Here is a 144,179-nt window from a genome sequence, read left to right on the forward strand (position 1 = left end):
CAGTGTCTCTTATTCCGCTGCCGGACTCATATATAACAATTAAGAGCTCCGAAAATACTTTTATTTACATAATTATTCTCATAAGTTTACTACCTAAAAATAAATTTCACAATTATGTCCAGTTCTAAAACGTTTAGAATTTTTTACTTTCTCCATTGCCTAAAAACATATTTTATGTACATGAATATCCGCCTTAGTTTTAATGATCAGTATTTAGTAATAAATAAATTTGTTGTATAGTTATATTTGATATATTTCCTTAACATTAAATACATATTACATAACACTTAACTAATGACCAGAGGGAACATAGGCGTATTTCCAAACATCAACGAAGCAAACAGATGCGTGAAAACGATAAAACATCATTAATGGTAAACACATGTGTCCCAATATCGTCCACAATTCTTTTCCATAAAAATCGTATCTGTTGTCCTGAAGACCATGCGCCTTAACTTCAAATGTTTGGAATAACCACAAAGATATATTGGCAAGAATAAGAAAAGATACTAGCTCCCTTCCAGGTTTGGTTTTTCGTAATTTCTTTGTGTTACTCGAACGTCGTACGCCGTCTTGCAGAAATGCGGTCTGTAGTAACACTTGGCAAATCTAAAAATATCAATAACAAGCGTATATCAGTTAAATTGTAACTGCAGTCCTAGATTTTTTTTAGTTCTTTTATCTAAGATATGCTTATTATCACGAGAAGGATGTACTAGAAAGTCCTCGTAATGCCTAGTGAACACAAATTTCTTTATAGTGCCATATCAAAACCTTCTAGAACACTACCTTCGCTTAAACTAACATTTTTATCTATACTTAGTTATATTTAAGGTTATGTATTTAAATAAACATTTGGGTGCGTACAAATATTAAGGACATTTGGGTGCAGCTTACTGAAGATTTACTTTCAGTTTGACGTAAAATTTAAATGGTATTAAACAATATAAATAAATCAATAAATAAGCTGTCAACAATAAGGAACCCGCTGCTGGCAATCTGTGGAATCACTTTTTAAGAAGGGCAGAGGAAACTTCAGTGGATGTTAACATCCACTTATCAGGCCTTAGAAGTTAGAAAAAGAGCTCAAAAAGCTTCAATGGGACTCTTATTACCCTTTCCATCGAGCTAGCATTATTTTTTTAAAAGAGGGTAAAACAGAAGAAGAAAGAATCATTCGGAAACTAAAGCCTCCAAAAATTACTTCCAACCCGCAGGAGGCTGAAAACTAATCTATATGCATTTGCATCAAGAACCATTTTGTAGGTTTGACCTTAACCTGGTACCGGTTGTGAAGCTCTGTAGGGAATACATGACAGCTGCCAGAATTAAACTGAGCTGGTATGGATTGGTTCCAGAAATGATTATTGCGTCTTTTTCACTTCCTATTGATTTTAAAGAATAACTTACAACTTACTTAGAGAACCTTTTAACATATTCCAACCTTAACGCGCACCATACCATTTGGGATAGAAAAGACATAAACAATAGAGGTAAGAAACTTTTTGGTTACCTTTGCAGTACCGAACTGAATTTGCTGAACAATGGTAACAAGCACATCCTCAGGACATCAAGATCAGAATTCCTGATAGAGATAAGCCTATATTTTGTGTGGATTCTGGACATAATATCTTACTTGTATGTGTCCAATGTTTATACTTATTGGATCATGTATACATATGCTTAAAGATAAATTCAGTCCAAACTGAACCAAGATTTTATAGAGACCCTGATGTATGTGACCGACTGGAAATACTTTAAGCAGAATCTTAAAACAAGAGTACAAAACTATCCTAGAGGATCAAAACAACATTACGGTTAATTTGGTAGCAAACTGGTTGCAACATGTGTCTCAGATGAGTAAAACTGCCCGGTAAAAGAAAGTCACCCGTCCAGACAAGCAGTTTGATGGGATAAAGAGCTGTCTGATCAGAGAAGAGAAACAAGACGGCTATTAATAGAGCGAAGAAATCAGGTAATTTGCAAGCACATAAGGCTGAATGTATAACCTATAAAACGACAATCCTATTCGTAAAGGAAAGTTTTTGGAGAGATTTATGTAAAAACATGTGAAGTGTACCTGAAAATGTCAGGGTTTACAGAATCCTCATAAGAGATAACATTTATAAACAAATTCAGTTAACTTGCCCAATGAAAAGTATACGAATACGGATGAAGGCTATAGAGCATCTTATAGGTGTTCACTTCTAAAGGTCAACGCAATTAACTAGTGGTAATAATCATCAAACAAACTTTAGCCCAACCAGAAGCAACTGGCTGATCCCTGAAATGATATTTGGTTTTCGCAGGGCCAGATGTGCTATTGAAATTCTAAATAATAAATTCTGATAATAAAGGATCCCATGATCACAATATTTAGAGCTAGCCTTGCTCTGGGATATATTACCAAAAGTAGGAGAAGAACGAGGGTGGCGTTTAGTCTCAAATCAGGAAAAACAGATAACACAATAGCAAAATCATACAGGTCTATAAGTCTGACTACATTTATATTGACAACCATTAAAAAATCTTGAATGAATATATCAAGAAGACAATCCTAATGAAAACCTATTGCACCAGCGGCAATGGGCCTATCAAATAAGGAAATCAGGTGAAGCCGCCTTACACAATCTGGTATTGGAACTCGAAAGGAGTTTCTATCAGAAAGAAGTCTAGCTTATTTTATTTTTAGTCATAGAAGCTGCATTTGATAATACCTGCATCGAGCCATTACATAATGCACTGGTGAGGAAGAAAATTATTAAGATACATAAGATAAAATATTTAGATGATTTAGAGCAAAATAATATCCATATATAGAAAAAGGGCCTTTAAAGCAATACAGAAACTGCTGATACTTAATTATCTGATGGAACTAGTGAAGTTAGTAATGGAGAAGGTGATGTCGAGTACATATACACGGAAATCTGTTTTTAGCTTTTGAAGTTAATGGCGGACTTAGACAAAGAAATGCAATATCGTGTGTATTGTTCAACATCCAATTAGAAAAAGTTATTAAAGTCTCCCATATTAATACCATTTGCAATATTTATAACAAATACCCACAGATTCTTGCATATGCCGATTATGTAAATATTATTTACCAAACTTAATTGGTTGTTGTGGAAACATACAAAGCACTAGAAACGCAAGCGAGGGATATGTGGTTTTTCATAAACATTAATAAGATTAAGTATAAGCAGCCGATGCAGCCAATACAGAATAGAGTGCTGCAAATAGAACAGACATAAATAGTGTGTCTCAGGGATTTCGTTTATATGGGCTCACTCGTTAACAGCCAAAATTATGCTATCACGAAAATAAAACGCTGTATACATTTGGCAAATAAATGCTATTATACTCAGCTCCCTTGATACAGATCAATACAACTTTTCAGCCAAACAAAAACTCGTAATTGTTTAAAACTGATATGCCCAATGCTATCGTATGGCTCCCAAATCTGGACACTAGAAAAGTATAGTAAAGAATTGCTAGGATGTCTTCAGGGTAAAGTACTGCGTAAAGTAATAAAAATAAAAAAGGGGAAAATAGGCAAATGAAAATAATATATGACGTAAACAATGTAACTTTAAACATTTTAAACTCTATTAGAACCCACTGATAGTAAAAGTAGTAATAATAAATGGCATAAGATGAATTAACCGCGAGTTAAGAATTAATCATGGAAACGCTACAAGAATATTTATGCTCCTAAACCCAATAGAAAGTAGAGCTACAGAAATAACTATAATGAAAATTTCTATTCTTTTCGTCGCTTACTTAAACTCACAACCATTTTTGTAAAAATATTTTAATACAGATAGTTTACGTCAAATAAATGACAGTTATTTTTTTAATGTATTTTTCTAATGTAAAAATAAATTGGTTATAAGTAGACTTCGGCAAATATGCATATTGCATATTTTGCATATTGTGCATATTTTATGCAAATATTTCATATTTTGGCATATTTGTATAAAAGTTTGCATAAAGTGCATAAAAGTTCAGATTTTTATACTGTATTTGAAAATTTTTAAACATACCAATTTATTTCAATTCTTGTATAAAATTTTGTAGTCATTTTAATCAAGAAATGATCTAAGTACGTAATCTCTACAGGTACAAAACATTTACAATTTCAAAGAAGATCAATTTAAGTAGCCCTCAACATTCTTAGAAAGTCTCGGTCACTGAGGCATTCAGTTATTGGATAATCGCTAAGGGTTCGCTCATTTGCATTTTATGATCTAATCCCCAAATCTATCTACAATGTATTGTATCTTAACAGCAGGTAAACGGCTAATAGTTTTGTTCCTAATTTAGGGATTTTCCAAAATCTCCCAGTTTATTGAATTAGGTACCTAAACATTTCTAATTTGATGCTCAGATTTGTAAATCATTTTTGTTTTGATATTCAAAGCGTAAACACTCGTTGTACGTAACAAAAAGGAAGATTGTGATTTTATAATGCCTAAAACAACCAGTGCTTTAACTTGGATTAAACCTTATAAAGAGCTGTCTATGGATATGGGAAAAATCTACTGTTCAGTCTGTGGCAAAATTGTAAGTATCTAATATTTTCTATTAAATATCTAATATTTCATACATACAGGGTGTTTCCAAATGACACTTACAACATTTGACTGTAGATACTTCTCGAAAAATTGAACAAAACGATATAGTTAATGAGAGGTCAAACTTATTTACTTTTCGAGATACAGGGTGTTAAAATTAAAAAAAATTAAATCCTTTTAGTTAATAACAACAATAACTTTAAAACCAATAAACGTATTTACTTGAAATTTAGTACTCGTAGGTTGTTTTTAAATGAAAAATAGCTTCCTTTAGTGAGAAAAAATTGTCCATGGTACAATACAATGGTGTGTATTTAGAAAAATTTTTCACCTTTACTTTTTTTTATGAAGTCAGCTATTCTAAAACACAATTATTTTTATTGTAATTGAATTAACAAAAAAAAAAACTTCTGTTGAATTTTAAAATAAGTTATATGATGTACTAATGGTTAGTAACAAAAACTAATTTGTGGATTAATACTGCATTTAAAACACTTAGCGAATGTTTTTTTTTCCAAACCAGTTATTTGATTAACCAAAAACACCTTGTATATTTTTATATTTTAAAGGTTGGGTTAAAATAAAGGTTTTTATTTTTATTTATAGATAGCATAAGTGAAGAAATTTCAGATAGACCAACATGTGAGAACTGCTTCACACATTGCAAAAAAAGGAAAAATAGGAGGAAAACATCAAACTTCAATGGCTAAATGTTTCCAATCTACTTAAAAAAAATTAGATGAGCAAGAAACTTTTAATGAAGACTTGTGTCGCGCATTAGTGTCTGCAAACATACCGCTTTCAAAATTAGAAAATGTAAATTTTAGTTCGTTTCTAAAAAAATATTGCAAACTTAATGTTCCAAGTGATCGGTCTCTAAGAAGAAATAATGTGAACGGGCTATACTCGTCGGTGTTAATTAATATTAAGGAAGAAATTGCAGATAATTATTTTTACATATCTGTAGACGAAACCACTGATTCCTCATGAAAGTATATTGCTCATTTATTGATTGGTGTTCTTAAAGAAGATACCTTACCAAAATCTCATCTTATTTCATGTTTAACAATTTCGCGTTTTATACAAGAAACATTAGCAACTTTTTTTCTTCCGACAACTATTCCTTTTAATAAATTACTGCTTATTTATCGGATGCTGCTCCTTATATGGTGAAAGCAGGACAAAATTTAAAAATATTTTTCCCAGATTTAATACATGTTACTTGTGTAGCGCATGGATTAAACAGAGTTGCAGAGGAAATACGAAAAAAGTTTCCTCTTGTAAATACCATGATATCCAGTGTCAAAAAAGTATTTCTTAAATCTCCTATAAGAATTCAACTTTATAAAGAAATGCTACCTAACATTCCTCTTCCACCACAACCTATTTTAACGCGATGGGGAACATGGTTAGAAGCAAGTAATTTTTATGCAGATCATTTTGTTAAAATAAAGAACATAATTGATACGTTAACAGATGAAAGTTCCCAATCTCTTTTGGATTCTAAACAAACTTTTCAGAGTAACTTGCTTCAACAAGAACTTTCATTTATAAAATCAAATTTTAGTTTTGTTCAAAAAACAATTACTCAGTTAGAATCACCAAAACTGTCATTGTTCGAAAGTACAGCATTAATAAAAGAATTTGCGTCATGTTGTCGGAACGTTAGAGGTAATATTGGAAAAGATATTTTAAAAAAATTTGAAGCTACTATGGAAAAAAATAAAGGTTACCATATTCTTTCTGAAGTAGTCAGTGTTCTAGCTGGAAATATTTCGGAAACAACTAATTTAGAACCAAATGTTTTGGTTAGTTTGAAAAATGCTCCCGTTACATCAGTTGATGTTGAACGAAGTTTTTCCATATATAAATATATGTACTCAGACAGAAGCCACAAGTTTTTGTTAGAAAATTTTGAACACCACTTGGTCATTTATTGTTACCATAATTCTAAATAAGTTTATTCATACTTAAAAATGATGTAGTTACTTAAAATAAATGTAAATCTTAATGAATAGTAGAAAATATTTAGTTATGTACACTTTTTTTTTTTAATAAAATTGTTACTATTTTACGATTTTTTTATTTATTTGTATGCATATTTTGTAAAATATTTGCATATTTTCGGGTAAACTCGTGCATATTTATGCGCATATTTTCTACATTTTTATTTGCATATTTGCCGAAGTCTAGTTATAAGTAAACGAGACCAACAAAAACTAATATTCTCGGTAGCAAAAAATTTCAACTGTTTGAAAATCATTACATATTTTCTTGAATAATTCGTATAGAAATTATAGAATAATGTCTGCTTTTGTGTTTTTTATCTAACAACTAAACATGCTAATAGATACTCAATCCACATGTTAGCTGTAAAAATTTATTCCTGGGCTTTATTCTAGAAGTCAAGAAAATGTTTTCCAAGAAGTAAGAGAACCTAAATTTTAGCATCTTATTTAAACGGTTTTTTTTAATTTAGATAACCAATACTTTTTTTGATCTTAAAAAATAAATGTAGTTTCTTAAAACTGTAGATTGTATTATTTTATATTTAACACCTTTAATTTTAAATGGAAACATATATAAGTTTTTTATTAGACACTCTAAATTATTAACCACCACCAAAAGTTGACTGCTTTAGGAAAATTTGATCTGATCTAGTAAAATGTGTACTTTGTGGTAATAACCACCCAGCGAATTACAAAGTATGCAGTGTACATAAGCAACTACAGGAAGCAAGATTTCCAACCTTAAATAAGAAAATGTCACTGAATCAACTACAAATACATCTACAGCTACCAGTGGATACAACAAATATAAGTGCAATACAAGACCTACATATTCTTAAATGGTAAATAACAACCATCCAGAGATTCCAATGGTTACTCAGATACATTCCATACAGGAGTTAACAAATATAAATAAAGAGCTCATGGAAAAAATGAACACTACGCTAATACTTACAACTATTGTCTTAAAAATGAAGTAATGACGAATACACTAAAATTTGCACTATGAAATGATAATGGTTAAAAGTGAAACTGGAACAAACCATGAAGTGGAAATATCTGGATAAGTGGATAATGGCTTGATAGGACTCAGACATAAGGTATATACATTTTTAACCCTGCAACTGTGTTGTGGGGTGAAAATCACCCACGTCGTTCATTAGCGCTTGTTAAAATAGTGGCAACATCGCCAGATTCATCTGGCGCCACGAGTACCTTTCCATAATATAACAGAGATCTTGTATTGCATCATAAATTTCAGTATATAAATAAGATTTAAACGAGTGGTGTTGCGTTCTTTGTACTTTTCAGTAATTTTAACCCCACCACACAGTTAAAGTGCAGTAATATTTAGTTTTTGGGTAATTTTAACCCCGCTACACCAATTAATTAATAACAGGTAAGTTCTTATACTAGCACAATTTATTTTTATTTTTTAACAGAAACATAATTTACTTGGTAAAAATACTGAAAATTGATTATTCTTAATTTCAGACATATAGAAATATGTGTAATTGGGAGAAAGAATAAGAAGCTCTCTTGAAGCTTTGGCAGGATGAATTAACTGGATCAGAGTTAGGATCAGAAAGCGAATCTGAAAATGATAGCCAGCAGGTTAGCCTTCGTCCCAGTGAGAATGTTTTACAAAACCAACTTCAATCAATGGAAAATTGTCAGCCTGGAGGTTCTAATCAGGAAAATCAATCATCGTCGGAAGATTCTTCTCAAGACAAAAGTAAGTTTGAACATAATAAAGTAAGACTATCTACGTTTTTTATCGGACGGGATGGGAAAACAAAATTGGCAAAGAACTGTCCTAATAAATCGGTTAGAACACGACAAGAAAATTTATTAACTTAACTTCCCGGTGTTAGAAATAATACAAAACATTGCATGTCACCCATTTCTTGCTGGGAATTATTCATGGATAATATTATTGTAGAAGATATTATCCAATGCACTAATAAAAAAAGCAGTTTAGTCGCTTAGAATTATACTGACCAACATAAATATATCACCAAGACTACGAACGCAGAAGAAATTCGTGCAGTTATCGGATTATTATATCTATCAGGCATTTATAAAGCCAATAGGTTAAATCTGAAGAATCTGTGGGCTACACATGGAACAGGAATTAACATTTTCAGGCTAACAATGTCCCTGCAAAGATTTATATTACTTTTAAAGTGCCTAAGATTCGATAATATCGAAAATAGAGAAGAACGAAAAAGACTAGATAATCTGGCAGCTATACGAGCTGTTTTTGGTCAATTTGTATCCAACTGTCAACAATATTTTATTCCTAGTCGATACTTGACGATCGATGAAAAATTAAAATCTTTTCGGGGACGTTGTTCCTTTCGGCAATACATCCCCAATAAGCCGTCCAAATATGGCATCAAAATATTTGCCTTAGTGGATGCCAAAACATTACATTTTAAATTTAGAGGTATATGTTAGCTCACAGCCTGAAGGACCTTTTGAATTTAGTAATAGACCGTTTGATGTAGTAAACAGGCTTGTAAATCCAATCCGTGGTACTAACCGCAACATTACATTCGACAACTGGTTTACCAGCATACCGCTAATGGAACATTTGCTTAATAAACATCGGTTAACATCTGTTGGAATTATTCGTAAAAATAAGAGGAAAATACCGACAATCTTTTTGAATTACAAAAACAGAGCTGAAAACCACGCCGGATTTAAAAAAGACATTTCTTTGGTGTCCTTTCTCCCGAAGAAAAATAAAATAGTGTTAGTAGCTTCTTCACTTCATCATGATACAGCATTTGACCACAAATCAAATAAACCTGAGATTATAGACTTTTATAATCACACAAAAGGTGGCGTAGATATGGTTGACGAAATGTCTGCGTTATATAATGTGTCCCGTAATAGCAAGCGATGGCCTCCTAACAATTTTTTTTCACTGCTTAATAATGCAGGAATAAATAGTTATGTTATTTATCAACATAACAAGCCAACTGAAAAACTAAAACCCAGATTTTTTTAAAAGAACTTGGTTTGTTACTAATCAAACCATATATTGAAGAAGGAGATAACAATCAAAGAATACCATCCGACATAAGAGCGAAACTAAAAAGAAATGATAGCGGAGAGGACTCTAAAGGACCTCCAAACAAGAAACAATGAACAACATCCAAATGTGGAGTGTGTCCCCGTGGAAAGGACAGAAAGTGCCAAAAAAAATGTGTGAAATGTGACATTCTCCTTTGTCTTGAACACTGTGTATATTTTTGTTCTAAATGTGCAAATAATTATTAATTATGCTATTTAAACAAAAGTTCATAGTTACTTTTTATAAAATTTGTATTTTTTTTTATTCTATATCTCTAATAAAAATTTTAGTAACAAAAATTGTGGTAGTGGTTTAAATATAAACTAAATTTTAGTATATTTTTTAAATCGTTGCTTACTCAGCTTACTTCGATTTCTTTGATGGGTATAAAAATCAATATTAAAAAAAAAGACATATTTTTTTTACTATTGCGGGGTAAAAAAATTTGCTTATAGCTATAATTATAGTTATTCATAACACTGTCGCTATGCTTGAGTGTAATAGTTATTCTAATGTTTGATTGGCACTTGAAATTTTGTCTTTTATTGCTTGTCAATTACCTAAATGATTCTAAATATTAATATGCATATTGCTGTTTCTTAATAATCGGTAATTTAATAATCTTTCTTGGCCAATCAAAACAATGCTATTATCACCTTCAAACTATTTTCCTGAGTTTTCGTACATATACAAGGATTCTTTATTATTTGATCTTTCAAATAAACACAACAAAGAAGAAAAAGGTTGTTTTTGCCAGAAACTATTCAGAAGTATTTAAGTAATCAGTTTTAAATTAAAAAAGGCGTACTATACTTACGTTTTAATATTATATTATATAAATAAAAAAAAACTTACCTCTAAGATTATGGAAACGATACTCATAGCGTTTTTGTTAATAATTGCGGGTATTATACTAAATACGCCATTAAGGAAAAATGCAGGAATGCAGATAAATAACAAAAAAATGTCTAGTATATTGTGACTTGCTGTATTGAAATCCAATTTTGTAATCTGTCTGTAAGCAAAAATGCATGCCAAAAACATCATGCTTAAAACAGCAATTGATGTCACTAGGTTAATTGTCAATCCAATAGGAGCATCCCTACAATAAATAAATGTTTGTATTAAATAAATTTAAAGAAAACCAAAAATTAATATATATATATATATATATATATATATATATATATATATATACAGCCGGAAAAATGAAAGATTACCCATGAAGGATCATATCAATCACTTATTTTGTATTTGCTGTCTTTTCTATAAATAACAAATGTTTGTTCTACATAGGACAACTGAAAAGACAACTATTATGGCTAATTTTAACAAGAATATCACCAATTTAACACTATGGAGTAATTCGTTTGGTGGCCAGAATAGAAATATCAAGACAGTTCTTATGCTAAAAACTGTGTCGGAAGTCCACCATTAACTTTAAAATATTACTTATGAAGTTTTTATTCTCTGAGCACAGATTCCTGCCAAAAGACAGTGAATTCGGTGACATTGAGTCTGCCCTGAAATTCCAGCAAAGACTTTACACACCTGAAGACTATATCAGTGTTATGAAGAATGCTAGAAAACGAAATATTTTAAACGTAGTAAAAATGGGATCTGTTGACTTTAAGTCTACAAGTGATATTGAAAAAAGTATTGTCAGCAGAAAAAAAGACACAACAAATACCAAGATAAACTGGCTGAAATTTATGCAAATCCGCAATATTAAAAATAAACCAATGTCTATTTACGTCAGTAACAACTACAATACCGAATTTGTTGAAATTAATGTGCAAAAATGAGGAGTTGGCAGGCCCTCTTCCAGATCATCTTTGTTAAAAAGTCTGGGGCTAAAAGGAAATAATACAGTCTGAAAAGCTTAAGGATTTTGCATCACTTCTTCATTTAATTCCGAATGATTGTAAAAACTTTTATCGTAATTTATCATCTAATGAAGAAATTGAAGATGATATTGATGGGTACAATGGGATGCTGTATATATTAAAATTGAACAAAAACATACTGATTTTTTCAATTACACTAGTATTGTCATTATTTTAAAATTTTATTATTTTAGTTCAATCTAGTTTTTATTTTTAAGCTATAAAATAATATTAAATTTGCCTTAATTTTTTACTTAGTTTTTCTTATTATTATTGTCAAATAATTACAATAAAAATATAGTCTAAAGATGTTTGTGTTTTTATTTCTCTACTGTGAAATGTAATTAATTAATATGTATAATACGCAATAAGGAACCAATCACCATTTTTTTGGGAATACCAATGCTATTATTATATATTATGTTAGTTTACGTATCAACAATAAAATTAATATCTCTCTTAAACACGGTACAGCTTTCACTAAGGTTGTAAGTTGTACCAATTTACAATAGAGAGTTTGCGAAAATGTCTCTCCTAAAAAATATACTTTTTGGAGTTGAGTCCTTCTTGCATAACTACGTTCAACTAAACTCCCACTTCAACTACAGCAACACACTATAAGTTATTTTTGTTTTCAACATCACAAAGCCTACAATTCATTCAACTTCATGAAACCAACCATACATTCTGCCAGAAGTCTTATTTTCACATTTTGTACAGCTTTAGGCAGGATTTGCTTTTTTATTAATATTAGTTGGATTTTTATTGTTAAAATTTTTTTCTTGCTACATATTTCTGGTTTTATACAACAAAGTTACAAATATATTATTTATCAATTTCGCTACTACATCCATTATTAATTTAGTGATTAATTAGTATTATACTGTTTAATAAAAAGAAGTCTATAGCCATTTTTACTTAATTTTAGTCAATCATAACCTTTAATAAAATTAGTTACTTGTCATTGTCTCAAAGATAATATTTTATAATATAAATACTCATTCAAAATACTTACTTATCTTCGTCGTAGACAGCGATAAAAAACAATATACTACTGACAACTGTCAATACCAAAACGACAAAACCACCAAAGAGACCCTTGTTACTAGAATGACAATCGGCGTGAACGACTACATTTCCTTCCTTATCAGGCAATTCTGAAAGGATGCTGCATGGCAATGTCGACGAGTCTTCATTCTCGGCGTCGTCACACTTCTGTATGTTTTGCCAAATCACGAATAATACACCAACTGAAATTTTGTAAGAATGTTTGGATTTAGTATTTAAAGCTTTTATGTAATGAATATAATAAAAATAATTATGAATTGTATATATATATATATATATATATATATATTTATATATTTATATATATATATATATATATATATATATATATATATATATATTTATATATATATATATATATATTTATATATATATATATATATATATATATATATATATATATATATATTTGGAACTTACTAGAATATATTATGTGTTATAACACTTTAACTGAAAGAAAAACTGGAAAAATCTATCTCAAATAAAATCGGAGAAGATCAGGCGGGGTTCACGGCAGGAAGATCTTGCATAGACCACATATATACACTCCAACAATTAATTAAAAAAAAATGTCAAAAAATAGACCAGTACACATGGCATTCATAGATTTAAAAAAGGCATATGACACGGTCCCCAGAAAATAACTATGGAACACGATGAAGGAAATCGGAATAACTCAGAGGTTAACAGAAGCCGTCAAAAATCTTTACAACAACAACAAGGTAAGAGTTAAAACCGGCAATAAATACTCCGACGAATTTAAGACCACAAAAGGCTTATTGCAGAGATGCTCTACATCTTTGACACTGTTCAAGACATTCCTTAAATAATTATTAAAACCATGGAAAAGAAAATGTAAAGAAATGGGAATACCAATCCGGGACAACTTCTTGTACACATTAAGCTTGGCAGATGACCAAGTGGTAACGGCTCAAGATGAAGAAGATCTGTGCTATATGATCCGAAAATTAGAAAAGGAATACACAAAATATGGACTGGAAATAAATCTAGAAAAGACCGAATATTTAACAACAGAGCAAGAGCCAGTGAGAAACTTACTCTCAAAAAATGGAACCACCGAGCAAGAGATAACCAGCAGATTAGCACAGACAAAAACATGTATTAAACAAATGAACGGGGTAGTGTGAGATAGACAGATTACCAGAAATACAAAGAAGAGAATTTATAACACCTTGGTGCGCAGTATAATGACCTATGGAACAGAGAATTGGGTAATAAATAAACGAAACAGGTCCAAAATCACAGCAGCTGAAATAGAGTTCATGAGAAGAAGCTGCAGAGTGACAAAAATGGATCACATAAGAAATAAGGAGATAAAACGAAGAATTGCAGTAGAACAAGACATACTCAGCTACATCGAAGAAAAACGTTTAATTTGGTATGGACATGTGAGAAGAACAGATCATACAAGGTGGATAGCAAAGATTTCGGATTGGAGCCCAATAGAAAGGAGGAAAAGAGGTAGACCCTGAAGATCATGGAGGGATGAAGTGGACGAGGCCATGAAAAGACGAGACCTTAGAGATGGAGAATGGCAGAACAGAAAGGACTGGAGACGTTGGCTGAAAGAAGGAAGCCGGCGACAGCTGTAAAAATCCTTACATAGATAGATAGATGTGTTACTTTGCTACCAAGTTATACTCAGTTTGAAAATACTTGATAGTTATGACAGACGATTAGACTATCCCTTATACCTAACTATTAAAAGTAAAAAATTTAAAAATACGGATATGTTCTTGCCTCAACTGACTCATTGCTTAATTGATTTTATTATTGCTTCGTAACATTTAATAATTGATCAATGGGTAGTGACTCAATGCGTACCCAAAGGATACATATCGTTAAAGAAATGTTTTGAACTAGCGATAAAAAGGTGTTATTTTTCTGGTGTGTATTTCAATTACTCCATTTTTTAGAACAATCGTCTTTATACGATTCGTGATATAGTAGACTTTTTCTTTTAATCTAGGTCTTTAACAAAATCATTCAGTTTTTGTTGGTTAAAACGTTGGGCGCTTCCCAGATCTGTTTGAAAATCATTGTCGTTGCAAGTACAACGAGAATGATTGGCTTAGGTTTTCGTAAAAACAAAAAGCTAAATTTATGTGACTGAAATTTTAATCGCTTTAAAATAATTTATAATAAGTGTTCGGGGTTCTATGTCACTTGCATATAAAATAACACAGATCCGGAAATCGTGGAGATATAGACATTTCTTCGGTATTCTGTCCTTATAACTGACGAAGTAAAATATTTAAAATATTAAAAAAATATATATTCTTTTTGTTTTAATTGTTATGATGTATAACACTTACCAACTAGAATACTGAATTCTACGCTAAATGGATATAAATATGGAGAAATATTTTTGTATATTACTGCCATGAAAGAATCGTTGTTAACGCATATTTTGGTAAATCGTCTGACTGAGAAGTCTGGAGATTGTTTTAAGAGTTCTAAACCTAAAAATCAAAATAAGTTATTAAATTTAAATAGGTTTATTTAAAAAATAAAAGTGACATTAAAATATTAAACCTTAGATCTCATATTATTAATCTAAAAGACGCAAACTCGAGCTAAAAATCGTAAGCTTATTTAGCCTTTTAAACTAAAGATAATATAGACACTTTATTCAGATATTGTTAACCCGAGACAATTCGCGCCTAAAAAGTTCCATCATTACATGTTGTTGGTCGTTTTGATCGGCTTCTGTTATTTCATGTTTTTATACGTTATAATTTATTTCATTAATATTTTAAATCATTAAAAACAAGATTTTACAAAAAAATAACTTTATCGTGAAGGATACATGCAACAATAAACAATATTTAAAAAAAATCTCTTATTCTAACAGCTGAACAATAATATGTAAACTAATTGTTAGTTTTCTACATTTCCTACGCATCTTAGGCAAATGTCAACTCATATGTTCACTGCAGATATACCTTAAACAAAACATTCTTAATTTTTATATTTGTATATAAGACTAATTCTTCTACAAGGTCATTGAGAAAAAATGGCCAAAAGACAACTAGACTTATCGTAAACTTTGCAGTGTCTACAGGACCGTCATTAAATCGTATACTATTAGCAGGATCTGTTTTTAAAATAATAGTTTTGGGTGCATTTTTGCGCTACATCATTCCGGACTTGCTGAAAAAATTTTCAAGGCACTGAGTCAATGGTACTTCATCGTGAGAATAAGCATCTTCGTCTTCATCAGCCTTATTATCATCTTTATCAACTTCCTCTCTGTCTCATAATAGTTTCTTGTAACGTTTTTTTAAGCGGGCGAATTCTACTTCGTAAGGATCTATTATTATAAAATAGTATTTTCATTTTAATTAAAATAATTACAAAGAATTATTTGTAATTGTTATTTTTTAACAATGGCAATAATTGTGGCCGAAATACGTTAATAATTTTTTACGTACGTAAGAATTTACCAGTCACCACTAGATGCATCTGATATGGATAGATCAATACTTTAACTTGAAATAATGAGAAAAAAGAGTTGTGGAGAAATAAGCCATTTGCGGGGCCATTTCGGAAAGGATGAGACAAACTCGATCTTGATGTCAAAACGACCGGGGTGCGAGCGTTTTCGGTTTGAGAATTATAACTACTTATAATATCAACAGTGGTATGTCTCAAAACAAATTTTACGTGCTACGATTTAAATACACCATATAAAACAAAAATTACACTTCTCCGTAATATTAATCAGACATGTGAAATTCTAAAGTTTTCTCTTTTATGCTAGATTTCGTAGCGTCCGGCTCATGACAGATCCCGGAGGTCACGTCGACAATTGTGTCCTCCACCATAATAATTATTATATCGAACAGATACATTGCCACCACATTCATCAGATAAGCAGGACATTATCTCTAGTCCATTATCTTCATTATTTTATTTCAATGCACAACAGCAGGCCTACAGAGCGGTGTTCATCCAATATACTCACGATTGTGTTAATAGTGCTTTTTCTTTTACAAAGGTAAGACTCCTGATCTTTTAAGTATATCATCGATGCCCTCTCGTATTATTCTTTTATACAGCTTATCAATACACTGAAGAAGACAGATAGGGCGGTACTTTTTCTCGGCTTTGGGGATCGGTATCAACATCAATGTCTTCGAAGATTCAGGAAAATTTTGTGCTTTCAGCAGTTCATTCATGTGCTCCAAATGCCTCGCAGGCTCCATTCGCTATGTTCGATCCGTCTACTCAAGAAGACCTGGACAAGAAAGACCAAGAATAAAAGATGCCGTGGAATATCGGTTTATTAAACTTGTGAAGTGTCAAGATCGAATAGGTACTGCTATATTTTTATTTGGCAGATGTTTATGACACCATAGTTTTACCTAATATCGTACGTGGGACATTACGTGAACAAAATGTATTATCTTACAAACCTGAGAGAGGCCCTTTATTGAACGTAGCGCGTCGACGCTTAAAAATTTCTTATGCAGATTGGGATATGGAAGATTACAGAAATATTTTGTTTACAAATGAGTCTTGTTTTAGAAGATATGCACCTGATGGTCACCATAACATATGGAAAAAATCTGGAGAACACTATGCCCAATGTTGCTTCTCTCTTATATTATAGTTTGTTGGTAGAGTGCAGCATAGTTGCATGTTAGAAGAGGTGGTATTAATGCTGATAGGTACATTAAGGAATGCCTGAAAGAACATTTGGTAACTTGTATGTATTTTTTAGGTGCTAATTTTCTCATAATGCAGTATAACGCTGGGTCACACATAACCAGGATATTTGGTTACTAGCCTGGCTTCCTAGATCTTCAGATCTTATAGGCAAAAGCTTGGCAAGTTTAAAACTGTCGTAGCATTAGAACATGCGCTGGTAAACGAGTGTTAACAAATACCACAAAACATTTGATTCAGTTTATACCAGAAAGAATGATAGCTGTTATTTAAGTTGTAGGAGGGAATAATGGAGTTTAATTTAGTTTCTATAATATTTTTTAATTTTAGTTAAAATAAACTTAGTGTCCGTAATTTTACGAGGTGTTGTATAAGAAATTCAGATGAAGTACAAAAATCAAACAAAAACAAATATCCAGACGTATGTTAGAAGAAATCTGCGACACATTAAACAAAAATACATTAAAATACAAAAGCCAGATGATTTAACAGTTTAAAAACCAGTTATGGATGGTACTACGTATAAACTCATTTTCTTACCTTATATTTACTAATTATTTCATGTATTTGTTAAGCATATTGTAAATTATAACAAATAAAAAAAATAAAAGTATTTTACCATTTAGTGCAAACGATGATAATGGTAATGCAAAGGGTTCGTTTAATGTTGAAGTTGTTTCATCGCTATCCAGTTCTTTCGTCTCAGTACTGGTTTTACTGGCGATGGCTTCTAGTGTTTCTCTCATTATTGTCCAAATCCAAAAACAAATACTGGATGATAGACAGTGCATCATACCAAACTTTGCTAGTACTGTATATTTGTTTATAACGATCTAAAATAATGAATATAACATAACAAATACAGCGTATAAAATACTTTAAATAAATATTCATTCAATTTATAAAAAACCGTGATAACCCATGAGTAGTCAGGTGGGGCTTGTGAATATAGCGACAATTTATTTCTAATGCCTCACTACTTATTTTATGTCCGAAAGTGCTGCGTTCGTCTGACGTCAGTACCTTTCCGTTCACATGTCGAAAAACAGCGAACAACGGGATTTGCACTAATGCATAAAAGATCGCTAGTTACTTGCACTTTTGATCTACCAGACCCGACTATTGGAGTAACTTTTGTGAATTCGACAAGTAAATCTATTTTCTCATTCTTTGTAAAGTATAACCTACATAGACTAAGTATTTTAATTCTTATGGTTATATATAAAATAGTAATGTTCCAGCCTTTAATTTTTTCTCTTGTATTTCATATTTCATTGATATATCCTTATCTGAAAGAAATTCAAAAGATAACAACATCTCTATGATGAAGTAGAAGAAAATATTGATGTGAAAAACGAGTCAGAATCAGACGGATGTAAAGAAAATAACCACAATACAGACACAGAAGAAGAATGAGAGGAAGAATTGGAAGTAGCATTGAAGGAAGAATTAGGGGATAAACCTGCAACTTCAAGATATTTTAAAACAAATATGGAAAACCTGAAAAGATGGCAAAGATGGAAAAGATGATCTTTTATTATGCAAAAAATGGGGTTTCCTTGAGAAAATATGCACCTACAAAAATTTTCGGACAAGAAGTTCTAATTTAATTTCATACTTATCAGGTTCAAAAAGAAATGCTCGTTAGGCCGTTGATCCTTTAGAGTGTTGGAAATGTTTAATTTATAATTATATTCTCAAAACCGTTGTACAGAACACAAACATACTTATTTCTTAATTAAGAAACAATTATGCAGATCTGAATGAAGCCATATCTATAGATACTGTGAAAATAAAGGCGTTAATTGGTTTATTATACCTAGCTAGGAAGCAAGCCGCCGAAATTGCAAAGAATTTTTGGCTACTGATGGAACTGGTGAAGGGATGTTTCGAGCTACTATGGCTCATAGACGATTTATATTCTTGCTTCATTACTTGCCTTTTGATTACGTAAATACTAGAGAAAAGAAGAACCGTAGACAAACTTGCACCAATAAGAAATGTTTTTGAGCAATTTAATCTGAAATGCTAACCTAATTACGTTTCTGGATGTTACTTAACATTAGACGAGATGCTTTTTGCATTCCGTAGACGTTGCAGATTCCCCATGTACATCCCGAATAAGCCAGTCAAATATGGCATAATAAAATTTTCCTTAATGGACGCCAAACATTTTTACGCGGTAAATATGGAAGCATATGTTGGACCTCAGCTTCCAGTGCCATAGAACTCGCGTTAGAACTAAAACCAACGACTTAGTGAAAAGAATAAGTGAACCTCTGAGTTGGCGAGAACCATGTGAGCAGCACAAAATTACAATTGTTGGAACAATTCGAAAAAATAAAAAGGAGATTCCAAAGGAACTTCTTGATTCCAGCAGACCACAGTACTCGTCTATGTTTACATTTTTCAAATCCATCACTTTGGTGTCGTATCTTCCAAAGAAAAAAAGATTCTGATGCCTGTAAGACCAATATTATTACTTTTTATATCATAACAAAATCGGGCGTTGCCCCGTTCGATCAGAAATGAGCGGCTTATAATGCAGGTAGGAACACCTGAAGATAGCCAATGGTCATTTTTTATAAATTACTCAACATTTTCGGCATAACCTCTTACGTCATTACCTCATACATAAATGTAATGCAAATGAGAACGACCTAATTTCGGAACGAAAATTGTTTCGAGAATCAATTGACTTAGCCTTCACAAGAAAGAACATGCTAACCAGAGCAAGAGACCTTTATTCACAAAAAGATATCAGAAGACATACATTACATAAAGAGATATCAGAAGACAGCGCCTTCGCGTCCAAATGAAAGAGGTAATTGCGCCTATTGTAAAATCAACACAATATTTTTGTGTCAATTGCCAAAAACGGCTATCCTTAGAGCACATTAAACCAATTTGGGAAGACTCCAATGAAAATTTAAATTATTATTAGAATTTTGTTTATTAAATGTAAGAGAAGTACATTTTTGTTCAATTTTTTTTGTATTTTCTTAAAGATGTTGTTTATTTTATCATTGGGTTTAAAATAATTAAGATGTATTAGAAATGAAACAAAAAAATATTGTACATATATAGTACAGTGAATGAAGGTAAAAATCAACTACTACCTCCGATTTCGGTGAACCTCTATCGATTTGCATGAAAATTTGGGATTAAATATATTTGGCCCTCAACTTCAAAAGTGAAATATGCTCAACTTGCGCTTTTTGCATTTTAGGAGTGAAATCCACCCCTTTTGTTTAAAATGGTAAAAAATGCAGATTTAAGCATTCTGGCATAAGTTTTCTCGATTAATTAAATAAAATAAATATTTTGTAACATTTATAAGCATTATTTATGATTTTAATTAAATTTTCAACCCTCTTAGCAACTATCCCTTAAATCGAAAGACATGAAAAAATCATTTTTTATATTACTGAAATATCAAATCGCGTATTAATATTACACAAATAGTTTTTTTAATGTTTATAATATAATTTTTGATTGCCTGTGAAATTTTAACCCTTAAAAACCACTCTCTTAAAGCAGAATCATTGAAAAATTAATTTCAAGAAACTTTAATTATTCAATTACAGTCCCCTCTCTCTATAACGATATGCAAGGGACCGGGAATTTTCATCGTTATAAGGAGAGATCGTTATACAGAGAGAGACAAAATTCGACAAAAAACGAATATAAATGAATTAACATTGTATTTCACATAGATTTATTAACGAATAATATAAGCAATACAGTATAAAAAATGACTGTACAATTAAAACATGTGTACTGTACTATAAAAAAAATAATATGCTACTGTAAAATATATTTAGCCTACATTATTAAAAAAATCTGTCACCTTGGTCTGTCTTCTTTTCCCTTTCCACAGAACTGACCTTGTCCTGAAGACGCATCGAATCTTCCACACCACTCATATCGTCTTCCTGGTGGATGAAGAATCGATGCAGTACTTTTGCCGCATCCAATGCCTGCTGAGGGGTCGGAGCTGGTTCTGGCTCTGCTTCCACTTCCGAGTCACTGTTTTCTTCTTCTTCTACACGAACTGCTTGCAGGATGTCCTCGTCAGAAAGTCCAGATGTTGTAGCTACATTTTCATCAACTTCTTCAAAATCTGTTAGCTCTTCCGGTCCGTAGGTGATAGTAAGTTCAAACTGTCTGACCCAAACATCTAATGGCAGGTCAACTTCATCATCAGTCAATCCTTGATCTTTCAGCCATCCTGCGTGTTTGAAGGAATGTTTTATTGTATTGCTCGTCACCTCGTCCCAGGATTCATTAGGATGGCGTCAAGAATGTTTAGTTTAAGATCTCCATTATTCTCAACCAATTCCATCGAAAGTCTTTTCCTGTAATGGCTTTTCAAACTCTTGATGACACTTTGGTCCATGGGCTGAAGGACACTCGTTGTGTTTGCTGGCAGAAAACAGAGTTCGATGTTTTGAAGGTCTCGCAATACAGGATGAGCAGGATAATTGTCTACAAGCAAAAGAATTTTTTTCCCTTTAAGCTCGATATCCCACTTTCTTATCGCTTCTTCAAAAATTTCCGAGGTCATCCACGCACTCTTGTTTGCTTTATAGGTCACCGGTAGATTTTTTATGTTTTTAAAGCAACGCGGGTTTTTCGACTTCCCTATCACTAACAATTTTCGCTTCACCAAACCTGTCATGTTAGCGGCCACTAAAACTGTAATGCGTTCCTTAGAGAGCTTTACACCAACGCACTTTTCCAATTTAAATTTTAAAGTTCTGGTGTCATTTTAAAAAATAATCCAGTCTCATCCGCATTGAAAATGTCGTCTGACGCATATCGTGCTTTCAGTCCAGGCCACACGTTTTCTAGCCAATCATCCGTTACGTTTTTGTTAACATCGCCAGCCTCTCTGCTGATTTGCCCGTAGCTGATCTTGTGCCGCAGCTTCCACTTGCTCAGCCAACCCTCAGATGCCTTGAAATTCTCGATTCCAAGTTCAGTTGCAAAAAACTCAGCTTTTGTCCTGACCACAGGCCCAGAAAGTGGAATATGGTTCATACGCTGCTGCTGGAACCACTGAAGCATAGCGCGATCTAAATCTTCGTGCTGAGGTTTCCGCAACTTCTTCCTGCTACCGCCCTCCATCTCCGCTTTAGGCCACTTTTTTCTGTCATTCCATATCGTAGCCACAGTTGACTGAGACAGCCCCGTCCAGCGAATGACATCCGATTGTTTTTCACCTTTCTCTATTGCTCGAGTTATCGATAACTTTTCTTTCACCGAGAGCACTTTACGCTTTTTCGAAAACATGTTGACTGTTGTCACACTTAGACACAACTCAAACTGGAAATGAAAAGTCGTCAATAGATGACAACATCTGTGTGATAACAGTTAGGTACGCCGCCCGAACAATAAACGTGAGTCACTTAATTCTCTGATAAGAAAGAGTAGAATGGGTGGCCGCATTCCTTAAGCGCAAAACAAAACAACCGCTGGACAATGACCGTGCCACTCGTGACTCAGGTAGTCTGAACTTTAAACACAATAACACATGTGTCATCAACTATTGAACGCTAAAAAGTTATCGCTATAAAGAGAGAACGATATCGGTATAGAGAAAGAATTAATACATTGTTCTTATGACGAACCAACCAACGTTTACTATTTTCATCGTTATAGAGGAATTATCGTTATATAGGGAATCGTTATAGAGAGAGACTACTGTATATCATTTACTGGGTATTAAAGTATTTATTTATTTATTACGTAATTTTGCACCCTTAAAAACTACCCCTTGTCATAAAAATAATGGAAAATGTTTTTGTATTAGCTTTAATAGCTTTAGTCATTTGGAAACTTTTTTATTCGTTATGATAATCTTTATTAATATACTCCAAACTTGATTAATATTATTCTTTCCACATTTTCTGAACAATTTTTTTAGTGCTTATGTGACTACTAAATTAAATTAAAAATAAATATTTAAATATATAAAAAGTTCATCCATTTTTTATTCAAGTAATATTTAATAAATTGATTAAATATTAATAGTACTTTAATTGTTAATTTTTCACTATTTATCAGAGGTCTCTTCACCACTTTCTCCTTTTTCATTAATTAAACTGCTATTTTGGCAATTGTCCCCACTGCATGCAAAATAACCCTACTCTTCGACACCCGCAAGAAGGGCCGCACCCTTTTTTGCAGTTGCAAAAAATCATTTTTAACAATTCTTTTGGAGCGGGTGGATTGGGATTTTTAGTTGGAAATAAAGACTCTTCAATTTTGCACCATCCCCAGCCAACTGGACGAATGTCTTTGTTTCCAAGCCATATCTGGGTTTGTAAATAAACTCTTTTGATGTGTTCATCCAATGCAGATATACAGAATTCCTTTCACTAGCTTCTTCTATCTTCAAAATATACATAAACACATCCACACATGTATATTTCGTGAGCATATACCTATCCACACGTCTACTTCTTATTATCTATCTTTTTTCCCATATATACATACAAAATCTCTACTCCAAAATTTTATCTAAAAAAATGTTATTGATTTTTTTACAATTACTCCGTTAATTTTTATGATATCAGGTTCATTTAAAAACCATTTGAAAGGTAATTTTAAAGGCTAAAAAGTCGTATTAAATTTAATCTTTTAAATTCCTTATTTTTTTTTAAAGATAAAAGGTTAAAAGGCCCCGGTTACATGGTTCTCGCAGTAAAATTAAATTTTTAAACGTTTTTATCTCAGTTATTTTTTATCCTACAAAGATTAAAAAAAAAGAAAAATTTTTGTTAAAAAAAAACCAATTTTGTTCTTTATCCTTTTTTAAGAATATTGAGTATATATGGAGTTATTCTCAAAAGAAAATGAAATTTATGAAAATTTTAAAAATTCTTATTTTTTTAAATCAATTTTTTTGAAGTCATTTCTTATTGCTAAAATAAAGAAAGTCTTATAGGGATTACTATAAATTTTAATTTTTGTGGAAATGTCGTGTGTTTTATCAACTTCTTCTAGAGCTCATTTTATAAGTATTTCTGAGTACTTTGAAAATTGTTTAATAAGTATATTTTATAAAATGCATTGTGTTCCCATTATTTAAGCTTGAATATTTAGATTTAAGTACTTGCCAAAAAAAACATTTAATTGCCTGTAACTCACTTAATTAGTACTAATTTTTATTAATTTTACTTAATTATTTAGTTTAATTATTTTAATTTAATTATAATTAATTTATATTAATTAATACTATCTTTATTTTAATAATTTTATAAGATAAATTTTGTTTACATTTGGTCCCTCTATCGATTCCTGGGGTTATTTTTAATAAAATAATTTTCACCCACGAGAAGGGGTGGCATCCATCCCCAGGGTAAAAGCGCAAGTTGACACCATGCCATTTTTGTTTCTTAATGTATTCTCTAACTACTCATTAATTTTCATGAAAATCGATGGAGGTTCAACGAGATCGGAGTGAAAACTTTCAGTGACTGTACTAATATCAAATAGTTTTATTTTAATAGTTTTTAATGTATTGTGTAAAATAAAAACTGGGCCTCACAGATCCCACCTGACTATTCATGTAATTTTCATGTAAATGATTACTCAAGGGTTAATCAAATACTGGTTCGAAATAGATTCATAATGTTCCCCAAATTTTCTTTTCGTATTTATAAAAACTGTCTTCAAAAAAGAAAGCTTTAATTACATTACCCTATTTATAAAATTTTTACTCAAATGTATCGAAGGTTATTTTGATCGTTTAGGCATTTTTATGTTATATCAATATAAGACTCACAGAAAAAGCTGACAGTTTTCTATTTATGTTGTATTTTAAATCAAATCCCCTTACTAGTTTGTAAAAATAAAAGTAAATCATAAAATGTACTTACGTTTGAGTATTTAAAAATGAAAAACAGTACAAAAAAAGAGTAAATTGGATAAAATATATCTAGTAGAAGTGTGGGAATTGATCCACATTCATAAAAAGCTGCGCTATCTTCTCGTTCTCCTGTTATAAATACCAGTTGATATCCTATCAAAGTTCCACTGTGAATAAGGTGTCCAAAGCAAAAAGCTAAAAACAAGCATCTTAACAAAAATACAACATAATATTATGTACACCTAGAATATATTCTATATTACTTTGAAGTACTTTTAGGTTTTGTATTTGTTTTATAAAATGAGATATCATATTAATTATCATAATAATGAAATAATGTATGATAAACCGTCAACATTTACTCAGAAAACAAAGAAAGCATATATCTTCTAAGCTTTTTGTGGCTTTGTTTGCCAACCTTACTACAATGAACTTGATTATTGACTATATCTGTTCTTACATATTGTGCAATGCCAGACGTTTCACATATAACAGAGAATTTAAGTCTGATAATTCATCGACAGTCTAGAGGATTCGACGTTTATTCATAACTCCAGACGGCCCGGCGAAGACTGTTTCAAAGATATTTCGATTATTTACCTGAATTATCTGGGCTTTTATAATTACCTAGGTATAAATACGACGGTGAAGGATCAATATGTCCTATCTTCCTTTTTTTCAAAATTGAGATTTTTGGCGCAAAGTTATTAAAAAGGATAATAATGTCTTACAAAGTTTATATTTTTTCGAGAAATAGGCAACATCGCATCGTACCATCTAATTTCAAGTTGTACTATCTCTAGCGTCAACAGATCTGCAAGTAAATAATCCTATATCCTATCTAAGCATTTAGTGTCTTCTCTCCATAAACTAAAGTACATGCTGGTGATTTGTCGAAGTTTTCTGTAGAAAAACGTTTATTTTTACGTTTATTTTTGTTCACGATATTGGTAAGTTGTTAATAAAAATAGTATAAAGCAAATAGTATACTTGTAGTATTGATTTACCGTTAAAATTCTAAATATTAGCTATATTAAGAGATAGATTAGGTTAGGTTAGAGATAGATAGGACATTTCGTTTTATCAGAAACTATAACTGCTAATAATTCACTCATAAGAACATTGCCAGATAGGACTTTATGCTTTTTGTCCATATAAAATTTAATTATGTATTGTAATCTTATAAATCAAACCTAGGTAAAATTAATCTGTGACAAATCTGGCTGTATGTATATTACAGTTAAAAAATACTCTACTGTAAATTAATAAATAATTACCACTCTATTTGTTGTACAATAGTACGTAAGGGTTTTTGATTTCTACTAAGTAATTATTTAAAGGGTGATTACTAAAAGAATGCATCCATCAGGGAGAGGAAAAAAATTATTGCAATGGCAAGAGAGTTACAGATAGCATCAAGCGATCAATTAGCCAAAACTGTGACTAAGGTACTAATATTCTTCAAAGCAATTCTTGATTATATCTTAATTAATTTTTTAGGCAACTGATGAAATCAACGTTACTGAAACGATCACTTTAATAACTATTTTGGGGAAATCTGTAACAAGTCGGGATGTACCTATTACAGTTGATCCAATTATAACAGGACACAATATTATCCTTCAAGACGTTACTAACAGTCCTAAAGTCGGAAAAGATTTAGATCAGTATTCAGTTATTGTAGAACCATTAACTTCAAAAACAAATTCGTCAAACAAAGCTACAGACGGTGCAGAAAATAATCCAGCTCTTGACCAACTTGATGAAACTACTACTGACAATCAAAAAGCAGGTCTCGCAACTGATCAACATTTAAGTGCAGTAAAACCATCAAGTACAAACACTGATTTGTCAAATGACGTTCAAGGTCCCATAGCTGATCAGCAGTTAAGTATTGAAGGACCGTCAACTTTAAATACAAATCTAAGGGATAATCAAATATTTGTAAACAGAAGTTCATCAAATGATGGTTCAGAATATGATCCTGTTTATAATAGCCATAGCGAAGGATCTGATGAAAATTCTACAGACAGTTCTGAAGCAGAACTTGATCCCAATAATCACAATATTAATGAAGGGCGTAAAAGAAGAAATGTTGCTGATCCTAAACAATGGAAAATAAACAAAAATAAGAAACTCCGAATGGAAGGGAAACCTTATTTGGGATTCATGAAAGGGCAAACAGGAAAGTATGAACAGTTGAAACAAAAAGATGCTCGTCACATGCAACCCACTTGTGACAAAGAAGTGTGTAGAAAAACAAAATTTAGGTATTGTTCCGAGTTTTCAGAAGACGTTAGAAAAAAAATTTTCGAGCATTTTTGGAAAATAACTTGGGAACAAAAAAATGCTTTTGTTGCAGCACATGTAAAGTATATTAATAAAATAAAAAATACTGTTCATCGAGATGACTCCAGACGTACCAAAACTTTACAGTACCATTTAAATAATGGACAAGAACAGTTACAGGTTTGCCGACAAATGTTTTTAGACACGCTTGGAATTAAGTATCGGATGGTACAATATTGGGCTAAACAAAGTTCTTTTGAAATGCCTCATGCTCCAGGTGGTAAACAGTACAGAACTGATCAGAAACTACTAGACAACATAGACTTTCTAGACAATTTTTTAAATGCCCTCCCAAAAATGCCTTCACACTATGCTAGAAAATGCTCCTCCAAATTGTATTTGGAACCTACCTTCCACAGGATAATGGATGTCTATAAATTCTACCTTAGTAAGTGTGAACAAGAAACAGTTGGATGTGTAAGCAGGACGACCTTTAGTGCAATGATTGTCAAGAAAAATATTTCAATTTTGCCCACGAAAAAGGATCAATGTAATACGTGTGCAAGCTACAGAAGTGGAAATATTATGGAGAATATTTGGCAGGATCATATTAACAAAAAGGATACAGCTAGAGCTGCAAAAGACAAATATAAAAACGAAGCAGCAATTGGCAGTCAAATCACCCAACATTGGCACCATTCACCGAGGCAAATGCCTTTTATTATAAAACAAAATTGTGCTGCCATAATATCACAGTATATAACGTAGTTACAAAACACGCTACTTGTTACTGGTTTTCTGAGGACCAGAACAATCAACTGGTAGCCTCTACATTCACGTCTTGCCTTATAGACTACCTTACCAAATACTGTCTCACTGATGATAGAAAACCGATAATCATATATTCGGACGGATGTACGGCGCAAAATAGAAATTGTGTTATGTCCAACGCTTTGCTAAACTTTAGCATAAGCATAATGCATAATGTACAAATTATTCAAAAGTTTTTGGAAGTTGGGCATACCCAGATGGAAGTCGATTCAGTGCATGCCTGTATTGAACGAAAATTAAAAAACCGGGAAATTAAGCTTCCAAGCGATTATATTGGTATTACTAGAGAAGCCAGAAAAAACCCATCTCCGTATGAAGCAATAAACTGTAAGTTCAGTTTCTTTAAAAATTATACAAACCCTCTGAGATATTCATCGATACGACCAGGTAGAGTAGCAAAAGATCCGGTAGTTTTGGATATCAGGGTTATCAATTATGATCCACAGGGCGTTATCAAGGTAAAACTGGATCATTCTAGCTAAGAATTCACTGAATTACCAATAAGGTCTAAAAAGTATCCTCCAATTGAAAATTATCCTCCGCTGTACACGCAAAGGTGTAAAATTCCTAAATCGAAATGGCAACACCTGCAGGAATTAAAATCGGTAATTCCAGAAGATTGTCACAGTTTTTACGACAATTTGTCATATTCAGAGTAAAACTTTCGTAACAAAGATGGATTCCGTATTGGCCGTGAAGTGTCATAATATTGAAATTTACAATTCTGCCTATGTGAAATTTCTATTTTATTTTTGACTTGTACCTATTTAGTTTAAAAAATACAATGTTATGTTTTAGTTTTTCGTTATTTACTGCAAAATGTTGAGTTTTTTTAATAGGTAGATAGATTCTGTTCTTAATATAAGAACAATTACATACAAGAATATGCGCCAAATATCCTATGCGCCAAATAGTTTCACTCTGGAACAATTTTTTATAATATTAGATGGTACAATTATGAATTGTAATATGTCCTATGTATCACAAACTTTTATTTCAATTTATCCTATCTTTTAAAAGTATTACAAGAAATATTTCTTTTAAACTGTCCTTTTTACAAAAAAACCATATTAAAAAAATAAAATTGACGTGTTTTTTTTCGTACCTCGTCCATTAAAACTATATCTATAAAATAATTTTTTCGCTCTCCTGAAAAGTAGCGTTTTTTTAGATAGGACATATTGATCCTTCACCATCGATATATCGATTTTGTTATAATTATTATTATATTTTTTTAATTGATATCAGTCGCATCAACTGCTAGTGGTTATTAGCCACATGGTACATTAATGTACAGGTAATTAGTTAATTTACAATGGATAAAAAAGGCGAGTATCTTTAAGGAAATTTGTAATCTTGTTTATATTACAGTTTTCATCTAATCATGTCTTTAGATCGTCGGAAAGATTATTGTTGGATTTTTCTTGCATAAATTTTGCACAGTTTAATAAGTGTTTTACATTTAGAGTTGTCTTAAATACCGGTTGATTATTTCCGTCAAATAAATAGGTATACATATGTTTTTCGTGTAGGACCTAAACGTAATCGATCAGTTCTAACCTGGTAGTCCCTAATTGCTTTGCTTCCTCCACGTTTTTATAGATGGTTTAATTTCTTTTAATTTTAATAAAAATTATCCCATTAACTTTGCCACTTACACTGGATTTTAGATTTAATCAATGTTTTATTATCCCTATTAACCACTTCACTCCTTGTTAACTGTTCATTGTTTTCTGCATCTCTAGCTTCTGCTTTTTTGAATACTCATATTCGATGGGACCGAAAGTATTACAATGTCAGTGTTTTTTTTTTGTTAAATATCTAATTTAGTTTTTACAAGGGAACTAATTGGATGTTTTAGATATAGCTGCTGTATTGTCAGAATTGAGCTTAAAGAGTGAGTGATAACTACTACCCTATTATAGTTGTTTTGCTTTATAATTATTAGTGCGTGTAGAATGGCATAAATCTCAGCCGTGTGAATAGTATTTAATGGTAATAATTTAGGCGGTTGTTTAGATTTTATAACGGCCGCTCCTAAGCTGTCTGAAATTTTGGATGTGTCGGTATATAAGAAAAAATAATCTTTATACTTTGATATTATTGAAACGAAGGACTAATATACAGGGATGAGTGCCTTATGAACCGGCAAAATAACGCAAAAGATAGAAAACATAATACGTTGTGAAATAAAAAGAGATGAAAGTAGTAGAGGTGAAAAATTATCGATATTAACCTATAATTTACTTTACATTAGAATTATCGAAAATTTCCCACCTTTAGACGTTAGCTTATGAGCTGGTTGACTTCAGTCATAGTAATACGTACAACGTAATGTAAGTAAAAACAGTTTAAGTAGGAGTATTTTTTATCCAACATTAAAGTATTGATCAATAATAAACTATGATTTGAGACGTCGCATACACTCTTCTCAATACAGAATTATCATAGCTTGTTATTCTGTATTCGTCAACACAGAATTAATTATCAAATTACTACTAATTAAACTGTTTACTTACATTTGCTTTATTGCCTTCAATCAGTTTTTACTTTATGCGAAATTTAAAAAATGTAAATATTCGACGTCATACTTGTAATATTATGACTGAGTCAACTAAATAGCTCATAAGCTAACGTCTAAAGGTAGGAAACTATCGATAGTCCTAATGTAATTTAATGTAAATTAGAGGTTTCTATCGATAATTTCCCACCTCTACTACTTTTATCTCTTTTTATTTCACAACGTGTTATGTTTTCTATCTTTTACGTTATTTTGCCGGTTCTTAAGGCACTCATCACTGTATATTGGTAAGGTTAATTTTATCTTTATTGAAAACAAATAGACTAAGCTTAATGTTTAGAAGAGGTATTGGCCAGGGTGGAGGTGTCTTAATATTAACTGAGAATAAAATTGATTTGAGTTTAATTAATAGCTTTTTAGGCACTGTCAAATCCTTTCATAAGAGGAAATATTTTTACTCTGTATACAAGGAGTTCGGTGAAATAATTAGTTTCAGTGTTATGTATGACAGGATTATTTGAATTTAAGAGAACTATTGTACCATAAGACAGACTAAGCTATATTCTTTTTAAATGGAGCGGTAACTCTCGTGTTAGACATTAGAGACTTTCTACTGGCGATGTTCAAAAAGCTCCTGTAATCGATTTTTGTTCTGATTAGTGACTTGTGCGTGTTTAATAATGATATAGAATCACTTTGTAGCTGGCTATTGTTCTTAATAAATTAAGTTTGACAATTTCTTTTTACATATGTTATTAAACATGATTTTTCCATGTAACTCTTTTGCCGAAGAACATTCTTAAAAACTGTATATCTTCTGCGAAATCTAACGTATTTCCAATAAAATTATAGTCTCAGTTCCTGAAATCAACAAACACTTTGTTTTAGACTCTTGTTTTTAGAAAATTTTAATTCGTTTGACTCAGACCAAATCTCTAAATTATTTAAGTAATGTTGTGTATGTTTCTGAACAGAAAGGATATTTTTTCCCTTTGTATAAAGTACCAAGTCGTCGGCGTACAATCTCACTTTAACTGTTTGGGACTTATTTTTTACTATATCGTTAATGACTGTTAGAAACATTACACAGACTGTTACAAAATTTGTTAAAAGAATTTTTATCAGACATAATATCTTTACATTCTTCATTTCACCACGGTAAAAGAGTAATTTTTAGTAACCATGAGTTCATAGAGTACTAGACTGTTTATAGATAGAATTTTATCAAAAAATCTGTACATTTTGTTTGAATATAGGATAAATGTTGTTTGGCTTGGATAAGGACAAAGAATTGTTGTTAATTTCATTTGAATGGAATATTACTTTTGGTTCTATATTATTTTCTGATGTTAGTGTTGACGTGTTTGGACATTTACTCGTGTTATGTTTATTTGTGCCATTATGAAAATGCGGTAAGATGTGTTTTCAAAATTAACCAAAATACAGGTAGGGATTAGGATCTCTGATGAGGTTATATAGACATTTATTTCTGAAACAATAAATTCTACTTTGCATGATACGAATGTTTCGTGGGATGATGTTAAATCTGTATGCTTGGACGTAGCTTCAGCGATGTGAGGAAACTTTACTGGTGTATAGAAAAAATGGAAAAAATATGAAAATTTTGTATATTCGTTGCTATGCTCATTTCCTAAATTTTTCAAAGCTTTTTAATTTGTTTAATGTAAGAAAATTGGTTTATTCTTGTATTTTTATTTTTTAGGGAGAGTCCAAAAAACAAGCTGTTTTTAAAGAGATCGTGAGGCTTGCGCATAAATATAAAAATTTTAAAATATTTATCTGGAACACGTTGAGCTTGTCGTGCTGAGGTAGTTTCTGTAGTCAAAGAACAGCTTGAAGCAATTATATAAGTCATTGAAGAGATAGTTACTGCGCAACTAAGGCAAAAGCTATAGCTTAAGGTAAAGAAATACTACATCAAATAAAATCCTTTAATTTATATAACGTGTTTGAAAATAATGCATCCAATTCTGCAAATAGTTAAATTACTTAAATTACCAGACATAGATATTTGTGAGGCTATAGAAAAATTTTCAAAGTTAGCACTTGCTTTGGAAGAATTAATGATCGCTCAATCTACACTCGCGATCATAAAATCCGGGTCACCTTGAAAATCACCGATATTTCATTTTTAACGAGCTTTATCGTAAATAATAATAACACAAATACAAACTAATGCATGTTTCTGGGAATTGTTGTAGTCTTAGCGGTTTCCTTTGCAACAAAAAATTTCAATAGTGCCGATTTCGCGGGAAAGCGCACACTTCCCAAAATGAACGGTACCTGTAACTGGCGCTTGTTTTAAATGTCTCATTTGTGCTTCGACTTTCTGCTCAAACGCAACGAACAAACGTTTATTATTGCCACCATTAGTGTTTATTAGTGCCATTATTAGTGTTTATTATTGTTTATTTTTTGCCAAAAATACCCTTGACTGTTGTTGAAACGGCACAAATTGTTGCGCTTTCTACGGTTCAACGAGTGCTTCAACGCTTTCAGAAGAAGGGTTTGCTATTCAGACGACCTGGCTCTGGAAGAAGAAGAATGACCACGGTACGAGATGACCGTTTTTTTGTGTATCAGGCTTTACGAAACCCAACCTCAACTGCGATTATGCATCGAAATCGTCTACAGGAAGTACGAAATGGCAATATTAGCATTCCAACAGTCAGGAGAAGACTTCGTTCTTTTGGACTATCTTCTCGGGTAATAGCTACAGGACCGCCACTTCGCCTGGCGCATCGAGTTGCACGACTAGCTTTTGCTCGACAATACGCGCATTGGGGAATTAACGATTGGAGCAAAGAGTTATTCTCAGATGAATTCCATTTCTGCCTAACTGGATCCGATGGACGTGTAAGAGTTTGGAGGAGAACCGGTGAATGATTTTCACAAGCTTGCATTGCTCCAAGAATGCCATTGGCCAATGCGCCAAGAATGGCTTGGGGAGGTGTATCTTCCGACTTCCGCACAGAATTACCCTTCATCGAAAATGGGTCCTTAACTGCACGAAGGGACATTACGGAGATTCTGGAAGAACATGTTATGCATACCATGGCAAGGCTTGGAGAAAACGTCGTTTTTATGCAGAACAACGCGCGAACGCACGTTGCCACGATCAGTATGCAATACTTGGACGAGGTTGGAATTACGAGGTTACCCTGGCCAGCTGGGTCTCCGGACATGAATCCCATCGAACATATCTCGGACGATTTGAAAAAACGTATTCAACCCCTAACATCTCCTCCTAACAACGGACAGGAGCTTAATGATCTGTTACTGAGAGAGTGGAATAACATACCACAACATGTAATCCGGAGAAAAATTGAGAGTATGCCCCGTCGTCTGCAAGAGGTCATTAGAGCAAGTGGAGGCAATACACGATATTAGTCATTGAAATTTCACTGACATTTTACCCCGTTCTGTATTTTCCATTTTTTTCGTATGCCTGTTTTATCAACAATTTGGTTTGTGTTCTGCTTTTTCAATAAAAACAATAAAAAACCTTTTTTTTTTCTTTCAAAACAAACATTGATGACAAATAAAAAATACGTTAACCTAAAACAAAAGGTTATTACTTCACCAGAGGCAAAAATATTCCACAAAACTTGAAATTTTCAAGGTGACCCGGATTTTATGATCTCGAGTGTATATTTAATAATATTTATTCCAAAGTGAAATATACTTGTGATAAGCTTCAAATTGACATGGCTACTTAGAGAAAATATAAAGCTTTTACTAGAAAGATTTAGTTTTAGAATTTAAGATTTTAAGATTTAAGAAAGAAGTCAGGATTTTAAATATACCTCAGAACATTCTAATTTGAAAATATTTAGAATTAAAAGCTAAAGCAAGCCTTTTAAAAATAAGAAAAAGTAAGAAAATTTGACCTTCGAAATCTCTCGACTGGCTCGATTAGATGTTTCAGCATAACAGAAAATCAATGTTTTCAGTGCCTAACCAACTTATGAAAAATTTGTCACAATTCCTGTAACAAGTTGTACTTTTAAGGGGATTTTTTTTAAGCTGATCATAGTAAAATCGGTACTTTGATCGACAATGCTGCAAGACTGTTTGGAACATCTAATAGTGCCTTTTGTTGGACTTACTGTAAATATGGATAATAGTAGTGTAGTTGACGTATTTAAAAAATCGCACCATTTCATCGACAGATGGTATTGTAATGTCTTGTTATAATATGTTTTTTAAAGTCAATCTGAATTTTGAATTTATTTTTTATATGTCACTGTGACCGCCGACATTTTTTTATGATCACGCAATAATTTAACATAAAAACAATTAAATTTGTGCAAAATTTTTCCCCGATCGGTCAAATAATTTAAAAGTTATTTAATTTATTTATCCCTAGGGCTTAATATTTAAACTATTGAACCTGCTCTATTAATGATGCTAGACACATTTACCAAATTTAATAGGATTCTTTAAGACTTAGACTATCTAAATGCGTATTGTGTTTTCATCGAAGTTTTTATTTGAATAAACAAAATTAACGTTTGACAAAGGGTTGGTATGATTTTTACTTATAAACAATTGTATTAACTTCTATATTTTTTAAGCTACAGACTTGTACGAACAACCATTGGATAGCTTGTAAAAAACTCACATTAAAAAAAAACCTTCTATGACCAATAGGAACGAAGTTAGGGACTGTTTTTTAAAAGTTTATATCTCAAAAATTTGCTTAAATTTTGAATGAAAATCTAAACTTTATATTGAAACCTATAGCTATAAAATTAATCAATTTTTTTTAAACTTACAGCCCTTCGAAACAGAGGTACTTTCGAAAAATCGACATGGGAAATTGGAAGGAATAACTATTTCAGCTCCGTTTATTTTTCGAGAATTTTAAATCGGAACTTTAAATTGAGACACATTGGAAAATTTGACATTATCTCGGCTTCCATTGCCTCTTTATTTAGTCTAGGGTAGCTCGTTGAAATATGAATAACTAAGTTTTCACTGGCCGGGAAATATTGAAAACCTCGAAAAAAAAAAGTCCATTTGAAATTCGCCGTAAAACTTTTTTTTATTTTTTTTTATTTGGCTGGAATCGTCTGTGGTAGTATTAATAACGATGATATAATTTTCACCTCCCCTCGGAAATCTCGGAAAATCCCGGAAAATTAACACACTGCGACAGACTATTGCATATTTAAAAAAAAAAGTAGGGTTTTACGGTGAATTTTAATTGGACACAATTTTTCAGAGGTTTACCATATTTTATGGTCAGTGAAAACTATGTAGTTATTCATATTTCGACGAACTACCCCAGATTAAAAAAAAGGGGCTTCCAGCTGCAATGGAGCTACTTTACTATGTCGATCTCTCGAAAGTACCTTCATTTCAAAGGGCTGTAAGTATCGAAAAATTTGATGAATTTTATAACTATAAGTTTCAATATAAAGTTTGGATTTTCTTTCAAAATTTGTGCAGATTTTACTTCTTGATATTTATAAAGAATGGAGATATGATTTTTTAAAAACAGCCCCTTATTTCGTTCCTATTGGTCATAGAAGGTTTTTGTTAAATGTGAGTTTTTTACCAGCTATTCAGTTGTACGTACAAGTCTGTTGCTTTCGCACAAATTTAAAAGAAGGTAGTTGTTCGATGTTCAAATTTATTAATAACATTTTATTTAATAACACTTACAAAAATTAATAAAATTTATAAATTAGTGCAAAAAACTGCTTTTTTGCAAATATCTCCATAAATTATTTAACAATTTTAATTAAAAAAACGGGAAAATAAAGATATTCTTGATATAAAAAATGATATAAATATTGTTTATGTAAAATATAAGGGAAAAAACTTATAGACAAAATTGTGACCATAAATTATTGTTTAAAAAAAACTTGAGGTGACTTTTTCATCTATTCGTCATCTAGTAGGTAAGCCTCACCTATTTCTTAAAAGCTCCAGATATCTGCAAAAAAAATTTTCGACCTTATTTTTTACCCAGACTGTGCTAAAGATGGCCTGTGGTTGTTTTTTACAGCATTTTAAATATTACAAAAATAAATTTCTTTGTTATTTACAATTGTAACATTCCAAATTCCACAAAGAGTTGACGAGAAATTTTGACAAATTTAGCATTTAACCTTATGTACAACCACTAGAAGAATCGAAGCCAAAATGTCTATATACGTAAGACAATAAGGATTCGACTAAAGGAGATCTGTCATTTAAATGAAGATGTCGTGCCAGTTTAAAGAACTCTGGGAGCAATTGGGAGGTGTGATAACTGTGGATAAAAAAAGAATCGAAAAACGAAATATTTTTGTTTGATTTGTAAAAAATTATCTTTGTTTGGAACATGTAAATCCAATTTGCAATGACTAAAACAATATTCTGGCTTAATTTTATTATGTTTTTTGCCATCTCTTACATTTTTTTATGATAATTAGTCTTATTGAAATAATGTTTTATTTTTAGACTTAGTCTCAACCTAATATTATCTTCCAAAATGATTTAGGAGAATAATTGACTCGTATAAATCACCTTGAATAAAATGAAATATATTTTAATTAAAAAATGTTTTGCTCTTACCTGCTGCTCCAATTTTCAAATAAAAGTTCGTACTATGTCGATCTTTTTTGAAACAATAGCTATGTTGAAAGGGTTTTCCACTTTTTAATAATTCTGGTAAAGCTATATCAAATTCAAAATCTCCACCTTCAGTTTTTGTCACTTTTAAATTCTCACCGGTCAAATTTTTTTCCATTACGTTTTCGTATTTTTCCTTTTTATGTGAGAAAATTGAAATATCGATGATCAAAAATGTTATGTACAGGAATGATACTATTACCAGATATAGACTAAAAATCTAAAACATATTTTTTATTTGTCAGTAATTAATATAAATTTGTAAATAAAAAACAAAAACCGCGAAGTTTTCAAACAATTGCGTAAGTTGTGCAAATAATATTTTTATCGGTTATGACGTAATCAAATGATTTTTTATGTGTTCTATTGAAGGTTGGCGGTGTTCTTTGTTAACTATATTTCTCTCCTGAGTCGATCATTTAGTATTCTTAAGCTACATTACTTTTCTATACTCTACTCCACATTGGGCTTTAACAGCGCAGGGTTATTAGCGTGTATGGATTGTGATACAGAGTTAGAAGTTAGCAATAGAATATATACCATAGCAATACATAATTAGAAATTAACCGAAATCTATACAAAGTAGTTAGAGCAAGTATTAGATTTTTAATAAAAGCTTGCAGTCTTTGAGAAAGGTGAAAATATTTTTAGTATCACTGTCTTTTCCAAGAGCACCATTTAATGTTGATGGTATGTTATACATTTTGCATTGCACATCATACTTGGGGCACTGCAATAAAGAACGTTTTACCGTTAAGACACTCTTACACATATCACACATAGGTTTATTAGTACGTTTTAGTAGGTAGTCATGTGTTAACCAATCCATAGGCAAGTGAAAATTACTTGTTTTCTTCTATTATTAAATTTTGGGAATTTTTGATGATTAATATTAACTTCGTACAGCTTGGTAGGGGAGTTCTTTCATCTATTCTGCCATAGTGAAATAATCTTTTCTTTAAATAATGCTTTCAAGTCGTTGTGAAGAGATTTCGAATCCTCTTCTGAGTTTGGGTTAGTAGATTTTTTGCTATTTTGTCTACAACCTCATTTCATTCGATTCCAGTATGTGACGGTACCCATATAAAATTAACTTTAATGTTCATATTTTTTGCATGATTTAGTTCCTTTTTAATGAGAAGAAGTAGTAGATGATTACAGTAGAGTTCGTTTAATGCCATTATTGAGCTGAGAGAATCTGTAACAATGATATTTCTCTTTTTATTTTTGTTAACTTTTGGAATTAGTGCTTTTAGTATCGCATACAGTTTAGCATAGAACGTTATTGTATATAAAGGTAATTTGTAAGCTTCTGTATATTCAGATGAGTAGATTGCTGCCTCAGTTTCGTCTTCGATTTTGGAGGCATTTTAAGAAATTCTTGATTAATTAGACTTGCTGGCGTTTCTGATTTGTTTAGGCACAATAGGCTGGTGTAAGGAGAGGAAAGTGGAATTGTTCAAGGAGGAGGGGTTTAAATTTAGGAGATATCGTAGGTGTCTGGAAAATAGATACCTATTGTTAACAAATAGGTATGTAGGCGGTAATAGAAAGGGTGATCAGTTCGATTTTAAGTTTGGAAACAACTTTTGAAGCGGTCAGCGAATACGTTGTGTATAACTAAATTATCTTGATTAGCCGATACTGCCGCGACATAAGGAAGACTTAGATATTGTCTTCTAAACGCAAGTGGAATCTCTCCAGTTTCCCAGTATAGGGTTTGTATTGGACTTGTATGGTGTGGTCCTAAGAAAATTCTAAGACCTATATTTTGAATAACATTTATTGTTTTTAAGTACGTTCTTTTTGGAGGAGTTGTAAACAATTGAGCCGTAGTCCAGTTCGGAACGTACTAATGCCTTGTAGATACGTAGGAATCTAACTTCATCTACATATTTAAGCTATCCTCCCTTTAAATATAAGTTCTTCTTACTGCTTTGGTTTTGAGGATATTAAACTGAAGACCACTTAAGAATGACCATTCTTTAATATGATTTATGGCTTTTTGGACATGGTTATGGATGGTTGTTAGTTTCTTTTCTCTACAAAGTACAACTAAATCATCTGCATATAGCCTAGCTTTTACAGGATGTTTAATTTTTGAGGTAACAGAATTCATAGCTACAAGAAATAGCTGTGGTATACCATTTTCTTGATTTTTTGTCGAGAAATATACGCCGTCTACTCCGACTTGAAATTGTAAGTTTAATATGTATTTGAGTATATTACCTCTTATTTTTAATTCGCTAAGAGTTTTTAAAATTGAATATTTTCATACTGAATCATAGGCTCTACTAATGTCGAAAAATATTTCATTTTTCATATTGCATTTTACCCATACTACAAGTAAGAGAGCCGATAATATCCAAGAACTAAATGATATGATACCGATTCCGTTTCGGAAACCAACCTGCTTATCATCAGTTATCCCCTCGCAAAGTTTATATTTGCGACAATGCAATATTTCCATAAAAATTTTGAGAGCGTGACTCATTAAACTGATAATTCGATAGTCGTTACATTGCGTGTCATTTCTTTTTTTGGGAATAGTTATAAATATTAATTCTAACCAGATGTCTGGTTATTTGCCACTGCTGTAGATCTTGGTAAAGAAGGAGGTGATAATCGCGGCAATCCCATTATCTAAAAGTTGTAACAATTCTGCAGGTATTTCGTCAGGACCAAAAGCTTTCCTTCTGTTTCGGTTAGATATTTCTTGGTAGATTATTTGGTAATCTTTATGTAATTCTATTGTGTAACTTTATTATTCGATTTATTCTTGGATGGAATGGTATGTTCTCCGTTTATTTTATTTTGAATTAGATCGGTCTTTTTATATGTTTTCTACATTGAAATTTAATTTATTGTACTTGCTTAGCTCATGGCTTAAATATACTTGCTGAAACTATAAGTCAACAATCTCCTTTTCTTAAAAGTAAAAAGAAGTTTTTGGTAAAACGCGTTTATGCTTTATAACTTCAACGAAAGGCTATTTAACACTTTATTACCACCTGAACCTGTTTTGACAAGGTACAAGTCACTTAACTGGATAATGCAATATAATATGCAAAAATGTTTTAAAACGTTTATGACCTACTCGAATAAGATAGCAAGGAAATTAAAGATTGTCAAAGGGTATTAAATCAAGAAGACACAAGTACAATTTGGCTTATTTAAAAAGTAAATTTAGTTTTGTAGACTTAATAATCTCTCTCGACAAACAAGTAATGACATTATATGAACCCATTAAAATAGTTAACATTTTCGATAAGGGCCATTAATAGTATTCTTGGAATAACTGATCAAATTGTACAAAAAAACTTAAAAATACAATGCTTAAGAATCAAAGTTTTTAAAAATTAAAAAAAAATTGATATTGGCATTAAATACTGATACAGACCTACAAATGGCCCCGGTATGTGATAAGAATACAAAATTTTACTATGGAACATTTAAACCAACATTTGGATATTAAATACTTGTTTTTAGCAAAATTAAATCTGTTGTTTGATTGACAGTATGTCATTCAAACGAGTACATACCGCTCTGTGAATCAGTATAAAAATTGTCTGTTTATCGCAGTAAATACCAGTTTTTAAAAGTATTTTACCATCAAAAAGTGATAAGTAATTGTTGTGTAGAGTTTTTAACATCAAGATCTGTAATATTATTTGGTAAGAAATTGTTTATTAATTCTTTTCCAATTAAAACATTCAGCTGTGTTGACATTTTTGTTACATTTGACATAAGCCAGTCCTATCAAGGACTGGTTTGGCGAAGTATTAGCCAGACAACCAGTAATACAGATATGCGCTACAATTCCTGCCTATTAGTCGAAACTTTATTACAAGAAAACCAAAAATAGTTACTTTTGACTACATGAGTAACAACTTAAATTAATGTTCTCCTACAGTTAGCAACACTATGTCTGGAAACAACATCATCAGTAATAATCCAAATTCATATGCAGAAATAATATGTTTTGTTCTTATTTTAAGCATTCTTATAATTTTCACGCTTTTTGTATATTATGCATTTCATGCTTTTAAACCAGACTACAATAGTTATTACTGATATTATGTAAATGCACCTTCTATAAAAGATTCAATAATTGACATTCCACACGTAAAATACTTTTAAATAAACATTTATTTTTATATTATCTAGTATTTATAATAAAATAAAAACTCACCTCTGCCGTTTGATTGGAGCTATCTAAAATATCTGTTACATATAGTGCAAGTCCAACTGTTACATTAAATAGAGCGTAAAATATACTGAATGTAGTAACGAGTATTCCCCTACAAAAATACAAAATATAATTGAAATTATATATCTTAATATTAAAATCATTTATATTTAAAGTTTTCTTTTCCTGATAGTTATAAGCGCCATTTTACAAATTTCACAAAAGATAGAAAGCACCGGTTTGTAGTGCCCGGTACCTTCGGTACACCGACTGAACAAGTCCTGTTAAGTTATCTAGTTTCATATTATAGTCCAATCACACAATTTATGAAAAGTCTTACTCAGGTTTTAAAAACGAAAATTACTTCAACGCGAAATTTTTGTAAGTACAAAAATACATTTCAACTTAAAACATTGAATGTGCAATCACTATTGAAGACTTTTTGGATATATATTACGGCCAAACTGTAGCCTAAACATCCTATCAAATCAGGAACATTAATTATCAATGTTCCATATTTTATTTAAATTATTTTAAACTATTTTATTATTTTACTATTTCAAACTTAGTTATTAAAAACTTAAAAAACATTATTTTATTCTAAAGTGAATCAAATTATGTTATAAACAATAAACAAGTGGTACAGTAAAATGTACTGTAGATATATTGTAGACTTACTCATACAACCTTAAAACTGACAGAACAAAGGAATATTCATTGATGGAGTATACCTCAGCCATCTAAAATTTGCAGACGACATCATTGTAATTGCTAATAATTGTGCAGAACTACAAGAACTTATAAGCGACCTAAATGCAGTTAACAAGGAAGTTGGCCTAAAAATGAACTTGACAAAAACAAAAACCATGTACAACGAGCTAGTGGATGTCCAAGATGTAATAATAATCAACACTGCACTTGAGACAGTAGACGAGTATGTATACCTGGGACAATTAATACATAAATCTGGCTCCTTATTTCCAGAAACCAACAGAAGAATGAACCTAGCTTGGGCATCTTTTAGTAGAAATGAAGTTATATTCAAATCGATGCCCTGAAGAAAAAAGCATTCGATCAGTGTAGAAAGAGATAATCGAAAGAGATCGAAACCCAAAGTCACTCAAATGTCAATGGAGCGATGCATGCTAGGTATAACAACTAAAGATGGGAAAAGAATAGAATTGACCGACAGAAAACGAAGGTTATTGATGTTTTCCATAAAACTTAATCTTTAAAATGGCAGTGGGTGGGACATTTAGCGATAACAACTTACAATTGGTGGTCCACTAGAGTAACACTCCATGAGGCGTCAAGAGACCAGGAAGACGTCCAAATTTAAGAGGAGACTATGACATAAGAAAACAAGCCGGTACCACATGGCACAGAAAATCGAATATTAAGACAATCGTTGATAGATATGAAAAATGAATATTTAAGAAGGGGTACACTATAATCGGTAGAATATGCTGGGAATGATGATGAGAATGATGATATATATATATATATATATATATATATATATATATATATATATATATATATATATATATATATATATATATATGTATATATATATATATATTTATATCGAGAAAAGGAGTATATAAATTATATAAATATTAATCTAATATAACGAAGAGTGGTGGGTTTTTTTCGATCAAAAGGTGGAGAAAAATTGACTTGGTGATCTTGTTAGTTTCTCGGCGAATACTAGTTTTTTACATAAGTTTTTTAAATACTTTTTTTTAATTGCATGTATAATAGAAAAATGTCTCTTTTGCTGTTCTAAGTCTGAGTTAAATAGTAAACTGTACTTAGTTTTAATCGATTGTTTCTAGAACTTAACGATTCAATTATTCAATGTCTCAATATTTTTTACATTTTATACCTTTGACTGCTACATGTCTTTTTGAGCTAACACTGTTGTATTAACTTTTCTATGGATATTTGTTGTTTTCATATTATTCTTTTTAAATGAACTGATGATGCTCTCTGATGAGATAGCAAAATGTCTTCGAATTAACAGATAAAGTAGCCACCTTCTTTGTCTTATCCTCAACCTTTTGACCGAAAAAAAACCCACCAGTCTTCGAGTGATCCTTGATTTATATATATATATATATATATATATATATATATATATATATATATGTATATACATATATATATATATATATATATATATATATATATATATATCATCATGTGCACCTTTATGTACCGTTTCCAATTACGATGCAGCCTCCCTTATTTCAATGTTATTCTATGTTCTTATTATTATTCGACGATGTCTTAGTTATTCGTTGTTCTTATAATTTGCGCTCATTTGCGCCCATATTTTTCTATCTAGTGCTATTCGAGACCACGTTGTTGCTGTTAATTTTCTTATATCATAATCCCATGCCTCTTTGGTCTCTTAGTGTTTCTGGGGTACACATAGTTGTTCAAGTGGTCCATCTGTTGTTTGTTGTTCTTGCTATATGTCCTGCCCATTGCCATTTCAGGGATTTTATTTTTTGGATTACATCAGTCACCTGGGTTTGCCTCCGTATCCATTCAATTCTTTTACTATCCCTCTTTGTTATCCCTAGCATAGATCTTTCCATTCTTTGAGTTACTTGGAGTTTCGACGTTATTTCTCTCTTTATTATCCAAGTTTCACATTCATATATCAAGACGGGTAATATGCATTTATCAAATACTCTCTTTTTGAGGTATAGTGGCATTTTGGACTTAAAGACTATGGAATTTTGTCCGAATGCTGACCACGCTTTTTTTATTCGTCTGTTCATTTCCGGAAGTAGTGATCCCGATTTATGTATGAGCTGTCCCAGGTGTATGTATTCGTCTACTACTTCTAGCGTGGTTTCATTAATTTTTATTTCCACGTTGGCGATCAGATCATTGCACATTAGTTTAGTCTTTGCTAGGTTCATTTTTAGGCCTACCTCATTGCTGGCTGTATTAAGGTCATTAATTTGTAGTTGTAATTCTTCAGGACTTCTAGCAATTAGAATGATGTTCTGGTTGTTTCAGTCTAATTTCCGGAAGATATTTTCCAAGGTTGCAGTGAAGAGCTTAGGGGATATGGTGTCTCCTTGTCGGACTCCTTTCTGAGTGGGAAATTCTGGGGTATTTTAATATATGCTTACTCTAGCTCTGGCCTCTTTGTATATATTTGCTAGCGTTTCGACATATGGTTTATCTACTCCTTGGTCGACAAGAGCTTCTATGAGTGTTCTTGGATATACGAAGTCAAATGCCTTCTCGAAGTCTATGAATGCTAGCTCCAGTGGTAGATCATATTCTTTTGTTCTGCTGATTACTTCTCTTAATGTTTGAATATGATCCATTGTGCTGAAGCCACTTCCAAAGCCTGCTTGCTCTCGGGGTTGTGCACCGTCAAGTGTGTTCTGTATTCTGTTGTTAATGATTTTGGTGAATACCTTGTATATCACAGGCAGCAAGCTAATCGGTCTATAATTTCTAATGTCTTCCTTGCTACCTTTCTTGTGAATGAGGATTATGTTGGCTGAATTTCACTTTTTCGGAATATGTCTCGATTTTAGGCAGTCTGTGTATATTTTTGCTAGGATTTTCCAAGTTATTTTACCAGCAATCTTTAGAAGTTTGGCTGTAATACCGTCATTACCGGCTGCCTTGCCTTTCTTCATGCTCTTAAGACCTGCCTCTACCTCATCCACGAGAACATCTAGTACATCTACTTCCGGAGCTTTATATAGACCCTCGTAGAATTCGGTTACATGTTCTATTATTTCATCCCTATTTGTGATCCTTTCGTTGTTGTTTTCCAATGCTATTATTTGCTTTCTATTGATTGCCAACTTACTCTTGGTTTTCTTATAGCTTTTACGGTTCTCGATTGTATTTTGTACAAGTGGTTGTAGGTTTTTATATCTTCTGCGTTTTTTTTTCCGTATTGCTTTGCACAGTTCGGTATATTCAATTCTATTAATATTGGAGTTGGTTTTACTTTCTCTTCGTTCTTTCAGGATAGCTGTTGTTTCATCTGAAAGTTTTCTATTGCTGTTGTGTGCTTGTGATCCTCCAACTTCTTTGGCGCAATTTAAGATTGTTTCCATTAAGTGTGTGCTATTCGTTGGGTCTTGTAATTTTTTTTGAATTAAATTTTGATAGCGTTCCGAGTTGTTGCTTAGGTTAGTGATATTTACCCCTGCAGTTGGTTTCTGGAGTAATTACATTCTTTCTAGTTTAGTGTTTAGAACGACCCGACATCTAATTAGTCTGTGATCACTACCTGTTCGGAATATATATATATATATATATATATATATATATATATATATATATATATATATATATATATATATATATATATATATATATATATATATATATATATATATAATGAGTGTGTATTTTTGTGTGTGTGTGTGTGTGTGTGTGTGTGTGTGTCAGTTAATTGAAGATGAAAATAATGTAGAACAAAAGCTTTGAAGAAAAGTTAGATCAACAATAATAATAAAGCCACATTCCAGCATAAAAATCTAATCTTCTGTATCCTGTTACATATTTATCATTCCTATACTTAATTTTCATTTTGAGATTAGGTACTAATACAGCAGATTAACAAAATATTCTTTTACTTAAAAAAATTGCACACAAAAAACAGCAATATTTCTATAACATTTAAATAGTGAAGATAAATAAAAATATATCAACCCGTATTTAAAATATTACCACTTAAATTACTGGTAGAGTGTAAAGAGATAAATTTCTAAATTAATCGTACATGGTGATATTGCATCAGAATACAAAAGAAGCATTAGGATAGAGAGGGTAAATGTGCGCAGCGAAATGATGACTATGGATTACCGTAATTACTGTTCATTCAGGAAATGGCATTAAAATAGAATTCGCAATTGCATATTGTTGCTGTCAAATTAATGCCGGAGATTCATAATAATTGTTGGAATTTGTTACGTTTTCAGATACAAATTTTCAGCCACTGCTTAGAAATTTAAATAAAAGGTATTTAGCTATCTCTCTAAATACACTTTTGTACATCAATGCTCTAAAACGAATTTGTATTAAGACATTTAGATATTCTAACACCGACTATTACCTATTAGAAATTAATTAATTTTCACAGAAGTATAAAACGGCGATACGAAAAGATCCAGGCATCAGGGATAAATCAAAATATATAAAACATGAAACAAACAATACACAATCTAACCATTTTAGACAATAGTGCTTTATTTTAATATAATATAATCTCGTATATTTACTTAACTCGGTAACGGGCGCGCTATGATTTGTTTAGTATTTGGTTGCGTGTTAGGCTTAACTCAGACGTACCACTTTCCAACAACAAAACAGTGATCGTACGGTGGTTGACTTGTCGATCAAAACACCCACTGTCCGTCAACAATTTTGTGGACGTGCTGTGGTCGAATGAACCACAAATCAACCACAAATGAACCACACAAATCACAGAGTACAGCGATGAATTTTGAAGAATAAGCATTGTTGTGGCTTTTACTGCGCCAAAAAAGACGGCGTTGTCGTAATATATTATATTGGGTTTATCCTATCATCGAAAATAAAGAGGAAAGTCAATTTCAACTTTGTCATCATTTAAGACTGTATGATGACAAATTTTTTAATTATTTTCGAATGAGCAAAAGTACTTTCGATTATTTGTTAACAGAGTTAAAGGATAATTTAAAACGAGAAGATACATCCATGAGGACAAGTCTTCCTCCTGACGAACGCCTCGCAATCGCTCTAATGTCAGTAAAACCATTTTATTATTTAATGTTTATTGAAATATTTACATAATAAACATGATGCCAATCAAAAATTTGAGATAAAAGCGACTCGTGGGAAAGTGGTGAAAACTCCGGTTGACTTGGCGACAAAGCTTGTCCCGGATTCTCATGTAGCAAAAGCTCCGGTTCTGTTGGAGATAGTGATGCTTGCAGACTACTTCCTTGTGAACATTCCGGTTGAACTCTTGGCGATCGGATCTGGAAATGCCGGATTTCAGGTCGGTCAGTTTGGATACCATAGCGGTCTTCGGGAAACAGCTGTGATCTCTCTTGATATGTATTAGTCGCATTGTAATCATACCCGTGGTAACCATCAAAACCTCTATCTCTAACATTGTAGGTCTGCATGGGTTCAGAAAAGAGTATTTTTAATAACATTTCAAATTTTTATTTAACAAATATTTAACAATCACCACCAGCACGACTGTATGCTTCACGCATAGAAAAGTGAATGACGCTTTGGCTAGGGAGTCGTTGTGCTGGTGGGGATGCCGTGCCTGTGGTCGGCTAGTCGGCTTGTGGTTGGTGAATTGCCGTGTGAGCTCAGGACAGGCAGCATCTCCGATAGTTTTGACTTGGATCTAGGGATCCCATCTTAAATTTTTACCTTTACCATGCGATCTGCGCGATGCTCCATTACGCATATTATGATTTTAAAGATTGATTTCAAGAAATAATAAATTGAAAATTTATTTGAAAACTAGATTTAAGCTATATATTTAATTAACCAATTATAATCTTTCATTTATGTAGTCTTATCGAAATTATGATTAAAATGATGACTAGCAAATCTCATAAATAAAAAACTTACAACTAATTCTTAATTTAAAAGAAAATTTTATCCTTCATATCATTCATAATATTATATTATCTTAATTTCCAAAATTCTTTCTTTCCTCTTTCAAAAAGCCTATTTCTTGTTTTATTTGACAAACATTGAGTACTTCTACTGGTTTTTTGTATGTTTCTTTACATTTTATTCCCACTACTAAATAGCAAAATCTTTTAGAATGAAACTTTTTTAAACTTCTTTTTTAATTTAAATATTATGTTTATATGGGATTAAGCCACAATTAATTGGTTGTAATGAAAATCACATTTTTAACTAACCAAAGTTTGACGTTTTGAAATCGTTCTCAAAATATTTATAGAAATTTTGAACAACCTAAGAAAACGGCCAAGGATGGACCAAGTTTATTTTTATTGGTTATAATTATGATGAGCATTGATCTCCTTTTTTAATCGGTAAAAGATACAGGTTAGGTTAGGAGAAACAAAAATGTCAAAGTCTTAAAATCATCTGCGCAATGGTGCATAGCGCATCTCGCATGGTAAAGGTGAAAATTTAAGGTGGGATCCCTAGATCCTTGTATAGTTTTGTGGACGCTATCACCCAGCGACGACGACGACAGTTGTTGATACCGACCACAGTCTGACGTTCGTCGGAGTACTACCACGATATTTCATACAAATTGTATACTCTCAACACACAACCATTTTTTTGTGGACGGAAAGTGGTACGTCTGAGTTAAGCCTTAAATTTTATATAACATTACAAATTTTGAATAATTTCTATTTTTTACTTTGTTTTAATTTTTATTCTCTATACAAAATGCTTTCTGTGTGCATATATTTCGTCAAAAAACAACAAACTAATACAAATATACGTCTATATAAAAACTGTAACAAAACAATATTAAGCTGTTTAAAAAAAAGCGTAGGGAAATTAAAAAAAAATAACAAGAGGACATCATAAGCCATAATCGTACTTCGGTATTTACAGCATATGTATATCGTTGTATCAGTTTGCTTTCACATATTTATAAACTTTTCACAAAAATTATCAAAAAAAGACTAGACACTAAATTAGACTTGTAATAGCCTAGAGTACAAGCTGGATTTAGATCGGGATACAGCACTTCGTCTTCTTCTTTACGTGCCATCTCTGCTGGGGAGGTTGGAAATCATCATGGCTATTCTGATCTTAGATGCTGCCGCTCTGAATGATTCGATTTATGTGCATTCATATTATTTCCTCAAGTTACGCAACCATGAGATTCTTATCCTTCTTACACTTCTCTTGCCCTGGAGTTCGTGTCTTGATGGTTTGCAATATTTCCATTCTTGTGTTGACTCTTCTCATTACTTCATTATTTGTTACATGCTCGGTCCATAATATCTTCAGAATTGTTCTATATACCCAGAGTTTAAATTCTTCCAACTTTTTAGTAGTCGACGCGTTAAGTGTCCATGCTTCTATTCCGTAAAGCAGGGTCGAGAAAATATAACACCTTGCCAGTATAACTCTTAAGTGTAATTTCAGTTGTCTTGCATAAAATACCTTTCCCATTTTGTTAAAGTTTGTTCGTGCTTTCTCTATTAACTTTGATTTGTTTGGAGTACCTAATCGTTTGTGTGATTAATTATTGTGCCAAGGTAATTGTAGTTTTCAACTTGTTCTGAAGTTTTACTGTTAATTGTCAGGCTTTCATCATTATTTCGGGTTTTTGATATCCTCAAAAATTTAGTTTTCTTGATGTTTATTGATAATCCATATTCTTCTTCGTACTCAACAATCTTGTTCATTAGCTTTTGGAGGTCTTGGAGGTTGTCTGCTATTATGATCTAATGTTGTTAATTGGTGTTCCATTGACCTTTTTATAATTTCTTCAGAGTATGCATCAGATTAACTGTTTTAAAAATTAATAATAAGGAATTTTCATACCCCCGACTAACTAGCCCGATTTTATATATCCTGTACAATACATCTTCAACATAGATCTTCAAGTTAGTATATCCAACCATACAAAAATTCTTCAATATGCTGATGTTTTGTATACAGCAGAAAAATTGTTAAGTACCTGTGAGAACAATTTGAAAGTCACATTAGAAATCGTAAATGATGAAGAAATAGGATTATCAATTTCTGACACAAAAACTGAGGTGTGTTACTTTTCACAAAAACAAAGTTCCACAAGGCAATCTTAATGTGGAAAAATTTAATTTCCCCATAAAAAACTGTATTAAGTATCTTGGTACCTATCTAGACAGAAAATTGTTATAGAAAGATCTTCTTCTTTAAGTTCCATCTTCTATCGAAGGTTGGAAATCATCATAGCTATGCGGACTCTGTTGAATGCCATTCTAAAAAGTTCTGCACTACTGCATTCAAACCATTCCCTTAAGTTCTTAAGCCAGGATATTCTTCGTCTTCCCATATTTCGCTTTCCTCGGATTTTGCCTTGCATAATAAGTTGTAATAATGCGTATTTTTGCCTTCTCATCACATGTCCTAAGTACTTAAGTTTTCGTCTTTTGATGGTTAATATTATTTCCCACTCATTTCCCATCCTTCTGGTTACTTCCACGTTTGACATTTTTTGAATCCATGATATTCGTAGGATTCTTCTGTAACACAAAAATTCAAAGGCGGCGAACTTATTTAGATGGACTTGTTTTAGTGTCCACACTTCCAAGCCATAAAGAAGAGTAGAGAACACATAACATCGAAGCATTCTCAGGCGTAGTTCTAGCCTTATATCCAGACAAAAAAGAAATTTTTTAAGTTTAGTGAATGATGCACTTGCTATTTCAATGCGTGTCCTAATTTTTTTGGTTTGGTCTACATCTGATGTCTACATAGAAAGATCAGACTCATCAAATTGTTAAAAAATCAGAAAACTCAATAAACATTTTAAGAGTTTCTGTAAAACAAATAGGGGAGAACACCCAAATATTGCTTTGATGTTTTACCGTAACATGATCAGGTCGATTTTCGACTATAACTGCCATTTATTTGGATCAGCGGCCAATACACATCTAAACAAACTTGAAGTTCAAAAAAATAAATGCCCGAGATTATGCCTAGCTTATGTAAAATCCACTCCAGTTCAAAAAATGGAACATGAAGCGGTGCAACCTCCATTGCATTTACTCCGCCAATTCCTTAGCGACAAATTTGCAATCCGAATTATGCCCAAAAATTTTAAACACCTTCAAGATCTTAATGAGCTATCAGATTTAGACCTCACCCATAGGTACCGGAGATGGTGATGATTTCGTTCCACGAAAATAAAAATTACCATCACCAGTATAGTTTACCCAGTGAATGTTCAGTATACACAGTAGAAATGATGGCAATAATGTTTGCTCTTCAGTATGTAGTACTGAATCCGACTAGCAACTATGTTATATTTACTGACAGTAAAAGCGTGGTCGACAGATTTAACAACATTCAAACAGTCAAACACATAAATCACATTGAACTAAAAATACTTTATGAAACTATACAATTAGGATTAAATCTACTAATGACATGAATAAAGGGCCATTCGGGAATAAAAGGCAATGAAATCGTTGACAATTTGGCTAAATCAGCATATATGCTTGGAGAAAAAGTAAACAAAAATTTAATTCCAGCGGCAGATATTGACACCGTTAGTAGACAAAAACTTAAAAATAATTGGCATTTACATTAAAGAGAATGTAAGACTGGCTTAAACTTTTATTATTGTAGCACTAGGATACCCTCAAGAAGATGGTTCAACACAGAATCTAATAGACATTTTATAAAGACCATTAATCGGCTGAGAGCAAAGCATGCTCTAACGCCACCTTACATGCATGGAATCGGCTTATCAAATAGGTACTCCCAATTGTACGTGTGGCAAAATAGGCGATCTAACACATAGTATATTAGAATGTTATTTACAAATTAATAATATAAACGAACTTTATAATAAGGAATTAATAAATTCTAAGTGTTGTTTTCCAATAAACCATAATCTTTTAATATTTTCAAATGATATGGAAATTCTTCATTGTATTTACAAATATATAAAAATATATGTAAATACAAGTTGTAAATAGTATATAGGCATAATCTGTTAATATAGTTAAAAAAAAAAAACAAAAAAAGACCAAAAAAAAGTATACCACAAATTAATAAAAAAATACATAAAAGAATTAAGAAAATAGAAATAGAACAAAATATAAAAAGACAAATACAAACAAAAACAAAAAAAAACGCAAAAAACAAAAAAAAACAAACAAAAGCAACAAAACAAAAAAAAGAAAACAAAACAAAAAAAATCAAGAAGAAATAAAAGAATAAAAAACAAAATAGAAATATTTCAAAACAAGATTTATATATCCATAAAAATATTAGGTATATCGATGGCGTCACGACAAAAAGGCATAAGCGCCAAAATTTATAAATTTATGTTTTGGTATCAAAATAAAATACATTTTACGTCCTATCGACTATGAAAATGACGCAGCTGTAAAAAATTACAACTCGACTAAAACAAGCTTTGAATTTTCTAACCGCCAAACGAGTTTCTTAAAAGATGAGACACCGAAATCAGTAAGCGACAAGATCCGTAGTGGAAGGTGGTGCTTACGTCTTGGGTCTGAAAACGTGGTTATATCAATAAGGTAAACAATAATTTGAAATATTATTAATATTTAATGTTTTGTTAAGCGTTTAGTTAGATTATTTATATTGAGAAATCATAATATACCATAAGAATGTACAATTTTACCGACTGTCGGTTAGGCCTTTTCAGAAAAAATTTTTTCGTTTATCTAACCGCCATTTGGCCATTTAAAATACACTATGACTTAGATTTGCCATAGAAAAGTTACTACTTAACTGACTTATATAAGGTTTGAACCTAAATAAAATATATATTGACTTTGTTGTATAGTTTTCTTTTTTTTTAATTTTAAAGTTATATTTTGGTAGTAATATTATTTTAAAAAACTAACATTTGAATGGCGCTTACTTCTTTTTTTTAATGGTTTTAGAATGGTTTCTCGGGGGCATAAAATAATGAATCTTGCATTGCAATCCATTTGGGAAGATAAGAAAAGCAATGTGCAGGAATCCAGCGGAAATAATAAAAACCATGGTTCATTTTCCACTGAAAATGAGGTCCTCAATGAAGCGCTAAAGCATGATATTCTTTTAGAGCCTGTACTAAAAGACCATGAACAAGAACTCCAAATGCCTAGTTTTGTTCTAGATGATGATGCCATTGTGGATTTCAGTTTTCCTCAAGTCTAAATTTGAATATTGACAGCCGGTTATTTTCGAATATTGATGAAACTGCCGAAGAAGAGACTGATTTATTAACCTGTGATAAAAAGCTTGTACCTTACTCAGATAGTGATGATACTGATGATAGTAGTAATAATGCCGCAATAGTATTTAGATCATTAGTTAATGATAAGATAGGCTGTAATGATTTTATACAACAAAATGATTCTGTAAACTCCGAATCAGATTCATCATCCTTGACAGTATTTTTTAAAAATGAGACTGAAATTGACAGCATTAGTTCTAGCTCACTACGTTCTAGCTCATCAACTGGTTAAATTTTCTGTTATATCGGTTCTTCGTTTCTATTAGTTTGTTTTGTTATTGATAAATGTTATTTTCTGTTATCAAATTTTGATTTGCATTTTATTTCTATTAGTTTTATAATACAACTTACTTAGTTATCAATGTAGAAAAATGGTACGTTTTAATAGTTTTTGTTGTTTTTTACTTAATATAACGTGATAATTATATTAACTTTTATTTTTGTATTTTTTTACACCAATATAACTCTAAGAAACTCATAAATATATTATTGTGTATTGTTTAATTTATATTATTTTTACTTAATTGTTATGCTTTAAAATGAAAAGATTTATTCTCCATTTTTGTTATAATTCCGTACAATTAAAAGGCGTACAAGTTCCTAGGCGACATTTTTTGATCAAAATACTTTTTTCGAAATATGGTAACCGCCTTTCAAAAAGGCTTAAACACCACAGAACCTAACATTAAAGACGTAAGCACCAAAATGTTAAATATCTCATGTTTATAATAATTGTTTTATAAATAACATATGGTAAGTCAGAATGCCTCAGTTCGATAATAATAAAATGCCAAAAAAATGTAAAAAAAGAAATATTAAGCGATATTAAACGTTTTTTGTGTCTTCTGAAAAAAACTGTCAATGGCGCTTATGCCTTTCTGTCGTGACACCGTCGATATGTAGTACTAACATTGACAACTGATAACAAGAAAATTTTGACTATGAATCTGCAATCAATGATGATTAAATTCAGTCGATTTTAACAATAAACACAAACAAGTCTGGCTAATTGGCTCTGTCAAAGCCATTTTTCCCAAAGTCACGTCAAAATAAATAAAATTCAGTCATTTCAGGTTATAATTATTTAAAAAAATAGTAAATTTAAATCAAAAATCGAGTTCTCTCGGAAATTTTTAATAATGTTGTTCATTTAGCTAATAATGAATTTATGCGTTTCTTTATGGACGCACTGTATATAATTAATTTTGTACTTTTCCCGCAACAAAGTGTAATGAATAATTTTTTTTTTCTAACAAAACAATTTATAATTGTATTACTACAAAAACTTTCAAGTACAATATGATTAACTATAAATACGGATACTTACGAAAATGTTCTTTTCTTTTCATCATGTGGAGTGGGATTGTCCGGTATAAACGCAGACGGTGTTCTAGGTGTAAGTGGAGACCCTGTTAGATCAGATGCAGAATAACCGCGGTTTATATAAGCTCCATTAGTGTCCGGATTTACAACATTTAATCTTGGAGGTTTAAGCCTCTCCTTGAACTGGCCATTCCCTAAACATGTAGGTAAATTAAATCTCTGTATATAGTATTAACGCCAAGGGAGTGTCGTGTCCCTTTACTGGAGTGTATTAATTAGGACAGTATCAAAGATTTAATCATGGTGTTATTCAATAATACACCCTTTAGATGGTAAATATTAAACGTTTTGAAAATAGTTTTTACCACGACTATTAGTGAAAATAATAATTTCGAAATCATTTTTAATAAAAGAATATAAAAATTATAATTTTGGGGCAAAATTTTATTTTTATTTTATTTAATTTTGTTTATTTTTGGCAAATACCATATCATATAAAATAAAGTATATTTCATTTAGGTAGCAATTACAACATATTGTATTAGCAAAATTTCCTGAACAACAATTAAATAAAATGATTTATTAATTACACTTTATATTTTTTTCCCATACCTTCTCCGTGCTAGTACTATAGTACGCGATAATAGGTATAGTAATAGGTATAGGTAATACATCCTATTGTACATAAAATTTTAAATGTCTTAGACGTCTAAGTTGGAATTATTAACATTCGCATTATTAAATGAAACACTTTTTTTTATCCCGGTTTCATAGCGTCTTCCGGTGCTAGTTTTTGTTCTCGCCTGTCGTTCTAATCTTCAGTCTGAAACTTCTTTTCGACATTGCCCTTTAAACATCTCCTATCCATCCTGGGACTGTTTTGAAATTTCCCTTTCCGTTATTTCAACTGTTATGCATTTTATTATTTCCTTATGAAGTCATCTTTTATCCATTCATTGAACATTGCTATACCAATACCAAGTTGTCTTTCCCTGTTCGGTCTCAATGCACAGGTATTGTGCTTTTGACCAATTCACCAATAGATCCAATTTTTAATATTAAAAAAAATCTTTATACTAGAAATTCTAGATCATCTTTGTCTTGAGCTATGACCACTTGATCATCAGCAAAATGAGGAGTGTACAAAAAATTTTACCCTTTTACAATATTGGTGTTGTAACCTAAACACAAGCATGTTGTACCATGAACACAGTATATGATAAATATAAAAATAAATTTTATTTGAACAAACCTTTATAAAATGATGGCGTGAAGAGTGGCGACAGATGGGGAAGACCGAAAGAAAGAGACACTTTATATAACAGAGAAAACGGTCATTTACCGGAAATAAAATCCGAAGTAAGATCACATATGCTCCAAATATGGCAAAATGAATGGGAGGCACAAACGGAGAAGGCACAATGGACCAAAATGCTAATCCCTGACGTGGTAACTTGGTCTAAATGTAGGTTCAGAAGGTTAAATTATTTTTTTACACAATTTCTCACCGGCCATGGCTCCTTTAGGTCGTACACGTATAGAATAAAGAAGACAACAAATGATTTGTGTATAGATTGTGGTGTCATAGACGACGCAGAACACTGCATTTTTGCTTGCACTACTTTCCAAAGAGAACGGAATAATCTAATATAAAGGCTAGGAGTGATAACGTCCAACAATCTGATACAGAAAGCGACGCAAAACAAAGAATCCTACGATGTTACTGTCGACATAATTACGCAAATTATAAAGAAAAAGGAGACGCTAGAAAGAGCGAGACAGGAACAGGGTGGTTGAGGTAACAAATTACATAATACGCTGTCATGAGTTCTTTACAGCTCGGCTGCACGACGGAATAGACGGCACCTTTACAGCCAGATCTGTAATTATATTACGTACGTAGTTTTCACGACCTCATGCCTCTTTTAATTCACATTCCTTTCTTGTCAGGCTGAACACACCTGCACTTTTGATGAACCCATATTTTGTTTCCCCACAATTACCGTCTCTGCATATCATTTTAAGTGGTTCTTATCGTTTTTTAGGTAAGAACCCCTTTACAATTGTCTCCCAAATTTTCAGACTGCACAAGGCATCTCAATGTTTCGTTCACCGATTGAACTCGTCCGGGGGTGCCTTGTCCGAAGAAGGGGTGGTTTTTAGTTGGTTGGCGACTGGTCAGGGGTGCATGTGGCGCATATAATCCATACTTTGGATGCTATGTCCTAGCATGTGCTCCTTTCCGGATCGAATCCAACAGTACTAGGGACATCTTCCCTAGTCGGTTTAGAACCTTCCCACCTCAGCCTAAAAAAAAGATGGGGAAGACCTATGTCCAGCAGTGGACAGAAGAGGTTGCATGATGATTATAAAATGATAAACAGAAAATAGAACGAATTAAAATAAAACTTTTTTAAATATTAAAAAAAGGTTAACATCTCTGGAACTTCATTAACCTCCCTGGAGCAACGAATTTTTTTTTGGAGGTCCAATTTTACGTTTAATATCGCATGCTGGATATAAGTTTCGATCTTCCCTCTCACGTCATTTCCAATTTTTGAGCGATTTTGATAGACGCTATTACAAATTCTTGTTCTATAAAATTAACAATTTTTTCAGGAAAAAAATTATTTTCGTAAACGAAAATCCCGAAATCATCTAATTAAAATTTAGAAACTTCAGAATCACTATTTTTGTTTTCAATTTTATTATCATATATTGTAAAAGACATTTCAGACATATCTGATTCTTGTCGGCCGATCTCCGCGGCGGAGGTCGGCAATCATCATAGCTATTCGGACTTTTGAGACAGCTGCTCTGAAAAGTTCATTTGATGTACATCCGTACCACTCTCTCAGGTTGCGCAGTCATGACAGTCTACGCCTGCCTATGCTTCTCCTTCCTTGAATCTTTCCCTGCATAATCAGTTTGAGCAAGGTATATTTCACTCCACGTGTAATATGTCCTAAGTTGGTTGTTCGACTTTATTCTTAGTTTGAGTTGGATTCTTTTGTAAATAGAATGTACGTATTGTTAAAAGTTAAGACATTTGACCAGATTGTTAGTGTAGTTTACGTATCTGCTCGATATTTATGGTTGTAACTTCACCTTTTGTAAACCTTCCATTTTCTCTAAAAACTTGTATGGCCTTACGAAGAGAATATTCATGTATAATGATTGAACACCAAGGTATCTATGATGTCGTCTTATTCGACATTATAGATATGATATAATTCAATAATGTTTTAGTACATGTCGCCTAACGGAGATTTGGAAGTGGTCTTTACTTGAGGGATAGATATTTTTCAGTTGGTGATTTTTATTTCCTAACAATTCTTTGTTCCCCTCCTGTTATTATTTTTTTAATTTTCCTTTTGTTTTTTATGGAGGGAATTTTTTAAAAAGCAGTATTAATTTATTTTTCTCATGGTATAAACTTACCCAACATCTGCTCCATCGAACTTGCTGATAAGTAGTGATTATTGTGGAAACTTGGAACAGGACTGGGACTTCTACTATTTCCAGGAACAACTAATTTCAGGACCATTTTATCCAATTTCTGTAAAATAAGAAGATTAATATCCAATGTGAGCATTTATGACAGTAAATACTGATAAATCATGATAAAAATACATAGAATTGAATATTAGTTATTATATATTTACTGATGGTCAAAAAAAGAAAATAACACTGCATGCGCTGTATACCAAAAGATTTCTGGTTAACAGTATAAACACAAGTTACCTGATAAAGCCTTTACAGCTGAAATACTTGCAATAAAATTTGCCTTTTCTCACGTTTGACAAAGAAAATTAAGGATTGTGTAATATTTACAGTCAAATACAGGAGAATAAATCCAAGAAATCAACATCCACCATCTTGAAACAAGATTTTATGATTGTGTTACGATGTTTTAATGCTAAGAGTAGAAGTTGTGATAAGTTGTATCAAAGGTCATTCTCTAAAAAGTGGATAAAGGATAAGATAATAGCAGATGTCTTGACCATAAATTCATTATTAAGTGAAAAAAATATAAATCATAATATTCTACTGGTTAGTTAACATTAGGGCAAATTAAAATGGCAACATCAAAAATGGTATCAAAAACCAAAAATGTCAACCATTTGAAACGAATTTAAGAGTAGTAAAGTTATAGTTATTTATTGTATAAGACGATAAAATTGTACTTTATCTTCGAGAGCGTTTTTTAGAATCGAGACGTCTGTCGAGACGCTAATTATGCTCGAGAAGATAACGCGATTTTATCGTCGTGTGCAATACAACAATTTTTTTCTATAGCAAGACTTCAAGTTCAGGTGAAAAATAGAATTTCAAAGAAAATTGTAATTTTTAGCACAAAAATCGCAATTGTGTTGCTCCGTTGCTAGGGATATGAATTACTCTGTATCTAATATAAAATCAATCCAGTACCTCGAATCAAGTGTTTAGCAAACGAGTACAAGTTGTGATGCTCCAAAAATAGATATTTCTAATAATCTTTCTAATTGTAAAATTTCAGTTGTTTTTAATACTTAGTGTGTTTGAATTTGTAAATTTTATTGAATAAAAAAAAGTTAAAACATTTTATCTGCTCTTGCTGTTAAAGTGTCATTTTATCTACCCTTACAGTTAAAGTGATACTTTATATAGGTACTCAAAACAGTTGTTGTAGCAACACTTTTACATTAGCTATGGAAAAAAAGTAATAAGTCATATAAAAAAATCTTTAAAATGGCGTTTATAAATGTTTTTATCCTTATTTATTGCTTAAAAAGGTAGAAAATAAATCAGAAATTTTATAATTATTATATTATATGAAGGGCCACGGGAAAGAACGATCAGACTCCATTTTTGGTCGGAATTTAGATATTGGCGCCATATTTTAGCTTATCTTGGAAAGAACCCAAGCATGGTTTCATTTGTACAATAACGATCACCGTACAGAAGATATTAAAGGGGAAAGATATAAGCCAACGGAAAAGAACGATCAGGTTCCTCGCGCTGACGGCTAATAACGATCAGATTCCGACGACCTTGTAACTAAACGTAGACTGTCGTTTGCATCTTAGCGTCAGTTTTATTCTGTTATCGCTAAGAGAGCTGCTGCCGTTTTATAGTTTTTATTAGTTTGTTTTTGCGAAAATTCATAATGTCAAGTGATCTTAGTGATAGTGATATATCTAATGAAAATAATCAGCCAGGAGATGTCAAAAAGCGGAGAAAAACCGGCAAAATGAGTGATGTAATGAAAAAATTACGTGTCACCACTCACGAGGTCCGGGAAGACTGTAAGTGTATTCGTTACAACTGTTTTCAAGTCATCCCTTTGAATGAAAGACAACGATTAATTTCTCATTTTAATGAGTTAGGGGACTACAATGTTCAAAACAAATATTTAACAGGTCTTGTCACGGTTATACCTGTTGGTAGACGGAGAAGCCAAAACCCTGAAGCTGAAGCAAATTTTAATCAATCTTCCTATAGCTATAGAGTTCGGGTAAATGTGAGTGGCTCGTTACAAGATACTGTTGTTTGCCATAAAGCGTTTTTATCTTTACACGGCATCACTAATCGCCGTGTTCAAACCATAAAGAAAAATTTACTTGAATTTGGCGATGCTAAAGAAGATGGACGAGGCGGTCATAAAAACAGACATAATAAGTTGACCGATGAAACAAGAACAATGGTAATGAGCTTTATACAGTCCCTGAAAGGTAGGAAATCCCATTATTCTTTGCATGATACTAGTAAAATATATTTACCTGCAGAACTTAATACAGCCAAACTTCATCGAATGTTTAATGAATCACACAATAATAATAAAATAGGCTACACTACATTTCGTGAGATATTTGTGGGTGATTTCAACATATCATTCGGCTACCCACGTAAAGATACATGTAGCTCTTGCGACACTTTCAAAGCTAACATTGCCATTACGACGGATAAAATTGCTAACTGCACTGATGCAGAAAACAAAACATCATTGACAACAACACTGCAGACACTAATGCGTGAAAAGACAATCCATTTACGGAAAAGCGAAAAGTTTTACACCATGAAAAAAATATATAGAAAAAAATCACAAAAAAACGAAACAATGGAAGCCATAACGATGGATTACCAAAAGAACCTCCCCACTCCCAACATATCAACATCTGATGTTTACTATCGCCGACAACTCAACTTCATATCATTTAATATTCATGTACTGTCAGATACAACTTCAGTGTTTTATACGTACGACGAAAGTGTTGCCCGAAAGGGTGCCGATGATGTTTGTTCGATGTTGGAACATTTTATTTTGCATATTTTGGACTCAAACATACGCCATCTGATAATTTTTTGTGATTCGTGCGGCGGACAAAACAAAAATTTTACCGTAATTCGCTTTCTCCACTATGTAGTGCACAAGCTTAATCGATTCGACCTAGTGAAAGTAATATTTCCTATTCGTGGACATTCTTACCTAGAATGTGACAAGGACATGAGTTTGGTGAATTCCAAATCGTATACGGAAATACCGGACGACTGGAGAGATGTATTAAAGAATAGTCGCATTAAGCCATCACCATTCAAGGTAATAAACTGTGCAGATGAAGTGTACTTTCAGACATGGACCGAGTATTTGTCCCATCTTTATGTGCCAAAATGTCCTACGGCGACTAGGGCTATCAGGATTTTAAAAATAGAAAAAAACCACCCACGGTTTGTGTTACACAAAGACCTTTATTTTGGCCTATATCTTACAGCCGTGTTAGTTCCCTCAAAAAATCAGGCACGTAAGAGAAAATTGAAACCTGTTCCACTAAAGAAGCTATATAATGAACCTCTGCCTATTAAGACTGCTAAGTTGCACGATTTATTGCACCTAACCCAATTCCTGACAAACTCTGAAGCTCATTCCTTTTACCAAGGACTAGTTTCCGATGCCGGTACGAATGAAGGTAGTGATGTGGAATTTGCCGACGATCCACCAATCGACATTTAACGCGCAAAATAGATCAGAGTCCAGTTCCTTAATTAAAAATTTGAAGATTTCAAGTACATATATAATTAGCAAACTATTTTTTTTTCATTTTTGTATTAAAAAGTCATATAGTAATAAACTGATAACTAAACATTTTGTATTTAATTTTTCTGAACCAAAATAAACGACTTGAAACTTTAAAATTCGATTTGTACAAAATGAACAAAATGTGAGTCTGATCGTTCTTTCCCGTGGCCCTTCATATTAAATTAGCTTTAAGCTACGGTTTATTAGAAACTTGCGTAGCGAACAGCATACACGTACAGCAGAATCTGTTGTACTCGACTCACGGCAGTTTTGGTTGAGTCGGTTTGTTAGATTAATTCGCATAAATACTCTGTCGCTCTGAAAACAAGTTTAGAAATTAGAACCTAACCTAACCTAACCTTCTTACCTATGGAAATTATTTTCACGTTTATTCTCTCAAGGTTGTACGTTTAATGAAATGAATATAATTTTATTAATCCAAGAAGAGGAGGAAGAAAAAGAGTTGATAACGTTAAATCTAAATAGAAGAAATAAAAATGTAAACGAAATTTTTTCATGTCTTAATCCAAAAGGTGCTTTTAAATCAATGGTCGAAAAAAGATTGTTTAAACGGAGGAAAAATTTCGAGAATATTTAAGACTTTCTAGGGATTTATTTGGAATTGTCTTACAATTTGTACTAGATCCACTAGACTTTTATCTTCCTCAGGACAAAATTTAGTAGGCATCACCTAATTATTACAATAATAATAACTATATAAAAATACAATTATAATTTCGGTATAGATGTGTACGCTGTGAGCTCAGCTGAACGTTTGCGTCCAAATCAAATCGCAGTTGATTCCAGCGCGCACCGTCGACGTACACGGCTATCGGTCTGCAGTGCGCGCAGCTCAGCAGAACCTAACAAACCGTTATCATAGAATTCATAGAGAATCATTTCTTTGATTTTGACGAACGTACGCAGCGTTCGACTGACTGTGAGTTATGCGTCGTCGCTCACTGTTCTAACAAACCCTAGCTTTAGCTAGACGCGGCCTTACAATTAGCTCCCAAGGAAAGTTGTGAGTTTTATGGTTCTACATTTGTTCTTAACTGATGATTCGTTCGATGGTTAGAGGCTTGCGAGATGTAAATGCCTGCTTCCCATTTCACATTAATAAACTAATTTTCCCTAGAGACATATAAATCTTTAATTGTATTTTTAAGTTATTTCGAAAATGTAAATGAAAACTGTAAAATAAAATAATGTACTGACCATAGAATTAAGAATTAAATTTGTAAACAATCTTCGAACAACACCAATATTCTAATATTATAACATATGATCCAAAACATTAAAAATAAAAAAATATATAAAACAAAATAAAGATAATTAAAAAAATTAGGTAAAAATAAAAAAAAAATAAACAAAAAATAGAATTAACAAAAAAAATTAAAATGTATAGAGAATTCGAAAACAAAACAAAAAACCGGTAAGATAGTTTCGAAACAAATTCAGATTTTTGCTTTAATCTGGAGCCTTCTAAAAATTGCAAGGCATAGCCAGACGTTGATAAAGATGTTAATAGAGACATGGGGAATCTAAAATTTGCATTCCACGACATGTCTCCTCAACCAAGCAGAAATCCTTAACAAATTTGTTTCTTGTACTCATACAGAGTAGATCCGAATAAAATGAAAAAGACAGAAAAGATTTGATTTCACGTACAAAGCGTATCTGTCGATACGTATTTCGACTTAATAAGTCTGTCTTATTAGGAAGCAACAATAAAATGGCTTCGTTATGGACGCAATAGCGACATCTGATAGAAAAATCGGTAAGATAGTTTCGAAACAAATTCAGATTTCTGCTTTAATCTGGAGCCTTCTAAAAATTGCAAGGCATAGCCAGCCGTTGATAAGGATGTTAATAGAGACATGAGGAATCTAAAATTTGCATTCCACGACATGTCTCCTCAACTAAGCAGAAATCCTTAACGAATTTGTTTCTTGTACTCATACAGAGTAGATCCGAATAAAATGAAAAAGACAGAAAAGATTTGATTTCACTCACAAAGCGTCTATGTATCTGTTGATACGTATTTCGACTTAATAAGTCTCATCAGAACAGTTATTCATAGCCGTTCTTAACGTGGAAAATAATCTTCTCTGTCTTATTAGGAAGCAACAATAAAATGGCTTCGTTATGGACGCAATAGCGACATCTGATAGAAAAATCGGTAAGATAGTTTCGAAACAAATTCAGATTTCTGCTTTAATCTGAAGCCTTCTAAAAATTGCAAGGCATAGCCAGACGTTGATAAAGATGTTAATAGAGACATGGTGAATCTAAAATTTGCATTCCACGACATGTCTCCTCCACTAAGCAGAAATCCTTAACGAATTTGTTTCTTGTACTCATACAGAGTAGATCCAAATAAAATGAAAAAGACAGAAAAGATTTGATTTCACGTACAAAGCGTCTATGTATCTGTTGATACGTATTTCGACTTAATAAGTCTCATCAGAACAGTTATTCATAGTCGTTCTTAACGTGAAAAATAATCTTCTCTGTCTTATTAGGAAGCAACAATAAAATGGCTTCGTTATGGACGCAATAGCGACATTTGATAGAAAAATCGGTAAGATAGTTTCGAAACAAATTCAGATTTCTGCTTTAATCTGGAGCCTTCTAAAAATTGCAAGGCATAGGCAGACGTTGATAAAGATGTTAATAACGAAGCCATTTTATTGTTGCTTCCTAATAAGATAGGGAAGATTATTTTTCACGTTAAGAACGGCTATGAATTACTGTTCTGATGAGACTTATTAAGTCGAAATACGTATCAACAGATACATAGACGCTTTCTACGTGAAATCAAATCTTTTCTGTCTTTTTCATTTTAAAACAAAAAACGATTAACATATAACAGAAAAAAGAAACAAAAAAAGGAAAAAATTCAAATACATTTTTAGTTTAAATTCTAACTACTAACTCGAACTCTGATTGTAGATTTCTGAAATATAAGTTACAAACTAGTCTGGTTAATTAGCTAGTATGGCCATAAAAAATGTACAAAATGCATTATTTTCTAAAGAAAGGTTTCAAAATTTAAATATTTATCATAGATATAATAAATCAATAATTTAAAAACAATTGGTGAGCTGTCTCACGACCAGTTTGCCGTGAGATATATTGCCAAAAATATTAACTTATTACTTATAGGACGATATTTCATGGTTGGCTTGGTAATGATACAAAAATGTTCTACGTTAATACAATTGAAAGTGAAGGGATAGGGGTCTTAGATCAAAAAATGATCCTTGTTAATTTGGGTAAATTATCTAAAGCCTCACAAACAATTCATAACTGTTACTCATTACTATTATATGTTACTTATTACTTATAAAAGACACACCGCATTGTAAACAAATAAAGACGGAAAAGGCAAAGAATAACGATACGGCTATGGAAACCAAAAGGGCAAATGTAATCAAAAAAGTTAATGACAGAGACAAGCAAATAAAAAAGGATATAAATTAACACGTTGATCGCCATGTGCGGCAAGTGTGCCTCGCACGAATGTAACACAACAGGCCGCGCCGCACACATATTATGTCTCGCATGTAATGTTTTACTCCAAGCCGTACTGCACAGAATTGCTTCACGTTTGAGTAGAAATGCTATGAGAAATAAGAGTAGATCGCCCAATGAACAAATTAAGTTAGTTGGCCCGGCCCTAGCCCATAATATTTTTGTTTTATGTATTTTATTCTTTTTACTGTTGTAATGTAGTTTGTTAGGTAACTAAAAAACCAATGAATTTAGACAACAAAATATTATTTTATTTGAAAAATAAACAGAATAAATTTGAAAATATATAAACTAAAATATATTCGCTTAGATTTATAAACACAAAATTTGTATTCCAACAATAAAATAAAAAATAAAACATAAGAAATCAGTATTTTGCAGTCTTTTTAATTTGCACATATGATCAGAAGTAAAACAAGGTATACAGTAAAATTTATATCTTGCTTTACGTTTGATTCGAGCTTCTACTTAATAGCTTAATATTAACTTCTCACAGGGGGTAGTTTAGGGGTGAAAAATTACTAAGGTGGTAATAAATTTGTAAAAACCTATCAAAACACTGTGGTATTTCAAAAATATTTCTTTTTCTGCTGGCTCGAATATTTAGCTAACAGGAACGTTTTCAAATAGGATTACTTTAGTGGTGAAAAATGATCAGGGTGGTGAAAGTTTAGCAAAAACTTACCTGAACACATTTTTATTTTAATTTTATAAGTAGATTACCGAAAAAAAAAAAGGTTCTTCGCCATAAATTGTAACCTAACAGAATTATTGATTGATAGAGTACCTACAGTTAAATTGTTAAAATAGATTTTTCATCATCTTAAATTTTAACCTACGAATTATTGACTTTCCACATGAATTAGTTGAGAGGCGAAAAATTATTAGAGTGGTAATAAATTCGTAAAATCTAGCAGAACACTGTGGTATTCAAAAAATAATTATTATTAATTCTGCTGTGAAAAATTATCAGGGTGGTTAAAGTGTAGTAAAAACTTGTACTTGTAGTATAAACCAATGTACGTGGTAAAACTGGAAGGAATCTGTCTAGCCGTATCATTTCTCATAAGAGTGATTGTAGATTAAACAAACCTACTGGTGTTTTGGCAGAGCATACTATCGATCTAGACCATAAGATAGCTTTCAACAATGTAAAAATTGTAGCCAGAGATAAAAATAAATTTAAGAGAACTTTCTTAGAGATGGTACATATCAGCAAGAGTGATAATAACAATCTGAATAAAAGATCTGAGATCCAGAATCTTAGCAAAATTTACAATTTTATATTGACTTTTGACTGAGCTATTTTGCATCTCAGAGTTTTCTTTTTTTCTTTTCTCTTTTTTTAAAATTTTGTTAAAATTTCATTATTAATTGAATTTTTTTGATCACACTTCAGTTACTAATTCAGTTTTGTTTTGTTTGAGTTATTATTTTTTCTAAACCTATTTACTAAATACTATTTTCTTTCGATTGCTTATGTTATAAATAACATTTTTAATTTTCCGCTTAATTTCAAGTTGGTAATACAGTTGGTAGTACTCGAAATTCATAAACAGTATTTTGTGAGACGTTAGTTTCAAAGTTGTTTTTTATATTTTCTTCAAACTATTTAAACAATATTTGTCCACCCACTTTCTCTTTCTGCTCGTGAAATGTGACTGAAATCAAGCTTGCAACGACGACTGTTTTAACATGTCGTCCTTCATTTTGTTTTTAATTTTTAACGTATTTATTAATTTGTAAAGTGTCTTTTTAACAGTAACATTTTTAAGTTTAGTTGAAATTTCAGTATTATCATGTTATTTAACGTTGTTGTTTATGCCACGAATCTTACATTCGGGTAAGTTTTTTATAGTTTTTTATAGCCTTTTTTTGCACCATTCAAATTTGTTACAACATAGTAATTTTTTTTGTAGACCTTCATAAAGGTGGCAAAAAGCCACCGAAAGCTTGGATTCAGAATAAATAGTACGCCTTAGCAAAGCTCTATTTTTTATTGACTACCACACCCAAAAAAAAAAGTATTTACATATATATATATATATATATATATATATATATATATATATATATATATATATATATATATATAAATAAATATATTAGAGTCAGATTTTAGTAATTTTTCGAGTGTAATTCAAGCTTTAAAAAATTTATTTATTATTTTTAAATAAAGCATACTTGTACAACAATCATGTGTTAAAAATAAATGCCGTTGAGTGAAAAACGTTATTCATAAATAGTTGTATATCAATTTTTTTTGTTTAAAAATCTAAACACAAAAATACCAAAAATTAAAGGTACTTACTGCTACCACAAATAAACGATATAACTACAACAACAAACAAAAGTAATATCGATGTTTAAAATAGTTTTGTGGGAAATCGTATTCCTAATACAAATATAAGAAAAAATTGATTGGAATTTCAACAGTTCCTACCGCATAATAGAAACCAAAACAGTTACGCTACGTTACTACCGGTGCGGTCGTTTGACAAAATATAATGACGGTCTTGCTAAATATCTCCTATAAATGGAAATTTGTTCTAATTTTGTTTAATTTTCATTCTCATATATATATATATATATATATATATATATATATATATATATATATATATATATATATATATATATATATATATATATATATATATATATATATAAACTAAGGTACACTCGAAGAGTGGTGGGTTTATCGGTCAAAGTGGAGAAATAAAAGACAAAGACGATGGCTACTTCATCTATTTATTGAAGACGTTTCGCTTTCTGCTCAGAAAGCATCATCAGTTCATCTAAAAAGAACAATATGAAACCAAACATCCATAGAGAAGTTATAACCAAAGTGTGTTACCTTACAAAGACATGTAGCAGTCAGTGATGTAAAAAATATGAAAAAGCTTACAAAGCTGGACATTCAGAGTTAACGTTGTATATAACAATTAATTGAAACTAGGTAAAGTTTGCAATTTGACAAAATTAGCACAGCAAAAGAACATGTGATAAAAATACATGTATATATAAAAAAAATTTTATAAAAACTTAGTAAAAAACATTAAGGTTTATTTTAAAGTGTAAAGAACTAGAAAGATCATTAGATTGCACTTCCAACAAATTTATTTAAAAATTATATTTTAATTTTAACTTTAGGTAACATTATAAGTTATTAAAGATTAATAGTAATAAAGAAAAAAAAATGAAGTTACCAGTCTTTAGCTTACTGAGGCTCGTTGGTAAATGAATTTAAAAGTTTTGACACCCACGCACAACAACGTGAGTAGAAGTGGCCTTGAAGTCACAATGACATAAACAGCAAGGCAAGCTACCAACCTCTATGTATTAAGGCGGTATATTCAAAGAGTGTGATAAATTTGGTTGACAACTTGTCGTTAAAAAACCAAGCAGTGAAAGGAAAAGGTGGTTAAGATCACCATTTAACCCTACAGTGATTGATCTGTCAACAAAGAACAAAGCAAGAGAAGTCAATCCAATATATCATATATTTTAATATTATGACGTCACTAGTTAGCCAGCTAACAGGTGAAGATTAATAAAAATTTCCACAGTCCAAAGGTTCAAATATTAAGGACCATAATGAAAAGGATTCTATGAATCAGATTCAATTTAAAGTTTTATCAAACAAGTTCATCAAAAAGAACAATTACTTAATTATGTAAAAGTGTTATTGACAAATATTAATAAAAAATGAGTTGATAAATCTTAATTAAAGAAGGAATAATTTATTTATATTTTATTTTTATTTTTATTTAAATTTATTATAAGAAAATGTGATAAAGAAAACCCCAAAATGGGACAAAATTTAAGTAAACAACATATCAAGCCTAATTCTGTAAAATTAATGCATGATAAATTTGGCTCAAATTACTAATGTCCGTTCTCTTATTAAGAGTATTAGGATGTTTTAATATTGCACACATTTCTAAAAACTGTCTTTTAACGAGATTGCGTTCAGTGCCAAGAATTTTAACTTCATTAAAGTTTACTTCATGCTTAGTGTTAATGGCATGTTGGGCAAGAGCACAAGTATGCTTAGATAAATTGATATCACTGCGGTGTGTCGTAAGACGCCCTCTCAGTGATCTCCCAGTCTGACCGCTGTAACATGAGTCACACTCAGCACAAGGTATATGATATATTACATTCACTTGTTCCAGAAGGGACAGAGGTGTTTTAGTTTTAGAGAACAAATTCCTGACAGTCTTAGCATTCTTAATAGCAATTTTAACAGGTACGTTATTATGTTTGTACAGTTTAACGAGTTTCTCAGTAACTTGAGGAAAATAAGGTAAAGAGGAGTAATGGGTAGTTGGATTCCCAAGTACAGTATTAGGCAGAACAGTGTTATTAATTGAATTATTTGATATCATTCTAAGTTGGTCACCATTGGGTATATCATTTAAAGAAGAACCATAGCTTTGAGCGAAAAGGTATTTATTAATAAGGGAGGATGGATAGGAATTCTCAATCAGAATATTTTTAAGTAATTGAAAGGATTCCCTTCGATTAATCGGATGTATCAGTCTATTTAGCCTGCAGCTTAAAGCTTTAATAAGGTTTAATTTGTATTTAAAGGGATGACAAGAATGGTAGTTGAGAAACCTATTAGAGGCCATTGGTTTCCTGTACCAACTTGTAGTAAGGGTGTTATCTCCCATTCTAATGACACGCATGTCTAAGAAGGGAATACTATTTGTGTTGGAGTCCTCAAGTTCAACAGTGAACTGTAAATGAGGATCAAACTCATTGAATAAAGACAAGGTGGCCTGAATCTTGTCTGGAGGTAAGGCTAGTAATAAGTCATCAACATACCGTTTAATAAAAGGGATTTGGAAATCTAAAAGACCCAGACGGTCAGATACTAAATCATCCAGTACATAATTAACTAGGATGGGAGAGATTGAGGAACCCATAGGTGTCCCAAAAATTTGAAGGTAATATTTGTCGTTGAAGACCAAAAAATTAGTGTCAAATGTTAATTGTAAAAGTTCTGCAAAAACATCCCAGGATACAGGACAGTTTGGTTGGATGGAGTTCCAGTGATTTCTTAGGGAGGTAATAACGCTCGAAAGAGGTAAATTAGTGAAAAGAGATACCACATCAAAACTCACTAAAATGTAGCCTTGTGGAAGTTCAAAATTATTAATAAATTCACTAAAGTGAAAAGAATCAACAATATTAAACCTCCTCTTGTCCTCCAGACAAGATTCAGGCCACCTTGTCTTTATTCAATGAGTTTGATCCTCATTTACAGTTCACTGTTGAACTTGAGGACTCCAACACAAATAGTATTCCCTTCTTAGACATGCGTGTCATTAGAATGGGAGATAACACCCTTACTACAAGTTGGTACAGGAAACCAATGGCCTCTAATAGGTTTCTCAACTACCATTCTTGTCATCCCTTTAAATACAAATTAAACCTTATTAAAGCTTTAAGCTGCAGGCTAAATAGACTGATACATCCGATTAATCGAAGGGAATCCTTTCAATTACTTAAAAATATTCTGATTGAGAATTCCTATCCATCCTCCCTTATTAATAAATACCTTTTCGCTCAAAGCTATGGTTCTTCTTTAAATGATATACCCAATGGTGACCAACTTAGAATGATATCAAATAATTCAATTAATAACACTGTTCTGCCTAATACTGTACTTGGGAATCCAACTACCCATTACTCCTCTTTACCTTATTTTCCTCAAGTTACTGAGAAACTCGTTAAACTGTACAAACATAATAACGTACCTGTTAAAATTGCTATTAAGAATGCTAAGACTGTCAGGAATTTGTTCTCTAAAACTAAAACACCTCTGTCCCTTCTGGAACAAGTGAATGTAATATATCATATACCTTGTGCTGAGTGTGACTCATGTTACATCGGTCAGACTGGGAGATCACTGAGAGGGCGTCTTACGACACACCGCAGTGATATCAATTTATCTAAGCATACTTGTGCTCTTGCCCAACATGCCATTAACACTAAGCATGAAGTAAACTTTAATGAAGTTAAAATTCTTGGCACTGAACGCAATCTCGTTAAAAGACAGTTTTTAGAAATGTGTGCAATATTAAAACATCCTAATACTCTTAATAAGAGAACGGACATTAGTAATTTGAGCCAAATTTATCATGCATTAATTTTACAGAATTAGGCTTGATATGTTGTTTACTTAAATTTTGTCCCATTTTGGGGTTTTCTTTATCACATTTTCTTATAATAAATTTAAATAAAAATAAAAATAAAATATAAATAAATTATTCCTTCTTTAATTAAGATTTATCAACTCATTTTTTATTAATATTTGTCAATAACACTTTTACATAATTAAGTAATTGTTCTTTTTGATGAACTTGTTTGATAAAACTTTAAATTGAATCTGATTCATAGAATCCTTTTCATTATGGTCCTTAATATTTGAACCTTTGGACTGTGGAAATTTTTATTAATCTTCACCTGTTAGCTGGCTAACTAGTGACGTCATAATATTAAAATATATGATATATTGGATTGACTTCTCTTGCTTTGTTCTTTGTTGACAGATCAATCACTGTAGGGTTAAATGGTGATCTTAACCACCTTTTCCTTTCACTGCTTGGTTTTTTAACGACAAGTTGTCAACCAAATTTATCACACTCTTTGAATATACCGCCTTAATACATAGAGGTTGGTAGCTTGCCTTGCTGTTTATGTCATTGTGACTTCAAGGCCACTTCTACTCACGTTGTTGTGCGTGGGTGTCAAAACTTTTAAATTCATTTACCAACGAGCCTCAGTAAGCTAAAGACTGGTAACTTCATTTTTTTTTCTTTATTACTATTAATCTTTAATAACTTATAATGTTACCTAAAGTTAAAATTAAAATATAATTTTTAAATAAATTTGTTGGAAGTGCAATCTAATGATCTTTCTAGTTCTTTACACTTTAAAATAAACCTTAATGTTTTTTACTAAGTTTTTATAAAATTTTTTTTATATATACATGTATTTTTATCACATGTTCTTTTGCTGTGCTAATTTTGTCAAATTGCAAACTTTACCTAGTTTCAATTAATTGTTATATACAACGTTAACTCTGAATGTCCAGCTTTGTAAGCTTTTTCATATTTTTTACATCACTGACTGCTACATGTCTTTGTAAGGTAACACACTTTGGTTATAACTTCTCTATGGATGTTTGGTTTCATATTGTTCTTTTTAGATGAACTGATGATGCTTTCTGAGCAGAAAGCGAAACGTCTTCAATAAATAGATGAAGTAGCCATCGTCTTTGTCTTTTATTTCTCCACTTTGACCGATAAACCCACCACTCTTCGAGTGTACCTTAGTTTATATTGGATTGACGGTCGTACTCCTTTTCTCGATATATATATATATATATATATATATATATATATATATATATATATATATATATATATATAGGCGATTTTGGAATTCTCGTACAACATTTTGTATGACCTTGGGGGTTATTTTCTTAATTTTTTCCGTTATCCTAACTTTTAAATCAGCAATATTGCCTGGTCTATTAAAATATACTTTAGAAATAATCAGGTATTTTCGTATCTGTTCTGCTAAACATTAGGGAAAAAACTTTAAAGATAATAAAATATTAGTCAAAAAGCCAAATAAACAATTGGTATGAATCTAGTATGCTGCTGTTATTTAGGTATTTAAAGTTACTAAAAGACGTCAGTATAATATTTATGTGCGTATTAAATTTATTTATGGCTCATTTGTCTGAGACTCAAAGAATAGACATTTTAATTATGATTGGTTGTGCTAATAAAACACAAACCCAAAATTATTTTTGTAAAATGTTTAATAATAATTATTACTCTGGTCAACAAGTTTCCCAGTCTACAGTTAGCAAAATTGAAAAGAAGTTTCTTTATACTGGACACGTAAAAAATATTGAAAAACCAGGTAGAAATGTTAAATTTACTGATGAAAAAAAGTTAGATGTACTTCTAGAGATTGAGGAAAATCCGCATAAAACAACTCTAGAACTTGCCGCCATCAATGATGTGAGTATATCATCTATGTTGAGAGTTTTGCATAAAGAAACATATCACCCTTACAAAGTTCAGTTGGTTCAGGAGTTAAATGAAGATGATCCTGATAGAAGAAAATAATTCTGTGAAATGATGATTGACAGAATAAACGCAGATTTGCAGTTCATACACAAAAGAGTTTTTTTTTCTAATGAAGCGACGTTTCATTTAAACCGAACGGTTAACAAACAGAGCTGTAGATATTGGAGCAGAGAAAATCCTCACTGGGTGTGTGAGACTCGCACGCAATATCCTAAAAAAGTTAACGTTTGGGCTGGTATCGTTAACAATAAAATTATTGGTCTTTATTTTTTTAAAGGCGCAGTTGATGGTGAGGTTTATCTAGTTTTTTTATTAACTTTTTAGTGTCTACAATACAAATATTTTTTCCTGGTGTTAATCATCCAAATGAGATAGATCGATCTATTTACTACCAACAAGACGGACCTCCACCGCATTTTGCACGTATAGTTAGAAATTATTTAAGCGAGGTTTTTCCAATAGGTGGATTGGAAGACCTGGAACAGTCGAATGGCCAGCTAAATCCCCCGATTTGACTCCTCTCGATTACTTCTTCGTACGGGGTTCGGGGTACGACCCCCGAGGTCGTACAAAATGTACGAGAATTCCAAAAATCGCGTTGGTTATTATCAAGAAATTAATGGTGGTCATTTTGAACATTTAATTTAATTGTAAAGTATATTGAAAAATACATTTTAAATATTATGTGACATTATTATCTTCATTCGATCTAAAGGTTTGTGATAGAGACAAAACTTTACATCTTAAAAATCAATTTTCTCAGTTATTATTGCACCAAACTTAAAAACTTTATATTGCTGAACAAAGCACACCTAACTTCTAACAAGGTTCCATACGATACCCTTTGTTATTTAAAATTTTCGAGGGGGTGCTTATAATTCAAAGGGGTTCTGGAGGGGGATGATATTTTCATATTCTAAATTGTCCATTTAAGAATAAAAATCGACCTCTTTCAGGTTTTTTTTTACATACATATGAACCGCATAGTATATTTACAGGGTGATACATAATGGCAGTCCAACCTTATGTGTTTTTAAATAGAACACTATATTTTGTTTTATTTTCGAAATTTTCTTTACTTTGTTATCACAATAATATAAAGTTTTATTATGTTATAGAGGGTATTTACAAAGTTATACCCAATTTTCTATGAAAATCATAAAAAGTTTAACTAAGTGTATAATTAAAAAAAAAGCACAATAACAGTGATCTATTGTAACCATATTTTTTACTGATTTTAAAAAATGATTGGTAATACTAATTTTCTTGAACACTTTGTATTTTATGTCACTATAGAAAAGTACCATTACCATACTTTAATTTGATTTAAAATAAACTTTGGCTAAAAAGGGACGTAACTTAATAAAAACTGTTTTTAAAAAAAAGTGATAGGGGGCAAAAAATTTTAAAAATAATGTGTTAAACTAATGATGCCACAAAATTATTTTGATTTGAACGTACTTAAAAGTTTGGGGGGATTTAGAGCTGCACATAACCCTAAAATGTTTCTGTGCGCTTAGATTTTGTTGTTTCTTTTATGAAAAATGCTTTCAGAACAAGAAAGTAACGTGTCCATTTTTATTACAAAATGTCAAGTAGTTTAGGAGATTATGCAAAAAAAACAATTTTTATTTTGTAACTTCAAAGGGCTATAACTTTTTTTGTGTACACTTTCGTACTAAGGTAAGTAGGATTCAATGAATTTATTTTTGTCCCCGGAATGCGTGATTTAATTTATGACATACCTTTTTGAAACACCCTGTATGTACACGCAATTATGGAAGATTACAAGGCAATGTGTGTTTGTAGGACATTAAAATTGGGAAAGATCTTTCAGATCTGATATTTCCGGAACTGATAGAATTACACAAACTTCGGTACTTTTTTATCATTTCCAAATATATATTAAACAAATATTACGCTCATAATCTCTTATTGTAAAATTTTGCAAGTTCTAGATGTACAAGTACGTTTTATTATATTTAAACGCCGTATGACCTAGTTCGCTTTTACAGTTAATTTTTGTTCGTATTGACCTACTATTTATATTAAGGAGATATAGTGAGACAACTATAGAATCAATCACATCAATACAATATACCACTTTGAATGACATTCATAGATTTTAAAATTGTATGCGATGCTGTCAAAATATGCATAGATTTATTAAAAGCTTTCATACGAAGCCGAATTGACTAGTGATATTTAGTGGCTTTTAACCCTCCGTTAGTCGCTATTATAGGAAAAGCTAAGCATCAAGAGTCGCTACAGTGTCTGAGACCGACAATTAAAAAAAAAATAGTTATTGCCATAAAATTCATACAAATATTTTATATTGTGTATAGGATGACTGAAAAATATTTTTGAAAATATTTTATTGAAAAACAACAGATACAAAATGAAAAACACTAGTATAACAATAAATTGTTATTTATAATATAAAATTAAATTTAAAAAAAAAGTTTAATCTTTGAAATGGAAAAACAGTTCGTAATTTTTAGTTAAGAGGATTATAGATTAACTAAAAAAAATAACTCAGGTTTTTAAGAAAAATTATAAAGTAAACATTTCACTTGGTTTAGTAATTGAGACATTTTTTATGTTGTCGCGTCACTCAGGCAAAGCTGACATATTCCATGAATATATTCAAGGCGCATGAATTTTTTGCATTTTATGCGTGAAAAGCGAGTACACCTGTTCTTTTGGGTAGTACAAAATGCACAACCCTTTGTTTGATTTCTCTCTGGAATTGCAGGAGCTACATCTGTGATGTCGCGAATTCGGCATTTGAGGCTAACTGGCAGATTTGTAGTAGTAACTTGACTTTTTAAATAAGGATACATAAGATCGTTTGCAAGGTTTCTTAGAAAATCATGTCGTTTCACGTTTTTCTCATTCTTATCGTTTGCATTGAAGATGACCATTGAATCAATGCCCGATATATTCAATATGGTATAAAATAAAACCATTGGCCAACGCTTTGTGCTTCTTGAACAGTTGTAGTTAGCACTGAACTGGTCAACCATGTCGACTCATATTTTTGTTGAATTGTATAGAACGATAATTTCTGGCTTACTTTGATTATCGCTACTTTAATTAATTGCATCATGATGCAGTGAGAATTCAAGCAATACATTTTTATTTTTTTAGGAATATGAGAAACTAGTGTAATATGTTGATTAAAACCAAACATACTTGAATTTATAGGATGCTTTGGTTTTGTGAATTCAAACGGCAATTATCTTTTATTCTTTGTAATAGTTACTACTACTGTAATTTTCTTCTCGGATAACGTATATACTAACTCGATACTTGTAAACCAGTTATCAATTGTCAGATTCTGGCCTGAATCATAAATAGGTTTACATAGCCGTTGAACAACATCACTAGGTCTGTTACTAACTTGAAAACGTTCTTCAGGGTGTTGGCCAACATATACCACTAAATTAGCCTATAAAACATTTTATCATGAGAGACTGCAAAAATTGTTATGCCGTACTAATTCGGTTTTGATGGCGTATACTGACGAAATCGACACTTAACCCTAAATCCTTGTAACATCTCATCGATGGTGACATATTCGGAAATACTGTACCTATCCACTTCTATAATTAGTGTTTCAAAAGTGTTAAAAAAACTTCGTATAGAAGCCAACTTGTCTTCCTTTAGTCGGTTTTCACGAGTTGCTTTGTCATTTAATCGCATACACCGAAGGAAAAATTTAAATCGTGGGAGCGACATAGTCAGGTGGAACATTTCTATACTTGATCCATCAGTGTTCCAGAACTCCTGTGGATTCACATCGATTACCTTTTAGACGTGCTGCGTAATAAATCAGTCCTATTAGTGCCTGCACTTCTAATATATCAGTGTGTCTAGCATCCCGATCACGAACAAAGTTATTTCTGAGTCTATATATTTGTTCGTACTTTCCTCAATCATTTCTAACATAGCATTATTCACAAAATATTTCCAAATATAACTGGGAGTCTTTAAGTCACGTGTAGGTAATCTCGACATCGGCAGACGTACTACGTAATTTTCTTGTCTTGTTCTAACATTTCTCGGTGGAAAAGCCTTTTTCCATCTGGTAACTCTATCTTTTTCAATAGACGCTAAGCTATTACCTCCACTTTCTTCTTTCTCGTCTGTCACATCTTGTTCCGATTCACTTCCGCAGTCACGTTGCTCAATTTGATCGATTTCGTTTTCACTTCCCTCATAATTTTCATCGTCGGTAGGAACCATTTCCCATAATTCCAACAAACGTTTTTGTTCGGCTTCAAAGACGTCTGTAAATAAGAATTGACAAAAACTTACGGATGAAATGCAATAATAGGATGCTAAATACTTACCTGATCTGCAAGTTATGCCAACAAGTATAGCTAGATCGTTAGTCGCTACGGACTCTTGCCCCGAAAATAACTATAAAAGTCGCACAACTGTACCCAGGCAGATAAGCATGTACACTAACACGAGTTTGATTAATAGGGAGAGGTACAGAGAGTGGCGATAGAAAAATAACAGTTATTTGTAAATCCCGAATGAATAATTTTGTCGTCGGTGTGTGACACCAATAGCGACTAACGGAGGGTTAAAAATATGGATGGAAAACTCGAACAATTAACATATTTGCCTACTCACAACCGATTAAAGTAACTAGAGGTGTTACAACACTTTGTACTAGTATTTCCCTGTACTAGGGACATAACTTTTTTTCATCAAAGTTCATAACTTTTTTTGCCATTGTGTTGATATGGTGCCAACAGGGAACATCGCATTTCTATCGTTACGCTTGTATGTCGCCGCATCGACACCAAATAGTTTATATTTTATCTTTTGCAATATATACAGAGTGGCCCAAGAGTCTGGAAACGGCCAATTATCTCGTAAATTGCTAGTCATAATTATACAAAATTTGAGGTACACCTATTTTGGGATACGAAGATTCCACATTTAATATTTGCAATGTTGCCAGATTTTCCGTTTCTCTTATAGTATTAGTAACTTTGGTTTTTCAAATTCATCACCCTATATATTCAGTCATTATTGGAATCTCCTATTTAATAAGAGTTCAACCATATGTAACACTTATGATTTTATGTAGTCTGGAAGGTCTTAATTCGACTCGACTCGAAGGTCGAGATTCATCGATAATTCGTTGCCTTAGCTCTGCAAGACTTGCTGGTTTAGTTTTGTAAACTAAATTTTTCAAGTATCCCCAATAAAAATATTCTTTAGGATTAAAATCAGGTGAATGTGGAGGCCATTCAATTCTACCTCGTCTACCAATGCATCGTCTGGGAAATATCTCATCTAAATACCGGCGAACATTTACACCAAAAGGCGCTGGAACTCCATCTTGCTGAAACCATATCTGATTAAAACTGGCCCCAAACAAGTTTCTCAGTGTAGGTACAATTTTATTTCTAAGTAACATTTCATAAATATTTGACGTTAAATTTCCTTCGATAAAAAATTGCCCAATTGACTGAGTACCTACTATACCTGACCATACATGTAATTTTTTTGATCTTTGAGTATGGTTTTCATGCATCCAGTGTGGATTTACGTCACTCCAGTTCCTTAAATTGTGTCGATTTACACTTTCACACAGTGTAAAGGTAGCTTCATCGGACAAACATATTCTGTTGACAAAATTTTAATCATTTTCAATTTTATTAATCATTACCTCAGTAAACTCTAATTTACGAGCGAAGTCATCTTCACTTAATTCTTACAAGAAGTTAATTTTGTATGGTTTAAATTTATTCTTACGTCATACACGTAAGACTGAGGAACGACTTACTTACATCATGTACTTGTACAACCCTGCGAAAGGATGAATGTGGATCTTCAATAAAACTTTGCATTATATCTAAAGTTTTGTTGTCATTCATAACTCTATTCGGTCCACCTAATCGGTATCTATCTTTTACTTCTCCAGATTCCTCAAATCGCTTTACAGTTTTTCCTACCATCGCCTTATGAATAGGATGACAATTTAGGGAAGTGTTATTGAACAAGTTGGCTATTTCACAATAATATGTTTTTCTGTCCTTACTCTCTCATCATTAGAGTAGTAATTCGTTTTTACGAATTTGTTATTAAAAACTATATATATATATATATATATATATATATATATATATATATATATATATATATATATATATATATAACTACTGTTAGTTTTAGTTATTAAAAGCATTCTACATTTAAATATTTAAATTTATTAAAATCTACATATTTTGCACTGTTTTATGTATTTAAGACCTTCCAGTCTATATAAAATCATAAGTGTTTTCCACTATTCAATTCCAATAATGACTCAATACAGAGTGATGAATTTTAAAAACTAAAGTTACCAATAATATAAGAGAAACGTCAAATCTGGCAACATTGCAAATATCAAATATGGAATCTCCGTATCCCAAAATAGGTGTACCTAAAATTTTGAACATTTATGATTAGCGATTAAAAAGATTCACCTTGATGGAACACAAAAAAAAATTTAAGTTATTCGCTAACTTGTTAATGTATGATTACGTGTGCAAAGGGTTTTCTTTCTGTCCTCCTTCTCTATATTTTCTCATTCGTAAGTGTAGAATAGCATTACGTAATTCGTTGAACTATTTCTGCTCAATTATGTAACTCGTCTGCATGTCGTTTTACTTCGGAGAATGGGCAACCAGTCATGTTCTTTATTTGGTCATACCATCGTGCTCGATAACTTCTTTTGAATCTTTTGCCTGCTATATTACCTTCAATTTTCATTCGTTCAGTGCTGTCTTTTTTTCTAGTTATATGTCCAAAATAGGTCAGTTCTTTTTATAGTATTGCATTTTTTTCATATTGCATATAAGTGCACTTATAGATAGAGTCGAATATAATGATACTTTAGAGAATGCATGAAAGATTAAAGGATGCTGAAAGGAAAGATTGCCTGGCGTACAATATATTATTGTAAATCATAACATGTTTTTTCTTGTATATATTGTGCGCAATCATTCTGTGGTTAACAGCATAATACTTCAGTCAGTATTAATCAACCATAAGGTGTAGCTTTGAATTTCTCGCTTTGTGATATCTGATGATAATTTTGTGATAAAGTTTATAAATTTTATAATACGGCTGAATTTGGAACACGATTTGCTAAAATAAATTTTTTGTGTATTTATTGGTAAATAATACATATATGCTGTTTATTTTTAAGCAATTTTACTGAATCATGCGATTAGTATGTTAAAGGATCATGAAAATTTAGTAGCAATTATATTACTTTGGTGCCTCCAGTAAACGCATGTGATGTCACAGCAGACGAAAACTCTGGTGATGGAGATATAATGGCGATGGATAATTTACCTAGCTCGCAATTACAAGCTCCTTTAAATATAGATGTGCAAAATAAAAAGATCAAATAAAGGGTTTAAAAAAATCTACCACTGGATAAAAAAAAGACATTCGGACAGATCAATGCAGTATTTTTCTGTAGAAATTCCAGAGCGTGATTCTAAGAATCCCCTTAAATGGTTTTCTCTCATATAAGAAACTTTGTTATATTTATAAACACAGGCTGTCGTATTTTTAAGAAAAAAAGGCATTGATAGGAGGTACGGTATTTGCATCTCGTGTAAGCACGTAGCATTATTTTTAAAGCTACATTTTAAAATTAAAAAAAGAATAAAAATAAGAGACACGTTTAATATTTAAATTATATGGTTATCTTATACCATCAACAAAAAAAAACATAATGGTAAACTTCATTTTATTATTTCGATTGACTAATGAAAAATATTAGGTCATACTTGAACTTGACAACACTTAATGTTCGGGTTAATAGAAATGATTATAAATTAACTATTTTTTTATATTAATTCTTTTAATATTATACTTACTTTTGGTTCAGATTTCTGATACTTGTAGTTTCTAAAATCTGATGTGGAATTAACTCTTCTTGGAAGAAAATAAGCAGATGGAATTTCATTAGTTGATATGGCATGTCTGACTCGTACGCCATTTTTTGACCTGTCCAAGATGTCATCTGTGCTGACTAATGACAGTTCATCTCCATTAATTCTAATAGGTACAGTTCTTATTGAGTTTGTCTATAAATGCAAAAACAACAACAAAAAATTAAAAATTATAAAAAATAATTAAATAAACAACAAATACCAAAGCCATTTTCAGAAAAAAAAAACAAATGACACAAACAAATGAACAGATAATTGTTTCACCACTTCACTTACGGAAAAACAAAGACTTTTGAGAAACTGGAGAAAATTAGATATGTTTAATAAACGCCGTGAGACATTTATAAGGTACTATTTAAATTAAAGAACTAGAAATGATAAAAAATTAAAAAAAGTGAAAAAAAGGTGACAATAATTACTAATAGTACACACAAAACCAGGCGCATCAGTTCCTATGGTGCTCAAAAATAGAAAAATTGCTTAAATAACCAACCAGAAGGGTAGAACGAGGCTTAAAGTTCCGCAGGTATCCATCCATATAAAAGGCTCTGATGACAAGTCACACCGTTACCAGTAAGGTAACGACGCCATCTAGGAAAAAAATATAAATTATCATATTTCAATCATATTTTGTTCTTGAAATGGTACGTTTATGTATATGTATGTTTATGTATTAATACTGTATTAATTATATATTAATGTAATTAATAATTAATTTTATTATTATTTTTAAGGTAGAATTTATTACAAAATAATTTAAAGCTTTATGTTCATTGAGATTTAAAAAATAGCTCGATCTAGGAAAGAAATCTGAACTACCAGCATCTGACATTTCATTCATATTTTGTTCTTAAAACGACACGATTATTTAATAATACTATATTATTTACATATTAATTTATTTATTAATTAATATTAATAACATTTTTAAGGCATGATTTAGTACAAATTCTAACGTCATCTGAATAAAGAAATCTGAACTACTGACATTTTGAGTCAATCATATTTAGTTCTTAAAACAATATGTTTAATTGTTAATACAAAAAAATATTAATTATATAATATATTAATTTAATTAATAAATAATACTATTATTATTTTTAAGGTACGATTTACAAAAAACATCGGAAAAAGTTAAGGAGGCAGACCAAGAAAAAAATGGATACAGCAAATATTAGAATCAGGAAAACTTAAACAAAAATCACTCGAGGAATTGAAAATAATGACAGGAAACAGAAAAGGATGGAAGAGGTGGGTAAATCTTCTTCTTCATGTGCCGAGTTCGATTATCGAGCGTTGGCTATCAAATTGGCTATAGTAATTTTATTGACAGCAGCTCGGAAAAGAGATGCAGAGGATCTGTTAAACCAATCTCTCAGGTTTCTAAGCCATGACGTTCTTCGACCTGGCCATCTTCTTCCGTCTACCTTGCCTTGTATTATTAAATGGAATATATTATATCTCTCTGGGTGGCGCATAACATGGAGAAAATATTCAAGTTTGCGATTTTTAACTGTTTTGACGACTTCCGTAACTTTTCCCATCCGATGCAAAACAACTTCGTTACGAACTCTATCCACCCAACTTATTCGTAGGATTCTCCATACCCAGATTTCAAAGGCTTCCAGTTTCTTGAGAAGTATATCTGTCAAAGTCCAACCTTCGACACCAAAATGGAAATGGAAGGTGGGTAAATGGAAATTAAAATAGCTAGCCCAAATCCGACAACCTGATAGGGTAAAAGGAAGGGGAGAAAAAAAGAAAGAAAGGTAAGATTTAATTCAAAATAATTAAAGTTGTATTTTAGCTAAGATTTAAAATTCTAGCATCACCTATGAAAGAAAACTGGAATATCCACTGACATTTCAACCTATGATTCAATCATGTTTTGTTCTTGAAACGATACCACTAATTAAAAATATTTAGTATATTTTTTTTTCAAAATTGACAAATAAAATAAAATAAATTAAATTAAAAACCATGGCTCTGTGCGTAGACGATAAGAAAGCTATGCTTTCACTCCCAGAATTACAACATATATCACTTTTTAATTTTTTAACGCCAATTTAATAAAATATAATGATAATCAAAATTAAGTAATTAAACGTAAATACAAAATAATAATAAAAATGTAAATATTGAATAAATAATACTTTATACTCAACAAATTTTGAAAATTACTAAAATCATTAAACAAAATTTTCAAAGGAAGAATTAGGATTTTTAAACTTTAAAGAAATTAAATATGTGGTTTTATTATAAAAAAAATATTAACAATTCAGTACTAAGTAGAAATGAAATTTCATTAACCCACATCTTCTTTATTATTGGTCCGATTGGAGCGTGTGATACGTTAATCAAAAGGGAAGGATATCATGAATATATTAAGATAAAAGAAACAAACAAGGCTACTACCAAAAGGGCCCTACACAGTATCCTTATTATAAATGAAAGTATAGTTACATACGAGATGTCATAGGGCATCGTTGGTAATCAACAAACCTCACTAGCGTGATATTTACAACAGTATCTTAAAATTGTAACGTAAATACAGTTTTTCATGATTATTTGTTTTAGTTTCGGGGAGCGTTTTTCTCGTTTTATTATGCCTAAACATAATTTAATAGCATACCTGAATTCATAGGTTTTCATGATTTATTGTTGGGTTCTAGGTAAGTTCGAACGGTAATTATTTTATAACCTGTAAAAATAATTACACGCGATTGGAGCGAAATTAAATTTGGCTATGATACTCCAAGGCAGATATTTAATAAAGAACAAAAAGCAAGTATCACAAAATACTTGCTTAAACTTGCACACATTTTCTACGGCAAAGGTTCTAAAGAAGTTTGTCATATGTTTATGACTGTTCAATTAAATATAAAGTAAATATACCGTAAATATACCAACCAAAAAAATGGCTTGTAAAGATAGGATGTCTGGTTTTATTAAACGAAATACAAGTTTCTCCGTTAGAAAATCTGAAACAACAAGGCTCAGTAGAGCTACGTTGTTCACCAAATATAATGTGCAAGAGTTTTATACAAAATTAGCAGACACTACGGACCGATTTAAATTTACAGCTTATACAACATGAGATGTAGATAAAACTGGCGTATCTACGGTCACCAAAACATCAAAAATAGTTGCTGCTAAAGGAAAGCAAAATGTTGGCTTAATTACACCACGTAAACTCAGAGTTAATATAAAAGAGTCGTTGTGAAATCTAAATTGCTTTAAAGAAAGCTCTTTAGTGGGTGGCAAATACGACATACTCACATTTCTTCGTGTTGAATGTGTTTCAGAACGTGTTAAATGTTAAACGTTATTAATCCAGTTTTGAGACATTGTACCTTTATTATTATAGATGTCGTTTAATACGGATGTAAGTTATTTTATCAATTTATGGTCCAATATTTTTAAAAATTCTGAGAGAAAATAATTGGGACCTGTTGCTGTGCCGTCTTTAATTGTATGTATCGCGTTTCTTATTGCATCAAGTGTTAGTGGAATACTTACCTATTTTATTTGGTAAATATACCTCTGATTTGATTCCTAACAATGTATTTAGGGTTATTCTGTGTCGATTTCTACGTATATAATGTCTTTATGGCTTTCTACTTCAGTGGTCATATTGCGTTTTATATGTAACAATACTTTTAAAAATGCTATTATAGATTCTCTGTTTATTTTCACTCATTTTCGTCATAATTGGCAATGTGTATGCCTAGATATTTATACATTTTACAGTAATTTATTTGTTGGTGTTGCTCTTCCAAAATTAAATTTTGTTGTTCTCCTCCTCTACATATGATTCTGTTCTTTTTTGACATTTATTTCTAAGCCTGATTTCTGATATTCCTAAATAAGTTTGCGTGTCATAATATATTCTAGATGTTCGTAGTCCTGAGCTAAGACTATTTTGTCGTCTACAAAGCATGGTGTGTACATTGTGTGGTCGTTTAGAGGGATACCCATAGCACTACCTCTCCTTTTTCACGTCTTCAACGCTTGCTCCAAGTAGATCTTAAACAAAGTCAAGGACAAAGTAGGTTGAGGACCGAGAACAAACGATCTTAAATATTCTCCACATTGTTCCTTGATAGTTGTCGCATTAAAATCTCTCATTACGGTGGTAAGATTATTCTCGGAAAGTATTTTTAAGGTGTTCTTTAAATTGCTGTAGTTCTTTCGCTTCTATCATAAACTCTATTTTGTCAGCTCTGCGTGAGCATACCTGAATTATATTAGTTTATATGAGCTTAGATTCAAGTTAGACTAGTATGATACGTTCTGATAAGGAAATAAAGTGTGTGACGTACTTGGCTATTTTAAAATTTAATATTAGTCCGAACCTATTTATATATTCCTGTTAGAGTTTCCTAAATAATTAATCTTATAGTCTTCGACTTTGCACTAATCTTAATATATATGAGACATTTCATTTAGGCTCACGATATCTATATAAAGATTTTTTATTTCTTTAATAACGTTGTGAATTTTACTAGTTTTGTACATTTTTTTAGGATTTAGGTACATAAATATTTTAGTAGAACCTTGGAATCTATTGTTTTACGGAATATAGTTTTTTGCTTTACATCTGGTTTTTGTTAGCTTGTAGCATTTACAAATTCTTTGATATATAAATTCCTTGATATATATATTGGAATCCCCTCGTATATGTATTAAATTGAAATCCCCTCATATATGCATTATAATAACGAAGAATTTTTTCCATGTTTCTTAGTTCGTTTTCTTTTTTAAGTTAAAATACCCGAAATATATTTCAATTCCTTCTTAGGTCGGCTCGAGTTAATATAAACCATCTTAGAGTTGTTTATTTATTTCGTAGCTGCGTATGTTTCTCGATATTTCTTTGTTCAAACCGCCCGATGCTGAGTTTTCAAATTAATAATTTACGTCTTAATTCCCGTTTGTGTTTTGTTTATACCCGGCGTTTAGTTTATACCAAGTGATGTGAATTTATTTTAAAGATAATTTGCTCACTCTCGCTGGAGCTGCGGTCAAGAGTGATAGGCTTCAGTGTTATGTCCAAATTCACGTCGAATTTGTAAAGTTTTCTGTTTTTGCCTCTTTTCATGGAAATCTTCTTCTTACGTTATGGAAAACACTTTTAGTAGCAGTTAATAGTAGCAAATTAATGTGTATACAGTCTAATTCTACCTGTTCCTGATTTTTAAGAGGCAAAGTCATGTTTTGTGATCAGTGCCGACTTCAACCACGAATAGTCAGTCCTATCGCAGTGTGAGATGTAATTTTTTGTTCCCGTAATAGTTCCAGTAATAGTCCCAGAAAATTCAAAGTGTTTTGTGAAATCCAGGTAACTTTTTTTGTGTCAAAAAAACTTTGTCTGTCTTTGCTTGCATAATTTCATACTATAAAAGAGGATTTGTAATAATTAATAAATTGTAAAATTTTAAGGTTTGACTTTAGCTGTCAATTTATTTGTTCAGCTTTTTTTTTTAATTTAATGTTAACTTATGACAGCTCGTTTTATTATTTTTGATGTTCATTTGTTTTGTTGTTAAAAAAGGTTCACCTCCATTCAGTAACAATTTTGAAAGTTTTTGTAGCAATTCCTCATTGTAAACAGATAGGAAACATGTAAGTTTTTTTTTTGTATTTTTGTACTTCGTAACTATTCATATAGTATTTTTGTATTGTCTTATTTTTATAACTGTTTGTGGTGAGACACAATAAATGTTAAATTTTTTTTCTTAACATTTTGTTTATTATTTTAGCTAACCCTTTTTTGAGTTTTATTTGAAAAAGATATGTTCTGAATTTTTAATAATTATTTCCCTAGTTACTTTACTTTCCCTAGTAACTATTACAACAACTAGTTGTTGTAATAGTTATAATTAGGCACCTCGAAGGGGCGTCCTTTTTAAATTACTAGAGGTGTTTCCTGTTTCCTTTCTGTGTTTTGTTTTATTTGTCCCAAGAAATTCATGACCCATTTGTTTCATTTTTTGTAGTTGTCCCAATCCGACCCCTTGCTATTTACTTATCCACGACCCCAGCTCTTCAAACAAACCCTGAGTACCGTTCGCATACGTTTCGATTTATTTTGCTTGCCCTATCTCGACCCCCATAATTTCAGTCCTCAATTTTCTACCACTTATAATAGTACCCCATGTGGTAGGCAAAATATTTCGTTACAAGCTGAAGACCTGAAAAGCCCTGTGGTCTCTTCGAGATATTTTTTTCTATCCGAAACTGAGAAAAAACCTTAGATTTAATAAATGGCACTTTTTTGCGATAAATAAATGGTTCATTAGGTAAAATATAATTATTTTTTTCTTAGAAAGTTATTGTGTTTGCTAGGAAATAAAAAAATTAAAAATACCAAGTTTTGCAGGTGAACTATGTAAATACAGATTTATGTAACATTTGCATATAGTTCTTGGTTCTTGGATTGTTCTGTTTTCCAATCCTAGTGTGTTACGAATAAGGAAGAAAACATATGGTAGTAAACTTTTAGTCAACAGTTTATTTTTATTCAAAGTACAAGATCTTCTGAGTCCTTATCATCAATATGATAATTTTCTGCAGCACTCTCGATATTATTTGTCTGTAGGCCAGTATCTATTATTTTATAAAATTTGAGATCGGCTAATCTCTCCAATTTTCACCAAAATGTTTTTTAAGGAGAGTGACTAGGGACAATGTATCTTCTTTCGATGAAAATTCAATCTGTTGTAACTTAGACTTCAATAAAGAAATCTTTTTCCCTTTTCATATTATAGACTTGCTGAACCCTATGTCCTACCCCTTATCGTGGACATATATGATCTTTGTCTTTAGAAAATATAAGTATTTTCGATGCATTAAATTGAAAATGCTACTGGGAAGGTTTTTTAATAACAACGTCACTCGTCTTTCTCCAGCCTGATAACTGTCAGTCTTTACCAAGTCTCGACACCTTTGAATGTTTTCCAATTATGTCTTCATATTTTTTGTTTGTTTATTATAACGTTCTTCTTTTTTATCTCCCTTTCTATCATACCGAAAATCCTATCTGGTGGCAAAAAGGAATGACCAACAACAGGAAACGTTAACTTCGCTTCCTTAATGCAACCATAAACCATGTGACATAAACATGTGGTGATTCATGAACTAACCAGAAGATCTAACCAGTAGACATCATCGTGCTATTTTTGTACTTTCTTCCACATCCATCTGCAAAGAGGTGAACTTTTTCGATTTGATTTTTAAAGTTGAATTTTATGAGAGTATCATGTACAGCAGAGGCAACAGCAATTGAATCTTTTATATGTTCATACTCCAGCCACACATATGACGTCATAATTACAGAAGATAGATGGAATTTCGAATTTCCAACTACAATGGTGAAATTATAAAAATTTATTTGCTGCGAAAAATAAGCCGCCTGGTCGGGAAACTTTGCTAAGAAAAAATTATTTTGACAATTAAAAGAAAATATTTGTATACTATGATTTGATTCTTTTTTTACCAAAGAATTAAAGGCTGTAGCTCTTACTCTGCTTTGTTACAACCTTTAATTTTATTCTTCTGAATTTTCTTTTCTTAAAATTTCCTTCATTCTGAGAACCGCAGAAGAAGCGTCTATTAAGGGAGTGCCGAATGATATGTTGTAGAGCCCATTAACGATGTTCGGAAATATGATAACTTTACAAAATGATATACGTGGATAACGTTGACAGTACATTCTGTAAAGCTTTGTAAAATTTAGATCACACGAAAAATACAGTTAAGTTGATCATCCTCTATTATAATCCATAATACTGTCTAGAAGGCTAACTCCATACGCAGAGGAAATAATACCGACTACCAAAGCGGATTCAGACCGGGAATATACCAGATATTTATCTTACGCCAGGTGTTGGAAAAAAACTGGGAATTAAACCGCGATGTACACCAAATCTTCGTGGAATTTAAACAAGCTTACGATTCTGTTAGCAGAGAAGCATTGTGGGAGACCATGGTAGAAATGGGAGTACCTAGAAAGCTGGTATGATTAGCACAGTTGAGCACAGAGAACGCTTCCGCACGGATCAGAATTGGTAGCACCACATCTGAGGAATTCCTCATTGACACCGGGCTTAGACAAGAAGGTCCTCTCGCCCCTCTGCTATTTAATTTTGCACTGGAACATGAGGTAAGGAAAGCTCAACAACAACTGACAAACGGATTTGCCACCCAAGGATCGAAAATACTATTGGCGTTTACGGATGACGAGGACACAATTGCACAATCCACCAGAGAAGCAAAAGAAGTTTTCACCCTATTCAAAAACGGAGGAAAGGAAGTTGGTTTGAAGGTCAACGAGGACAAGACCAAGTACATATTGGTTACGAAAAATCCAGGACCAAGGGTTAGACAAAACGTAACAAGCAATAAATACAACTTTGAAGTCGTCAAAGAATTCAAGTACCTGGGAGCGATCATAACATCTGAAAATAAATATGAAAATAACGTGGCAGCCAGGATCATTGCAGGAAACAGGGCATATTAATCATTAATGACCGTACTTACTACTACTACTACTACTACTAAATAAAAAATAAAAAATACTCTCAATACCAGCAAAGACAATAATTATAATAACGTATGGAAGCGAGACATGGACTCTGAACCAGCGGGAAGCGACAAAATTACTGGTACTGGAAAGTAAGATACTGCGAACACTATGTATGGATTGCAGAGAAGAGACAACATAAGAATGGTTAAGAAGACACAATGATGAACTCCAGACAGTATATATAGAGATGAAAACATAGTACGCTACATTAAAGCAAACCGAATACGATAAGCGGGCCACGTACTAAGATCGAGTGACGAAAGACTCCTGAACGTCACATTCTGGGAAAGGTCCGATAACAGAAGGTCAGTTGGTCGTCCAAAAAAGAGAAGAAAGGACGCAGTAGCCAGTGATCTACGCAAAATGGGAATACAGCAATGGGAAATAGCTGCTCAAGATGACAATGGAGGGAAATAGTAAACGCGGCCAAGACTCACATAGAGTTGTAGAGCCAAATGATGATGATGATGATGATCCTTTATTATAATGACTCTCTATACCGTTCAAACGCCCCATAAATGTTTGGATAAATAATTTTATTGAATTAAATCTACGTTTTGCTGTATCTCCCTCTATTCTCTCTTTTGGTATTTCACTTCGGATAACAAACCTTCTTACAACATTGTTTTTTTTTTCAGAACTTAAATGAGTAATTCCAACAAATACTTTCTTGAATCCTCTTAAAAGTGAACCCTCTACTGTATGAACAAAATATTTAATTGAAATCCCATGTAGGCTAATACTTGATCTTTTGGTGTTTTGACCTTTACAAAATTTCAGCAAAAAAAATATCTTATTTTATTTTGTCAGTGCTTGATAACATATTATCATGGAACTGCTGAATGTCACGTATCTTTAAATCTTTAAAACAATACACTTTCTTTGAATGATTACAGGTGGTAAACCCGGGTAAATTCTTAGGTTTATGCTTAAAACCATTGACCATAATTCCCGAACCCATCTAGTTAATTGTAGATCTATCTCTTAAGTTTCATTATCTCGTTTCCATTTTTTTATTTGTACAACTCGTTTTCTCCCTTTTCCTTTTTCACAAGGTACAATATGCACATGTGTAACCTGAGCAAACTATTAACTTTTGTATACAAGCGATCAAGGCCGTTCGCTCATGTCGGACAGTGGGTGTGGTTTTTTCAAAAATCATGTAGAAGCTGTTTGTATTATCCTTAAAATTAAATTGTAATGGGCAAATTTTTTGAAACGTTTGAAACGGTTACACATGAAGACACATATTGTTAATTATTTACAATAAACTTTAAGTGTTTTTAGCACTAAAACAACAAACAGTGCACCCGGTCGCATATGCGCCTACATAATGGCGTATGATGGCGTAATTAACATGTGCACATGTGACGTGCAATTGGCAAATTGGAACAATATAAGCGATTGGCCAATTGAAATTACACAGGTAAGCAACTGGAATATGCTCGCGAATACAAAATTTTGCATTTGACTAGGATTTATACTGCCTATTTCTTAGCAAATACCAGAGTTTTTAGCTAAATATCTTCATCAGCAGATAGATATAACATATGACAAATAACTGTCAGCTAAAACTCAATTTTACAATGTTTGCAAATACAGAGTTTTGCATCTAGTGCTCATTCAACTCGAGTCAACTCATTTATGAGTACATCTTTTACTGTTTCGTAAAAACATACAAGAGATATCAATTAGGATCTTTAATGTAGTGGTTTATCCTTGAGTTATCATTCCCGTTAGCTTTTATTTTATCCGCCTTAGGAATTTGATTTCTCGATAGGACAAAAGACGGTCCATGGTCGTGCCCTATCATTTACCAACTTATCTACCCTAGGCATTTGGTCAGTAAGTAGAGGATTGCATATATTGACATCATAAAATAACATATAATAAACCAAAGTATGGCAATAGAGTTTTGATTCTTCGTTCATCTTAAGACTGGAAACCATGACTATGTTATACTACATCACATCATCATATATAATCAAACAGCAAGCACTTTACTTTACTTTTTCGTGTCTGGATCCGACTACAGTTTTTCTGCCCAATATCGGGCTACGTCTACACCCTTTGTAACAAACAGCAAGCAATATATTATTTGTCTAATAGAACCCATTTTTGTTATCAATAGTATTGAAAATATAATATTACCATTTATTTAGACATATCTTTTATACTAAGGATGCCTAACAAAAGCTTACCTCCTTTTATAAAACATTTACAAAAAATTGAAAGATGTAAGTTACAAAAAAGCTATGAATTAAGTAGAAAATTTAATTGATCTGAAATATGACTAAAGTGAGCATATCCTTAGGCAATAAATTCAAAAGGTAAAAGACCGAAATATTTAATCATTTTAGAAAAAAATGCAAAAACGAAATTGATCAGTTAGTTACTCCATTAAATTAAAAAGTTATATGGGATTCACAATTTCTTGTGACAGGGTCACTTCTTCTCAGGGTCACCCACACAGGGTTCGTGTATAAACTTCTTTTATACAGGGTGTCCAGAAACTTTCCTGACAAACGAAAACCGGAGAGTCCTCAGATAATTTTAAGACGATTTAACCCAATTCACCTAGTCCGAAAATGTTTCCTAAGGGAGCTAGAGCTCTTTGAAGATGGCGTCTTGTATGTAAGTAGTTTTTTTTGAATACCTCCAGAATCCACCTATTTAGAAAAACAAAAACTGGTACGATTATTTATCCTTCAGAGATAAATCGATTCCATTAAGTGCGAATTACTAGTACCGTTCATAGGCGTCCGTTTTGGGTAGGTCAACGGTTATTATAACCCATACCTTTTTTGTCTTTAACTTTTTAGCATTTGTGATACTAGATTTTTAAATTTTTAGATATTCTAGTACCAAAAAGATACTTTTACTTAAAGTCTGTAGAATACACCATCTTCTAGAAAAATCGATTTGAAAATTTTTTTGTTTTTCGGCATAAAAGTTAAATTAATAGGTATTTTAATTATTAGAAAAAAAAGGTAAAAAAAGTTTTTATATCGTAAAAAACAAAGTGTTAATTGCGATGGAATGAAACTACGAGTAACACAAAAGAACAAAAATCAAAGATAGATAGTAACAAAAGATGCTTAATGTGATGACCATTAGTCTCTTTATATATTCTCAAATACAATCATCGCAAGGATTGAAATCCGGCGACCTTGATGGCCAAGCAACTGGACCGCCCCTTCCAATCCAGTGGCTTTCGTAGGTATTATCAAGAAATTCTCGTACATTCCTGCTAAAGTTGACCAAAAAGCCGCCATATAGACACCATAAGTTTTGTCGAATATTTAAAGGAACATCATTTAACAAATCAGGTAAAATATTTTGCAGGAAATGTAAATAATCAGCACCATTTAAACGAACAGGCAATTAGACGGGTCCAAGTAGATAATCGTCAATTCATCCTATCCAGACGTTTATAATACTAAACCTATGCTGATGCTTAAATTCTTAAACAACGTGAAAACTGCCACAACCGCGCGGATAATAATGTGCACTATGTACATTAAAAATTCCATTTTTTGTGAATGTAGGTTAATCGCAAAAAAATGTATCTAAAAAATCTTTGTTTTAATTTTTCTAATTTTGTAACTATATAATGACGTCTTTAAAAGCGGGAAAATCTTCTTGTAGCAGTGTTTGTTTCTTTTTTAAATGAAAAGGATATAAATTTTCGTTCTGTAAGATATTTTCTGCGGAAGATTTTAAAATTGTGGGATACATGACAAATAGTTTTCGAACTCTAATTTCTAAATTTTTCTCAACTTTTATTAAAACAACATCTTCGTATGCTGCTGTTACATCATTATGTCGCCCCGTGTTATAATTTTTTGGAAACACTGAACTTGTTTTTCTCAATCGGAAAATTTTTCAGCGTATCCACACGTTACTGCTCGAGCGTTACACCTTATTTTGTAAGAAACCAAATGCATATCAGCGTATTCCGTATTAGTAAAAACATTTTTTGTTGAATTGAAATTGTTGTATTTGAATGCCACGAAGGAAAAACTAAAAGAGAAAGTTCACAAACTGATAACAATTTGACAATAAAAAAACGTAGGTTATACTTTTGTTGACATTTTAAAGCCAACTAATGCAAAAAAGATTAATTTAACTTTCATGACCAAAAAACGAAAAATTTTCAAATCGATTTTTCTGGAAAACGGTGTATTCTAAAGACTCAAAATAAGAGTACCTTTTAGTACTACAATACCTGAAAATCTAATAATCTAGTATCACAAATACTAAAAAGTTAAAAAACAAAAAAGTTATGCGTTAAAATAACCATTGACCTACCCAAAACAGACTCCTATGACCGGTACTAGAAATTAGCAATTAACGGAATCAATTCAACTCTGGTGTACCAATAAATGGTACCAGTTTTCGTTATTTTAAATAGAAGCGTTCTGGAGGTATTTAACAAAACTAATTGCAAGCAGCCATCTTCAAAGAGCTCTAGCTCCCTTAAGCATTTTCGGACTCGGTGAATTGGGTAAAGTTGTCCTAAAATTATCTGAGGAATCTCCGGTCTTCGTTTGTCAGGAGAGTTTCTGGAGACCCTGTATTTATCTTTATATTTTTATTATATTTATATTTTATATTAAAATTGTGACATATTCTAAATAAAAATAATAAATTGTATTAATATGCCTCAAGATAATAGAAAATTTTTTATCGATCAGGAATACTCGTCAATACAGAAATATTTTACTTACCCCTTCACTGTCGGAAATGTCTTCAATGGTAAATATTTTCTCACGATTTTCAGAAGGTAGGTTATTTAAATTGAATTCATTTCTTTCCGAGTTTTCCGGTAATGTAGCATTTTGTGGCATGTTGTTAACAAGCCACAATTAAATTTATTAAAATAAAACTGGCGGCACTGATATTTCCGTATGTAATATCCTACTAAAATTTCACAAAACTAAATGATCTTGCAAAGCTACTGATTTCACAAAACGAAAATATCGATAACGATACAAATTTATTGAGGGATTTAATTTAAGTAATTAATAAGCAATTTATAAGTTATCAGAGAGCAATAAACAAAGGGTATTACTTATAATTATTGGCTGATTTACTGCATTCAAGTATTTCTATGTTTGCTAACAATAGCGTTAGTATTTTTTGCCAAATATTTGTTTGTATAATTTATTGTTTTATCTGAGTACGATTAATGTAGTCAGTAAATTGTTGTATTGTTATTTAATGTCAGGAATCATAAATTTTAGCTTAAGATAGACAAGTTTTTTACTCGTTATTATTTTTTTATGTTTAAGTTCCAGAAATATTTGTCTATTAAAAATACTTAAGAAGACAGCTAGAAAAAAATACTTACACTCACCTGACAAAATTAATCAAACTGAGAAACATTTTTAAATAAAATTGTCAGTAATCCGCAAACTAGTCATTAAAATCAGTCATTAAAATTATTATATACTGTTTTAAAATGTTAATCTCTTACGTCTAGTGTTAATCTGTAATTCCATAAATTATTCCCCATTTATCTTTCTTCCACTCTTTATCAGTTTCATTCTTTTTACTTAGTCGGGATTTTAAGGTTTCCTTTTTGTCCCCGTTTACAATTTAGGACTAGTTTTGGGATATTTTGTTGATGAGCTGTAAATATCCATTCACCCAAGCCTTTTGTATCTTATGTCAACTGTGATTATTTCTTCTATAAATAAGACTTAGATTTCTCCTCTTAAGTATATCTCTTTGTGACGTATCGTATCCAATGTTCTATTATATGAGATTTCTATGACCAGCGACGTTTAAAAACTGCGGCAGCTTCTTATTTTTCTTCTTTAAGTTTCATCTTTTATCGAAGGTTTGGAAATCATCATGGACTGCCGCTCTAAATAGCTCTGCACTACTGCATTCAAACCATTCCATTTCCAAAGTTTTTAAGCCACGATATTCCTCGTCTTTCCACATTTCGCTTTCCTCGAACTTTGTCTTGCATAATAAGCCGCAATAATGAGTACCTTTGCCCTCTCATAACATGGCCTCATTACTAAAGTTTTTAAATCTTTTAATAGTCAATATTAATTTAGTATTCTTCTAGTAATTGCGTTTGAAATTTTTTTAGTTTATGATATTCGTAGGATTCTTCTGTAATACCAAAATTCAAAGGCGGCCAAATTATTCAGATGTACTTGTTTTATTGTCCATGCTTCCAAGCCACAAAGAAAAGTAGTGAATACGTAACACCAAAACATTCTTAGACATAGTCCTAACCTTATATCCCGACAACAAAGAAACCTTTTAAGTCTAACGAATAATCATGTGCTATTGTGCTATTTCAATACGCGTCTTAATTTTTTGGTTTGGTCTACATTTGATATTATCCATGTTCCTAAGTATTTGTAGGTATCCACTATAGGTGTGCTTATTAGTTCTTTTAGACTAACTAGTTCAAGAGAACTTTTTCACAAAAATGAACTAGTTCAGTGAACTAGTTTTAAATTATTATGTGATTAGTTAGTTTTTCTTTATAATAATTTATTAATCTTATTCTTAATCGATCCCAAAAGATGAGTAACAGACGAAATAGAAGTTTTTTATGGGGTCATTTCGATAAAAACGATAGGAATAAAAAATCTGCAAAAGGTGATTACTCTTCATGTAATATGAGTATTGCAGGTGGTTCACTGGGCAATTTATCAAGACATTTAAGAATGAAACACCCTGCTATCAATATTAAATGTCTCAATGTTGAAAGATACATAGAAAAAGGACCCGAAAAATCAGAAAATACATTTCAAGAACCTCAACCTTCAAAGTCAAAATCAGTTTCGCTAAAAGGACAAGCAGGGGAAGATGAGCAGAAAGCAGTTATAATTCTTAAGACAAAGCCTGCTCCTACTCTCCTTGTTTCTATCAGGGACTATGTAATTCGACCCGTTCCCAGTCAAGAACCTAGAAAGATTTACAGTTAGTTAGGATGATTGTCAAAGAGTACCAGCCTATATCTATAGTAGAGGACATCGAATTTAAAAAGTTTGTCAAAATGCTAAATCGTGGATATTCTTTGCCTACAAGGAAAACAATAGCAGAAAGTCTTATACCAAATCTATATCCTTCAGAACTAGAAAAGTTAAAAAACCATTTAAAAAGTGCCAGTGCTGTGAATTTAACAACACTGTGGACTTATGGATCTCTGTTAATAACGAGAGTTTTATTGCTGTTACGGTAAATTTTTTCGGTGAGGATTTTCAATTGTCTTCGGGTTTATTAGATTGTGTAAATTTTTATTGGATGTAGTGGAAGAATTTCTTCTTCTTCCGTTTCGGATGTTGGAAATCATATTGGCAATCATGACCTTGCTCGCTGCGGCTCAAAACAGCTCCGTTGAGGTTTTCTTAAACCATGTTCTTAAATTCCGCAGCCATGATATTCTCCTTCTACCAGGTCCACGCTTACTTTTGACTTTACCTTGCAATATAGACTGCAGCAGGGAGTAACGGTGCTGATTTCTTATAACGTGTCCCAGTATTGCAGGTGGTTCACTGGGCAATTTATCAAGACATTTAAGAATGAAACACCCTGCTATCAATATTAAATGTCTCAATGTTGAAAGATACATAGAAAAAGGACCCGAAAAATCAGAAAATACATTTCAAGAACCTCAACCTTCAAAGTCAAAATCAGTTTCGCTAAAAGGACAAGCAGGGGAAGATGAGCAGAAAGCAGTTATAATTCTTAAGACAAAGCCTGCTCCTACTCTCCTTGTTTCTATCAGGGACTATGTAATTCGACCCGTTCCCAGTCAAGAACCTAGAAAGATTTACAGTTAGTTAGGATGATTGTCAAAGAGTACCAGCCTATATCTATAGTAGAGGACATCGAATTTAAAAAGTTTGTCAAAATGCTAAATCGTGGATATTCTTTGCCTACAAGGAAAACAATAGCAGAAAGTCTTATACCAAATCTATATCCTTCAGAACTAGAAAAGTTAAAAAACCATTTAAAAAGTGCCAGTGCTGTGAATTTAACAACACTGTGGACTTATGGATCTCTGTTAATAACGAGAGTTTTATTGCTGTTACGGTAAATTTTTTCGGTGAGGATTTTCAATTGTCTTCGGGTTTATTAGATTGTGTAAATTTTTATTGGATGTAGTGGAAGAATTTCTTCTTCTTCTGGTTCCTATCCGTTTCGGATGTTGGAAATCATATTGGCAATCATGACCTTGCTCGCTGCGGCTCAAAACAGCTCCGTTGAGGTTTTCTTAAACCATGTTCTTAAATTCCGCAGCCATGATATTCTCCTTCTACCAGGTCCACGCTTACTTTTGACTTTACCTTGCAATATAGACTGCAGCAGGGAGTAACGGTGCTGATTTCTTATAACGTGTCCCAGATATTGCAATTTTATGCGTTTGATTGTAAACACAATCTCTGGTTCCTTCTTCATTTTTTCTAGAACTTCCTTGTTCGTGATCCTTGCTGTCCATGATATTCTCTGGAAGAATTTAGTTTAGAAAATAAAATTACGGCTTGTACAACCGACAATGTGGCTAACATTGTAGCAGCAGTGCGGCGTTGCCAGTGGAGCCATTTATCGTGTTTTGCACACACCCTGAATTTAGCTGTTCAAGAAGGTATAAGAGAAATTGAGGAGACAATAAAAAAAGTCAAATCAGTAGTCGAGTTTTTTAAAAGAAGCTCACAGGGCCTTACCAAGCTAAAGCAAACCCAAGAGCAGATGAATTTGTCAGCGTTAAAATTAAAACAAGATGTTGTTACTCGGTGGAGTTCCACATATGAAATGCTGTCATGTTTTTTAGAAATCAAAGAAGCCATAATTTCTACATTAGCCATTTTAGGAAATGATTTGGATGCGTCTTTAGCAACTCATGACTGGAGAATTATTTAGTATGCTGGTCGAATATTGAAATTGTTTTTAGATGTCACTAATGAAATTTGTGCGGAAAAGACCGTTACATTATCAAAAATCATTTCTTTGGTTAAAATCATAAGGAAAAAGATTTATTTGTCCCGTGATAGTTTAGTTGAAGAAAATGCAAGTCAATAAAATGGTGCAAAAATTAATCGAGCAAAGATTTCAAATTTATGAAGCCAATGATTTAGCATGTCAAGCTACCATTTTAGATCCTCGATAAAAAAAGTATGGTTTTTTCTTTTTATTATCCACTAATAGATAATTTACTTAGTGATCATGGAGCTCGGAATCCAAGATCTGGCAGGGGAGGACAATTATGTTTAGACGACAGGGCCTCTCAGGTCATCATCAAGGTAAATCCCTGCCAAGCAAATAAGAATAACTCTATAACCTTGGCAATCGGAACATGGAACGTAAGAAGTTTATACCAATCAGGCAAACTGGATAACGCTGTGTCGGAAATGTGCAGAATGAAAATTAACAAACTGGGCCTTAGCGATATACAATGGCCTGAATAAGGAAAATGTAACACCGGAAATGGAACCTACTCTGATCGAGTATTAATGCTGTCTCTAAACTCTCATTTAAAACGTAAAATAAATATAATCCAAGTATATGCACCCACTGCAGACAAGGATGAAGACACCATAGAGGCCTTCTATGAACAAATCGACAATGTCTTAAGGCTAACTAAAAGGCAAGATATAAATATTATAATGGGCGATTTGAACGCTAAAGTGGGCCAAGGAGAAGTGGAGAATTGCGTGGGGCGATATGGACTCGTGGAAAGGAATGAACGTGGCGATAGGCTTGTCGATTTCTGTGTCAATGAGGAACTCATAATTACAAATACCTTGTTCAAACTTCCTAAACGTAGACTATATACATGGAGGTCACCAGCTGACAATAGCAACAAAATAGTCAGAAATCAAATAGATTATATTATCGTCAACAGAAGATATAGAAATTCTATAATATCATCTAAAACTTATCCAGGAGCGGACACATCCTCCGATCACAACCCAGTTGTTTTGTCGATGAGAGTGAAACTAAAGAAGGTCAACAGCCCTAGCACCAAGAAAAACATGGATACAAGACGTCTCAAACAAGATAACACATGCAGAAACGAAATTTAAAATAAACGAGAACTTAAGGAAAGTCAAAGAAGATAATGCGGAAACTCTAACTATTGACCAAAAATGGGGAAAAATTCAACATGCCCTTGTATCAGTTGGAAAAGAAACCCTCAAATCACTTGGAGAAAAAACAAAACCTTGGATGACAGTAGAACTTTTTGAACTTATGGAAGAACGAAGAAAACATTAAGCAAAAGACCTCAATAAATACAAAGAAATTCAGAAAAACATCAGAAAGAAAATTCGAGAGGCAAAAGATAGGTGGCTCACCGACAGATGCAAGGAAATAGAAGATCTGGATAAAAAGTATGATATCTTTAATTTACACAAAAAAATCAAAGAAATGACAGGTTGTAGAAAACGTACAAGAACGAATATCCTTAAAAATAATAAAGGGGATATTATTACTGATATGAAGGAGAGATTATGTCACTGGACCAATTACATCCAACAATTCTTTAATGATGAAAGAGAAGAACTGTCACTAGAAATCACGGAGGACACCGGACCACCAATATTAAGAGAAGAAGTCATCTATGCCATCAAAAACACAAAAAAAGGGGAAAAGCTACTGAACCAGGTGATGTGCCAATCGAATATTTAAAACTCATCGATGAAGATGTTATTGATGTAAGAGTTGAACTCTTTAATCTAATATATCAGACTGCCACAATCCCCAGACAATGGCTGCAATCGACCTTTGTAGCAATTCCCAAAAAGCCAAGTGCAACAACTTGCTCAGATCACAGAACAATAGCTTTAATGAGTCACACACTTAAAACATTTTTGAAAATAATTCACAGCAGAATTGTTAAAACTCATGAATATGAAATTAGTGACACACAATTTGGCTTTAGAAATGGTATGAGTACAAGAGATGCTTTGTTTGGCTTGAATGTGCTGGCTCAGAGATGCATGGACATGAATCAGAACATGTACTTATGTTTTGTAGACTTTGAAAAGGCATTTGATAAGGTTCAACATAAAAAGCTTGTAGATATATTAAAAAGTACTTAACATTTTTCTCTATTATTACAAAATTTATTACAAAATAAGACACTATTTAGAATTAATAATTGTACAAAGTAGAAATAAAAAGTACTCAATATTATTTCATACTGAAATTAGTAAATCCACTAACATTTTATAATAAAAGCATAATGCTTAACTTATACAAAAAAAGAATATTAGCGAAGATTGCTGGGAATAAATGATTAGAAAACGCATCGAGAAAAGCTAGGAAAACTCAAAAATAATATAATTAACAGAATCACTTGGAGAAAGGAAAGTAACGAACACCAACATACCAAAAAAGGAAACCCCATGGTTGAGAGGGGAAGTAAAGACAAAATGTAAAGAATAGAAGAAAGCCTTTTTACAATACAGAACAAAACAAACACAGCAGGCATACAACCTCTGTAAACGAATCAGAATTAAAACGAATACTTTAGATAAACACATAAAAAGGGAATACTGCCAGAGCTTCACAAACCAGATGGAACAGGACTTCTACGGCACACAAAAAGAAATATGGAGAATGATCAGAGGACAAAGAAAAGAGATGGACTAACTAATAAAAACGAATCATATTCATAATGAAACATAGGCAGACTACTTTCTATCCCTATTTGCTAAAGCTGACGATAATGAACCACTAACACCAGAGGTAATGACAAACAAAGAAATAGATATTGAGGAGGAAAACGTAAAGGAAGGATTAAGGAAAATAAAAAGTACCAAATCACCAAAAGAGGACCAAATACCGACCAAACTCCTAAAGTAAGGAGGACCAGATCTGACCAAACAACTAATAAAACAAATTCAAAAAATAATAGAACAATAAAATTCCTCAAGAATGGAGATCAAGCATTTTTATACCTCTCTTCAACAAGGGAAACAAATCGGACCTGGATTATTACAGAGAAACCAAAGTGATAACAAATAAACTGAATGAAATTATAACACTAGCAGAAGAACAACAACGTTTTAGGTCGGGTTATTGTTTAACATGCTTATGGATGAAATAATAAAAAATAAGAACTAAAAAAGGATAAAAAATGGGAAAAACACAACTTAAAAAAATTTGTAATGCAGACCAGGCAATACTACTCTCTCAGAGTAAAGATGATTTACCGCCAGAAAATTTAACATGTTACGATATAAATTGGAGCTAGAAGGTCGGATAATAAAACAAGTGATGGAGTTTTAATATCTAGGCATCTAACTACAGAAAGCTTGAAATGGAAGTGAAAGATTAAGTGTATAGAACAAACAAAGACGCAAATTGCATAAATGAAACAATATGGAGAAATAAAAATATCAAAAAAAAATGAAAAGCAGAATTTACCAAACAGTCATCAGACCAACAATGACAAACGCGGAAGAAAACCGACCTAGCAAGGAGAAAACAAACAGCATGTTAGAAACAGCACATATGAAAACACTCAAAAAATTGATAGTAAAATGCTATGAAACAGAGGTAAAAGCACAGATATACATAAGTAGATGCAAGGTGGAGAACATCAAGGACTGAATAAGAAATATAAGTGTAAAATAGAACGATCATATACGCCGAATGACATTAAATAGAGTAGTAAATACAGCAAGAGACGGTTTCCCAATAGGAAGACGGTCATTAGAAAGACCACGTAAACAATGGGACGACAAATTACTGGAGAAACATTGAAAAATCGACAGAGGAATGTCCACATAAAAAGAAGAAGGAGAAGAAGAAAGCCTAATGCATTGTAAAAATTACTTAAAAATCGCAACTCTGTTATTTATATGCTAAACATGTATAGTTCTATATTTTATATTAGTTAATATTATATTGTAGATGTAGATGCATCTCCCTAAAAATAGTCATAGCGGCGCACATGTTTATATTATATACAAAATAAAGAAAGATGAAATCAAAGAAAGTAAAATATTTAAAAATTGTGTCGTTTCCTGGGAAACTTTTCGTTAAAATTAAATTTTCTTTTTTAAAAAAAAATTTATTTTGCAAATAAATTTCTTTCTAATGCCTTTTTAGGAATCGATAGAGGAGTATTAGTTCTTTTAAAAAAAATTGGCCTAAGGGCTACTGGTGCCCTAAAGGTATTAATAATAACCTAGATGTTCCGGATAACAAAAACAAATACCGCAAGAAAAGGCAAACAGGGATGTTGTCTATTACCTTCACTTTATAACATATAGATCAGGCTTTGAAAATATGGTATAGAAAATGCAGAACAATGAGCATACCAGTACAACAAGAGACACTACTTTTCGCAGATGACCAAGTCATTTGTGCACAAAACGGGGAGGATAATATGGAATATATGATAGGGAAATTAACAAAAGAGTATGAGTTACGGGGATTCAAGATAAATATGTGTAAGATGGAATATGTATGTATTGGATCGTAGAATGCAGATTTGAAATTCAGTTTAGAAGAAGAGACTACTAAGAGATGTAAGACATTTTAATTTAGGGTTAACTATAAGCCGAGATGAAACTTGTATGAAATATATAAAAATGAAAACAGCACGGGGAAAATTAGCCACTTTCACCAAAGAGTACAAAAAATAGATCTTCTAGGGCATAGTGATGAATATTATCCTATATAGCCAACAACAATGGTCATATATGCCATTTGCCTCGAAATAGATATGAAACACGGATTAGACTTAAGCTACGAAATAAGGACATTCTCTTAGGCGCATGGAACGTGTTAAGCTGGTTCAGGACCGGAGTTGCAACATATGCCATAAAACGGCTTCAAAGTATTCAAAGTATTTTGAGGAACTCCTAAATACAGAAAAACCCACAATGACAGAGCAACAAAAACAGTACCAGTTAGCAGAACCTGAAATACCAGGGCCCATATTAGTTGAAGTAAAGTCCGCAATTTCGTTCCTAAAAAACTATAAAGGCATACAGGCGGAACTACTAAAAAAAGGGGAAGAAAAGCTCCACCTTAAGATATATCATCTTATAAGGGAAATCTGGGAAAGAGAAGAAATACCAAAATACTGGCATGAAAGCCATATAATACCTATCCACAAGAAGGGAGACAAACAAATATGTCGGAACTATAGAGGAATATCGTTAATCAATACAACGTACTAAATTATATCCATAATACTATCTAGAAGGCTAACTCCATACGCAGAGGAAATAATAGGCTACTACCAAAGCGGATTCAGAATGGGAAGGTTGACCATAGACCAGATATTCGTCCTACGCCAGAAAAAAACTCAACCGCGATGTACACCAAATCTTCGTGGACTTTAAACAAGCTTACGATCCTGTTAGCAGAGAAGCATTGTGGGAAACTATGGTAGAAATGGGAGTACCTGGAAAGCTGGTACAATTAACACAGGTGAGCACAGAAAACGCTTCCGCACGGATCAGAATTGGCAGCACCACGTCGGAAGAATTCCTCATTGACACCGGGCTTAGACAAGGAGATCCTCCAGGCCCCCTGCTATGTATTTTGCACTGCAACATGCGGTACGAAAAGCTCAACCACAACTGAGAAACGGATTTGCCACCCAAGGATCAAAAATACTATTGGCGTTTGCGGATGACGTTGACACAATTCCACAATCCACCAGAGGTGCAAAAGAAGTTTTCACCCTCTTCGAAAACGGAGCCAAGGAAGTTGGTCTGAAGGTCAACGAGGACAAGACCAAGTACATGGTGGTTACGAAGAATCCAAGACCAAGGGTTAGTCAAAACAAAACGTAACTATCAATGAATACAACTTTGAAGTCGTCAAGACCTGAAAGAGATCATAATATCTGAAAATAAATATGAAAACAACATGGCAGCCAGGATCATTGCAGGAAACAGGGCATATCACTCATAAATGACCGTACTTAAATCAAAAATACTCTCAATACCAGCAAAAATAAGAGTGTACAAGACAATAATTCGTCCCACAATAACGTATGGAAGCGAGTCATGGACTCTGAACCAGCGGGAAACGAGAAAATTACTGGTACTGGAAAGAAAGATACTGCGGACTATCTATAGGCCTTGCAGAGAAGAGACAACAGGAGAATGGAGAAGAAGACACAATGATGAACTCCAGACAGTATATGGAGATGAAAACATAGTACGCTACATTAAAACAAATCGAATAAGATGGGCGGACCACGTACTAAGATCGAGTAACGAAAGACTCCTGAACGCCGCACTCTGAGAAAGGCCCGATGGCAGAAGGTCAGTTGGTCGCCCAAGAAAGAGACGGAAGGACGCAGTAGCCAGTGATCTACGCAAAATGGGAATACAGCAATGGGTAATAGCTGCTCAGGACCGACAACAATGGAGGGAAATGGTAAACGCGGCCAAGACTCACATAGACTTGTAGAGCCAAACGATGATGATGATAAATGGCCATATAGGGTAATGAAAAAATCGATTTACTTTTTTTACTTTGCTTAACTTTTATTTATTTTTTATTTTTTTTTAAGTAGTTAAAAAGTATAGTAAGTTATAGTATCGGTTATATACCGATTTACACTTTTCTACGAATTTAAAACAAAATACTCGAATGGCGATCATCCTATCCAGTCTCTTACGTTCTTCCACCTTATTATCAAATTTAATGCATCTTAGAAGAAACTGAAATCGTGATATGGACATAACTAATCTAAATATTTCGATACCTTCACCATTAGTTTTCCATATATCTCCTGTATTTAGGTGATGGTCTTGATATGTCCCTGTCAAATATAAAAGGCCTATAAGAGCGCAAATTTTAGATGGGTTTGTAAACTTTGCATCCCTCTTCCTTGAGAAATTACGTGCTATACTTTTAATATATTTATTAGTGATTTCCCCGATTATGTAAATTACGTCTTTATCAATAAAATAACTCCATACTTTATAAAAGTTTAATTCTTTTGTAATTCTATTAGACTCAGGTAAATTTTTTATTATATTAATCTCGCTTATACGTCTCTTTTTTGATGCTTTCTTCTGAATAAATCTTTGATGGTTAATAAAACAAAAAAGGAATCATGGAATATGTTAATAGTAGTTTGCTGCAAAGTAATCAAACTAATTTAAAATTTGATTACTAGCAGTAAAATAAAAAGCGTTTATGGCTTGTGCACTGTAATTCCAGAACAACACACCTCTCGCTTTTCTGAATTAGCACTAAGGCTCTACGATTCGAATAAGTAAGCTAGTTAAGGCCGTGGTGGTCAAAAAATGTTTGCCGAAATATTAGTAATTTGTAATACGTGCGATAATCGCCCAGATGTATAATAATTCCAGTTTTTTGGCGTTTTCAGAAAAAACTGGGTTGTCAAAATATTTTTCTAAGCAGTACATTATCTTATGAACATATCATACATGTCATACTTTCTCGTATATTTTCCGACAGCAAACTTATAGCTACTCTGCTGTTTTAGCAGTTCTGAATCTGAATCAAACTAAATCTGTTAACTGAGATGTTTACATAATAATTGCCAACGATTGGTATTATTGACGCGCCTTTTTCGGATTTTGCATTAGTAACCAAAAAGTATTTTCTAATAAATGATTGTAGAAAAATTACATTATGTTTAGAGACGTAATACGACACGGATCATGTGAAACAAAATCTTTTTAGAACATATCTATTATAAGTAAAATCCGATAACTCTAATACACAATAATACATACAATATAGACAAAATAAAAATTTAAGTTCCAAGTACAATAATATAAATACTCAATTCATGAAGCTTAAAGTCTTAACAATTAAAGATAACAAAACACGTAAGTAACCTTAATAATGACGTCATAAATGGGAATCACAATAATCTATTATAATGATAAAATTTTAATATACTGTATACAACCAACAATTTTTGTTTCTTTCTCGCGTTTTATAGCTAATATTCTTAACAGACTTTTTATTGCATCAAGTTCTTTCGAAGGTTGGCGGTCTAAATGGCAATTGTAGCTTTGGAAACTGCTTCATACAAGATTTCTGTGGATAAACGGTCAAATTATCTCCTTAGATCTTTTAGACACGAGTTGTAGCGTCCTCTACTCATTTATTTTTTTGCCCTGTACTTCACCTTCCAATATCATTCGGAGTAATTTATATCTTTCACCCCTCAACACATGAGCCAAGTATTGTATTTTCGTATTTTTCGTTGGTAAAAGTGGCCGAAGTACCTCATCGTTGGTAACTTGTTGTATCCATGTAATTCTTAGCATCCGTCTATATACAGGGTGAAACAGTCAAATGAAATAAATTCGATAATGAATAAATGTGGCCGTGTCCAAAAGAACGCTTGGACCCGTCGATTGGTATTTTAAGAGTAGCTCTTATTTTGTATTAAAAACTTTTTTTACATGGTGAGTCATGCAAAGGTAGTTAATACCAACTTTCTTATTTCAAATACAACACCCCGTATATTGTTCAAGTTTTGGATTTCCCAATTTCCCAGTCTTTAGTTTAGTACCTTTTCAATCCAAATCAGAGTATGTAGATAGCTCCAAACTAACTTAAAGTATATTTAATAATTATATATTTTTCCCTGCAGTTTCTCTTTCTTAGGTACTGTAGGCAAATCTCCATAGCATCAATTTCGGTTTGGAAGATAGTGGAATAATTATCTATGCTGTAACTAAGGCTTAGCCTTGGTTTTCTCCGTATTCTATGGCTCTGACTCCTTCATCGCTTTTAGAGTTGTCTGCATACCAGCTTCGGTCCGCCATTATAAGATTCGTTAAATTTAAGTCCCATTAGTCTTTGAAAAGACGAGGGTAAATGACTTTGGCTTTGCATTTTATTTAGGTTGCATTAATCTAGTCACATTTCTGTAATCTCGATTATTTTTCAATATATCTTCAGATTTGATCCCCGTACTCTTTCGCCCTTCTTCCTGGCGTTTTATTTACCTTCTGGATTCTCCTACATCTTCGCCTCCTTGTCCATTCATATATGTATTATTGAGTCAAGCATAATATCCATGGAGGCAGTTGGGCTATTTGAAATTGCTCTTGTTATGATTAAGTAAGCTTGTCGTTGAAGCTTATTCAGTTTAACAGAGTATTAACAGAGAGTTTTTCTCTGTCGCAATACCTAGTAAGGATATTTAATGTTCGTTGGAGTGTGCTGGTTAATACATTTCCGTATTTTCCTCATATCATAATTACTAGGTCATCCGCATATGCCTGCACTTCTACCGACTCTGTGCCAAAAAGTAAGATCAAGTCATCCACTAGAAGTAAGTACCTTAGGAGAAAAAGCACTCCAATCCAGCTGCATACCGTAGTGGATATCTCGTTTGGTGATGCTGCATCATATAGAGAATTTGGTAGTGCATTATTAAATGCTAAGCTTATTGCGGTTATGGTAGTTTACAACTATCAGTTGTAATATTAGTAAATTAAACATTTTTTTTTAATCAGTTGTAATAGTAGTGATGTAATAGTATCAGATGTCATAGTACATCAGTTACCGGCAATCATGCCTATATCCGGCGCTCAACTGTCATATACCAGAATTGCCAACCTCATTAATTTAATTTATTAACTCAGTTAATTTCTGAAATTTGTTGCTATATTCAGCCTATTATTAGGCAACTTTCGTTTTTACTTATGATTTTTATTTTACACTCTAGATAGCGTCCTGTTTTAGGTATGTAAGAATTGAGAATTTAACGGTTTTTGTACTTTATAACCTTATTTTTGTCGATAGAAAAACGTTTTATATACTCTGGTGCGTAAACATTATATTGAAATGGCAGATTTAAGTAAACCTGGACCTTCTAGTACAAAAAAACGTAAGATTGTACAAGTGAGAAATCCTAATAAGTTAACAGTGGAAGAAATGATGGAGTTTTTATATGAGTCAGATCAAGAAAGTTTGTTAGATGACAATGATAGCGATTATGAACGTAAGTTAGCAAAATTATAAATATATAAGATTTTAATTTGTATCTATTATTTTATTTCTAGATCAAATACAGAGCGAAAATGAAAGTGACACGTCTATAAGCGAAGACGAATATTTGCAGGTGGGTGAAAATAATACAGTTGTTTCTAAAATAAATAATCAAGACTAGTGGGAATTTGAAATTGACAATATGACTCAAATTCCCTTTGTTAAAGAAAACAAATTATTGGTTGAATCACCGGGTGAGCATCCTTACGATTGGTTTAGAATGTTGGTTGATGACGAACTTTTAGAAATGATAGTACGAGAAACCAATATGTATGCCGTGGAGGTCCTCTGTACTAGTAGTGGTAAAGAAAAGTCGAGAATTTTAGCTTGGAAAGAAATAACTGTTTCAGAACTACTATTTTTTTTGGGACTTACCCTACATACAGGAACAATAAAACTTAATAATCTACAGGACTACTGGAAACAGCATCGGTTGTTTTCTCTTTGTTTTGAAAATTATATGAGTCGAGACCGATATCTACTTATTATGAGATGCTTAATTTTCATAAAAATATAAATGATCCACAGATAAGAACAGATCGACTTTATAAAATAAGACCACTATTAGATTATTTCACACAAAAAATGAAAAGCATCTACTATCCAGGCCAGAATTTATCATTATATGAATCGATGGTTTTATTTAAGGGCAGACTTCTATTCAAACAGTACCTTCCTCAAAAGCGACATAATATGGAATCAAAGTTTATATGTTAACCGAAAGTGATGGGGCCGTTTTAGATTTAGCAGTTTATACAGGATATAATGATGTACTAGGTGGTAAAGATCATGCACAGAAAGTACTACTGCATCTTATGCGCAACTACTTGCATTCTGGTCACTCTCTTTACATGGATAACTATTGCAATAGCTATCATCTAGCTAAAACTTTAATCGATAAAGGTATTTTTTCCACAGCTACACTACGAAAAAACAGAAAAGGTTTTTCAGAGGATGTTTTAAAGTTAAAGTTAAAAACAGGTGAAACTAAAGCCAAATATTTAAATAGCGTCATGATTGGAAAATGGTGTAATAAGAGAGAGGTAACATATATTTCAACTGAATTTAAAAACGACATGGTAACAGTGAAAACTAGGCGAGGACTAGAAAAAGCAAAGCCTTTGCCTATTGTTCTTTATAATAAGCATATGGGTGGAATAGATAGAAGAGATCACCTTATGGCGTACTATCCGGCAGAGAGGAAAACATTACTTTGGTATAAAAAAATAAGTTTGCATATCATTCAGTTATTACTTATTAATTCTCATATCCTATATAATAAATTTTATGGCGAAAAGAAAACACTGAGCAAGTTTAGACATGAGATCTTAGAAAAGTTGTTACCAGAAGTTCCATCTCCAGGAAAGGGCATACAAAATATTGAACACACACCTTCAAAAATTGATGTCACCAATGAATGCGGTAAAACTTTAAGAAAAAGATGCCGAATGTATTCTACCAAAAAGATACGAAAAAAAAGTATGTACCATTGTTTAGAATGTGAAGGAAAACCAGGACTTTGCCTAGGAGTATGTTTTCAAGAATACCATATCCAATAGGACATTAAACTTTTCCCTAAAAAAATGGTTTTCAATCATTTCGTGAAGGCTCATATGTGCGGCTTTCGCATATTTCAATAAAATCATTCACATATGCGGATGCCGCGCATGTGCGTCTAGAAAAAAATTTTATACAAATTATAAAGATATAAACGGTCAAATTATCTCCTTAGATCTTTTAGACACGAGTTGTAGCGTCCTCTACTCATTTTTTTGCCTTGTACTTTACCTTCCAATATCATTCGGAGTAATTTATATCTTTCACCCCTCAACACATGACCCAAGTGTTGTATTTTCGTATTTTTCTCATTTTGATCATTCTTATAATTATTATGTTTGCTCATGCGCCGAAGTACCTCACCGTTGGTAACTTGTTGTATCCATGTAATTCTTAGCATCCGTCTGTATACAGGGTAAAACAGTCAAATGAAATAAATTCGATAATGAATAAATGTGGCGGTGTTCAAAAGAACGCTTGGACCCGTCGATTGGTATTTTAAGAGTTGCTCTTATTTTGTATTAAAAACTTTTTATACATGGTGAGTCATGCAAAGGTAGTCAATACCAACTTTCTTATTTTAAATACAACACCCTGTATGTTGTTCAAGTTTTGGATATCCCAGTTTCTCAGTCCCCAGTTTAGTACCTTTTCAATCTGAAGCAGAGTATGTAGATACCACCAAACTAACTTAAAGTATTATTTAATAATTATATATTTTTCCCTGCAGTTTCTCTTTCTTATGTAAACTGCAGGCACATCTCCATAACATCAATTTCGGTTTGGAAGATAGTGGAATAATTATCTATGCTTTGACTAAGGCTTAGCCTGCTCCGTATTCTCCTGCTCTGACTCCTTCATCGCTTTTGGAGTTGTCTGCATACCAGCTTCGGTCCGCCATTATAAGATTTGTTAAATTTAAGTCCCATTAGTCTTTGAAAACACGAGGTTAAACGACTTTGTGTTTGCATTGTATTTAGGTTGCCTTTATCTGCTTCCATTTCTGGAATGTCGATGATCCTTCAATATCTCTTCAGATTTAATGCCGGTACCCTTTCGCCCTTCTTCCTGGCGTTTTATTTACCTTCTGGATGCTCCTACCTCTTCGCCTCCTTCTCCATTTATATATTTATGTAATATTGAGTCAAGTATAATATCCATGGAGGCGGTTGGGATATTTGAAATTGCTCTTGTTATGATTAAGTAAGCTTGTCATTGAAGCTTATTCAGTTTAACAGAGTATTAACACAGAGTTTTTCCCTGTCGCAATCCCTAGTAAGGATATTTAATGTTCGTTGGAGTGTGCTGATTAATACATTTCCGTATTTTCCTCATATCATAATTACTAGATCATCCGCATTTAAGTCGTAAGTAAGATCAAGTCATCCACTAGAAGTAAGTACCTTAGGAGAAAAAGCACTCCAATCCAGCTGCATACCGTAGTGGGTATCTCGTTTGGTGATGCTGCATCATATAGAAAATTTGGTAGTGCGTTATTAAATGCTAAGGTTATCGCGGTTATGGTATTACAACTATCAGTTGTAATATTAGTAAATCAAATATTTTTTTTAATCAGTTGTAATAGTAGAGAAAATTAATTTTAATGGAAGAACAGGAAACAAGCGCCACAACAATGTAATTGGACCTTATGGAGAAGACGTCGTAAATGATAACGGAGAAAGACTTATCAATCTCTGTGAAAGTAATAGACTCAAAATAACTAACGGATATTACTGTCACAAAAACTTACACAAATATACATGGTTTTAACCAACAAGGAATCTTAAGTCTATAATAGATTACGTGATAGTTAAACAAAATTCACAAATACTCATTAGAGATATTAGAGGAGCAGTATGCGGATCAGATCACCACATGGTCAGGGCAAAAATTGTTTTCCCATATAGATTAAAGGACAGTGTCTCATCAAGCCAAGACGAACAACTTTTAGAAAGAATTGATCTTCCTCAATACAATCTGTCCAGTTTAATTCATAAGAGCACCCGCACACTATATAAGACTCGAATGGACTCCAAACTTGACGAAACACTAACAAATACCAAATACATATATGAGAACATCATATCAAGTATTCATCAAACAGCACAGGAGGTCTTAGGAATCAAACAAAATAAAATTAGTAACAAGCTTTTGTGGAATGAAGACGTCGAAAATGCGGTAACAGAAAAGAAAAGATTATACCATTAGTGGTTGAATACAAAAGATGACGTAGACAAAGACCGATACAATGAAATGAAGAAGAAAACTATAAAGATAATTATGACCTCCAAAAATGAGATATGGGATAGAAGGTGCAGTGAGATAGAATCTTATATTGGAGGACGACAATGCACTGAGGCGTGGAAGTTTATAAACTCTGTTAAGAAGCCGACTAACGAGAAAGTGATTCTAAATACCATAAATCCCGAGGATTGGACACATTATTACAAACATCTATTAAATGAGAACAGAGACGAATTTAAAGAAGATATAAATTCATCAAGAATCTAAATTCTGGGAGAGCATATTACCATAGACACCAACATAGTTCAAAAAGCTATAGTTTTTCAAAAATTTGTATATTAATTACATATTTGGATTAATATTTTGTTACCAAATACTCACCTAAAGTTTGTTTTGTAATTCTGACTTAAAAAAAATTAATTTTTCTTATTCAGTTTGTAACATATTTAACAACTTTAAATATGTTATAAAATCTATAAGTCAAAAAATAATAATTAATATTATAATATCATAATTTAATAATATAATAATAAGTATTTTAGGTAATTCGAACTAAATTTGACAATTTGGTAAAATTGTCTATGTTTATAAAATATAAAATAATTTATTAAGTGCAATAAATAAATTAATTAGTTTGGCGATAAGCTGTAAAAAATGGACGATGAACCACCCGTGGACAAGGGTGGAACAGTGGATGATGGAGGAGCAAGTGTAGATATGGTTACGTTTAACATCACGACAACCAACAATCAAGATGGTAAAAACAAAAGAGATAAAGATAAGGACACACCTTTAGATATCTAGCAAAAACGTAAGGTTTTCAATCTACAAAGACGAAACACCGGTACTCAGATTTTGTCTACGTATTTATTAAAAATACCAATAATGAAAATATAGGTAAATTACATCCCATGGCAGTCGGTCATGTTTTACATAAAAAATTAAATATTCAAAATAATGTAGGAATTGATAAACTAGGCAAAAACAGAATTAGGGTTCAATAAAAACAATTTAAGACGCACAATAAACTAGTGGCTCATGATTAATTAAAAAATGAAAATTTAATTGCTTATATTCCAAATAATTTATTATCGAGGAAGGGGTTTGTTAAGAATATTGATACTTCTTTTGTATCGTTTTCGAGACTGGACAAACATGACTGTAGACGAATTATTCCACGTTGCAAAAGAAAGAGAAACTTTTAGAAATGTCGTCGTCAACCTCCGTTAATGGGGACGGCATAGGAAGAAGAAGAAGATACTTGCTACTTAACTACTGCGCTAAACTTAACAAAAATACTCCGTCTAAGAAAATATGACAACAGGCAAAAAAATGTAAAGAATTCCCGCACATAAGCCTAAATGTAGTAACTATGACTGGATAGAAATTTTTTTGCAAAATATCACGCAATGTTCAGCAGATCAGGAAGTAAAAGATTTAATAGATAATACAGATGTTCAAAATGATATATTTAATTATCCTTTGAAATTTCCAGAACTACAATTTGCAATAAAAAGTACCAGTAACGCAGCTTCAGGTATGGATCAAGTTACATACGATATGTTATGAAATTTAACAACTGTCGCTAAATTATTTCTTTTAGAAATTTTTAACGATATTTGGTGATATAACACTGTCATTGAGGAGTAGAAAAATGTTTTAGTTGCACCAATGCCCAAACTATACAAAAATCCCAACCTTGCAGAATCTTATCGGCCTATTTCCTTGTTGTAATGTGTTATGAAAACTTTTGAACGGATTATTAAACACTGGTTAGAATTTCATTTGACTAGCACTGCCTTTTTTCCGCTGAAACAATTTGGTTTTAAAAAAGGGTTTAAGTACTATTGACGGAGTTTCTTATTTAACAACAGACATTCAGTTATGTTTTTTAAATAACTATTACTTAGGTGCTACATTTCTCGATATAAAAGGTGCCAACGATGCAGTTAATATCATTATGTTAAGAGAAAAATTGCCTTAGGCAAATGTCCCTGCGAGATTGTGTAATGTCTTGTGCACTCTTTTAACACAAAGAAAAGTTTATGTAAGGTCAAATAACAATTCCGTAATAGGTCGCAGACGATGTGTTTAATGTTTTTTCAAAAGAAATACACGAGGAAAAAAAATAATTATAATATTATACAGTATGCTGATGATTTTGTCGTTTATAACACTAATAAAAAATTAAAAGTAGGCATAACTAAGCTCACGTCACATATACAACTATCTACTTTGAAATTTGAATCGTAAGTTTTTTGTATAACCCCTCAAAAATCTAGTGTTACCATCTTTACAAGACATAATCTACCCAATATTGATAACATAAATGTAAATGGTACCTTAAATCCAATATCAAATAAGGTAACTTATCTTGGAATTCTTCTTGGCAAGAAGCTTAGCTGAAAACAATTTATACAAAGTATAAAATCAAAATGTTTAAAAGGCATAATTTTTTTAAAATTCATAAGGAGAATCTGGTGAAGATCAGATCCACAATCGTGGTTAACTTTTTACAAAGCCTTTATTAGGTCCATATTGGATTACGGATGTACGTAATATGGATCAGCCAGTCCTTACATTCTAAAACGACTGGAAATAATTCAAAATATTTCCCTGAGACTCTGTTTGGGAGCAATATGTTCAACGCCTGTGGAACCACTTCGAATTGAAGCACTATATATATATTTTTTTTTTATAGAACCAGCATTATTTTTACAGAGGGAATGGTTAGCAGAAAAATTTAATATTAATGTTTTATTAATGTCTTTTTTTAAAAACCGTACTCGTTACGTAAACGTTAGATAAAATAGTCTTATTAAATAACCACAACTAACACGTTCTGGTCAAAAAAACCTTCTCCTCCATTATGTATGGCTTTTAGAAATACAAGTAGGTATAATAGTGATTTAAAAAGAAATATTTCAGTCGACAAATCTGAATTCCTTGACATATTGGAACCACTAGAAATTAATATTCCTGTATACAATTAAAATTTTTTGATAAGTAAAAATATATTAAGCGCCTGCATATCAAATCATGCATATGTCGAAAAAAAAAAGTTAAAAAAAATACATTTTTTGAGTCACTGCTTATCTGTTCTTAAACGCATCGCTAACCCAATTAAAGTGGGTACAAATCCTTTTATTAGAGAATTAAAAGTAAGAATTCATAATTTAAAAAAAAGTCAATACGAATTAAAATTCACTTGGGTAAAAGCTCATATAGGACTTCGTGGCAATGAAGTTGCAGGCTCCTTAGCCAAAGAAAGCGTTACAACTGGAGAGCATATTAACAACAATTGCTCAAGGTGCTCAAGAATATTTAATGATACCTAAGAGTAATTTTGAGGTAAAATGGAAATTGCATTGGAAAAACTATTGCTCGAATAACCTTACACGATACACAATATTACATCCAAGTATTCCGACAGATTTGTGGCACCAAGATTATGATTTTACAAGAAATGATATTGTGATCATTTGTAAGCTGAAATTCGGACATCCAAGCTTCCCTCAACACTTATATAAAATCAGTGTAGTCAACACCGAACTTTGTGAAACTTGCAATGTGGTTTGCGACTTAGATCACATTTTTTATGCTTGTAGTAAATTTGAAATACAAAGACAGGAACTTATTTATAATTTATTATTGCAAAAATGATACCCTCCTTTCAATCTACTTTATTTAATATCATTAAATATGTACAAGGTATATAAAATTATTCTTAATTTATTAAAATGTGTAACTTAAAACTTTAGTGTAGCTGTTAAGCTCGTTACCTCTGTTGAATCGTCAAATATTTTACCTTTTTATCTATACTTTCCGTGGGCTACATTTTCTGTCTGTGAGTCACATTGAATGACCCCTAAGTGCGAAAATTAATCCTCGGTCCTCTCCCATCGTGATCTTCTTTTAATTTCTAGAATTGTAGTGCATTTTAGTTAGAATAGATTAATTTAAGTGAACGTTATTACACATTTGCTGCTGGTTGGATGGGCACTTAGCCCGATTACCAAGAAAAAAAATAACTAATATCAGCTTATATTGAACAATAATGCCGATTGAGAACGAACTGTACCGATCGTAAGTTCCTACTTGCCATCGTTGCTAACAATGTCGCTGTTCAGAGAATTAAATTTCCGGAAAAGTAAAATATTAGAATATGATGTACGTGCTGCCATCTACTCAAACTGTTTTTTTAATTGATGCAGTATGATTTTCTTATTAAATTACAATTAATTTTGACTATGATCCCGTAAGCTTGCTGGTATAGTATCTTTCAGCTACTTGAAGTCATCATTTATTTAAGCAACAAATTAATTACTAACTAACAAAACAGTTTGGAGTTCAGTGAATAGGAATGAAATATTCCACACGATAAAATGATTTTAAAGCATCAGCTACTACTGAATAGAGGACAGTACGATATTGTTTTGAAAAAAAAATGTTATGTTCCAACGCCTTAGGGTTCTCTTTATGTATGTAAAAGGTTTTAACTTGATCGATATTTTTGAATTAATAATGTTCATCATTTAAAAATCATTTACAGCTTTTAGTAAATACAGGCATCAAACAGATTTCTAACACTGCCATTTAATCTAAATAGCACCAGAAGCCCTCTTTTATTTTATTGATTCTCACACATAACCGAACATGCACAAGCACAGTATACTCCCTAAGCGTTAGATGGCGTTTATACCACTTTCATTTGCCGCTAAGTTTTATGCCATATTGAAATTTAAAAAATAACCGTTATGTATTGTTTAATAAAAAATATGAATCATTCTTGTTGATTTAATATTTATTACATATAAAACATTTTGTAATCATAACAATTTGTAAATCGTCATATATAACAATATAACTATATTGTAGATTTTGAATGTTTATGAGGAATTGGCTATTAGCAACAATTAAAATAAAAATAAATCCGAAACATTGTTTTTAGATATAATTTTTAACATTCTGACATTTATTGTGTGGCAATACTATTTCCCTAACCTATTGCCATCTAACGGTGTTTGATGGCATTAAAGTAATGATTGAATCTCAATAAGCAGATATTACAGAAGCATCCTATATAAATAAAGGGAATTGGATATTTGGATAAAAGGATATCTTATATGATTTTAGTATAGATTTGGAATTATTCGTGAAGATGGCACATTAAGTAGCATAACTTTATTTCTTCAGATTTTTTTTAAAATACTTATCAGAATTTATTAAACTGACTAAAATTAAAACCCAGTATTGTACTGGAGCTATTGTCCTATTACATTGTAATATTATTTATTATCTTTAATAAGAATTAATCACAACTTCAGCTAAAAATAAAATATGTAATAAATATGTAAAATAATAAAAAATATATTTTTGTGTTTTAATTTGCACTTTTCCGAAATACTTTCCGAAGTAGGATTGGAAACGTCAAAATAAAATAATTGTAAGCTGAAATTGTGATTAATACCTTTAGGGTCTATTGTTTAATTGAGGATTATCTTCAGATTAAAAATAATCTTCAATTAAACTTAACATTGAATTGTTTAATACAAGTTTAACACTGAATATATATGAACAAGATATTATCTTAATAGCCCAAAAACGAAGCTTTTTTTTCTAGAATTATGTTCAAAACTAAAAAGCCTTAGCCAATGCAAAAAAAATAATCACAAGAGCTACTTAATCGGACTTAATAAGACAACCAGTTTTAACTAGTGATAAAGAAAAACTAATCGTAAAATAGATATTGTTGTTGGCTGTCGCGGGTTTTCCTGTGACACGCGATCAGCTTAAGAAGACTACAGCAGTGCTTATTAAAAATCTAAAGTGAGCCAACTTATTTAAGAATTGAATTGGAAATAGATGATACTAACAGTTATAGAGGAAAGGATAAGAGATTGGTTCCTATTTTAGTAAAAATGGCATCACAGACGTGTTTAAAGAACCAAGCCGAATATTCAACTGCGACGAGACAGCTTTTTTCATCGCTTTACAGGACAAAAAAGTTTTAGTTAAAAGAGGGTCTTAAACTGCATATAATAGAACTGCTAACGACGAAAAAGAATGTGTGACCGTATTAGTAACAATATCCGCTAGTGGAGATATCCCACCACCAATGGTTTTGTTTCCCTCTACAAGGCTACCAAAACATTTAGTTCCAACGATGCCAATGGGTTGGGTATCGGATACAATGAAAGTGGATGGATAAATACACAAACGTTTTATGAGCATGTCGCAAACTATTTTAATAAATGGCTGAACGAAAAAAAAAAAAACATAAAGCGATCTGTAGTGTTATTTTTGGATGAACATATTAGTTAAATATGTCTGGCATTGAGCAAGTTTCGTCGTGAAAATGGAATTGGTTTAGTAGGACAGGTTCCAAATTCCAGACATATTATGCAGCCACTTGACGTTGCTATATTCCGACCTATCAAAGCTACATTGCGCAAAATAGTTTATGATTTCTGAACCTATTTTAAAAATCAATCTCCCATAAATTCTGCTGAATCCTATTTTGTCACTCCTCCAAAATTTCCAACGCTATTTAAAAATGCATTTTATTCCTTCAGAAAAATAGCTCAAACGTCTAAAAAAGGGCTACAAAAAAATTAACACCTGTAGTAACGATTGCTGATGATTTCATGGAGTACTAGAGAAGAGTAAAAGATAAAAAAATGCAAAGAAACCAAAGAAAAAACAAAAGCTTAAAGGAAAAGAAAAAAAGAGCACCTAAGATCATGAAGAAAAATGCAGAATCTGATGGCAAGAGAACATAAACAATTAAAATTTCGAAAGCTATCAAATTGTACCTAAACACTGAGAATAAAGAAACACAAAGAGGTGAGATATATGGAGCATATAAAAAAAATAAAATTTTAAACAAAAATGTTGGTTCTGACAGAAAAACATGTGAAAGTACTAGAAAGCCGAAAGCTAACACTTCTATGGATTTAATGGTGGGCGACTAGGAACTAGGTGATTACGTCATTGTAGTTTACGAGGAGAACATTTTCCAAAAATAGTAGAAGAAATAACAGAATATAAATTCAAATCAAAGCTTGATTTGAATTTATGGAATATGGAACATATGGAAAAAATAGGATATTATTAAAGAGGACCAGAGGCAGATTATATTATTTGGTGTGACCTAAAGGAAATTGTTTGTTTAATTGCACCTCCTCACTACATTAATACGAGGGGTCTTTTTTCTGTACCTGAGATAAATAATTTTTAGGTCTTTCATAGCTCTTTGCTCTTACGCAAAAAATAAAAAAAATTTGGCTAAGAAACTTAGGAAAGTATTTTATGTTGTTTTTTTATGTTCAAAGTCTATTACGTATGTACAAAGTTTTATTTTATTTAGTTTTTCTATGTCTCTTTTACATGAAAAATATGTTTTTATGCTTCTGTATTTTATATACCTACTTTGAAAATATTAAAATACATATTTACAAAAAATTAAGTGTACATTTAGTTGATTATCACTTAACAACGGTTAAAGAGTTATTGGTTGAAGATTATTTTAAAAGGATTGGATTTTGCGATTGGTTGTTAATGGAAAACACTCGAAATATTAATTTTATTAGAAATATTTTGTTTACCAACGAGGCTACCTTCAGTAAAAATGGAATAACAAACCATCATAACGAGCACATTTAGATCAAGGAAAATCCTCACGCCAAAAAAACGACTCATCACTAAAGGACTTTCAAATTTAATGTTTGGGCAGGAATTGTGGATCACAATCTAATAGGTCCAGTATTCCTTCCCAACAATTTAAATGGTGGTAATTCATAATTATTTGCAGTTCTTGGCAAACGATTTACAAGAGTATTTGGAAGAAGTGATTATTGCAATAAGGCAAAATATGTGGTTTCTACAAGATGGCGCTTCACCGCATTACAGTAATGAAGTCCGGGAATACCTTTGCAGGCAGTATCCTGGTCGGTCGATTGGAAGGGGTTGTGACGCAAATATTTCTTGGCCACCCAGAAGCCCAGATCTTAACCCCATGGACTTTTGCTTTTGGGGGTTTATGAAAGAGAAAGTGTATTCTGTAACAATAGAGGACGATCAACAATTGAGGGTTAGAATAATTGAAGCTGCAAATCAATTTCGTCAGAAAAGTATGATTTTTCAGAGCATTCGGTTTTCCTTATTAAAACAATACCGAATGTGTATTGAAGAAAATGGTGGTCATTTTAAACATTTATTGTAATATCATATTTATAGAGGTTATGGACATTTTTAGTACTAATTAATTCATTTAAGCCATTTATTAAGTTGTACGTAATTTTTTAAAGGTTAATGAAAAGGACCGTAACTCAATAAAAACTGTTTTTTAATTTATAATTAATTAATGTTGTAATGTATTAAACTAATGATGCCACAAAATTCATTTGATTTGAACGTACTCAAAAGTTTGGGGGGATTTAGAGCTGCACACCCCCCTTAAAAATCATAATTTTATTGACTTTACATATTTTGGAGCTATTTTTATGTTGCTAAGTAGCACTTGTACCCTTTTTTTCTAAGAAATGCCACATTTACAAATACAAATTTATTTTTCACCATAACTTTAATACATAATTAACTTAATTCATCGACATCAGTGTCGTTGTTGACCATCATGTCGCAGATTTATCAAAAACTCATGGCAAATTGGTGATACTTAGTTGAGTAACTATTTAAAATTTAAATATTTAGCTTGCTTAATGAGACGTCTTTTATCAATCGGTACTGGCAAGAGATCTGGAAGAAGGGCAGAGTTTTTGCCAGCTCGAATGGGTTTCATAGATAGCTATCTAAACTCTTCTATGATACCTGCAGCTGTTTTATTTTAAAACAGGTTTAAAGGTTTCTTCTGTTGAAAATGTAACCATTGCACGCTCTGTATTCCATTTACGCTCTTCTTGAAGTATGGTGTAAGTGTTTGAAAGTTCAAAAAATCGACATTTTCCGTCTGCTCTGTAAAGAACTTTCAACTTGTAGAAGTTATCAGCTCCATATCAGGCACATAAAGATTTTTTTCCTTTTTGACTCTAGCAAACCACAGTCTTGATCACACTCATTATAACAATGGCCACTTATAAAAAAGCGATGATCCACTGTTTGAATATTAGTGTTTATGACAATGTAAAGCCCAAATTTGACTGTCAGATGACACTTATTTTTGCCTCCACAGTTGTCGCTAAATGCAGTTATGTGTTTCACAGATGGGGGAAGGCTTCTGATATATTTTAGGAAAGAAGATGATATTTTCTGACATCCACATGACGCTTGGCCTTTGTGTCACATAAAGAAATGCGTCGTTCCAATCTATTGGTTATGGACCCCTAAGTTATACGTCCATAGTTGCCTTAAATAATATGCTTTAGAAGTTGACACATTCGGAGTCGGCATAATTTTTTACAAATCTAAGATGATCGCAACTTTGTCCTATAGGTCATGACCCTCATCTTTTGCTGTTCTTACGGCTTCCGCCATACTCAAGTGAAAGATTTTGTCTGTTGCCAAACCATAATTTATTTTTATCTCAAATATTTCACATTTATCACAGATGTGATTATCACAAAGACAACACGCAACTTATTTGTTACGCTATCCTTTAAAACGCAATGGTGAGGAATAAAGTATTTTAAATCAGAGTGAATATTTCGAGTGGAGAGAGGCACATATCTGCAATGTCCAAGTGCAATATATTCATGAATAAATTGTTTATACTGTGCGTATAATTGATCTGACTTGATCAGTTTCTGTTCGAGGTTTAGGAATCGCTTCTTTGCGAGGAAAAACGATTCGCCCAATTTTTTATATTCGTTGGGAGATTTGAAAGGGAGATCTACTTGGAATCTACCAGATGATTTATTTTACGTTTGAAAACGCTCATCTTCAGACATATTTAAGAATTCCCGGCAAGTGTATATTTTATGGGAGTTATTTTGACATAAGAAACATTTAAAATACTGATTATTACTACTATACTGCAAATTATTGCTAACTGTGTTAAGAGAAGTAAAACGAGAAGGTTGTTTTTGTTTCGGAGAATGAGAGTATTCAGGAACAAGATTTTCGAGAATTTTGCATTTTCTTTCAATAAATTCAAGGAACTCCATTAAACTTGGGAGTTTGTTTAAATTACGCTCGGTTTCAAATGATTTTTTAGTATTATAGTCTAATTTTTGAGTAAAGAGATTGATGAGAATTAAATCAGTGAGTTGATTCGAGATGTTGAGGTTTTCTAAGGCAGCGAGATGGCTTTTAATTTGAGTTAAGAAATCCCTTAGAGCATGTGCATTGGGTTTTGTAATGAGTGGAGCATTTAATAAACTGTTCAAATGACTGTTAACTATTAAATATTTATTTTCAAATCTATTGCATAAATTTTGTATTGCAATTTCAAAATTGGAATCAATTATTTCTAGATTGTCAATTAACTTTAACGGTTCATTCCTTAACACTGATTTGAGATAAATAAGTTTTTGAGCATTAGATAACTGTTTATCATTTGTTATTAATTTGGTGAAAACATCAAAAAAGCTGGGCCATTCTGAGATTTCGCCCGAGAAAAAAGGTATTTTTAATTGTGGCAACTTTACATTTTGAATTGTGCTAACAGATGGTATTACATTTGTTACAATAGGTTGAGTTTGAACTGGTTTTGCAGATAATTGCGTGATTTTCTCGTACAAATATGAATCTAAATTATAATACTGTTCTTCAACTATGTCTCTATCTGAACAATATTTATCAAAATCTTCTAATTCAAGTTCCTTTTGTAGGTTGAGATACTCGCGATAAGTTTCATTTAATACATTTTTGCGTGCAATATATTGACCGCAATCTAAAACTACATTTTGGTTTTTTGAGACAAATGTTTGAATTCTAGTAATACAAGCTTTAGTATGCCCTCTCAATTTTATAATTTTTGCAACATCAGTCATTTTGAACGTGAGAAAAAATAATACAAATTTTAAATACAACAAGAGATACTTAGTATCATGAACTAAATAATATTACCATAAAAATCTACTTATAATCACTGCGAATCTAAAATCTAAAAATAAAATGACATGCGACGATGCAAAAAACAATTCGTAAAAGTTACAATAAATGATCAAACCGCACATTAAGTCCAACCGCGACCTCACATAAACTCTTTATCCCTTGCAAGTGTCGATGTCGATATACCGGCCTCCCGGCGCTAATAGAACAACCTTGGATCCTGGAACCGCCAAAACTCCAATGTGTGTATATGAGAGAATAAAAACTATGTCTTTTCTTTGCGAAGAAATGAGGAAGCGAGTGATGTTTTTTACGAATAGTGTGAGAAAATCTTGAGTACTGCGTGAAAACGCCTTTGCAGAAACGAGAGATGATCGCCCTCGTGCTATAATTAATGAAAATTCAGCTTCCAGCTTTACATAAACGGGAACAGTTGCTGTATCCGGCTCGTTAGGAACATGTAGAACACCGGGGGATTTTATCTTCTCCTCCTGACGTGTTGCTCACTGCCTGTTGGGGCAGTACCTTCGATCTGGTTCTAATTATATCTATTAATTAATTAAAATGTGTTACCTTACATTTGGCGATCACACTTCCCGTATTACACTTTAAAAAACATCTTACTACTTGAGAAACTTTATTTTGCGTTAATTGAACATTGTGTGTTGAAAAATGAGCGAATTAATTTTTATTAATCAAATGTGACAGTGACACAATGACTGATGTTTTTTTTTCTAATAAAATTGAGAAGAGAATACGTGATAATCTCGCAATTATGTGCAAAGAGTATATGCAACATCTATCGTGCATTCTCGGGTACAACTCGACTTAAAACTAAAAGTAGTATTTTTTAAAAAAGGGTGTTCGTCATTTGGATCATAATTTTAGGTTGCGCTACGCAACAGTTGACTTGGAGGCTAAGTAACTTACCGCTAAAAAGCAGTACCTATTAGACTTATCGCTTAAATCTGTTTATCTCCAAATAGAAGGAAAGATTTCCAGTAAAGCTATGCTGTTTTCTCAATATTTACAAAAATATCACTTATCCCCTTTACATCTAGGGTCCTAAATGTCTTTTTTATAGAAACTTGATCAACTAATGAAGCAACAAAAATGTTTCTTTCTTTCCATTGTTATTCCTTCCCAAAACAATTAAAAATTGCTCATCTGTTCTTTTCTGGTAAATTTTTTACAGTATTGATTTCGTTATTCCTTACACTTTTTAGAGCCACAACTGAATCCCATGATACGTTCACTACGATCAGGTACAGCTTGTCAAATTTAAGGTGATACTTGACAAATTTGTCCACTTGCGTAGAAAATTAAGTGAGAACGCATTCGGAGGAAAAGAGATACATAATGCGCTCGGTCTCTTCGCCTCTTTGGTACACTCCATACTACAAGTTTACAGAGAGGAGAGAGTGACCTTATTTATTAATGGAACTTCTATGATAATGTCTATATTGTATGTTATTTTGACGTTTCAATTTTTCCTTCGGAAATTTTTCTCAAAATACAAAATATTTTCTTTTTGTTACTTAATATTGTTCTGAAGCTATTTTCTTGTGGCATTTTAAATTAATTAATATTTTATTAATTAATTTAATATTAATATAATTAATTAATTTAATATTAATATAATTAATATTATTAATATTAATATTAATGTTACTTGGTAAAACAATTCTTCTAATAATTATATTTTATTTGACTCATTAATATTGACCATTCAGTCATGTTGAAGCGGCAGTTTTTTCGAACACTTCTATAAATGTTTCCTTCTATAATTTTATAAGAGGAATATTGGTAGAGATGAAAGCTTTACATTTGCGTTACAGTAAACTGTATAAGAATAAAAGAACAGTAGTTAATCTTATACCTGGAACATACCGACAAAACATTTATTACTTAATTTTTATACTAGAGTTGTCGTTATATTTTAAATTATAGTCATTATACTTTTATTCTTCGGATCTTCGGCATTTTAGCATTTTAGTAAGTCATAAATATTTTAATCTGTTGTTTATTTCTTTACAATAGAATAATACCAGCTCCGTTGGGATGGCTGTCAAGATCCGGTATTTAGGTACTAAACTGTATAACTTTATTAACTTTCCCGAATATTTTATTTTGGTACGGAGATTTTGTAGAAATATATCATATAGAATATATCTCAAATAGTGACTGAGTTGTCAATATGAATAAGTCAGATAAAATAAAATTATTAGAAGAATTTTGCCTTCATTAATTTTTTTTGTTATAGGAACTTGTTTTTCCGTGAGATAATAATTTATTATTATACGCCGAAGTAAACCTTTGTCAAAATCGCCTAAGTTGGATTTTGGGGCAGATCTCATTCTTTTGTTAGGCATCGAAAATGATGCAGAAGCACCTTCTTGTATATTTTTCATTTCACGAGAGATCCGTTTTATAGTGGCTATACTTACTCCCGTTGCTAAGGAAGCACGCTCTTGAACTTTTTTAAAATCTTTAACATGCGGATTTTGCATCGCTTCTCTGTGCATAAAAATAATTACAATTGCTATTACCTCCCTCGTTTGTCCAGACAAGACTTTGCCTTCTAATTTTGAATGAAAATCCATGTTTATAATTTAAAATACTTAACAATAATTATTTAAAAAATTAACTCTATTGTAATACGATAGTTCTTCAACACACAGTAACTTTAAACATAAGTAAAATAAAAAAAACTTTGTCGCAGACTATACAAGTACCTTGTACTTCGAAGGGCCAAGCAATAATAAGGATGAATTGTGTTGTGGTCGAATGCGCATCGTGGGTGGAGCCTAATTTCAAATCGGCCAAGTATCACGTTAAATTTGACAAGCAATACACGTGTGACTTTACTTTGCTTGTTACTTCGGTACCCTGCAAATTTCCGCTAATCCAGACATTTTTGGCTACATTAACTTCCCATTTATCTGGCTTAGCTTTCTGTGTCGTTCTTGTTTTCAGATACACTGGTTTTACTATAAGTTGTTAGGTGACTGAGCTTTATTTCAGACTTATCGGATTTAGGTACAGTTTCTAAAGTTTTACTGTTCTCCACAATTTGATTTAAGTTAATTTCATGTAGTATACATGAGGATAGATGCTGGTAACTGTATGGAGGATGTAGGCTAATCAAGCTTTATATCAGACTCATCGTACTTAAGCACAGTATTTGGATTGATGCTGTTCTGTACAATTTGATTAAAATCGATTTCAGATAATACACATTGTAAATTGTGGTAACGATATGGAAATATTGATTCGAACTATAGCCAATTTATTATCAACAGTTGCTGGACATTTATTAAAATAATAGCCGATAAATAATCCCATATATCGAAAAACTCACAAAATAGGAAGTGCATTTTTTCACATATACCGTATAATAAATTAATTATCAGTAGAAAGAATTATACTTATTTTATATCTTTGAAACTAATTGCACCATTTTCTTTGTTCTAGAAATCATTTCTTGAACAAAATTGCACTATTAAACACTACAATAAAATCAAAGGCGGCAACTAATATGTTTTATGTTAGAATATACACGTGCTGTTGTTCAGAGTTCATAAGTAACGTGGCTGATACGAGCTATTATAACTTAAATTTAGCAGGACCCTTTGACGTGGTATTAGAATTGATCGAATACGTGGTATTAGAACATATTTGCGAAAGAATCTGATCCGTGCTATTACAAATTTATACATAATATGCTAAATAATGTGTTCTGGTACTTGGGATTAGAATCATTCGGTAGAGCCTGAGCAATAGACTCAGAGTTAATATCTAACTCATTTTGTGTAAAAATTCTCATAAGTGATATTAGAATGTAAGTAGCGATATGTTTTTATTCATCGTTAATTTCTTAAAAGTAAACACCATAAAAGATTTTCAAAAGTTCTAAGTCACATCCAAAATTCAACTCATTATCTTAGATATCAATCGAATCAAAAATATTCAAAAATGTCTACTCTTTTTAATTTCATACATAGATTTTAACGACCAAACTCGAAGTGATGTTAAAAATATACAAAAGAGAATATACTTTATGTAACCATGCAATTTAAAAGTCAGTAACTCTGTGTGCATGATACCCTGTTAAATCCACTAACATCTGCAAAAAGAACAGCTCAACACGGTTTTTGTAGACTAAAGCGCACTTAAAATTCATTATCCAGTTCTCAAACTAAATACGAGAAGTTAAAAACGGCTACGCCATCTTCAGTCCAAGCAGTCAAAGTAAAATAAAAAGTAATTGTGAAGGAAGCCTAATTAAGAATTTACACAATTTCGCAATTACACTTTCAATGAATGATTTAGAATAGGGTTTCCATTAGTATAGGTGCTTGGACGAAATTGATAGTTTATTACGTGTATTATAATTATTTACTTATAATTTATTAATTAATAACTTACTATTAATAATTTTATACAATCAATGACGTAACTTTCTAGTAATACAAATTACTAAAGTAACTTGAAAATTTTCAATATTTATTATTAAAATCCATTTCATGTACTTATTTACTTTTTATGTTCTCTTTAGTATTTGTGAAATTGTCAGCTTCGAGTATTTGACAGCATTCAGATTTGTAATGAACCACGGATCATCTTCAGCGTATCCCCACTTTTTCACATTATACTTGCAGTGGGTTACACCACTCGGCAGCCGGTTTGGAGGTTTTCACATAGAGAACGGTAAGTTTGATACAGCAGGAAGTTCTTTCTTAAGGTTAAGGAGAGGTTGTGAAGCGTGGTGTCTTCAAAGTTCTTTCTTCCGTTTGCTTTGTAAGGTGTTCAGCTGGTTTTTGTCACAAAGAAAGCTGTGATGTGTCTTCAGTGTGGCGGTTTATACATCATAATTGAATATGCAGGTATTGCTAGTGGTTTTTAACTTGTTACTCTTGTTAACCTTGTCCTCTGCGGCTACAACTATTCTGATATTGGGTGAAGCTATACCTCTGATGTAGTAGATTTTAGGGATTGAGGTAGGCCTAAGCCACCCTGTAATAATTCGACCCAAAGTCGGAACAAATCAGTCCTAAACTTCCGTCCTAACATGTCATTCTAGTTAGTTGCCATCAATAAGTCCTCGTAGACACTTTGTCTGAGGACTAGCGATCTCCAGTGGAGTCTTGTGTTGCCATATTATTTATTCCTGTTGTAACTTAAACGTCATAGTTTCTAAAGTTAAATAATGTAATTTAAAGTTAATTGAACAACATTTTAAGGGTTTTTAACCATGTATTTAGTGACTTTTATAGTATATTTGAAGAATAAGCTGGAGTAAATTCTCAGAAAAAAAACTAAATTGTTAATCATATTTTAGTACGTGTGCTTTTCGTACAACGTCAATATTTTAGCTTATTTTACGTTGGGTTTGACTATTTAGATAGAAATTGTTCCATATCACATGGACTATCGTAAAATTTAAATACCTACTATTTTTAGAACTGTGTAGGCTAGGGATGATTCAGCTGGTCATAGGCGTACTTTAAGGGTATTACATTATTCGTTTCGGTTTGTTAGATATTTAAACCATTTTCAAAGCATATTATATTTATATAAATCTGTTTATTTTAGTAACGTTATTTATGGGTATTTTTGTCGTTATGATAATGACCCATTAAATAACAAGAAATAAAGAAACTCTTAAAATACATAGGTATTTAGTTAATTGTTTTTTTGATAGTTTAGATAGAAAAAGTCGAAAGATGGTTTCTGATAAATATGAACGCTATCTTAAATAGTATAAATTTCGATTTTGTTTGGAAAACCAATGATTAATAAATTGGTTAATGGTCTTTAAATAATCATTCATTATTATCAGAAAATTTTTCTTCAGTCGATTATAAGCATTCAGTCGAGACCTAATACAGTTTTTTTTGCAAGAGTGAATACTGAGTTTATAGAATATGGAATTAACGTGTGATTATAACCCAGTTAAAAAAAGTTGAATTATTTATCACTTAACGAAAAGAGTGTTCGATCCCGATTTACCCACAATAGGTAGAGACAAACTTTGGAAAGTTTTGCATTTGTAGGGAGAGTTTGGAAAGACAAAACTATAAAAACATGTCGACAAGCATTTCTGGAAGGATATTCAACTGGTTTCAAGGAACCAACAGGTAAAGGTCGACGATTAATTCTTACCCATATAGGTAGTATGAATGGATTTCTTAAGGAGGGTTTACTTTTGTTTGAATAAAAAAAGACCTGTGATTATCACGAAGAGATAAACGGAGACGTGTTTGAAGAATATTTCGAACAGATGATTGAATTCATACCTAAAAATTAAGTTATTGTGATGGACAATGCAAGTTACAACTCTAGATTAGTTGAACGTTTACCAACTACTCAATGGAGGAAAGATAAAATTGCAATGTGGTTAACTTCTAAGAATTTAATCTTTGACGATACAATGACAAAAGCAGAATTATTAGAGCTTGCTAAAATTAATAAACAAAATTATAAAAAATATGTCATTGAGGAGATAGCCAAAAAAACGAGGAATTGAAATACTTCGCCTACCACCGTATCATTGCGAGCTAAATCCGTTTGAATTAGTATGGGCTGAAGTTAAAGGTAATGTTGCTCGAAATAATAAAACTTTTAAATTGTCAGATATTACGATTCTTTTTCATAAATCAATATCCGAAGTAACGACTGAACATTGGCTAAAATGTATTAATCACGTTGTAAATATTGAGAAAAATATGTGGGAGCTTGATCATATAATAGATAGCAGTATAAAACCTAAAATAATTTATCCCGGATCGGATAACACTTCGTCTGAAACATAATATAAGGAAGCTTAACTTTAAACTGTAGCTCAGAAGTTTATTTTACGTTTGAACTAATTACCGTCAACTTCATTGTTTATTTTTTATTGTTAATATAATTTTCATTCTTATTTCCAATATTATTAGTATTAATGATATTATTATTTATTAATAGGAATATAAAAAAAACTTACAGTTTTTGTGTATGTATTTTACGTTTCAGTATAATTTATTGTATTTTATTATTTTATATTAACTGTATGTTTCACAAATAATAGAATTTTTATTCTTTTTATGTGTATCTTTTTATTTTAAACCAGTATTGGATTGGATTAATTTCTTTGTTCTAAATATCCAAATAAATTTAACGCAAACTTTTCTTTTAAGATTACGTTTTAGTTAGAAGATGTGCACGCCTATGTATTTCGAGGTTCGAAGATGAGTATTCTGAGAATTTACTCCAGCTTATTCTTCAAATATACTATAACATGTAAGTATTAATCACGCTTTTTTTATTAACCTTGGTCAAACTTTTTAATTTCATGTTTGATTTAATTAAAGTGGTTATACTTTTAGGATTGTACTGATGATGGAATATTAATTCTAAAAACGTTCTGTGATGTAGCCCGATAGGGTTTTTAATATTATACCTTCTACAAAGGAATTTTTAAATTTTAAATTTTTAAAGATCTTTAGTAAAATTTTGTGATATAATGAATCTAGTATTATATAATTTAACATTTACGCTTTCCAAATAGTTATACACATCCATTAAATTATAAAAATACATACAGACTAAGTTATCTTTAGAAATATAATTAGATAGTCCTCAAAAAAATCACATTTGAACTATTTGAGATGAATTCTTAAAACCAACATTTTTTAAGTAACATTATTAACATAATTATATATGACATAGTATTTGGAATGTTATTGTCATTATTTTTTTCACAGACATAATTCCAGAACTTTGAAGTGTGACTGACAATTGAATTTTTAATATCCTGAATGTGTTGGTTTTTGTTGGTAACTGAAATAATTTTGCATTTTTTTCTTAAACAAGAGAATTTAGCATAGTCATTTATAGAGCCAGAGGACTTTATTGGCTTTTATTTCTCAATTGTGACTTTTTTTAAAAGTAAAAAGGAAATTTTTTATTTCTAAATCTACGACTAGGTACAAAACAGTCTGTAATTGAGAGTAAAATATCATAAAATCCATCAACAATTATGTCTACATACATTGTTCACATCTAATAGTCTATGATCCCACTGCAAGATTACTACGTCCATAACGTAGTTAATCAAACTGACATTTTTACATACATTAAGAATAGGAGAATGCATTGATAATAAGTTGCCAGTCAAAAAAAGGCCGCAAATATTTATAATTTAAATAATAGTCATTAGTTAAAAAAAAAATTTTCGTTCATTTATTTTTTATATAAAATACTCTGCTCACAAGACTGTTTTTTATATCACATTACAGATATATTTCTTAATATGAGGATATTATGTTGCCTAAAAATAAATGGTCGCAAATTAGGGTTGACAGCTGCTATGAATGCGAAGTATCAAAGATAAAGTAAAAGATAGCTAGCGCGCAACGCCACTTGTTGGATGTGTCAGTGTTATGTGAGTTTCTAAAGCATGTGTCAATAGATATATAATAATATACATATTATCACTTGTCAAACTAGTGTCGTAAAACCTGCAGGCAATCCTAATTAATATTATAAAAAATAGCTTCAATTTGATATAAAAAACTTGCATAGACGTCATGAGCAGCGTATTGTATTTAGAAAATAATAATAATAATAATAATAATAATAATGTTTATTTACTTCCCAATATACAACAATGTTACAATATGATAGTTCAACATAATACAATTACAAATTAATTCTAAGTTAAATATTTTGTACAAACAAATAGTTGTTAGCAAATAAACAGAGAAGAAATTCCCTGATGAACCAGAGGATAATCAGGGACGTGTCAGTTGTGCTCAGGGATTACACTCATTTACACTATTCAATATTTGTTCTACAGTACCATTAGGTTGATAATACAAAAAAAATTGTTACAAAGTATACTGTATAGTATTAGTTATATGATGATTTTAATTAAAAAAAGATCGCATTCAAAATTTCAGATCCACTGTTCTTGAGAAATTTTGTAAAAATGGATTTAATCATGTTAAATGAGTTGATTTTTCTTATGTAAGTTTTATACATCTCGGGTAAATAATTAAATATTCTAGGAATGAAGTAAGAGAAATTGTGTTTTCCAATTGATTTATAAGTACTAGTAATTTGGACATAGTCATGAACTTTTCTTCTAGTGCTGTAAGTATGATCTATTGATTTTAAAACATGTTTGTTTTTGTATGTAAGCAAAATAATGTTTAACAAATATAACTGTCTAATACTAAAAATATCTGCTTTCTGATAAAGAAGTTCTGAAGAATATAAGCGAGATTTTTTTAGCATTATTTTTAAAAACCTCCTTTGTAATATTTCAAGTTTATTTAAATGAGAAGCATATGTTCCACCCCATGCTAAAATGGCATATCTAAGACGTGACTCTATCAAAGAATAGTATATTATCTTTAAGTAAGACAAATTAAGAATATTGCTGAGATATCTAAATTTGTATAATAACATTCTTAGAGTTTTACATACCATATCAATATGTACATCCCACTTCAAGTGACAATCAATATAAACTCCTAAATATTTTATGTATTTTTTCCTATTTATTTTAATGAACGCGTTATTATAGCTTAGATTTAATTCCAAAAAGTCGGGTAAATTGTTTTTGTATATTGAAAATGGTATGAAATAAGTTTTATCAGTATTAACTGTCAGTAATTTCCTATTTAGCCATTCTAGAACCTTTATAGTTTCTGTTTCTGCAAAAGTTTTAAGTTTTTCCCAAGAATCACTAGTGTAAAGTATGACAGTATCGTCAGCAAAACAAATAATCTTTCCATTTATTTTCATTGATGCTAGATCATTTATATATATTGAAAACAGTAAAGGACCTAAAACAGTACCTTGCGGCACACCATACTCAATGATTTTTTCAGCACTTACTTTGTTATTAATGTTGACAACTTGCGATCTATTTTTTAAATAACTTTCAAATAGTAAGTACGGTATGCCCCTTATTCGCAGATCATCCAAAGCACTTAACAACTGCTGATGACTAACAGTGTCAAATGCCTTAGCTAGATCCAAAAATATCGCTAAAGTAGGAGAGCCATTTTCCAGCATCTTATATAAATAATCAGTAGCGGACGTTATAGCATCTGAAGTGGAATATCCCTTCTTAAAGCCAAATTGGTTTGGAGACAGCAGGTTAAACTTTGTAAGATATTGATTTACTCGTTCTGCTAAGGCCTTTTCAAAAATTTTTGCTAGGCTGGTAATAAGTGATATAGGACGATAATTTTGCACCAATTTTGTATCACCTTTTTTAAATATAGGTATAATTACAGCTTTTTTTAAAAGGTCAGGACATATACCATGTTCAAATATTTTATTTATTAAATCAGTTATCGGATCAACAACATAATTACAAATGATCTTTAACAGATCGGCGGAAATGTTGTCTATGCCAGGAGATTTTTTTGGTTTTAGGGAATGAATAATACTCTGAACTTCTGATTTCGTTACGGGTTTTAGAAAAAACGTACTATGACATGCATTTTTTGGAGGATAAGGAGAAGATGATATTTTAATACTTTGAGCAAGCGTGCACCCTACATTACAAAAATAATCATTAAAAATATTGCTAATATTCTGACTATCAGTGATTACCTCAATATTTTGATTTAAAATGGAATTAATTTCACTTTTTGTACTATTATTATCCAATTTTTTAATAGTATTCCACAGACCTTTAGAACTATTTTTATATTTTGTAATTTTTTTTTGCCTCAATGATTAGCTTATTTAATTTATTTTTGTAAATTGTGTATTCTTTTTTTTTAGAAAATAAATACACAAAATAATATTTTTGTTCAAAAATTAATTACTATTAATTGAATTATATTGAATATTTGCGGCCGAATTTTTGACTGGCAACCTATTATCAACGTATTCTTCCAAATTTAAATGCATAAAAAAATGTCAGTTTGTATAACTACGTTATGAACGTAGTGATATTGCAGTGGGATCTTGTACTACAAGATGGGAAGCCCCACGGGAAACAGTCCATAAAAGGCAAAAAGAAATGTCTCTGTAAGGTGCCTGTTTATAGTCAAAATATTTATAATCGTGAATAAATAGATGCAGTTGTTTTGGACAATGTATCTTAAATTGACGAGCTTTATGGTATTTGTCACATTTTATAAAAGGATTAGAAAGCAGAACTTACCAAGTCCGAATTGTTAGAAAAAATAAAATTAATAAGTTTACCTGATACATTATTAATTTTATTCAATTAAAACAAGTTAAAGAAATCCAAGCAGTCGGTTGTACATTCTATTTGGGTAGATAATTGCACTATATTTTGCATACCAAATTCGTCATTAGACCACGAGGCATTCGGTAGATTAAAATCACCTGCTAAAACAATAAAATTAAATTAGGTATTGGAAATAACGTAGTCAACAGTATCCCAGAATTTTTCAGAAATAAGTATATTTTTACAGCTTAGAATCTGAATGATCAGATGTTACGTTTTTTCTATCTTACTGTATGGCTGTGAAAGTTGGACAATGGACTCTGAAATAGAAAAAAAGAATAGATGCCTTTGAGATGTATATATTCAGACGAATGTTGAGGATTCCATGGGTACAAAGAGTTACTAATGTTGAGGTACTTCGTCGCATGTGTAAACAAAAAGAATTACTAAGAATAATCAAAGAGAGGAAAATGCAATACTTGGGTCATGTGCTGAAAGGCGAAAGATATGAATTACTTCAAGTTATACTGGAAGGAAAAGTACAGGGCAAAAGATCAATAGGAAGACGCCAGAACTCGTGGCTGAAAGACCTGGGGAGATGGTTCGACTGCTCATCCGCAGAGATCTTTCGCGCAGCAGTTTCCAAAACTACAATTGCCATTTGGATCGCCAACCTTCGAAAGGAGACGGCGCAATGAGAAGAAAAAGAAGTATATTTTCTGATTTTAGGGGTAAATACACACAGTCAAGGATAATATTTAATCCTTTCAACTTAATCAACAAAAATACCTGCTCCAAATCAGTACAATTTATGTTCAATTTTATGGCTGGTAGATTTTATTTGATAGCTATTAGCATCCCACCGCCTCTATTATATTCACTAGTCATTTTTTATTTAGTTTTCTGTAAACAGTAGTGAAGTTTCTTCATGAAACTTCTTGCATTTTGGTAGTAACATTTTAGTAGGTTGGAGTCTAGATTACCTTGATCATCGTTTTCATTATTATACTTACGTTTCTACTTCCTTGTATTTGGGGTCACACTTATTCGGTTTGTAACGGCGTCCTCTTTTTCGTAAAAAACCTGGTCGCTGTGGCTCCATTAGGCCACAAATCACGTTTCCAAGTATTCTTTAACTGTTTCTGCCGTATTTTGTATTCTGTAAACAGTAGTTAATTTTTTTCATTAAACTTCTGGTCTTTTGATAGTAACATTTCAGTAAGTTGGAGTCTAGATTACCTTTATCATCATTTTAATTATGGTACTTAAGTTTCAACTTTCTTGTATTTGACGTCACGCTTACTCGGTTTGTGCTGACGTCCTCTTCTTCGTAAAAAACCGTGTAGCTATGGCTCCATTAGACCACAAATCACGTTTCCAAGCATATTTTAATTGTTCCTGCCGTATGGTTCCCTTTATAGATGCGTAGATATCAAGGTGTTTTAAAATATGAGGCTTACATAAATCATCTTGTAAAAAGTTACTTTAAAGTTTGTTAAAGGCCTTTAGGTTTTGCCATTGGGTTGAATCTGGATACATGGAGGAGACAAGTTTAGAAACAGTTTGTATATTTGCAATTTTTGCAATACGTTCTACAACAAAATGACGTTTCCGTTTGGTTGTCTGCCAATCGCCCCTATTGAGATTGTCATAAGTTTCTTTCCTTTCATTGTCGAGCTGTATCAGTTGCTCAATACTCTTCATTAAACGATGAAATTTGCTTCCTTTAAGGCTGTACCAACTTCTTGCGTGGTGATTTGCCAATTTTTTTGTTTCCATAATAACGGATTTTTTTTAAATTTTGTTTTAAAGTTTGCTTTGCTGGTTCATGTACTGTAATCTCAGCAGTAGCAATTCTTAACATTTCTGCTTCATCCAGGTCAACGTCAACAAATATCGGATTCATGACAGACAGACTTTGTATGTTGTTAAATATTTTTGTTCCGAAGGAGAATAACTTGTTTCTTGTAGCAAAAAGGTTACTTTATCTTGAAATTGATGAATTTTAAAAATTTCTTTTTCAGTAGTATATGTTATTGGCTACTGGATTTTCATTATAAATATTTAATAAATCGCCATGATAATATTGCCACTCACATCACAACCACTGTTTATAGTTTTACTTGAGCCTTGACAACATAGCATGCTAGTATTTATAATTTTAGTATATTTACGTCGTTCAGCACAAATTAGATGAGACAAATTTGGACAATTTTCTTATTTTAAACCACCGTAAAGTGATACTACTTTGTGACACATATGCCTACTTTGTGACAGTGGCCTCTAAAGTTAAACTTATTAACTTGGCCGAGTCAACAGAAATACTGGAATAATTAAAATCTTTTATTTCAATAGTAGACTATGTGCGCTATCTAGGGGACAATAACCAAATTTCTCAGTGCATCTTCGCTCGTCATGCCACAGAGCTGATTTAATCGTCGTGAAGACAGGTGATTTTGGTTTGGCGCGCAAACTTTGTCCTGCCCAGAAGAATTGTTAAAAATGTTGTCTTTTATTAGTTTGTTTTAACGTTGTTTCATGAAAATATTTAAAAAAAGTACAAACACAGGGTCTACTTTGTGACACATGGAATGTCACAAAGTAATCCCTGGTGTATTGATTAAAATACTAATATTAATTTAGTTTTCGCAAATATGTCAATTATACCAAAAAGAAGTTAGCAGAAGCTCTTGATGACATTAGGAATAAACGTCTTTCGCTTCGTGATGCTGCAGAAAAATACAGCATTTACCGAAATACTTTATGGCTCAAAACTAAAAACAGGCACACCAAAAAACATGTACAGTAAAAAGTGTTTAGTGAAGACGAGAAAAATGTGTTTGCAGTCCATTTAATTGCTGTATCAGATTTCGGTTTTCCAGTAACCACTTTTGACCTTCGGTGTATTGTAAAATCGTTTTTAGATCGTCAAGGCAAAAATATTAAACCCTTTAAAGTAGGGATGGGAAAAACCTACCGGTTTTAACCGAGAACCGGTTTTTTTACTTCGCAATAACCGGTTTTATCGGTTGTTTTTTTGTCCCGGTTATAACCGGTTTTTTATTTTTAAAGTAAAAACCGGTTATTAGGTTTTTACGGTGATTATGATTAGGTTAGGTATTTTTTTGGATCCCAATCATAATTATTATTTTCAAGTAATTATTCCAAACAAAACCATAATTCAAATTTTATTTTATTTTATAAATACAGAAGCAAACTGAAAGTGCAAACTCTCATCAGCCAGAAACAATTAAGTTTTATTATAATATTTCGTTGAAAAAGTATTTGTAATCATAATATTTACATAAGAAGTGATCTGGTACATCATCTATTTTTCACACTTGACTCTTGACATTGAAAGTGGGTGGGTGAATGGTTGTTTCTGGTTGTTTCGGATTACCAAAAATAATGTTCTGACTATAAATATCGAATTACCGATTACGAATACGAATCCCCAAGGATTTCCCTACGTTTTCAAAACTATACACCCATACAGGAAGTATTGAATGAGTTAAAATGTACCTATTATATAAATATATAAACGTGTTAAAAGTAATACATGATAATTTTTTTTGATGGTAGTAAAAATAAAAGATGAATTGCATTATTCAATTTATTTTTAAGTAAAATATTTATGTTGATTATTATTTTTTTTAAATCCCATTTGAAAGAGTCTGGGAAATTTTTTATAAGTTGAAATGGTTGGGGTGGGGAATTTTTTGGGTTTGGGAGGAGAGGAAAATTGGTGGGTATTTTAGAGGATTATATTTTTAAATGGTAAATTAAATTTGCATCATTAATTGAATACAATATTTGCATATTATATTCTACTCTCATTATATTCATTGACAATAGAACCTGAATTATTTTAGCGCTCTCTGTTGAGCAGTAGTATAATAATTTTGGTTTACTGCTCTCTGCATCTGACTACAACCAGATGGAATTCTGTCTACCATATGCTTAAAAGATTTACACTAATGTCCCCATATATAGCTGCAATATTGGCAGATTCCTCAATTAAAAAAGCACCAAGGATGATTTCTGATTCAGATATAAAACTAATCACTGAAATTGTAAGCATTTTATCGCCTTTCGATGAGGCCACAAAGGAGATCTCGGGTTCCCAGTACATTACTGCTAGCCTTGTTATCCCCCTTGTGTCTATTATCGAAAGATTTTTAAGAAACCTCAAGCCAAACCTTAGTATAGCTCAAAAGTTATACCAAAAGCTTATAACTAGCCTTCAAGAGAGGGGCACTAGGCTTTTACGAAATCCCCTGCTTTACCATGCTACAATCACGGACCCGAGGTTCAAAAAACTATATCTGAATCCGTATATAGCGGAGACAGTCACATCCAATTTAGGCTCGGAAGTTAGGACGTAACTTACAGAAATCGGAAAACTTTCTGCTTCCTGCTCCTTCCAGAATGAAGAAGCCAAAGTGAGTTTAAAATCAAACCCTCTTTGGTCTTCACACGATCTGGAGTTGGTGAACAGTGGTTTCAGTTCAAGTTCTCAGGACACACAGATTCAAAGTTCTTTTTCAAATGAACTGACTCTATATCTGCAGCGGCCTTTGCTGCCAAGTGATCCGTTTTTATTCTGGGATCAGAACAGAACCTGTATGCCAGGCTTGGCTTTTATAGCTAAAAAAATACATGTCGTTGGTCGGAAGTTCGGTGGCATCAGAGAGACTTGTGTCATCATTGAATGATATTGTGTCAGATGAGAGAAGCCGCTTAGCCGACCAACATATATGAACGAGTTTTTCTTAATAGGCTTCATAAAAAATACTGGCCAACATAATGCTAAATCCATTTCATATAGTATAACCAATTTGTAACCTTCTAACCTATAATTTTTTACTTAAAATATTACTTCATACATTCTTCATTACATTCTTTTATTGTATATTATTGCAATATGTATTTATTAATCCTACGCTATATTATATTTAATTATAATCATAATAATTATAACCATAATTAATAATAAAATAATAGATAAATATAATAATTAATAGAATAAAATGGTTTTATTAAAAATTGTGTTTTATTTATATTGATAGTTCTAATTTTGATCATATTGATATCGAGTCGAATGAAGTATCGCAAACTAAAGTGCATTGTAAACGTAACTTTGTAACTATTGAATTAAAAAAACCGAAAACCGGTTTTTGGAAAAACTTTTTTTTTTGGCCGGTTATAACCGCCAGGTTAAACCGTAAGCAAAAAAAACCGGTATAACCGAAAACCGGTGTTTTGTCAAAAACCGCCATCCCTACTTTAAAGACAATATGCCAGGAGTGGAATGGGTAAAATAATTTTTAAAACGACATCCGCAAATTTCTCAGAGGATAGCTCAAAATATTTCACATGCTAGAGCTCAGACTGATGAAGAAATGATAAATAACTTCTTTGATAAGTTGTTGATGAGTTGGAGTAACAAGACATTCATGCATGTAACATTTGGAATTACGATGAAACCAAGCTTGTCTATGACCCAGCACTAAGCAAAATAATAACTAAAAGAGGAACCAAGTATCCTGAACGTATCAGAAACGCGTCTTAAGCATGTACTTCTTTAATGATATGTGGAAATGCCGAGGGTCAATTAGCTCCACTTTATATTAATTATAAATCTCAAAAACTGTGAAACACTTGGACTGAAAATAGGCCTCTAAATGCACGATATAATAGGACAGCTTCAGGATGGTTTGATTACCAAGATTTTGAGGATTGATTTCTACGACTACTACTTCCAATATTAAAACGACAAGAGAGACAAAAGGCAACCATAGGTGACAATCTTAGTTCACATTTAAATCACCAAGTCATTCAAGAATGTGAAGCTAATGACATTCGGTTTATAGCACTACCACCTAACACCACGCATTGGCTCCAGCCACTAAACGCGGCCTTTTTCAGCCCTATAAAGGATAAATGGCAGAAGATCTTGAATACATGGAAGAAAAGTGGTCACGGTAGCAGACTTTCTTTTATACTAAAAGATGAGTTTCCTAGTCTTTTAAAAAATCTGATGAACCAATTAGATGAGAGAGCGGCTAACAATTTAAAATCCGAATTTAGAAAGACTGGAATTTTTTCTTTAGATCGCCAGCAAGTCTTAGATCGTTTATGCAATCGTATTGTAACAGCAGATGTCCAAATAGCTGAAAATGTTGGCAATAGTTTTATTAAACATCTAACCAATATAAGAACGGAAACTACCAAAGGAAGGCAGATTAGAAGAAAAAAACGTTTGCATGTTCCACCAGGAAAAAGTATAACGATTATATATATTATATTTAACAACGATATTACCACTGCTGTAAATACAGATAATGATAAGTCTCAGCCTGGAACCTCTGAAACCCAACAAAAAAAAACGCCAGAGAAATAATAATTCATATGATTCAGATACTGCTAGTGAAGATAAACATGACCCTGAATATATGGAAAGTGATGATAGTTTATGGGATGAACATCTTTCTGGCATTGAAAACGAATATTCTTCAGATGTTTGAATATCCAAAGAAGTGGACAAGTCAGTGGGAAAGTACGTAGTCGTTCAATTCGAAAAAAACTATTTTCCTGGCCAAATCACCAGTGTCTCCAAAAAAAGGAGCAATGGTTAATGTAATGGAACGTGTTGGAAAACAATGGAAGTGGCCTGAAAAGAAAGATGAAATATTTTATAGAAATAACGAAAAGCGACGAAATAAGCGACGGTGAAAGCAAGCTTTATTTGATATTCCAGAATTAAATGATACCTATACATGAATAACCTTAGGGATTTTATAAAGTTTTATAAGATCTTTTTATTTAGTTACACGTATTTTTCAGCTTTTTTTTGTTATCTAAATGACGTTACATATTCTTAAATATTTTTTTGTTTAATTTTATGTAAAATAAAATGTTTTTTTTTAATGTCTGTTATATTTCCTACCATTATATAATTTTTTTATTAATTTGTGCCACAGTTAGAATTCCATATAAATATCACAGACAAATTACGTGTCACAAAGATACATACTACATCATCACAAAACCTAAAAAAGTGTCCCAAAGTAGCCTCATTTTACGGCATGTAAAACTTTTTTATTGCATCGTTTGCAGAGAGCACTTTACACCACTCCTTCGCTATCCACCATTTTAATCACGTGTGATCAATCAAGTACACTGTGTCAACTTTTTATACTTTTTGAACTTAATCAACAAAAAGACATAGTAATAAAATAATAAAATAAAGGGTAGAATATATAGTAATTAAAAGGGTAAAATGCCACGTTTCTTAAATTTTATATCAAATTTAATAATACTGAGTATTATTTGTACTAGGTATACAAAAGTCTACTTTTAAAGAAGGGAAAATATCAGAACGTTTCACTCTAACATCACCTTCACAAATGTTACTCTTTTAAACTAGTGTGAATCTACGTTATTATTAAAAATTGTACAACAATCTTCCATACTATTAATCTCTTGGAATTGACCGTTTCGATTTCCAGAAACTTTGTTTGTCTAAAAATATCTGGTAAGAAATTAATTCCTACTGTGGAATGACTTTAGATTTTTCGAGACAAACGTCAAATAGAAAAATAATTAAGTTGGTATTACATTTCTCAGAAAACGTTGAATTCGTAAATGAAACTAGAATACTTAAATAAAAAGTAAATATTGAAATAAAAGATTTTGATTAAAACAGTAAGTCTGACTGGGGAGAGATCTTGTAAACAAAATTCGTTGACATCTTTGATTATATTTTTTGTAATGATTTACTTTAAATAAAAAAAATTAAGCAAAATACACGATGTGCATATATTAAATTGTGCGGCATAATATTTCATCTTCGGTATATATATATATATATATATATATATATATATATATATATATATATATATATATATATATATATATATATGTATATATATATATATTGTTATGATGTGTTTTTTTGTTTGAATGATGAGCAATGAGTATTTTTAGTAATATAGGGTTTTTATCGCGGTTCTCAAAGAATTAGCTTGTAAGTACTTTTTTTTAAATTATCTTTATTATAACTATTATGAAACACACATATATATCTAACCTAGTCAATGTAAATTTAAAATAAACTATCTTTAAATTGATGTTCTTATAAAACTAATTAAATTCTATAGACAATGTTAAATTTAAACAAACTATCTTCAAAATTGAAATTGTTATGACATTAACTAAATTATATTAACAAAATTTTGTACCTTTCTTTCACTGAATGCCTAAATGAACTGTTTTCCACTATATATATTCTAATCACCACTGAAAGTCTTCGTACTTCGGTTATCCTTGTTTTTGTGAAATTTCTTTTTCCAATTATCAGCTTCTACCAATTTAAGATATAGTTTTCTTCATAAACATTTATACACCACCAACCAAACCAGCAAACAGCATTTATATTTATTCTTCTTTTCAATATACCAATATCCAATTATTATAAGTTGATTTATACTAATCTCCAACCATAATATAATTTAATTTCTTCCAATATACCTTTTTTTATCTTCAATAATTATTTGTGTTTAATTATAAATGTGCATTAAATTATATGCATAATTTTTAATCTTTATTTAACTCACTATCTTAAACATTTTGACTATTTGTACTTGATTCACTGACTCCAACTAACTTTCATAATAAACTGCTTGACTTCTGACTAAAAACTTCTAAAAACTCTTCTGACTGCACTATCTAAAACTTTTCTGACTAAAAACTTTCAAAAACTGCCCTAAACTGCCATCTTGAATCCAAATCACGGGTATTTATATGTTTTTGGATTTCTAGAACCATCTCGTAAGATATCATGTTCTATTCAGTTCTATTTAATACATGTCTGAATTTTCTGGAACAAACCATTTCGCAAACATGGCCATCTCCAGTGATCCAGAGAATTCCATTCTTTTCTATTA

The 144,179-nt window shown here is 31.8% G+C and overlaps 1 protein-coding gene across 1 annotated transcript; it reads right to left on the reverse strand.

The window, feature by feature from the left end:
* Window positions 1-228: 228 nt before the first annotated feature.
* LOC140443715 (proton channel OtopLc-like) lies at window positions 229-95,188 on the reverse strand. Its single transcript, XM_072535101.1, has 12 exons — window positions 94,949-95,188; window positions 81,557-81,766; window positions 58,389-58,506; window positions 54,952-55,141; window positions 41,666-41,774; window positions 37,417-37,693; window positions 25,198-25,382; window positions 17,931-18,144; window positions 14,956-15,102; window positions 12,567-12,801; window positions 10,521-10,767; window positions 229-609 (listed from the first exon to the last, which is right to left on the reverse strand). Exons 1-12 carry the CDS (start codon window positions 95,066-95,068, stop codon window positions 292-294), a joined length of 2,370 nt encoding a protein of 789 aa, XP_072391202.1. The 5' UTR covers window positions 95,069-95,188; the 3' UTR covers window positions 229-291.
* Between the last annotated feature and the right edge of the window lie 48,991 nt (window positions 95,189-144,179).

The sequence above is a fragment of the Diabrotica undecimpunctata genome, chromosome 6, assembly GCF_040954645.1.
Source record: "Diabrotica undecimpunctata isolate CICGRU chromosome 6, icDiaUnde3, whole genome shotgun sequence".
Taxonomy (NCBI): Eukaryota; Metazoa; Arthropoda; class Insecta; order Coleoptera; family Chrysomelidae; genus Diabrotica; species Diabrotica undecimpunctata.

What these genes read in the sequence shown, in the direction of transcription:
- LOC140443715 (XM_072535101.1), bottom strand. Translation starts at nt 95,068, where the DNA reads ATGCCACAAAATGCTACATTACCGGAAAACTCGGAAAGAAATGAATTC. An exon ending in GCTGTCTACGACGAAGATAA is followed by an intron (nt 10,768 to 12,566) that starts GTAAGTATTTTG and finishes TATTTATTGTAG; the next exon opens with GGATGCTCCTATTGGATTGA. An exon ending in TCGTTTCCATAATCTTAGAG is followed by an intron (nt 610 to 10,520) that starts GTAAGTTTTTTT and finishes TGATATTTTTAG; the next exon opens with ATTTGCCAAGTGTTACTACA.